Below are 120,273 nucleotides of genomic sequence, written 5' to 3' on the forward strand. Positions count from 1 at the left end.
CAACTCGCGGCCACAACCGGGCAAGACGATCGCGACCCGAGGGCAGCTGCTTGGAATGCCAATTCAGCGACCTCTTGAGAATCCGGGCGCCTTGCTCAGGGCTGAGACATTTGATCACGTGGCCAAACGTATTGTGTTTCAAGATACTTCCATGTATTAATATTATTACTTGCATACTCATTAAAGCCTCATTACTTTTTTTCAGGAGGGTCCTGACAAGGATTTGCAGTGGGTAGGGGGGGGGCGATGATTGTTGTGTAATTCCTATACGAGTAATTTGCGGGCAAATGTGGAGCATGACGGCAACACACAACGGCCTGCTCTTCTCGAACGACGTCACAGGATTAACCAGGGTGGCCGCTGCATTCAAACTGTACAAAAACCTCTGCACCGCGCGGCGAAAGAGCTACCGTCAGGCCGCGTCGCTCGATCACAAATGACGTTTTTATTAAAGTCACCTTGCAGGACACAAATTTGAAACGACGTGAATGATAAAATGCATCTGGAGTACAAACTTCCAGATGAAAATGGGTCATGTAGCTGCTTTCCTGATGTTCTGGCACATTGGGAGAATTAATAAAAATATATATTTGCCTTTTGTGTGAAAGCTTTGTGCGTTCCACCCCTCCCAATGTTCCCATCTCTCTCTCTCTCTCTTCAAACGATTAGAAACGACCGCGACAGCATTGCTCTTGAAAAACTTCAGTCCGCTGGCGCTGAAGCGTTAAAAGCATGCTCCGTAATCACGGCCGGGATGACACGTGCTGATAGCTGGTACAATTATTTTTGCAGAACAGCCCAGTGGTAAACAAAAGGTTGAAAAATCGGTGGTGGGGGAGGGACGGAAAAAATTGCTCAAATTGTTGACACTTTGAGAACTAATTACACCGTGAAAACCGTCTAAAAATGCTCTATTTTGTTGATTTTTTATATATATATATAAATCGTGAAACAAAATTCAACGCCCACTTGCGCACGAGAACGCGGTCTCGTTGCCTCCATCGGGAGCCAGAGCCACGGATCGGCTGTTGTAATTCTTGGCACAATCGACGACTCGCAACGTCATCGCGGAGGCAAATGAAACGCGACGATCGCAGAAAGCTGTGAAAGGCGCACGAGCGACGGGATCGCCAGCGACTGAACGGCACACACAACCGTGACGGGCAGCCGATCGACGAATACATCGAGTTTCGTTCGGCTGCCAGACTCCATGACCGATGGATCGCGAGCAAAGTTGGCGCAGTCGGAACGGTCGGAGCGCGAGGCGTTGAGGGCGCCATGGGCAGAGTGTGCGGCATTCAGAACGGCAGGTCCGCAGGCTAATTAAGCGGCACGCTTTACAACTCCCCGCTCTGATTCTATCGTCAGGGAACTCCACAAGAACGTGGCAGAGAATGGAAAGAGGCAAGAGAGTGTGAAGAAATATGCGCGCGATGATGCGTGCAGTGTGAGAGAGGCAAGAATCTTACTCAGAGCCGAGTTTTAACTTTGAACTATTTTTTATTTTACCAGGTAAGGCTCACCGAGCTCCATAGCTCTTTTTCAGAAGTGACCTGGCCACAATTCATAGCTCAACGAAGCGGCTGATCACGTGGAAATATATAGCAGCCAAATATTCTAAACGCGCGTTTCTAAATGTGGAGGGAAAAACTGGACGACCCGGAGAAAAACCCACGTGAGCACGGGGAGAACATGCAAACTCCAAACATACATACGCCAGGGTCGGGATCGAACCCATGCCCTCCTCCTGTATACCAGGCGAGGTAGTCAACATCTCGCCACCACGGAGCCCTCACAACAAATACGACCAAACATTCTCAAAGACATCTTGCGTGAAGACGACACTTTGCTGTCTCCGTGTGATTGTGCTTAAACAACGGTTAGCAACCAGACAGGGGGCTTCCAATTGACGCGAGCTCACCAGGCTTTTGTCTTGGACCTCGGAGGTTTATTTCGTCATCTGAGCCACGCGGACACAGACAATCACGCGCAAGCGAACTCCCCTCGGGAGTCCGGCTCAAGCACCGAGATGTTCGTCATTCGTGGGTTTAATATAAAGTGACAGCCACTCCACGACGAGGGCAGCCCAAGTTGGTTTCTCTTTAAGGACACGTCTCTGCAATTTCACCCTTTCCCAGACGTCTGCAAGTCGCAGGGTGGGTGGTCCCGTTCACCGCTGAATCTCGTGACGCGCAAGCAGTTAGCGTACATTTTATATAGAGGGGTGTAGTGCCGTAGTTTTTAAAGACATTGTACTCACCGCAGAGAACTGTCGTGATATGATAGCTGGTGCCAAACTGTGACACGCGCCCTCCCGCATGGCCTTGTGGGAGCCTCGGTCCCGATAAAAGTTATTTTAGTTTAGTTTTCATTCCGGCTCCGTTCCGATGATATACACGTAGGTAGACGTACGTGCACGTGCGTCATCGGAATGGAATCGGGAAGAAAAAAAACTGATGACGTACACCGTCGGAATGGAAAAAGGTTACGGAGAGCTCCTTGTCTTGGTGAGAGCGACACGCAACAAGTGAGAGTGTGCTCGTGAGGATGAGATAGAAGCCTTAAAACACGGGGGCCCACATCCGTGTGAAGATAAAATGTATCTCGAGGTGGTGCCGCAATGATTAAAATGTGACTCACAATATACACTTACACAAACGAGTACGATTCGACGTTTTGATTTTCTCAGCGGTGAAAGGTCAACAACAACAACTACCGGGGCAAGACGAACTCACACGTTCTTCTAAGAGCTATGTACAAATAAAATGGGCGGATAGACGTTGGAAGGTCAATGCTGTCTCTCGGCCTCACGAGACCCGACGACAAAAGAATCAGAAGGAATTACGATTAACACCCATTTAAAAAAAACATTAATATGCGATAGTAAAACTCTGTAAACACAACTTGCAATGTACACTCGCGCCGACGCACGCGCTTGAACCAGCTCATCGTCCCGCACCAGTTTGCTTTGCCCCCCTTTTGCGAACGGCGGACGCGACACTTCATTTGGACGTAACAAAAAATTATTAACGACGACACTCGGCGTACGTGGAACTGAATTAGGGACGTTAAAAGATTGCAGCGTTGGCGTTCCGCCGCCAATTCCCGACACGCGTCAAGACATTGAGATCTCAATTTTCCACGGTGGCAAATTTCTGCGGCAGAATCGCACGTTTCCATTTGACATCGGACAGATTGAGCTTGCACCTCTCAGCCCCGCCGGCAACTGGAAATTAAGCTCCACCAAATCCCTCCTGCCGTAAATTACATTTTCGGGATCATTAATTTCTCGTCGAAAGTCTCCCCCCGCCCCCCCCCCCCCCCCCCCCCACTTGGCTCCGGAGATGGCTTCTTTGTGACGATGGCTGCGTGGCGTTGCGCGTGCACGGAGGAGGATGGAGAGGGCGGCGAAGACGGGAGGCCGGGGTCGGGAGGGGTCGTCGTCGTCGTCGTAGCGCCTCACGACATGGCCGGAGGTTTCCTCGCCGCCGCTGCACTTCTCTCCGTCAAGAAGTCATAGTCGTACTGTCGGCGTGGGCAAGACGGGAAAAGGCGGCATTCATGTTAGACTAGCCACGGGGGCAGGGGAACATTTTACTCACCGAGGGGGTCGAAGCAGGACTCGCAAACACGAAACAAAAGTAATGGTAGCTCAACGGAGTGGCTCACGACGAGGGAATGTATTGCAGCCAAATGCTCTAAACGCGTGATGTTGATTATTATTATTAATGCGGAGGGGAAAAACCGGAGGACCCGGAGAAACATCCACACGACCACGGGGAGAACATGCAAACTGCAAAAAGAGCTCTTAGCCAAGCAGGCTGTACCTGGTAAATAAAAAAAAGAATACATGAATACTAACAATTAGATTCGAAACAACGTCAAATTTCGCGATTTTTTTTTTTAATTCACCCTCTGGACCTTCAGAAATCCTCGCCGCGTTGCAGCAACCCTGCCACACAAGTGCGCCATCTCAGCTTGAAGATAGCAGCGTCTAGACCACAGCGAGTCTACACCCATCTATGAAGTGTTATAATTCTTCGTGAGACATTACACCATTTGCTTGTGAATTCGTGTTGTTAATTCGTTCCATTTTATTGCAAAATGTCCACGCGGTGTGTATTATTAATTGCTTGCGTTTGCCTACGGAGCCGACCGTTGGCAAGGCAACCTTGACAATGAGACAGTGAATCTCCAGGGTTTAACCCTGGTTAAATAAAGATTAACAATAACAATGATAGCACGGTTGGAAAATTTCGTGGTAAATTGTGGAGTACAGAGAGGGAGAGAGAGCTCGGAGAGAGCAGAGAGGCACACGAGGACTCGGTGGGGCGGGGAGGAGAGCGGTGTTTGAGGAGGCAGTAGGAGCTAGGCCATGGGGCCATGAGGGATGGTTCACAACGGGTTTATGCTGGTTAAATAAACATTTACACGGTGAATATCGCTACCTAACCACGTCTGTTCACACAACGTTAAATAAATAATCGGGTTTCTTTTTGTACACCACCCGTCGTCACACCGCCCTTGTGAAATTAATTTCTCAGCAGCAGATAGTTTCAATAAGGTGAACTCGGTAGCGGTTTCGACTTTCGGCCGTCTCATCGGCAGAGTCGTTGCCCTGCTTCAACCAATCAATGCTGGTGGACCACCACCTGATGTTTGTTAGCAAGGACCATTGCTGTAAAAGAAAAAAACGGGGCTTGGTTCGAAGCAAAACTGTGTGTGTGTTGTATAGATAAAATAACCACGTGAGTGTCGCTGAGCGGAATGTTAAGGGAGGCTTCCTTCCCATTGAATTGGCGTCACGGTGGCGAGATGTTAACTACCTCGCCTGGTATAAAGGAGGTCGTGGGTTCGATCCCGACCATGAAGCCTGTTGTATATTCGGAATTTGCTTGTTCTCTTTCCCAGAGGTCACGTGGATTTTTCTCCGGGTCCTCCGGTTCTTCACTCCACATTTTAGAATCAACGTCACGCGCTTAGAGTATTTGGCTGCTATAAACGTCCACTTCGTGTGAAGCTATCATTCGCGATGGCCAGCTGGCTTCTGAAAACGAGCTATACAGCTCAGTTGCCCTTACCTGGTTAAAATGAAAACCGTTATAGCCGAGTAATAGAATAACACAAAGGCATGCTGGATATAAAAAAACACACAGCAGTGGATCTCGCACACAGCAGCGAGCGTTTCACCAGAGGGCGCCAGACAACTGCCGCTTGGCAGCACCAGCCGCGCTCAACCCTCAGCCTTGCTGCGTTCTCTGTGGCGCTTCGTGTCGACGGAGGTGACGGCGGCGGTGGTGGTGGTGGTGATGATGATGATGCATCATCAAAGGCACGGGAGAGCAGAGCGCCGCGCCGGCAATTACTGCGATCGTAAATTTCTGACACTTGAACACTCTCACTTTCATTGCCCTCAACAGGCCAATTCCTTTTCTATCACACCGAGATTATGGCGTGCTCGCAGACCGCCCGCCCGCCCGCGCCCCAGGTAGGTGCGTGGGTAGGCGGCTTTGTGTGTGTGTGTGAAGGCATATTCTGACGTGTGTGTGCGTGAGCATTCACGTTTTTGTGTTTGTACATGTCAGTGTGTGCGCAAGTTAGTGTGTGGGTATGCATATACGCGTGTGCGTGAGTGTGCATGATAGTGGGGAGCGGTAGTGCAGTGGTTAGCGATACGCTGCGCTACGAACCTGGCGACCCGGGTTCGATTCCCGCTCACGGCCAACACCGGTGACGGTTATCCGAACCGGTCCTGGGCCTCCCCTAGGTCGACTCAGCCTCAAAATTATTATCAGGTGCGGCGTGTAAACATCGCTACTAGGCAGAGGTGTGGACTCGAGTCATGTGACTTGGACTCGAGTCAGACTCGAGTCATGAATTTGATGACTTGCGACTCGACTTGGACTTGCATAACAATGACTTTGTCCCACCTATGAGATGTGGACTCGAGTCATGTGACTTGGACTCGAGTCAGACTCGAGTCATGAATTTGATGACTTGCGACTCGACTTGGACTTGCATAACAATGACTTTGTCCCACCTCTGCTACTAGGGAGACAAAGGCGGCCGGGCGTGGTGCTGGCCACCCACCTCCCTCGTGTGCTTCGGTGCCGGCCTTCAAAGGTGCTACTCGCTAAACAGCGCTTGCCCCAACAGTCTGCTAAGGATCACCCACCTCGGACTCAATCTCTTTGAAGGACTTGAGCTGGATGTGTGGGATCTCGTACTGTCGGCGCACACGGGGAGAGAGGTGGGGGGGGGGCACAGGGTGGGGGTGGGGAGGCACTTCAATTAACTGCACCGCTCCCAATCCTCGCCGTGCGCTTACTCCGCCACGCAGCGCCGCAGACGCCGTTGCTGCAACTGCTGGTGGTGGCGGCGGTGAGATGTTAACTACCTTGCCTGGCAGACAGGAGGTCGTGGGTTCCATCTCAACCCCGACGCCTGTATATTACGAGTTTGCGTGTCTCTCTCCCCGTGGTCGTGTGGATTTTTCTCCAGGTCCTCCGGTTTTTGCTCTCCACATTTAGAATCGACATCACGCATTGAGAGTATTTGGCTGCTTTAAATTTCCACGTGATAAGCCACTTCATTGGGATATCATTTGTAGCCAGGTCACTTCTGAAAGAAAGCTAAATAGCTCAGTGGGCCTTACCTAGTTATAAAAAAAAAGTGTTAAGTTTAGTTCTAGAATGCCACGCGCCCGCGACCCATTGCGAGTGCGGTCGGTGGATCACGCAGGTAGGCTTTCACGACCAATATTATCCATAATACAGATTTTTTATTGGGTTAGAAATGCCACTCAGATTATAAATGTTGTGGATTTGCTCTCCAACACACCGATGTGCCGTACTAGTAACGAATTGGCACGCTCTGTTAACGTGACAAACCTTACTCATTGGCTGTGTCGGGTGGTGGCGGGTTTAACGACACATTTATATTTACGCGATCTAACCCAAAAAAAACCTATTATGGGTCACTCGTCTTCACATGCAGCAGCAGCAGCAGCGTGAACCTCAACTCACAGGGCTACGGACTGGGGAGGGGGCAGGGGGTAGAGTAAGGAGGCAATACAGCAAGCATGTTGTTAGCGCATTCGCGTGCATTTCTCAGCGTTATCTCCTGGAATAGGGTTGGCGTTCTCCGGCCCCCGTGGCTATCTGGCCCCCCACAACGCTCGGCCCCGTCCGAAACAAACGTCCGTCAACTTCGCTGGGTAATCGGAGGTGGCGATTACGCTGCTTTGCAGCTCCCGGTCTAAATAAAGACTGGCGTTGTGCAGAGGTAGGTGCGTGGAGCCGTGCGTGCATTCCCTCCGGCCGGGCCGTCGAAAGCGCGGGCAATGTTGCACGTCACACCGACTGCCGAGAAAATCCTGCGAAACGAACTGAAAATCTTGATTTGAAGCTTTCGTGACTGCAGGAATCCATGCTCTTTGGTTCTTTCGGTAAAGTCACGTTGGTAGAAAATAAAATAAAATATTTTATTTTATAAAATATTATATTTTATTTTATAAATTATATTTTATTTTAAATTAAATACTCTTTGGTTCTTTTGGTAAAATCACGTAGGTAGAAAATAAAATAAAATATTTTATTTTATAAAATACAATATTTAATTTTTTTATAAAATAAAATATTTTTATAAAATAAAATATATATTTTTTATAAAATAAAATAAATTTTATTAAATAAAAGATTTTAATAAAATAAAATATATATTTGTATAAAATAAAATAAAATGTATAAAATAAAATAAATTTTATAAAAGAAAATATTTTATTTCATTTTATACCTACGTGACTTTACCGAAAGAACCAAAGAGTACGAAATGAAAATGTTATTCCTGCCGGAACACTGTTTCACGAAGCTGAAAGAAGACATTTGAACGTGAGTAAAATAGAGGTGTGAGGGAGTGGTGGTGGTTGTGCAGCTACTTGCACTAAGAACCAATTTGAGAGTTGGATTCCCAGTCACGGTGAACATCAATGGGTGAGTTGATATCCGTATCGGCTCTCCCAGTTGCCAAACGGATCACAGCGTGGTGAAGCCTGGTCAAACACTCCCCCACCCACCACCCCCATAACTGACACGGTGGTACGGAAGGACCATCCTACACACAGTGGTTTGAAATTACAAACTTTATTTAGCTGTATTATTATTATCATCATCATATTATAAATTGCTTCACTGCCGCTAAAATTAATAAACATTTAAACTTAATTGAAAATGCTAAATGTAATGCCCTTCGCTCCAAACAATTAATGCTTTACCAACAACACCAACAACAAAAACCCCGCGTCAATTAAATTTTCCAAGTCATAACAGCGCAGTGTTTCCATCGCACCGTTCACAGAAGAAGGTGCTCGCTTTTTTGAGAAAATCGATGTTTGATCCGATTCGAGTCTTTTTGCCTTTCGCTGCGTGTATGTGATGTTGAACTTCTTTCGCGCCATACGTAGCGCGCGCCTGTGTGTGCGCAACAGCAGCACTTGCCCCAGCGGTCTGTGAAAGCTATACGGGAGGCGGGGCGGGGGGGGGTCTTTGTCTTTTGTACAAAACAAATGCGCTCACCACCTACAGAACGTTTTTTCTTCGCGTCGGGAAAAACCGCAAAGGGCCCTCGCCACAACGGACGTCACGAGCGCGCGCGCGGCCAGGATTTAGTTTTGGAAGTAATGGAATATTAAATGACCCCGGCGAATTAAACAACGGAATCCCCCTCCCCCCCACCCCACCCCACACAACCCACGCACAGTCAATGGGACTTGATGAACGTCAGCGATTTCAGTTGTGCAACGCAACTTGTCCGTACGCGTCCAAACTTTTGCGCTGTACGACATCCACGTTGCATGTTTATTTACCCTACCAGGTAAGGCCCACTGAGCTGTATAGCTACTTGGTTCAGAAACGACCTGGCCACAAATGATAGCTCAACGAAGTGGCTTATCGTGTCTAAATGTATCGCGGTCAAATACTCTAAAGGCACGTTTCTAAATGTGGAGGGAAAAACCGAAGGATCCGGATAAAAATCCACGCGACCACGGGGAGAACGTGGAAACTCCAAATATACAGACATCAGGGTCGGAATCAAACGCACGACCTCCTGTATGCCAGGTGAAGTGGTTCACATCTCGCGACAGTGGCGCCCCACGTGCTCGCCACGGAGGTATTCGCGACCACGCTGCGGAGCTCGCGCTCGGGATGCGCCGCATGTCGCTCGGTACGTCTCACTCTGGTGTGCGGAGTGAAACGTCTGACATCGCATGTAAATATATGGACAAAAACAAAGATCCCCGGTGTAGCCTTTAACAGACGCTTGCGGCAAGAGCTGTCAGCGAGCACCGACGTAAACCCGGCAAGGCACCACGCCCGGCCTCCTTTGTCTCCCCAGTGGTGATGTTTACACACCGCACCAGGTACTCATTGAAGGCCGAGTCGACCTCGGGGAGGCGCCAGGATCGGTTCAGGTATTTGTCAGTGTTGGTGATCACGAGCGGGCCGTACATACTTCACCACGCTGGTCAGTGGGGATTGGAGAATGCAGCAAGTCCAGAGGACCATCTCGAAGTTGACACTCGCCGCCGTCGTTAGCCATGGACCGGGAATCAACACCCGGGGTCACAAACCTGACGGTGCGGTAATGGCTACCTACTACGTACATTGCACACGCACGTATAAATGCCACATTTCCACACGACACACATATACATACGCAGCGCGTGTATAAAAACTGCAGAGCGATCTACAGTATTCATAACGCGTTACAGATCAAGAACGCGTACAGGGTTCCTCCGTGCACTCGCCGGAATGCGGAGGAGCCTTCACCGAGGGATAAAGCGATGGATATTTACATATTTATTTGGAAGACTCTGCATTATTCATTTCAATACGAAGCATGTAATCGTGCCATGCCCGAGTGAAGCCTTATTTAAAATCGTATGCATAATCATTTCGTGAAGGTAGGCCCCCCTCGGAAAAAATATAAATACGCGTCCGGAGCGAATTCCTTTCATAATGTCATTTATTAACACGTCAATCTCTACCCCCCCCCCCCGCACACCCCACGCGTCCGGCCAGAGGGCCCCCCCCCATCTCACTTCCAAAGAAACCATCCTCGTCGTTTATCCGCCCCGAACTTCCGCAGAGGGTTCCGGCGCCGCACGGCGGCCGAAGGGACGCTCACCTGAAAGCCGCCGTTCAATAATGGACGCGGGATGAATGTTTAACGGCACGGAGGATTAATATTAATGTACGCACAACGCGGCGGTCGCAATTAGCCGGGGTAGCGCCGCGTCCACGCGGAGGCGGCGAGGAGCGAACGACGCCGGCAACGTCGACGATAAGGGGGTGCCACCCCCAACCCCCGACCCCGTGCGTTCGGGACACGGGGAACGAACGAGACCCGTCGGTAAAGAAATTTGACAACGGACAAGAACGGGAAGGGCGCTGCCGAAAGAGAGGACGCGGGCGTGCCAACGTGAAGCGACGCTCCGCCTGCTACGTGCCGGGTGCAGCGGTGAATCGGGGTTCGGTGGTGGGCGCCGCGCTGCTCCGTATTCATTTTGGTGGCAAATGTTTCCGGATGCATTTTGTCTCGCCATTTACAAGTGTTTGTGGCGGGACGTGCTCAACGCTCGTTGTGTTGTTCTGCCGAAAAAACACACGCGTAGAAAGTGACTCTCGACGACTTGTTTTTTTCGGATTGCACTTTTTATGAATGTTGATAATTTGAATGTTTCTGTATTTATGCAGGAATTTAACCCGCGCCGCTCAGATTTCAGGGAACCGTGCTGACCGCTACGCCATCGTTGGGCCCTCTTGAGATTTCACAACCAGTGAATTGATTCACGTACGATCAATACATACGTAAAAGGACATCATGTACAAAGATTCCCCATACAACCTCTACAGGCTGTTTGGGCAAGTGCTGTTAGCGAGCACCTATAAAGACCGACAACACACCAGGGGGCGGTGTGGCCAGCACTGCACCAGGGATCCAGGGGAGACCCAGGACTGGTTCAAATATATGCCACCGATATTGGCCACGAGCAGGAATCGAACCGGGCTCGCTGGGTTCGAGGCATAGCACCGTCAACCGCCACGCCACCGCTCACCGCATAAACAGGATACGCGAGGGTACGCGTAACGCACACGCGGCACGTAAAAAAACATACGCGCAAGATGTACACGCATACAGACACACACTCACGCGCACTCGACTGGAGGTGATGAAAGAACCCTTTTGGAGGAGGAAAGAACCGAAGATGAGAGCTCGGCGCTGGTGTCAAATGCCAAGCCAGGCATCGGAAGCATCCGTACCAACAAAGGGAACGTCTATTTGACAACGATCGGCACAAGCAACATCGTATGATCAAAGCCGCCGCGCGAAGAGAAAACGTACGGAGCGTGGCACCAATTAAACGGAAGGGCAATGTATTAAATTGCGAGAAGGCAGCAGTGCTGCTTGCATAAATGAATTTGTGGCGGGTAAACTTAGCAGAAGAAAAAAGAAGAGCTGTGAATTAAATGTATTTACTCACATTGTTACTGTCTGTCGCGTATCGTTCGTGCAGCACAAAGGGTACGCCTTCCATCGCTGGAGGGGGATGGGGGGGGAAAACACACGCACGCACACGCGCGCAGACACACGCACACAAAATCCCTGCTTAGATTTGCCAGGTCACAACACAGTTCTTCCATTAAAAAGCTTTTAACATTCCTCGACAAAAGGCGGCGTACAACCTTTCGCTTCTCTGGAGTGTTTCTTTTTTCTTGGGAGAAAAACAAGGACGGCCATCGACCGCACACTTGCATCAGTCTCATTTCACCATCATCACCACCATCACCATCATCGTCGTCGTCATTATCATCGTCGTCGTTAAGTAAGAGCAAACAAAACATCTGTGCGGCATTGCACCGATTTCTACTGCTATTGGCCCCGTTGCAGTAACTTTATTATGTTTGTTTATATTTGGTGGCAAAGGGTGAGCACCACAGTGGTTGTGAGTGAGGGTCAACGCCTCGCTGGGTGGTGGTGAGTAGTGGTGGTGAGTGAGGGTGAGCACCTGTGCTGAGTGGTGGTGAGTTGTGGTGGTGAGTGAGGGTGAGCACCTGATGGAGTGGTGGTGAGTAGTGGTGGTGAGTAGTGGTGGTGAGTGAGGGTGAGCACCTGTGCTGAGTGGTGGTGAGTAGTGGTGGTGAGTGAGGGTGAGCACCTGATAGAGTGGTGGTGAGTAGTGGTGGTGAGTGAGGGTGAGCACCTGATAAGAGTGGTGGTGAGTAGTGGTGGTGAGTGAGGGTGAGCACCTGATAGAGTGGTGGTGTTTAGTGGTGGTGAGTGAGGGTGAGCACCTGATAAGAGTGGTGGTGAGTAGTGGTGGTGAGTGAGGGCGAGCACCTGTGCTGAGTGGTGGTAAGCATTGCAGTGGTCATTGCACTGCACGACAAAATCCGGTGAGCAGAGTTAGATTCCAGGCCACAGCTAAGGTCGGTGGGCCCGAGTGATATTTGAACCGGTGCTGACTCTGTCTGCCCCCTTAACCAACCTGGATTGAACAGCGTGGTGAAGCATGGTCAAATGACTATCCATGATCAACACGGCATGGGCAGGCATTCGTTCAGCGGTGGATTGACAAAGGGCTGAAAATTGTATTGTTATGTTCATTGATAACAAAGAAGCAAAGGCATGTACAATACAAATGTTTTCTAAAGTCAGGACACATGAGGTTATTTTAACACCAGCATTAAAGGGTTTAAATTGTTTATTCTTTAAGTCGACATTCTATTATCTATTATCAGTATTGATCTCTCTTTCTTCTTCCTTTGCAGATGACATTTACAAAACTCGATCAAGAACCCTGAATGAATTGAGACACAAACATAATTGATGAATGTTCAAAGATTACAGCTGTCATCTTAAAAGAAAGTCCTAATTCAATTTCAAAAGAGAATTCATGCATGCATTCACGTTAATGGAAGTCACATTGAAACATTTGTTATAATAAATGACATAACCCTAAGTAAGACCCAAAGAATATAACCCTAAGTGATTTATAAAAATAAATGTAATAACCCTGTATGTCTTGACTTTCGGGCCACTTGGATTATTTAATATCACACATATCTAATGTGACACTGCCATGGAGTTACAGCGGTGAGGAAGAACACATCCAGACTGCGGGGCCCGTGAAAGTTACAGCCACGCCTGCCGTCCCCTCTCTCTACCCAAATGAAAGTCATCGCCTCTACCATTGTTGTCTCAAATGCCCAGGAATTACCACGTCCCCGTCGCCGCCCCATCCGTCCACGAATATTTCACACATTCTCACGAAAACTACAAAGCCCTTGTATACCGATCGCTGCGAAACTTACGACGACAACTCGCCAATACCAATGGCACGACCCGTATCGATTTTGGGGCAAGAATAGCAGCTCAACACTTGAATGTGCGCAGCGCTTTCAGCGCAGCGTGCCTCAGAATGCGTAAACCGTTCACTCGTGGGGCACCGGGCAGGGCAGTCGAGTGAGTCGCGCAAAAGGGCAGCGGGCAGAGGGGCAAGGTGAGCGGGGGAAGGGATGCTGGGATGGAAGTCTCCAAGGTACCGTGGGGGCGCCGCAGTGGCGAGATGTTAACTACCTCGCCTGGCACACAGGAGGTTGTGGGTTCCATCCCGATTTTCTGGATGTCTGTATGTTTGGAGTTTTGGTGTTCTCCCTGTGGCCGTGTTGATTTTTACCCGGGTCCTCCGATTTTCCCCTCCAAATTTAGAAACATGCATGTATGCAGAACATCTTTCGCACTGTGCACAGCCAACCGTGCTAATCGGAGGTGCGGGGGAAGGATAACAAACTAAACACAAAAAGCTGTTCTAAAGAAATGAGTTTCCAATCTATTTCCACGTGATAAGCCACTCCATTGAGCGATAATTTGTGGCCAGGTCGCTTCTGAAGAAGAGCTCTATAGCTCAGTGGGCCTTAGCTGGTAAAATAAACATTGTTGAGTTTCGTTTTAGACATTGAGGGTGGGGTTCAAGATGAGCAGCAGGAAGAACAAAGGAGCGCCGGGAAGGAACAGGAGGAGGGGAAGAAGGAACTGCCGGGCAGAGATGTCCGGGATAATGAGATGGTGGTGAAGATGATGATAGTAGCAGAGGGAACAGAGAGAGAAGAGAGACGGAAGGACGGAGGAGCAGCGTCTGTTTTCAGAGGGGGTGGCGGGGAGACGGGGAGGGATTCAAAGTGGGTGTGGCCACACGGAAGTCACATGATCTGCAGGAGGGGTGGGTGCGTCTGTGCGTTTCCGCGAGCGTGTTAATTCGCACTAATTAAATTGTGTGGATTTGCTTATCCGGGCTCTTCTCAAGTTTCGTGACAGCGTGGGCAGGCGGGAGACCTGGGGGAACGAGTTCCACGGTGGCCAAGTTCACATTTCAAAACGTCGCAGCGGGCAAACAAAAACCCCAAGCGTGGGCGTGCACCGTACTGCCAGTGTAAACATTCAAGCACAGCTCAGAGCGATGCGCTTTACGCGAGCATGTTTTGCTTACGCGCGCGCGATTAGCGACGAGGGATGCGCACGACCCGAAGCTCCCGGAACGCGCCCGATCCTTACGGCGGAGACCTCGGAAGCCAAAGCAGACACGGAGCTCCGGGACGGTGCTTGGATCGGAGACCACCGGGCGCAAAACACCGGGTGCGGTCGCCGCTGCCGGCGGCAGTTGACTCGCGGTGCAAACTCCACCGTCCTTCTTCCTGTGCAACCGCATACCTTCAACTCATTTCTATTGAACCGCTTTTTTGCGTTGGGTTTTGTTGTCGTCCTTCCGCCGCACCACCACCAACGAGTACGGTCGGCTCCGCGCAGTGCGCGCGAAAGAAAGTTCAACGTACGTCGTACGGACGCGCACGTGCGCATACAAGCCGTGCCGAACGGCATGGTGAAGTACGGGGAGTAGCAAATGCGGCGTACGCATTGTGCGTCGACGAGGATCGATAGGGGGCTGGTTGCGGACGCGCGTGGTTCGATGCGGTGCGCCGCGACCCGGAGCGTTGCGTGCGCGCGTATCGGGCGTCGGTGTCACCGACCCCACGGTTACAACGGCGCAGGCTAAGGGACACATTAACGTAATGATCCTTCGATAATTAATTAAGGGCTCGCGCTACACAGCCGCAGGGCCCTGCTCCACCAACAGCGGAGGAGAGGAGCAGAAAGGATGACATCAACTGCTGCTGCTGCTGTGGGGTGTTCGCCGCACAGCCCAAGAAGTGATTGATTGGGAAACGGACACTAATGAACGCCGTTGCACACAAGCACGCGGTGGTATATGCATGTACACGTACAGAAATACTCGTCACGATATATCGGCAGGCGAAAGCACCACTAACAGAGGATATCCCGGCAAATCATGCGAGTATTGAGCATGCGTGTTTCACTAATTAACTGCAAGCATACCAAATACGCAGACAGCAGGCCTCCTTCCTAAATCTATCCCTCTACATAAAGGAGTACGAGCATTTTTCTTTAGACAACTCATCAGCAACACAACTTTATGGGAGTTCATAATATCATCAGCTGCATATTTGGCAGGAATGATTCACTCCACTTCTTTATAATTCCTTTTTTCTTCTTGGTTCTTTCGGTAAAGTCACGTAGAAGGGAAATAATAAAATAATAACAATTAAACATAATGAAATAAAATTCTCACGACGTTTCGGCCACAACGCAAGCAGCCGTCCTTAGGTGAAGAACAGGGCTGTCGAAAAGACAGACGCTGAAACGTCGTGAGAATTTAATTTCATTATGTTTAATTGTTATTATTTTATTATTTCCCTTCTACGTGACTTTACCGAAAGAACCAAGAAGATGAATCCCTGCAGTCACGAAAGCTTTAAATCGAAATATAATTCCTTTGTTTAGTTTGTTGTCCTTCCCCAGCACCTCCAATTAGCACGGTTGACTACGTAGTTCAACAAACCTACTTACATATTTCATCAAATTCCCATTTTAAGGTTGATGATATAACCGAGTCGATAGGTTATATGTATGTTGAACTACTTTTGCACCGTTCGTAGCCAACCGTGCTAATCGGAGGTGTGGGGGAAGGACGAACAAACTGAAACACAAAAAGGAATTAGAAAGAAAAGTGCATATCTCCTTAATATCCGAAAGAAGAGCGTTCCAGGTGGCTGGAGAAGTGCATCTGAAAGCGCGCGATGCAGTGGCCATCTTTGTCCGATGGTTCACGCACCAACTGCCGATTGTGTGCACACACACACAATTAATATCAGTCCTCTACTCACCCAGCTCAGCCTTGATTTGACCACGTGATTATTGACGAAAGAATGTACCCAATGTACAAGGAGACACCACTTTAAATTGCACACGGGTAGGTCAGCAACCTACTTGCTTCGCTGCCTTACACGGGAACCTACCCTCGCCCGTGCCCATGCAAGGACGTCGCACACCGCAATAAGTCTCGATGCCGCATGACCGCGACGGTTTAGATCCGGGGTCGGCAGCGCCGCGGCTCCGGAGCCTGCGTGCGGCTCGTTGAGGACTGCTGCTTCGTCGTTTATTAAGGACGACCACCGTCTCGTGTTCACGTGCATTGCGGGCTCTTGAAACATTGACTATGGGAATCCATATTCTTGGTTCCTTTCGGTAAAGTCACGTAGAAGGGAAACAATAAAATAATAAAAATAAAAAAACAATACAATTCTCACGACGTTTTGACTGCAACACAAGCAATCATCATCAGGTGTGAAAAACACAGCAAGAAAGTTTGAAAAAAGTGTGATCATTTTATTGTTTTATCATTTTATTGTTTCCCTTCTACGTGACTTTACCGAAAAAACCAAGAATAGGAATCCCTGCAGTCGCGAAAGCTTTAAATCAAAATTTATGGGAATCAAGTTCACCGTGGGAGTCCAGTTCACCATGGAAGTCCAGTTCACCATGGAAGTCCAGTTCACCATGGAAGTCCAGTTCACCATGGGAGTCCAGTTTACCATGGAAGTCCAGTTCACCATGGAAGTCTAGCTCACCATGGTAGTCCAGTTTACCTTGGAAGTCCAGTTCACCATGGAAGTCCAGTTTACCACGGAAGTCCAGTTTACCACGGAAGTCCAGTTCACCATGAAAATCCAGTTCACCATGGAAGTCCAGTTCACCATGGAAATCCAGTTCACCATGGAAGTCCAGTTTACCATGGAAATCCAGTTCACCATGGAAGTCCAGTTTACCATGGAAGTCCAGTTCACCATGGAAGTCCAGTTCACCATGGAAGTCCAGTTTACCATGGAAGTCCAGTTTACCATGGAAGTCCAGTTCACCATGGAAGTCCAGTTCACCATGGAAGTCCAGTTTACCATGGAAGTCCAGTTTACCATGGAAGTCCAGTTTACCATGGAAGTCCAGTTCACCATGGTAGTCCAGTTCACCATGGAAGTCCAGTTCACCATGGAAGTCCAGTTTACCATGGAAGTCCAGTTTACCATGGAAGTCCAGTTCACCATGGAAGTCCAGTTCACCATGGAAGTCCAGTTTACCATGGAAGTCCAGTTCACCATGGAAGTCCAGTTTACCATGGAAGTCCAGTTCACCATGGAAGTCCAGTTCACCATGGAAGTCCAGTTCACCATGGAAGTCCAGTTTACCATGGAAGTCCAGTTCACCATGGTAGTCCAGTTCACCATGGAAGTCCAGTTCACCATGGAAGTCCAGTTCACCATGGAAGTCCAGTTTACCATGGAAGTCCAGTTCACCATGGAAGTCCAGTTCACCATGGAAGTCCAGTTTACCATGGAAGTCCAGTTCACCATGGAAGTCCAGTTTACCATGGAAGTCCAGTTCACCATGGACGTCCAGTTCACCATGGTAGTCAAGATTACCATGGGCAGGGTTTGGCAACCTGCTGCTTCGTGACGTCATTTATTAGGGACCACCGTCTCGTATTCACCACGGTGCATTGTGGCTCTTGAAACACCGTAATGTTTAACTGAATGTTGAAAAAAATGTTTTTTTCTTGTTATTTACATTTGCCGACCGCTGGTTTCGATTAAAACCAAGGTCAGGAGGTGACCACGGCCAATGTTGTTGATGCCAGCACTCACTGCCATCGATTCCTTTTGGCAAATCCTACAACTCTTGAAACAATCGACACCAAACCCTCCAAGATCCAGCTTCAGGTCTTCCCATTTTTACAATGGGCGAGACCTGTCTTCAAGGACCGATCCTACAGCCTCATCATCGTCACCACCACCACCACCACCAACCAGCACCACCAACCACCACCACCACAATCTGGGTTTGGCTCTTCACGTTGTTCACTCCCCCTTGGGTGGTGCGCCAATGCCCATCTCGGTAACCTGCCCTCCACCACCCTGCACATGTATCCCACCCATCACAACCTCCTCGTCCCGTGATATGCTCTGCAGAGATATTCTGCAATGTTCTGTTCTGAGCTGGCATGTCGCGTACCCTATCCTGTGCCGAGTATCCACGTACACGGGTGCTTACACCCACAGATGTGTCAGCTTCTACGCTCATATTTCAATACGTTGTATGTTTTCATATATCAAATTGTTCATATATCAATTCAAAACTGTTCATGTGGACTTCCTTCAAAGGTCTTAGAACATGACAGTGTAAAGTGTGATCTCCAGCTATGAATCTCTCTGGGCACTCTCTCTCTCTCCGTACTCTGATGAAGAGCCATTACTCACAATGCTGGACTCATATATACGTGTTTGTTGTAAGGCAGTGTAGGCAGGGAGGGGGCAGAGCAGTGGTGCAATTGTTAGCGCGCTGCACTACGAAACCGGCAACCCGATTTCCATTCCAGGACACGGCTAACATCAGTGGCTGGCGAGCGAGCGACATCTGATCCGATCCGCTCCACTAACCCAGCAACGGCCGACACGGTGCAGAGAATCCTTCATCGGGCAGCAGGCCGACAGAGAGTACCGTACATTATTAACGTTCAAAAGGCGGCGTTAATGACGATCGCGGCAGAATTGTTTCATACTCGTGGCTGCGAGTTTAATTTAGACGCCTGTGCCCTGGGTCGAGAGAAGCAGCTCCGTACCGGCAGTGGCAGCGGAGGATGCGGAGGATGAGGAGGATGAGGTTAATGTGCGCGCGTGCGTACGTGCGTGCGTGCGCGCGCACACGTACGGACGGACGGGCGTATTACTCGCGCCGACGCCTGGCCCGCTCGCTGGAAATGACGGGCCAGCCGCTAATTGTGTTCGCACGAGAACGCGTCTCGTGCCAAGGACATCAAACCACGATATTAAAATCTTGGGGGTTTTCAATTCCGCCCGGCGTTTTAACGAGGCCTGCCAGCGCGGATAACGGTCTCGCCCGTTTCATCAAGCCTTCATAAATAATTATCTGGCTCCTTTTGAAAACTTCAGGCCCACAGCTCGGGAAGAAAGCCAGCTCACCGAAATTGTCTGTTCTGTAAAATTGCTGTCTTCTAACTAGGTCTCTCGTACACAATGCGTCTGTATGTATATATGTAGGTCAGGGTTTTCCGAAACTCCAGTCTTCATGACCCACCGACCACCACCACTCTACCCCGCGTTTACCAATTTACTCCTCCCCATTCAAATACAAACGTGCACACTGCACGTTGCACGCTGCACGCTGCACGCTGCACGCCCCCGATGATAGTTAAACGCATCCCCCGCGCGCCACGGCAAGGCCATTAATGCTGTCTGCGTTAATGGAGCCGATTGCTATTGAGGTCTCGAAGAGTGCGGTTTTTCTTTTCTTTTCTAGACGAGCTAGAACAATTCCTAAAAATGATTGCAGCTCAGGGACAACTCAGTAATTTCCTTAAAGGGCTTTCTCAGAGGTCGCCCCGATTTGAAATCAACTAAATTTATCGCCGGAGGAAGGGTCTCTCTGCACTTGAATATTTGCGACAGGCCTGTCCATTGCAGAGAAAACCCCGGAACACAAGCTCCAGCTTCACCCCCACCCCTCCCATCCGGCCGGCAACACCAGACAAGATTCCAGCAACCCAGCCCCAGCTAGAAACGTTATGGCCATGTCCTTAATTGGCTAAAACTTTTAAAAGATACATTTTATAGTAACGTAGAAGGGAAATAATAAAATAATAAACATAAAACATGACCTTAGGTTTTTTCGGTTGATTCACGTAGGTAAAAATAAATAATAAAAATAATATTAATAATATAAATAAAATAATAAATCACGACGTTTCGGAGGCAGCACAAGTCTCCGTCATCAGGTGGGACAGTCACAGCTAAATTTACTGTATCAACTGTATCACTTGATACAGTACATTTAGCTGTGACGGTCCCACCTGATGACGGAGACTTGTACGTCGTCATTTATTCTTAAATTTCTATTATTTTTATTATTAATTTTTACCTACGTGACTTTACCGAAAAAACCTAAGAGTATGAATCCTTGCAGTCACGAAAGCTTCAAATCTAGAATAAAACGTGATTTTACCGAAAGAACCAAGAAGATGAATCCCTGCAGTCACGAAAGCTTTAAATCGAAAAAGAAATTTTATATTTGAAATTATATGCTTTCTTAACTTTTTTCATTCATTTTTATTATTCGTTTATTTTTCTCTGACGTGTTACGTCTGACACGGAAACGGTGTGCGGTTTTTATTGACTAAACCCGACTTAAGAGCTCCTGAGCTCACAGGGTGCTGCAAAATAAATGGAAAATGATCGCGACGAGTGAGAGAGACCCTCACTACTTGGATAAAACTCGCCAACGCACCGCCGCAAGACATTCACGTCAGCAGCGGGGGGGGGGGGGTTGAAACAAGATGATAAAATACTACGTGCGAATATTTATCTTTTTGTGTGTGTTTGTGTTACACTTTTCATATGTATCGTGAAACTAACTATTCGGTGAAATGCATATTCCCGAGAGGAAGAAAGTTTAGTAGGAAGGGGGAGCGGCGAGCTCTGGGATGAGCAGGGCGACACGTCACCGTACCCGTAAAGGGTCTCTTCCCATGGACTTCTTGCGTTCCGCTCTCATTTTTTGCAAAGTTTGAATGCACCGCACGACTGCTGCTGCTGCTGCTGCGGTCGGATAATTAAATAATTGATTGTGCTTTCTATCAATTAAGGAGACCAAGCACGCTCTCTGCACGTTGTCCTCCCAAGCCTAGGGGACACAAGCGCTCGGAAACAGCAGCAGCAGCAAGTGTTCGTACAAAACTTTTTTAAAATGTTAAATTTTAAAAAATCTCATTATACGCTGGCCTGCTGTGGTTTTACGTCCGCAGTATTGTTCTCGCTCGTACCGTGTGTGCAGCTGATTGCAGGTTGTTCCCTGCACCTTTGGTTTTGTTATTTACCCCCAACCCACCGCCCCCCCCCTCCCCAAGGGTCTCTCTTTTACAGAGGAGACGAACGAGCGGCCCCCACGAGGTGCACGTCCGTTCACCAACCGCCACCAAGTTTCGCAGCCTGTTTCTTTTTAAATCACCGCATTGCATGCATAATTCTGTCTCTGGCCTACGCGGCAACGTACACAAGGCAATTACACAAAAGGAGTTGGCCCTACGTGGCGTCTGAATGTGAAAACTCAAAGACGCCGCGCAGAACCGGCGGGCCTATTTGTATGCACGCGTGTACCTTGAACTGCCTCCGCACCGTACGCAGCCAGCCGTGCTGATCGGAGGCATTTATTTTGTCGGCAGAGGCGGTCGGGCAAAGGCAGAGGGGTAAAGAGGAGCTCTTGAGCCGTGGACTTGAAGGTGAGGTAAAAGGGGGGGACACAGGGAGTCAACAGCACAGATGGCTGGGGGAAGGGAGTTCCGGACTACGAGGGCACAGCAGAGCCGAATGAATATTCTCCTCTGCTGGCTGACCTCTTTCTGTCGCAACAACGATTGGGCATTGCTTCAACCGTCGCCTCAATGTGTGATCCGCTGTACGAGTTTATACGACAAGTCAGCGTCGACACCCAGGTGCGGTGGGCACACCCGAAATCCGGCGCGTTGGAAGAGGGGTTGCTGGATCAAGCAGAGATTGCGTGTGATATTTTAAACCCACACCATTGGAACCTCCTTTGCCAGTAGAAAAATATGATAATTAGTTTTTTACCCTTTTATCTGGCAACAAAACTGACACCCAAAGAAGGTGTCAGTTTTGTTGCCAGATAAAAGGGTCAAAAACAAATTATCATTTTAAACCCACGAGGCTATAAGGTGGGCAGTAGATGGCAGTACAACAAGCGGGTTGCCGAAGCATACGTGTGAAAATGTTAGTTTCCAATCCATATGTACGGCTTTTCCACGCATACACTGGTAAAAAAAACAAAAAAACTTGGTGAAAACATCGAGTGCTGGATGAAGACCTCCCCACACTGCGTCAACCACAGGGGTTTGGTTGGGGATATGTTGCCGCGATGGTTCGTGGGGGTTGGCGAACGGTGACCCAGCGTCGTTTCAGACACACGTCGCAAGCGACCGACACCACCCCCCACCTCCCGTGCCACACACAAAGGTGATTCTGTGTGACCTGCGACGCATTTTTCTTTGCCCCCCCCCCCTCCTCTTCACGATCGTAGATGTCACCTGAAAATAATATGAAGAAACGGCCACAAACTCATATTCTTTGGTTCTTTCGGTAAAGTCATGTAGGTATAAAATAAAATATAAAACAGTCTGCATCAGCAGCAGACCATGCTTTCCCGCCTGATGACAGACGCTTGTGTTGTGCCCGAAACGTCGTGATATATTTTATTTTATACCTACGTGACTTTACCGAAAGAACCAAAGAATATGGATTCCTGCAGTCACGAAAGCTTCAAATCAAGCTTGGGCCACAAAACTCCTCGAGCTAAAACTAACGCTTGTAAAGGACGCCTACGATTTAGTAGAAAGTAAAAGAATAAATCCCACACACGGAGAGCAGCGGAGAAAGGAGACACTCCGGCCAGCCGGGCCACTCTCCGTCACCCCTCCCAGCCGCCGCTCGTCTCTAATCGGATATCGACGCACATTCCTGCTGCATCTGCTCCGCTGTTCGCGTTAAGAAGCATCAACGTACGGGGGAGACTCCATTTGCGCCCATAATTACGGTTTTCAATCGTCTTAAGCCACACGCTCCTGCGAACGAGGAAGGTGGGGGGGTCTGGGCGGGCGGGCGGGGCGACTGATGGCAATTACCCGTGGAGAGAAGTTACCAATACGGCTTCTGGGTTCGTGACAATCACGCGCGGCGCGTTGACAAGGTTTAAATATCGCACAGAGGGCTCAGGAAATTTCATTTAAAAAAAAATTCGATTGCAGCTTTTTTATTTACCTCCCTCCCGCCGACGCCCACGTTTTATTTTTAGGTCTCGCTCGCTTAGGGCAGATGGCAGTTAATAATTTTTAACACGGGGTGGAACGAACATATGCCGCGCAAGCGCAAATTTACCTATCGACGGCGTCTACAGATGTAGCAAGACCGTGCGTGAGCGCCGATGTGTACGCGCGTATAGTCTATGCGTGTGCGCACGCGCGCGAAAACCCATGTAGAAATACATCCAGCATATCCCTCCTCAACGTAACGCCTACGAGACCGCCATGAGTCAAAGTGACATTCATTTACGCGTCAAATATATTACATTGTTTCTAGATTTGAAGCTTTCGTGACTGCAAGGATTCATACTCTTAGTTTTTTTGGTAAAGTCACGTAGGTAAAAAATGAAATTAAATTTAATTAAAATAAAATAATAAAAATGAAATAAAAAGTAATAATAATAAAATAATAATAATTAATATTTTATTTTTTTAAATTTTAATTTCATTTTTTACCTACGTGACTTTAACCAAAAGAAACAAACCGTTCTATGCCGTATGCATGCATACACACACTTTGTTGCATTTCGTCAAGTTTAGCCTTCCCTGATATTTTGCTGCGGGGTAATATTGCTAACGATGAAACGATTTAAGCACCGACTCTTTTACGTTCCTGTTAAAAATAATGCTCAAGGGTTCGTAACGTTTCACGCATTCTCACGAGGCTACGAAGATCACACACGCACACACAAGTGTGTTTATACAGCACCCATGACAAACGAAGGGTAACTGCATTTGCCAAGGATGAAGTTCTCATACCTGCGCGTTCTCTCGCGACAGTAGAAATACGAATCTTTAAATAGAGCCCAATGAATATCTGATATGACAGAAGCAAAACCTACAGGGAAATCCCATTTTACGTCTGTTTATTTCTTATTAATCACATTTAATTAGTGTGAACGCACACACGCGCGCACGCACGCATCCAGCTAATGCGGTAAACAAGGGCACGTTTGGCAATCCGAAGCGAAGCGGTCATGCACTACGGATCGCCGAGTTCAAACCCTGACCACGGGGCAAACACCGGCGGAGGGCGATGTCCTGAGCCGGGCTCGCGCTCCAGCTGGGCTCGTTAAGGCCCCGTCGAGCCGAGCAGTTCTAATAATAATAATAGTTCAATTTGTAACGCGCGCAAATTTGCAGACGTAGTGGCCGCAACTCAGAGGCGCGGAGCCAAGCTCAGAGTCGCTCGAAAGCATGATTGTAGAGGTGAGTTTTTAAGCCTCTCTTGAAGGAGGCGATTGAGGTGATGATGCGAATGTGCAGAGGGATATCGTTCCTGACTGTTGGGGCTGCCACCGAGAAGCGGCGCATAGACATGACCCTCCTGGATCTTGTTATCAAGAGGAGGTCGTGAGTTGCGCTGCGCAGGCATCTGCCGTGTGCTGAGCTGCAAGTTGTCAATAATGAAGAAAGGTACGGCGGGCAGGCGGATATGAAGGCATTGTGGCAGAGGCAGGCGGTCTTGTATGTGACCCTACTGGCGATGGGGAGCCAGTTGAGAGCACGGAGATAGGCTAGTGAGTCGAGACGGGGATGAGTGTGGGCAATGACGACGCGTGCTAGGTTGTTTTGTACTCTTTGAAGTTTCTTTAGTTCTCTCGCAGGGACGACCGTCGGCCACGGCCACGCCCCGACCACGGCCATCGACAGTGGTGGCAGAGGCAGGACCGTGCACACCCGCAAGCCTTCAAAAACCCGCATTGACCAGCGTGGTGACGTATGGTCAAACGATCCCCCGTGACCGACGGTGGTGTCGGCCGCGGGCAACCAACTCGCCGTAAATCGGCAACCCGCTTGCTGTGCTTCCTCCGCCGATCGGCAAACCTCGCGGCGGGTGTCTCGTAAACAAAACAAAACGGGCGATGCGATCTTTCACTCACGTTAACTATAAATAATGAGAGTGATGCACGGACAGATTCAATGGACTCGTCGTCACGGTTCGGGGCGACACCCAAGACTCGCTGATTGACTTTTTTGTAATTTTGTAGCGTGCAGAATCCGTACGAGCTGACCTCCTTAAAACTACCACAGCGACACGACACAACACAATCCATCGTGGTCACACTTTGTACAAACTTTTCCCATGTACAGCCCCAGGTCAATCCACTGCTTGATGAGGGCCTCCCCAGCCCGTGCAGGTCATGTGGAGTTGAAGAAGGGAGGGTGAGCACAGACGTGGGAGCAATTAAGTACGGTACATGTATGGATGTTGCTGTGCCACACGCCACGTGCCGTGTATGTACAATGCTAAGCAGCGCGGATTATAAACAATCGATTCACATTCGCAAGCTTCTGCGCAGGCAATCGCCAGAGCGAGCATCGACTTTAATCGTTCGATCCAGGCCAGAAAAACACGCAAAAAACTGACGAACTCATTCAGACCGGGTCTCTGCAAACTTATATTAGCATGTGCAATTACGTCAAGGCAGCTACTGTTAGTTTCAAGACCGCTTGGCCATGCATCAGCGGGCAATGTATTATACGCGACACAAATAAAGACAATGATCCCCCGTTGAGCCCAGGCTGACTTCATGGGCAAGTGCTGTGAGCGAGCACCTATGAAGGCCGACACGGCACACAACGTGGGGGGGGGGGGTGGCCAACACCACGACCGACTCCATTTGTTTCCCCATTGGCGATGTTCACACATGGCAAAAGGTACATTTGAGGCCGAGTAAACCTAGGGGAGGCCCAGGACCGGTTCAGATAATCGTCACTGGTGTTGGTGGCCGTGAGCGGAAACCGAACTCGGGTCATAGCCATTAACCGCTAAGCAAACACTCCCCATTACACCGGACAGAGATCCCCCGTACAGCCTTAACAAACTGTAGGAGAAAGTGCTGTTAGCGAGCGCCTATTATACCCGACACACACACACACAGTCCCATCGCCGGCAACGTAGCAACAGCACAGCGTATGACTTCACATTCCCCCTACAAGCACAAAGGTGGGCGCTCCACTGCACTCTTTGTTCTTGATACCAATTAATGTGTCCTGCTCCCCCAAGCCCGGTTTGACTGCATTAAGAACAAGCGCCGATTGTCTTCGTGATGGGGCCTTTTGTACAATCGCCAGTGACTAGGCCAAGAGCATGAAACACGCTCCGAATGATAATTCGTTTAGCCCCGGCGATGACCCGGGGACTTGAACCCAGGAGTCTCGAGGGTGCTGGTTCAGTACTCAGACAAGGGCTTCAACCCCACGGCCACCTTGTCTTGGGCAATTTTTCAAAATAAGCATAATATATGCTAAACGCGGTTCATTTTCTGGACGGCAAAAAAAAAAAACCCCCTTCGAATGCTCTTTACGACCGTCTTTGTTCTGCAAACGCGCGCGAGCACGCACAGGCATACGTGTGCGTTTACCCGTCCACAAATACGCACGCACATATACTCGCATATATATACATACGCGCAAGCATGAAAATATAAATGACAAATATCCCCGGTTTAGCCTTTAACAGATTCATGGGGCAAGTGCTGTTAGCGAGCACCTATGAAGGCCGACACGGCGCACGAGGGGGGTGCCGATGTGGCCAGCGCCACGCCCGGCCGCCTTTGTTTCCCCAATACTGTTTAGACACCGCAGCAGGTACTCATTTAAGGTTGAGTCCAGGAGCGTTTTAAATATGCGCGCAGATGTGCGTACACACACCGAGCCAAGAATGTCTGTGTGTCCCGCATGTGACGTCACTCCACGTCGGCCAGCCCCCCCTCATTAATACTCATAAGCAGGTGACGTCACTCCACATGTAGCACCCCCCAACCCCCTAATTAATAATCATGAGCAGGTGACGTCACTCCACATGAAACAGCTCCCTCATTAATAATCGTCCTCCAAATGGACAACCCCCCTCCCCCATTAATAATAATTAGCGGGTGACGTCGCTCCACATGGGGGGGGGGCGAGGCGCCTCCTCCCCCCTCCTCGGCGTCAACTCACAACCCTCACTACACGTCACGCGATCTCTGTAACGCTGTTGAGACATCGAAGTAAAAAGGACGTCATGATGAACAAGGGATTATAACCTTTAAAATGAAATAAGTCTGTGTCACCGCGGCCTTACAACCTGCACACGCATTGATGCAACGAATATCACGTCGCGGTCTGCTTTTCGCTTGCAAGTTTCAGATTTACTGCAATACACCCGTCCTTAGACGGGCAAAAGGCTAGCTACTGAAGAGCTGCCCTCTTACAGGACGGTAAGTCGTGACAGGAGACCAATGCACAGTCGACCCATGAGGACGCAGCAAAGGGACTCTCTCACCGTGCTCGTGTTTACGCTCTTCGCCACGGCGTGTTGGGAACGCTAAAAATGTACCCGATGGCCCGGCCAATGAGTCGACGTTCCACAGCTTAAGGAAATGTGGTCGCGATCGGGCTGCATGGGCGCCACGCCGAGGCTCGTTTATACGGTCAGGATACAATTCTGAAATGTGCTATCCCACACGCGCATGTGCTGCGCAAGAGGGCGGGGGGGGGCTAAACCCTTTGTAATAGACACCCACTGAGCATCAGACCACGCGATGGATTAGGTCGGCTCGGCCGTGACGCAGAGAGTTCAAATCCTGGCTGGGGGTAGACTCTGCCCATCATCTCTCTGGCGGTCGATAAAGTGAGTACCGCTTTCTGGGATTGAAAACCAATTTCTTTAGAACTGCTTTTGTGTTTAGTTTGTTGACCTTCCCCCCGCACCTCCGATTAGCACGGTTGACTATGTACAGTGCGAAAGAAGTTCAACATAAATAAAACAATGGTTGCCTCGCGCCCGCCATAGGAACGTGGAATTTCCACCACTTGGCTCAGGGCTGTAAACGGGAGATGGTCACCGCCTCAATGATCGTTTCAGTTGGGAATCACCTTGACTTTGTTACCGATTCACAAAGTCGATTAAAATCGATTCTAGCGCTCACGATACATGCACTCGAATGGTGCGCATGTAAGATTGATTTGTTTACAGTGTATGCAAATGATACGCGAATCATATGCCGATGTGTTTTTAGCCAAATAGACTGAACACCACTGAAGGGAAGACACAGACAGTGCGAATGAGACGGAACAAAAAAATATATATATATATTTTTGGCCATATATATGCTGAACTTCTTTCGCACCGTACATAGCTAACCGCGCTGATCGGAGTTGCCGTGCTCTAACCACTGCTGGATGAGGGCCCTCCCCAGGCAAGTCACCATCTATCGCGGTCTCGCAATGCAACGTGACACACAGCTCCGGCACACGGGCCGACTTCATCGCTCCATCTCCTCGGTGGACGCTATGCTCGACCACCGGTCACCATCCCCCCCCCCCTCCTTTCAGCGTAACCACTACGGTACACTTGCGACGATTCAGAGCATGCCTGGCAGGTGGTTGCAAAGCATTACACGCCCGCGCAAAACACAGGTCTGCGGAGCACTCCGGATACATTTCAAATACACGCCGATGCACGTCCACAGCGCTGCACGCATTCATACCGCACCACGTGCACAGGTGAATGCAACGTTGATGTGTCAAACGCGCAATTCCACACCTGAGGCGTTGCATGTATATGCATGCAGGTGAACACGGCCGTACACACACACACACATATATTAAATACACACAGAGTATATTAAATACACACAGAGCATATTAAATACACACAGAGTATCTTCCAATGTATGATCCTGAACATTGACACGCATTGACGCACGTATAATATATTACACATTCATCAAGTGCCGTGTTAGTGTGTAAGCATGTACACACTAACGGTGCGGTGGTGTAGCGGATAGCGCGCTGCGCTACGAACCCAGCCGCCAGAGTTCTATTCCTGCTCACTGCCAACACGAGTGACGAATATCTGGGCCTCCCCTAGGTCGACTCGGCCTCAAATGAGTACCTGGTGCGATGTATAAACATCACCACTTGGGAGACAAAGGTAGCCATGCGTGGTCCTGGCCACATCACCCTCTCTTGTGCTGCTCCAGCCTTCATAGGTGCTCACTAACAGCACTTGTACCAACAATGCTTTTTTTTGCACATAAACCACAGGCCTGGATTCCCTTCATACAGACACACAAGCTGTTGGGGAAAGTGCTGTTAGAGAGGGACTGGAGTGGCCAGCACCATGCCCGTCTTCTCAGTGCAGATGTTCACACACTGTACCAGGCTCTCATTTGAGTCCGAGTTGACCTCGGGGATGCCCTGTGACAGGTTCAGATATCGCTTGTCCGACACTATCCACATCCCGGCATTGATCGTGGAGATTTTAGCACCACGAGCGAATCGCCCTCACCACCACCACCACTTCTTCCCGCACAATTGTTGCGCTACGACAAACCGCACGCGGGTTGACACACGAACATAAAAGTGCAGTCAAGTAAACACGTTTTTCATTTCTTTTCCCCCTTTCCTCAAATCTCTCCTTAAAAAACTTTTTTTTTTCTTTTATTAACGCGAGCGCGCGCGCGCGCTCGCTCTCACGCAGACGCCCGCTCGCCCCTTCTCGGGCGCCGTGTAATTTTCAGCAATCCACCAGCGAAAAAATGCAAAGGCATAACACCCGGCTACATTAATACTGTGACATTCACATAATGCGGGGCTCTCGGCACAAGGTGAGCGCGCGCGGGAGAGGCGAGCATGAATTAATGCATATTTAATGAAGCCGGGGAGGCCTCGACAGACTGGGCTGAATAAATAATGAAAGGAGCGCTTTTTCATATATCTGCTTATCCTCCGACATAATTTGTGCGAGCCCGTGTGCTTAGCCGGGCTCGTTAACCCGTTCCGCGGCCGTGGGACGGCCCTTGCTGCCGCCAGATTCTCTCTCCGTCTCTCTCGGCGGGCCGCCGATAATGAAGCCCGGGCGAGAGAGAAAAAAAACACGCACACACACATACACAGGGCTCCCGTTGTCGAATGATCGCTGGGTCGCGGGCGCTACCGCACCTGCAAATCCGGCCCATTGCAAGGCAGGGGTTGGGCAGAGGTAGTTGCGTACGAGATGCCCACCGCAGCACGTGTATGGTGCAGGGAGCAGTCGTGCAGCGGTTAGCGTGCTACGAGTCCGGCCACACGAGTTCGATTCCGGCTCACGGCCAGCACCAGCGACAAATATCTGAACCGGTCCTGGGCCTCCCCTAGGTGGACTCAGCCTCAAATGAGTACTTGGTGCGGTGTGTAAACATCGCCACTGGGAAGACAAAGGCGGTCCGGCGTGGTGCTGGCCACCCACCCCGTCGTGTGCCGTGCCGACCTTCATAGGCGCTCACTAACAGCACTTGCCCAAGTCGGTTGAGGCTACACGGGGGATCTTTGTGTTTTGTCTTTGTTTGGTGCAATCAGGTCCCCCATTAAAAAATGAACACTCATTGCCCAATGGGTTTCACTTGTGCCAACATAATCCTAGGAAATAAACCTCACAAAACATTCGGTATGAGGTCAATGTGGCGGTGGCTGCATGCAGATTTCCACGCAGCCTGCAGGGATTTTTTTGTAATTGTAGTCGGATGGTATTCATGGGTTTTTTTTCTCCAACATCCTCGCACAAGCTGAAAGACTAAGATAGGAACGAGTCTCGAGACTCACGTGTATTTCCTAGAAAAACAAGGGGCTTTGCTGCTGCTGCTGCTGCTGCTGCTGTTGTTGTTGTTATTGCAAATATATTTTGACTACATTTATCCCCCCCAAAACTGCGGTCTAAAACCAAGGTGCCCTTGCAGGGAACATTCGTTAGAGCGATTCGCAAAAAACCCTCTTCTTTATTTTATCTTGTAAGGGGTGTAGGATGTGCGTGCCGCAGCATTACTCGTCGCTGTGCCATTGACAGATATGTCCGTCAGACAAAATGTAGATTGAACTCGTGCCGACGAGTCTGGTACCGTCTATCCATTATAATACAATTCCCGTACGATAATGGAACTCGTAGGATTTTAAATGAAAGGCGTCGTCACAGTTTCAGATGTGTCTGCGCCGTCGTCGCGAGCTCGGGGGCCGGACAAAATAACAGGGGATGGCGCCCCATTAAAATTTCAGGTGCGTCGCTCGCACACAAAGACAGGAGGAGGCGCACACGCGCACGTGAACGGGCGAGCGCGCGCGCGCGCCCCGGGTTCTCCTGCAACGCGGCCGCCCTTAAGAGCGCGGCTGAATTTATTAATTGTGACAGCACTTATCTGTTGCCCACACCGCAGTGACGCAATTATCATCAATCACGGCGGTATTGTATCAGCCGCCGATGAGCGAGGCCCGGGCGCGAGTTCCGAGGAGCACGCAGTTCTGCTTTGCGCTATTAAGCGGCGGAGTGTAAAAATGAGAGACGCAGAAACGGCGAGCAAGGAACGATATGTATACGTACGTTTTCAAATATCTCCCATACTGCTCCACTCAATTAGAAATATATGTTTGTTGAGTAAAATACTTTTGGGGAAAAAAGTATATAACGACATTTTCTGTGACATAGGAAAAAATCATAATGCTGGCTTTGCCAAAAATGGTGTTGGGGGGGAGGGTAAATCCTCACATTGAGTTCAAAGGATGAGGCTGGAAATGAGAGCCCCAATAAATTAATGCATTTGCATGTTTTAATGGCTGGGCTGCCACCCAATGTAATTGGCTCTTGCGGGAATTAGCAGATGAAATCCAGGCTGGTCCCAAAACTGGGCGAGCTGAGAAGTGACATTTCAGATTTTTACTGCTCTTTACTATGCGGCGGGGGGTGGCGGGGAATGTATATGTGATTTAAATAATAAAATGAACTCGGATCCTGGTTTTGATGGAGACATTTGTTGCTGTAGATTAGCAAATCGACGTGCTCAACATTGTAACCTATCAACATGAACATTTGGAGGTTGCGTGGTTGTGGGATGGCCTAAAAATCTCACTGAAAATAATTGGAAATGCTCCCATCCTGACGGGTGTATTTGTGAAAATGCTCTGCTTGTGAAGTGTGAAAGCAGTCCTAATTCTATATAAATTGAGGAATTGCAAACTCACGCATCACATGTACGTTCATATTGAAGGGTCATATTATTTTTCTCTTCGACTTTCGTTTCCACGTGATATTTTTGCGTTTACGTGGTGCGTTAGCTTCTATTCATTTCGCACGAGTCGCACGTTTTGCTACGTTGCACAATTAACTTTTGTACCGCGATCTCCTGCACATGTGTTTGTCTTCTTTGCCGTTTTCCCAGATTCCCCTTTTGCAGAAAAGAAACCTGGTCGTCTCAACAGGCTCCGGCCAGGTATTTAAAAAAACAAAAACACAATAATCATCACCAGTACAGTACTTGTATTCCCCCCCCCCCCACCTCACCCCAGCGTCATCATCGCCGTACATAGCCAGACACCCTCATCAAGGTCAATTAACGTTAAATGACGCCGGCGAAAAAGCGCCCAGCGCTACCCGTTGCCGTCCGATTAAATATTTAAGGGCGAGCGCGATCCGCTGCTAAGCTGGGCGATGCCGGTTAACCCCCCACCCACCCACCACCCTTCTCCGACGAACACCCCAAATCAAAGTTGAGCGCTCAGACACAAGCAGAGCAACTCGCAGACCCATGCTAGGCTGAGCGGCGTAATTACAAAAACACATTAAACCGCGCCAGCAGAAGGCAGCCAGTGCTGCTGACACCATAAAAACGCAATTAAAAGAAAGGTTCCTTTCAATGAATTTGTAACTATGAAAAATGTCGCAACACTTTGACTCATACATCAAGGAGCAACTATGGGTGGCGAAATGGTCTCTGAATATTTTTGTTTTCCCCCCCGCCCACCTCCCTCAATCCCCGTTCGCCGCCTGCGAAATGCTCCGTCGAACGCTATGCGGGGGTAAGACGATTGTTCTGCTAAATTAAACACAGCGGCCCCCGCAAGGTGCCTGCAAATAATCAGACGCAATTAGTGTCATTGCCGACGTTGCGCTCGGTGTGGATTTTTTTTCTCTCTCAACACCACCCCCAAAGTCTCTGACAAAATAATTTGTGGCTTGCAGACGACCCCAAAAGAAAATGCGGATTCCCACCACCCCCCCCGCCACCCCCTCCCCTCCTTCCACTTTAGTGTGCAAGGCGGTGGTGACGGGTGGACAGCAAACGGGAAGCGGGCGCTTATTTTTTTTACTTTCCCACCCTCCCTCCCCTCTCTCTCAACTCTAATCAATGCAGCATAATTTAACACATCTGCCTATGCGGTATTTTGAGAGCTTGATCGTTAAGCCCTCATTAGTATTAACCCATTTGCCGGCGGAGGAGCCCGGAACAATGAAATGTGCTGGCGTTCTCGCACGATCAATTTTTTTTAACCTCCCCTCCGTAAGACTCTCGCCCCCCCCGCCGCCACCCATCGTACAATCGGGACCACCGCACGCTCCCGAAGGGAACGTGTGGGCTACGCGGGTGATGCGGGCCCTTCTCCCGCCTCTCCCATCCCGTCTCCGCATCGCTGGCCGCCGTCCGGCAAGCCGCGGATGGGAAACGCAAGATGGTTAAAACCTAGTAATTTTTTTTTATTAAATTATATTTTCACTTTCCACATCATTAAAATAGCTAAATACATTTCATCGCAAACAAAATGTACATTCCAATAATGAGCTGTCATTAAAAAGACATCTCAAACGGGCTTCCAGTCTCGTGCGGATGAATCAAGCCCCAAAAAAAAAAAAACTCCGCAACATCGCACGAGTCAATCAAATAAACATGATTCATCCACACACGCGGTAGACCCACCGCCGCGCTCTAACGAGTCTCCTTTAATTGGAGGCAGAGCCTCGAGTTACGGGAGTAAAATGGGGCATTAAGAGTGCAATCGGCATTGAAATAAACGCGCCACATCGCTTTCGGCCGAGAAAGTTTTTTGACACCACTTTCAAAAAGAAAGCCTTTTGGTATCATCACGTGGGGGGGGCGGGGGGGGGAGCTCGATCCCCCGCACCCATCCCCGATGGGGGGGGGGGGGGCGAGGGGTAGGACGGAGGGGAGCCCCTGTGCCTTAAAGTATTGTCTATTAAATCAATACATATTTTGTTAAAATACGAAATAGCGTGAGTTGGACACTGGGAGTGGTGTTCTAATGTCGATGTTCAGAGCGTGTCGGTAGCAACGGTGTGAACAAACGACGATCTACCGATTGCGTCGCACCGCCGTGCGGCCCCGTCTCGGGGCTGAGGGACGCTGATTATTCAGGCGCAATTACAAATACGAGATGTTGAGATGGAGCAAAAGCAGCGCTGTGCCGACCGACTGGTGGCGGCATGGACGCTGAAGTCCGAACTTAGCGGACAAAGAAACGCAAAATAACAAAGCCGCTAACGGCAGACTCTCGCAGCGCGACGTGCGTCGAGCGGTGACGGCTTCAAATCGATCTGGTGCGTGTGTATTCTGCGATGGCGTGCTCAACACGATACGACCGCACTTCATGAATGTGCGCGCGCGTTTTGTTATCGTCCGCCATGGTCAATCCATGGACGAAGGCCCCCCCCCCCCCAACCAGCCAGCGTCTCTCACACAATCCCTGCGATGGAATAGAACGTACGTTTAACTGTTCGTTAACGTACAAAAGACAGCGACTCTTCCGTTAGTCATACGCATCAAAGGAGGGCTGTTAGCGAGCTTCTATGAAGGCGTTGAGGTCGCAGGCAGGGGTGGGGGTATGGTCACCGGTGTCTCTCCAGCTGACGCTGGAGGTAAACTCGCTGTGCTTGCTGCCCATTTGAGGCCGAGGCAGCATCGGTTAGAAGGTGCCCTGGTGCCAGACTGAGATACCAATTGGCCACACAGGGATGTGCACCACTATCAGGAAAACCTGAACCCTGAATTCGGTTCTACAGGATCGGAGCGCAGTGCAAGATCCGCTGCACCACTTTGTGCGCACACATGCACGCACCCACACACATGCACGCACGCACACACACACGCACACACACACGCACACAAACACGCGCACGCTCGCACACAAGCGTGCAAAAAAGTCCGACGTGCGCGCGTGTGCTTTCACAAAACGCAAACGCACGTGTGCGCGCATGCACGGACGCACCCACAATGCACCACACACGTGTGCACACGCACGCAGGCTCGCAGCACAAAGCACCATGCACGCATGTGCGCACGGGTGCACACACGCGCACGCACACAAAGCACCGCGCACGTGCGCCGTGTGTATGACCAATGCAAGAATCGTTGTCTTTTGTACGTGTAAAAATCCACACGTGCACGCAGACGCCCGCACACACAGGCTCTCTCACGAAGCGCCGCGCACGTGTGTGGCATCGTGTGCGCGTGTGTCAGAGGATTATAAAAAAGTTTTCCTTTCTGTTCACATTCTTTGCAGCCCACGCCTGATACAGACAGATAATGGCTGCTGCTGCCACAGACTATTTGCGATACCGATTTTTTTTCTCTCTCCCCCCCCCCCGTTTTCTCTGAAAAGGAAAAGCTTTTATTTTCAATTGGGCGGAACTGCCGCGATGATTACAATCATTTGTGGAAACGCAAACCACCGCATGGCATTCGGATTTTAAATGCCCTTCCAATGTCGCACGCCGTTTGCATTTGCCACTCAAAGCGGCAATGGCTGCACTTTGAACCCCATCTCAATTTTGTAAAAAAATAAAATTAAGTCTCTCGGACGAAACGGGCCCCAACACGCACAGCGCAATAACAGTGCGGATATTAACGGAGGGCAGCTCCACCAAGTTAGGCAACCTCACGATAAAACATTTTCAGAAACCCGCTAAGAACGCGCACGGGGTGTGATTTTGAAGGTAATTATCTATAGTTTTCAAAAACACACGGATTGATAATTGTTTTTTTACCCTTCTATGTGGCAACAAAACTGACACCTTTTTTACAAGGAGTCATGTTTACATAGCCCACAATACCTGCAGTCATAATGCAAACAAAAAACACAACTCTGATAATGTGCACTGTCCTTGAAGTTGATTGGTCCACACCCGAGTCAGCTTTCCTTAGAGCCTAGTCTCACATGGTCACAACATCAAGGACAGTGCACATTATCAGTTATGTTTTTTGTTTGCATTATGACTGCAGGTATTGTGGTCTATGTAAACATGTCTCCTTGTAAAAAAAGGTGTCAGTTTTGTTGGCAGATAGAAGGGTAAAAAACAAATTATCATATTTGTACTGGCAATGAGGTTCCAATGGAACACACGGATTGTAAAGCGAAATAAGACAACGGTTCGACGGGTGCGTGAAGCCGAACAAACCGTCACGTACCAGTGTGGAGGAATAATCATCTGGCTGTCGCCTGGCAAAACGTCGTACTTGGATTGTAAATGTTGTGGATTTGCTCTTACACCGGTGTGCTATACCCGTAATACTAGTGACGAATTGGCACGTTCTGTTAACGTGACAACCCTTACTAATTGGCTGTGTCGGGTGGTGGTGGGTTTAACGACACACATTTATATTTACGCGATCTAACCCGAAAAACCTCTATTATCTTCTTGGTTCTTTCGGTAAAGTCACGTAGAAGGGAAATAATAAAATAATAATAAATTAAACATTATAAAATAAAATTCTCACGACGTTTCGGCCACAACACAAGCAGCCATCCTCAGGTGAAGACAGAGCTGTCTAAAAGACAGTGCTCCAACGAACACTGCTAAGCTTGGCAGCGTATTTTAAGCTGGGTGGGAGGAGAAGAGTGCCTTGACAAAGGAGTTTACATATCAACAGAAGAATTTAGCATTGAATAAGCTGTGTTAATGTGAGATAATTAGCAGGATGTTAAAGTCAGAAATTAGCATGTAACTGGGAGATTAGCATGATGTTAATGTGAGGAATTAGCATTAACTTGTCACGGAAGTGGCTATGTTAAAGTCAGAGTTTACATATCAACAGAGGCATTTAATATGTAGTATATTCACCTGAGGACGGCTGCTTGCGTTGTGGCCGAAACGTCGTGAGAATTTTATTATGTTTCATTTTTATCATTATTTTATTATTTCCCTTCTACGTGACTTTACCGAAAGAACCAAGAAGATGAATCCCTGCAGTCACGAAAGCTTTAAATCGAAACCTATATTATGTTTTCAAGTGTGTCCGACAAAGTGGCATTTATGAGCATTTTTCCCCTAATCAAGAAAGAAGGACACACAATCTTGCTATCTGAACTACGTTCTTAATTGGCGGACATGCTACACAAAACTAAAAATCCACTTAAATTATTATACAAATGATTATTCGCATTTTTGAGTGTGTCTCAAACGCACAATCGTATAACCTTTGTTGTTCACCCTGAAAAGCCTCGAACCAACTTCACACACGATCTCTTCGTGAGCCACGTCCTTTCTCAAAGACATCAGCGATCGTGGTCTTCCTTCCATTGAGCTCTGTCCATGATTATGTAGATTGGATACTCCCAGGTGCGGCATCCAATTGTTCAAACTGTTTACGTCACGTAATTTGTTGTCTTCCCTGTTATTGACCCACTCAAACCATTATGTACAAAGGAAGGAAACGGATCCCAAATCTACAGCTCAAGGTTAACAACCCACTTGCTGCACGGCCGTCTGTACGACACCTCGTAGCCCAGCATGTGGGTGTCTCGGCACGTGAGTGATGATCGTGCGGAGACGCACACATGTGCATGGTGCGGTTTTTGCCCGACCGATCGCCAGAGATGAATATCCACGGGGAATAGGGACGTTAATTCAAGTCTTTTTGCATTAACGCCAATCTTACGCGAATAAAGATGAAATACTTGTAATCGGTTTGCCATAAATATGGACATGTCCAACAATAACATGGCGAGATGTTAACTACCTTGCCTGGTATACAGGAGGTTGTGGGTTTGATCCCAACCCTTACGCCTGTATATTTGGAGTTTGCATGTTCTCCCTGTGGTCGTGTGGATTTTTATCCGGGTCCTTCAGTTTTTCCCTCCACATTTAGAATCAGCATGCATTCAGAGTATTTGGCTGCTATACATTTCCAAGTGATCAACCACTTTGTTCAGCTATTGTTTGTGGCCAGGTCACTTCTGAAACACAGCTATGTAGCTCAGTGGGCCTTTTAGTTTGTTGTCCTTCTCCTGCACCTCCGATTATGACAGTTCAACATACATACATTACCTGGTAAAATAAAAACAGTGTAGTTTAATATCACTTGGGTCTTTCGGTAAAGTCACGTAGATAGGTTAAAAGAAAATAACAAAAAAAAACTACGAAGTTTCGATCGTAACACAAGCGGTCGTCATCAGGAAAAGGGGGTTATAGCTTCTAAAGGAAAACTGTTGATAAAGGTTTCAAATGAGTGTAGCCCAAATGTCAGCAGCATGGGTTGGGCAGCTAATGTAAATGTAAGTGACGGGCAGCGACCGCGATGGCGGTGGATTTCCACCAATTAAATGTCACATGAACATAGCCACCTCAGTGCACTTGTCGTGGAGGCCGCTCACCGATCTCACATTAACATGCTCATTATTTACCTGGCAGCCCTTTCATTGGTGGAAACACACCACCAATCACGGTCGCTGCCCACCACTTACATTAACGTTAGCTGCCCCACCCATCCTACTGACATTTGGGCGACACTCATTTTAAACCTTTATAAACAGTTTGCCTTTAGAAGCTAACCCTCTTTTCCTGATGACGAACACTTGTGTTGCGATCAAAACGTGGTGGTTTTTTGTTATTTTCTTTGAACCTATCTATGTGACTTTACCGAAACACCCAAAGAATATGAATTCCTGCAGTCACAAAAGCTTTAAGTCAAGATTTAGTTTAATAGTTTATAGTAAAAGTCCCGCACTGCGCGTGCCCGCTTGAATGTACCGTATGGTGACCCATGAGCCCTGCACGCTGGGGTTTTGGTGATGGACGCAGCTCACAAAAATCGCTTCCGGAACGCGCCGCGTGGATTCCAACGTTCGCGCGAGCACACTCGCCCATTGCACGATCGACGCTCAAATTGTCACGCGTTTGACAATCGAATCTGGGACTTTGGGAATTGATTAAAAATGGATTCTGAAAATGATTACCGACAAAAAAGAAAAAAAACGTACTCTGTTTTTTTTGGTAAAGTCACGTAGGTAAAAATTCAATAAAAATAAATAAAATTACGACGTTTCAGAGGCAACACAAGCTTCCGTCTTCAGGTGGCACCATCACAGCAAAATTACTACGTGACTTTACCGAAAAAACCAAAGAGTATGGACCCTTGCAGTTACAAAACTTCAAATCTAGAAAGAAAAAAAACGATGACACAACCAATGCAAAGTTGGAAATAGGCAAAAGATAAAAGTGATCACTGGCTGAGTGGACCGAGTTAACTCGGTGTTACCGAGTTGTGACTAGGAGAGAGTGCGCACACTAAATTACACTACACTGGGAGTCGACACGTTCACGGGTTTAGAAATACTTAAACAGACCACATGCATTAAGACGTATTAAACGGATTTCACAGCCAATAACCCCGCAACTCAAATTACTGAAAGAGGTGGCTCCATTTAAGTCCTTCCATGTGCGAAAAAAGCTACACTTCGAAACGAAGTTTGAACAGGCGCGTCGCGAGAATCGGCTCGGCAGGGTGAGCGAGCGGCGCACGCGGCACAGAAATAGTCGCGACGTTTCAATGCCAAAGGAGACGTAAAAGAAGAAGAACATCCACTGCTGGCAATGGTCAGCGAACTCTTCTCTCTTTCCACTGCACCAACTGAGCTGTGCCGGGTCCCTCGGCCGAGCCAGCGCAGCACGGCTCCAAAGAGGCACATATTAATGTTTTACTCCTGAAAGAGCGTCACGCGCGCAACGGACACGTCCTTAGCATCGCCCCTGGCCCCGCTTGGCCAACCAGGGGGCAGATTTAGATGCGCTCGTGAAAGCAAAGTAGCACGGTTTGGTTCCGGCTGAGCCATGGGCTCGGCAGGTCGCCAGTGGAAAAACCACCCACACCGCGAGGGACCCACGGTGGCTCTGCTTGGATGTGCTAGTGGACAAGCGGTTGTGATGGATTATAACTCGGCCGGGTGATGTCATGGTGGGAGCGCTTGACTGCCAGGTGGAAGTTAGAATCCTGGTTTGGGCGTCCTCTCAGCTCACCATTACTCTGGGGTCGATACAAAAGCACTATTTTGTGGGAAGTAACGGTGGAGTGATTCCCACCCAGCTATTCTACGAATTATCATGATGTAGGATCGCAATTTATTGTTTTAGATTGCGATGAATGTTATCGCCTTTTGTTGGCTACAGGGGAGCCAGAGGCCTGATACACACCCCACACGTACCCATGATTCGATGAGTAACATTTTTGAGCTTTAAAATAATTGTCAATCGATTAATCGGTGCGTTGTTAGAACAGCGGACATTCTTTTTAAATACGGGGTCTCACCATGAGTATGTGGAATTTACACCATGAAATTACCCATCAGAGTACCAACAAGTAAATACGAGTGCCAGGGTCCGACTCTAAATGTCACGCTCTCTGATCGGCGACAGTGTGAATAGTAGCCGCTCTACTAAAAATGTTGTATCTTTGACGGGCAAGGTGGCAGCAACACAGCCAATCATCTCGTGGAGCCAATAAAACAGGTATTACGTTGTGGGACACGCCGACAGCGTTCTGTCGTACAGGCGGAGAAACTGTCTTCAGGTGGAAGTGAAACGCTTTAAAAGGTCGGCCTTCGCCAAACTTCCCGGGCGCGATCTTGCGAGGTTACACGCGAGAACGCAGGGGGCCCTGGACAATCGCCAACGAGCCTCGCAGCCCGGGGAGATGTGCGGGCGTTGAGTTATGGGTCGCACACGGGCTCTCGGCTGCAGATGGATTGCCCGGCCGCCCGCGCCATTTGGCTAAAGCATCTGGGCTGGGTCTCACGCGCGCACCCCCCGCGGAGGCCCAGTGAAGGTAACGGAGGATGGGGGGGGGGGAATAGGTCTCGCCAAATTAACGAGCGATGAGCTCGTAGTAATGACCAAGCGTGCAACTTTTTTGCGTTCTATCAAATTCGCCAGGGCGCGGGAGTTAGTGGATCGCGAGGACTTTAATCATTGTCGTGTTGCCACAAAGTGGCCAGGAGATGGCAGTACAGCAAGTATGTTTTGTTATCCATCGGTGTGGCCATTATGAGAACGCTGCGGTTTCTGCCCGCGCCGAGCTTAAAAACACTCATCAGAAAAGAAATGGTCAAACATTTTAACCCGGTCGAAGGGCACAGATACATGCCCATAAGCATTACGGCCAATAGTTACAGCGAAATAATGCGGCAACTGAATATCGCTGCGAGGTTTCCCGGATATGGCAGTGGAGAAAGTAGGTTCGTTTGCGAGCACGTGAGTGCGGTGTTTTTAGGGCGCCATCCCCTCTTGTGTGTGGGTTTTCTCCGGGGTAACCTCTGCACACAAAACACCCCCCGCGTTATTGTAATTGGTCAAAAATACCAAAGTGGAACCATCCTGAAAAAGGTCTTGATGGTGCAAGGGTAAGGCTTTCCTTAATAAATAAAAAACACATTCCGTTACGATCATTACTGTACGTCTGCGCGTGACAGCGATGGCCTCGTGGGGCCCATAATGGCCGTGTCAGAGCACCGAGTCAGCAGCAGAGATGCTGAGTCAAATCCAGGGGGCGCGGGGACCAGCGTGGTGTGGCTTTGCTGGGGGGACTGGCATTGCGAAAACGTTGCGAATTACCGCCGTACGGCCTTATTCCTTCCATTTGCCGAAATGTAACATTAGCATCTCCATTTACATACGATTTGCATAAATCACGCACGGATCAATTCTCATGGGTATGATTTGATGCGTGTGTACAGTGATCGCAAGTATCACCTTGATGAATCGATGCTTTGCTCACAGAGCACGATGGGAATGCGAGTGCCGACATAAATGTTACAGACAAAAGCGTTTTGTTTGTAACCGTGACCTCAAAACTGTTATTTATTTAGCTTATTTAAACTTGCGTGTGGACTCCCACGCTTGCTCATCAATTGGTGACAATTATAAGAGAAGAAGGAATTTAGAGTGGATGGCAGAAACACAAGTCAAAATAACTTCCCTGCTCATATTTAGCACTGAGGTGGTGCTGCCCATCCGTTTACAGCCTTGCAGAGCCGGTGGAGGAGATTCCACTTTCATATGGTGGGGACGAGTTCGTCCATAAAACAACCACTATTAATCTGATCTTCTCCAGAAAGTGTGACTCTTATTACCGACCCCAACAATATGTTGAGCCACGTCATCCCCCCCCCCACCACCGAACCTGGATTTGAACTCAGATTTGAACAAGTTCAAAGGGCTCGCATAATGTACTTTCATTCATTAATCCCCCCCCCTCCCCCAGTGTGGTCACCACATCTACGCCTCTGTATAAGGAACGAAACAGGTGGAATTCTCCACAAATCTGGCTATCGCCTGATGAAGCTAGTTGTAATTCCAGGCAAAACATCGTACTCAGATTCTAAATGTTGTGGCTTGGCTCTCCAACACACCGGTTAGTGCTGTACTAGTGACGAGTTGGCATGTTCTGTTTACGTGACAACCCTTACTAGTTGGCTGTGCCGGGTGGTGGCGGGTTTTAACGACACATTTATATATTTTCCCAAAAAAACCTCTATTATGGATATTGGTCGCGAAAGCCGACATGTTAAACTGATTTGAACTCAGCCTTCTGACCACGGCTACTGTCCAGCTGGCCAACGCGGCGAGGTCGGTAATCGGCGTCCGTAGCAGCGAGGCTCCAGGCCGACGCTGCCGAGGCTAACGCCAAACCACAGGTGTCTGGGCAGAACGCCGCTCACTCGCTCTCTTTACCAACACCACGCGTCAATTAGCTAATCCAGCGCAAGGAGCCGCTCTCTGCCTATTAACATTAATTAGGCTAATTAGGTTAAATCCACAGTAGGATTCTGGTTCCCCCCCCCCCCCGCCGCCCCTGAAAGCGATCTGTACAAGCTGCAGCGCAAACGTCGTCCGCAGTGCCACCGTGCCGCTCGCACGGTGCTGCTGCTGGTGGTGGTGGTGACGAAGATAATGATGGTAGGGCTCGCTGCGTATTATTGATGGGAAGCCTTGCAGGCTCAGGGCTGTCTTACAGGAGGGTCTTGCTTGGGATGCCGGACCAATTGCGTATAAATAAATGTGGCATGCGAACTGAATAACTGGTGGCTAATTTTTTTTTCATCTATTGTGGGGATGAAAGCGATTTAACGAGAAGAATTTTAATGTACGTGATATAAGCCGAAATGTTAATTCAGGGACGATGTTTGCAGCGGTGTAGTAACGCGAGATGTACATCCTCGGCTATCTTCACCATTAACGCACACCGACTAAAACTCAAAATAACCCAATGATTAGGGGAGGTATGTGGGGTGGCAGCTACGGAGGTAGATACATGCGGCTCTATGGGTCAAGCACTCAGTGAGTGGATAGATGAGTAAGTTACTGTGTGCAGGTATAAACAGTTAGGTAGGTAGCCACCCTTTACTTAAAGGTTACAGGAGCAACGTGAGCGGCAGATCGGGATGGGCTTTCCCTTGTCAAAAACCATCAACTGTTTTTATTTTACAAGGTAAGGCCCACCGAGCTGTAAAAAGCTCTTTTTCAGAAGCGACCTGGCCACAAATAACAGCTCAACGAAGTGTGGCTTCTCATGTGGAAATGTATCGCAGCCAAAAACTCAAATCATATGTTCATTCTAAATGTGGAGGGAAAACCAGAGGAGACCCGGAGAGCAATCCACGCGACCATGGGGAAAACCACAGACTCCAAATAAAAAATATATGGGTCAGGATTGAAACCCAAGGCCTCCTGTATACCAGGCGAGGTAGTTAACATCTCCTAGCCACACCGTGGCGCCCAAAAAATAAACACAGCCTCAACGACAGATCCCCGACCTCGACAATGCAAAAAAAACATCACGATGCCTGCATCTCTCAATGGGCTGTGACCACGGAAAATAGAGGGGGGGGAGGAGGGGGGGGCACGCCCAATTAACAGAGCACGACAGATCAGACGAGAACCGAGAGCCTTTCGTCGCGGACTGCCGATCGGTTGCGCAGGCACCACCGTGCGCATTCGTCAAATCCGGGAGTGCTGATATCATACATCGAGCGCACACCATTATACTTAACATCCCATTACTTGCAACACGAGGCCATTACGATTAAGCCCAATTACGCCGCTAACAAATGCCGCAAGCCCGCGCTGCATATAATCATCATTAATTATGCTAATTAGCATCTAATTAGCCGCAGCCACGGGGGCCCGCTCGCTGCTTATCGGCCAATGAGAATGCGACGAGAATTCGCCTCTGACTGGCTCTAATTGCAAGGCAGCGTCCCCACAACTTTGCTTTTCATCACCTGGGAGCTGGCTCCAATTACAGAAAGCGAGAAAACAGCTATTAACCGTTCCAAAACAGCCAATTTACCAATTACCACCCTTTATTGTTGAGCTTTCCAAAGCGAGCGGCTGGGACGGCTGGCTTTGGTGAGATTAATTCACTTAACACAAGGGCGCAGACCGCAGTAAGCCTCGCTCCCATCTGATTGCGGGCACCGCGCGAGCCATTACGCTTATTACAAAGGCGAAACGGCATTCGACCGCCGTTATGAAAAACCTCTTATTACCATTCTCCCCGAACCCCCTGCTCTTTACATATTGCTATCTGCGTTTCGCAGGCTATCGAAAAATGCGCCATGGCACCGGCGTTCATTTAAATGAGAAAAGCCGATCCCTTTGAAAGGTGAAGGCCCTTGAGATGCCTTAGAAATTAGCGATTTGAACGACCTTTATTATTGTGATCATTTTTGTTGTAAAATCCGTTATCGGATTACGCGTTATATTTTTGTTCCATTGTCAATACGCCGCTAAGCGGCGGGCCCCCCCCCCCCCCCACGAATCGTTTCATCATACTTCGCCACGCATGTCAGTGTGGGTTCGCGCTCGGCAGCGGTTAGTGCACTCCCCACCGAGAACCACCTGGAGGACCCCAGTTCGATTCCCAGCCTCAGCTAACGTCAGCGACACGTGACATCCGAACCGCTCTTGGGTTTTCCCACTTCACCACCCCGTACTGATGAGCATTATGAAGCTACGGGTTAAACCCCCCTCCCCTCCCGCCAGCCATCATCAACTCAACGTGTGCGTGTACGTACGCACGTTGAACTTCTTTCGCACCGGACGTAGCCGATCGTTCCAATCGGAGGTGCGGGGGAAGGATAACGAACTAAACATAAGAAGCAGTTCTAAAGCAATGAGTTTTCAATCTAGAAGCCTTCATCCAGCAATGGATAAACAAAGGGACGTACATAATGTATTATCTCTATTCATTATGCCTCTTACTGCAGTGCTATTATTGATAAATTATGTGTGCATTAAATGAACCGCCAGTGGCATTCATCTTATGCAGCATCACGCGTTCGCACCGAGGCAGGAAAAACAAGTGCAGGCCCATATAATTAGCCACTACCCCCACCGTCGTCATTGCTTCCTCGGAAACCGCGGGTTGGAGGGTTAATCTCTGCTGAAGTGTAATAAGTTCGCGGGCGCCTGAGCCAGAGTTAATTTACTGGAACACGCAGCAAGCCCTGCCTGCCTTTGATTAAAGTGGGTGGCGATGATGTGCATTTGCAAAGTCTCTTCGGGCACAATTTCCTTCCCTTTTATTTTCTTCTTTTTGCCTCCCGTGAAATTCGCGGCAGCTAAGTTCCCATTATTTGATGCAAGTCGAGGCAATTCAAACATTTGCATGCACAGCGCGGCTCCGACGACGCTTACGGGCAAAGCGTCTCTCTGCTCAAACGAGTATTGGACGGTGCTCAGCTCCCGGTCCCCTTTAACAGTTAGCGGTGTGTAAATTCTACGTACATATGGCAGGGTAGCAGTCGGTTCACATTGCAACCACTGTTGATTTCGCCGCAGAGTTGGTGTTCGCTTTAAATCAGCCCCGATGAGATGATGAGCTCAATCGAAACCCCGCCGGGAGGTGGTGTCACGACCACCTTCTTGACTGCGAGCCGGATGACTCCGATGGCCACGCGCCACCGCGCAATAACGAGAAATTGGTTTCCCGCTGACAAATATCGCTCAGCGTTTCGACCGGCCCCCGCTAAAGCGCCAACGACGCGTCGATCGCTCAGTTAAGGTTTCGTGGAACAAAGCGGTCGGATCGCGAGTGCGTAAACCCCGTGACTCCTGCAACCACTAGAGGCCGCTGCATCGCCACAGCGTCAAATGAAACAAATCCATTCCTGACATCTCAACGTGACCCTGAACTGCGGCGATTCGCCGAGTACCGGCGCCGGCAGGTGATTGGCTGTCGACCCCCCAAACTTCTACAGGCTAGGCCAGGGGGGGTTGACAACCAAAGTAACAATAAGGGGCACTTTTTTCGAATTCGGTAAAAAAAACCCTCAATATTTCAAGAGCCACAATGCAATGCGAATACGAGACGGCGTCACAAAGCAGTCCTTGAAAAGCCGCATGCGGCTCCGGAGCCACAGGTTGTGCCAACCTCTGCCCGTGGTAAAATGGATTTCCATCGTAAACTAGACTGCTAAACTGAACTACCATGATCAGGGGCCAGCAACCTTTCAAAGAAGAACAGGCAGGAATGCATTGCGTCGCAAAAACGGGGACCGTAAAGTGTCACGAACCGAATAAAGTAAATTGAGTTTTGTAAACAAAAATGGCTTCCCTCAAGAGGGCAGCCAAAGAGTCGCCATGCGGCTCCGGAACTTCCGATTGCCACCCACTGGGCCAGGCCAATGGCTGAACAGTGGGGCAATCTAAAAGTTGGAGCATTACTGAGAGCGGGGGATAAAATACATTAACGTCGCTTCGGCAAAGCCACGCGAAGCGCGCTCCCGATTGCGCTGCAAATTTCACGAGCGATCGAGCGTGGTCCGGCTTTTGTCCAAGCGCCTCCGATGGCGGCACCTGGGCGCTAATTAGCAAGGCCTACGAAGACGCCAAGGTGTGAATTAACAGAAGGCGGCGCAACGCAGGAGGCGCGTGCCATCGTCGGTGGAGAGTCCAGCGGCGAATGCTTTGAGCACGAGTGCCAAACGGGCTCTCGACTGTTCACTTCGCTTTAAACAGCTCGCGCGCTCACGCGCAGCGAGGTTCCAAGTTCATTTTCCCGGCCGACGTATTATCAGCCCATCACCATCATAATCTCTCCGGGGTTAACCGAAAAAAAATACAGATTTAGGGTGAATCAAACCATTGTTGTTGTTATGCAAAGGTAAAATGGGGGGTTTATTATTGTTTATTAATTTTATTATTTTATTATTTCCCTTCTACGTGACTTTACCGAAAGAACCAAGAATATGTAAATAGGAAGTCAAGGAACTGGCACTGACAGGAGTGGGCAAGAACGAATGTAATGTAGCTCATTCATATCTAACATTCAAGGCCATTCTTTAGATTTGCCTACTCCAAAGAATTGCCATTACCTACTCTGATGAACATTTCCATCAACCAATAATCCATAGCTAATTGCATATCATTTTTAGTTCTACAATGGTATAGGAATGTGTACTTTCCACTACAGGTCCATGGGCAGCAGAGATGAGCATCTCCCAACGCACATTTTAAACACAAAGTCAAGTGTGAGAAATTGCAAAATTTGACCATTTTGTATACATGTGAGGTGGACAAACTTCCTGATGCTACAAGTGACAAACCAAAACACGCACTGGCCAAAAGGCGCAAGACTTGTTTGCAAGCGCCGATTCGCTGCTGTGTTCTTCATTTAGAAATCCACGGGAGCACTCAAGTAGTATTCACATCTGGCTCTACTGCCTTGGGGGGGCGGGGGGGGATGGTGAGTGTCCCCTGGCCGCTTCCGCAGATTTTTCCCACTTCTCTTAAAAGTCGCATTGAAAAGTTAAACGTTAGCTGGGTCTCCACTGAGCCGCGCTCAGAAACTGGCCTGAAGCCGCTCGCGTCTTGCGAACCGTGGTTTGATCGCCCCCTGCTACGAATCCGCGCCGCAGCGTGGACCGCGCCGACGATCGGCGGGACGACCGACAAGCGAAGCCCCCGGCCTCGAGGTGACCACGCCGACGATCGGCGACCGTGGCCCGCACGTCCACCACGACGCCGGCGGCGTCTGCGGGTTCCGCGCGACGCCCGAGGAACGACGAACGGCCCGTCCCGCAGTGCTGTCACGCGGCCACGACGAAAATCCATCTCGCGCTCCGTTTAAGGGGTCAAACTAAAAAGCCACCCTTCTCCCGATTCTGAGTAATCGCTCGGGCTCCTTGGATACATTGTGCGCGAGCTTAAGTGGTCCCAGAGAGCCCATTTAGGGCAATAAGAGGTCGCAGCTTAACGCTTATCATCGCGAGCGTCGTTTGTTGTTGCGTACCGACAACGTCTCCGCGGCCATCGTCAGAGGCGGGCGCGCGACGATGGCGCGCGTGCGGGACTTTGTAAAAACAAGCGCAAGGCGGCAGCGGACACAGCGTGGGTTTTACGGCGCGCTCGGGACGCTGTGGTGAAGTGAGTTAATTATCGGCTGCGGGAGAAACCAGCAACGGCGAGTTAACCTCATTTACGGCTTTCGCCACCCATCCCCCCCCCAGCCGAGCAGCCCCCACCCTCCTCCCCGCCCCGGCCGCTTCCGCAATGAACGCTCAAATTAATTTGGAGAAGTGATTTTGTCATTATGATTACAGAACCCCATACTTCCTATTATATTTCTGCTAAGGTATCACTTTAATAAGCTGTAGTTCCGTCTCATAAAGGTGTTTTTTCAATATATATACCTTAAGATTTTTTTTTCCTGCAACTTTTTCCGCTGATGAAGCAAATAAAATGTTACCTCGAAATAAAAAAAATGCGTCTAACGTCCCCATCTAACATTAACACAAACATCACTTAAATGGGGGGTTTATAAAATATATATCTATATACGAATATGAAAATACACATATATTCGTTCGGCTGTTTTTCCAGAAAAATTAACTCAATTTCGTCGATTTCAAATTCCAAAGCGAGACCAGAATCCTGAATCAGTTCACGTCACCGAGCCTAACCTTGCGATCGTCTCCGACAATGGCCGAGTGGGGGTGGGGGGGGAAGTAAAAACAACCGTGAGGACGGATTTTTTTGCACACGTACATCGAGTTTCACTCGCGCACCGATCATCGCAGAGTGTCACTTTGTCCAATTAAATCAGTCATTTCCTTCAAGGAAATTCAGTTTGAGGGGACCTTAATGCTAGGCAAAAAAAAACTACAACTAAAAAAATGTGCACCGCTCCGACCGTTTAAATGGCAAAGTGAATCATTTAACTGTCTGCCCGTGCCGGGGCACCCAACGCCGATGGAGAGAAGGGAATTGGATTAACAGTCCTCCAAATCGGCAGCCGATAAGGAACGGCGGGGAAGCGAGACGTCGCGCAGTCAATTAAAAAAGTGCTGATTGCTGTGCGAGCGGGAAATTACGCCTATTAATAGATGGACGCAGCTCCCCGGCGGCGGGGCTGACCACACTCGCCGCCGATGCCGCTACTGCGTGACGGATGGCGCAACGCTAACTTACTCCGTTGCAGTCGGTGGGGGGGAGGGGGGGGAGGGGGGGAGTGCGAGAGGCCACGGTGACGGAACGGGCAGGTGCGCGCGGCAGGATCTTGCGGGGCAGGCGTTTTTTCGCCGCGTGGCGAAGGCGGCGGCGGGGGGGAGAGAAAAAAACAAACGGCGGTGTTGGCCGCGCGTGGCGGGCGGGTTTTCTTTTTAATCTCCCCCAGAACGCAGCCATTACAGACACGCGCTCTCGTAAATCACCGCTCTAACAAGGCGCCCCTGCCGAAGGACGTCTTCCAGCTTTTGCCATTTTCGCTCGCAGGGCCCGCTCCGCGTCCTTGCTTGGCCGATGAGGACGGCCGAGTTGACGGTTCAGGGGGGGTGTGGGGGCAAACTGTGCACTGGGCGCATGTGCGATCACCTTCAGACACGTGCCTACGTTGAGTTACACCGGGCCGCCTGACAGAAAACCGGGGCATCGCTTCCGAGGAAAGCACCTCTATTTGATGAGCGGATTATCCCGGGGATTGTGGGGGCGGGGGGGGTGCCGCCACTAACTCACTGTGAAGTCACCGAGCAGAACGTTATTTATGTGCACGCGTGCGAATTAAAAAAAGAATGACACCTATTCGTACGTAAAAAAGATTACGAACGGCCCTCTGTCATTCCGGTGCCGGATGAAGGCCCTCCGCGCGCCGTTGGCGATGCTTGTTTCAACCGTACTTCACCACGCTGGTCTGTGCGGGTTGGTGAATCGGGAGAAGAGTGATTGAAAAACGATGATATTAGCCGTAGCCTGGAATAAAACTCGCGCAAACCACCGTGCCGCCCACCACTCCACCCTACTCCTGCATATCGCAGTGCTTCCACGCCCGGCGACACAAAAACCACAAGCAGATTGTGCAATTACGTGATGCCCGGGCAATTAGGAAGGCAATCATAATTGATATACACCGTGACAAATGCCACAATTATTTTCAATTAAAAAGCTATCCAGGTGGGGTGGGGGGGGAGGTTTCGAAAGGCTCGTTACAAACGATCGTAGCCATGAAGACAACTTCGAGAAAGCGGGAAGTCACCGGAGGGCTCTCGCTGCTTCGCTTCCCCACGATGAACGTCAAACCGTTGCGCAACTGCTCGTTGCGGCCTTAGCGACGTTTCCGCGAAACGTCGCTCACGTAAACTTTTGTTTACGGCCGCCGTCTTCAATGCGGGGACCCCAAATGCAGAAGTTCATCAGTGACCGTCTCTCCACTGCTGGATGAAGGCCCTCCCGCAAGCCGGCCGCTAACGCCGCACGGTCCTGCAATGCCGCAATCCGTCTTGCTCATGCCCAGTGTACACACGCGTAGTATAAGTCAACGACTGCAGTGTGACAACAGCAGTTGCACCATAGATACTTGATCGGCAGGCTGCGTGCAGTGGGGTAAATCGTGGGTACTGCCCGCTCTTCCAAGACGTTTGACTGGCGTGGAAGAGTAGGCCAAAACTACCCACTAGAGGGGCTCTCGAGAGCTCCTTCTAGTGGAGGCCCTTCCGCCAGCAGCGGCGTGAACAGGCAATTGCAGGGCTGCCCCATTATACTTTTGCTACAAGAATAAGAATACAAACACAGGTCATGTTTATGCAGGAAAGCCTCACCGATTCTCAAGACTCTTCCAGGAGGCTCCTCATCGGGATGGTTGACAAATTCCTTTTGTCAACGAGGGCAGCAGAAGGCATGGGACACGCGCGCTCATATGACGGGGCGCACAACTCAAAACGTCCACACGGATGAAGCGGTGGGGTCTAGCTTGGCTTAATAAAGTATTCATCAATTCCCAAGAGACCACAGCGGCTGAAAAATGACAAACACAGGAAAACAGTTATGAGTGACGAAGCCAAAGGGCGTTCGGACAAGTTACGAGAATCATTCTGGACAAGAACCTGCACTTGGCAATTCACAGAAAAGTGGATGGGACCAGGAGTAGGGGAAGACAGTAAACTAGGTGGATAAATGCCACGGGGGAAAAAAATACCCTGGAAGAGAAGAGTTTGTTTGAAGAAGTGAAACTGGCTGAAGAGAGAGAGAGAGAGACGTGGCAGAAATTCACTCGGCTCCATCGTCGCTTATGAGGTGATGAAAGAGAAAGATGATGACGATGACAATTAAATTGCTCCTTCGATGGCTGCTCATTTGCGGGGCTCGACTGGGGGGGGGGTGCGACGCTAACAGAGCGCGGCGCGACAAGGCTCGGCCCTCTCGGTTATGCCTTTGCTTCAACAGCAGATGGACCCACAGCGTGCGTTTATGAACGCTCGGCCACCTCGAGGAGAAACCCGTTGCCAAACGAGCATTGCTGGGCGAAGCTAAAGAGGATAACGCAGCTACTTGCCCACCGAGTCAAACTAATGAAAGGGGCATCAACCCGCGGAGGAACGCCAGACACCCGGCAACGCGTTCGCAAGCGATTCAAATTCAGTGCCGCTCAATTAAAGTAAAAAAATTAAGCGATTAGTTTTGGGTGGTATATTTCGGGCCTTCGTGGCATTTTCCCTCATTTCCCCGACCACTTACAGCTCCAGAAACATTGGCTAATTGTTAAATTCAAATAATCCGTTTATTTAATTAGGCACTCGCATTCTTGCGGATGAAACCGATTTTGTTTGCAGGCTCCCCCCGGCGCCTGCTGTGTGCACCTACGAACATGCACACATTATTACCAGCGGTACCAAGCCTGTGGCAAGCACTGCCCAGTGGCAGTTTGGCCACACTTGAATATCTCTCGGCCACTAGGAAACCAATTATGAGGCAGGAATTTTATTTTTTTACTTCGCAAAAAAGTAAATTATTTCCTGCTGAAGTGAGCAGAGGCAGTGATGATCTCACATTTACAAACCCTGAAGCAGGGATGGAAATTCCATTTTCTTCGGGTGAGGGCGAATCTCTCCAGCGGACAACCACTGTCGATTTCCCCACACAAAGTGGTACCTATTTTATTCGCCCTGGAGGGAAGATGGACTGTGTCGATGCGCAAGCAAACTTCCGACCGCCAGCCGCTCACTCCCGTTGAGGCAGCCGGCCCAGTTTCACCGAGAGGCCTGTGCCAATCTACTGCTGGGTGGAGGCCTCAGCATGTCGTGTTGGTCACGAAGGTTGGTTTATCACACCTCACCACAACTAATCAACGCAGGTTTATCCACATTTAATTTCAGCGTGTCCGTACATGCATTTTAAAAAACTTGTCAAAGACGTTTAAATATACGTGCCGTGATAATGTTTTTAATTCAGAAGAAAGATATTTTGCATCGATCCTATCAACATTGCAAACCCTTCTTTCACCAAGATAAACAGCACTTATTTGAGCACAATGCTAATTGGAAACCAAGCAAGGCTGTACCCACAACCAGGGGCCGAGGGTACACTGCATATACATCGAGCTTGACGGGCTCATTAATTACAAGACCTATCGCTATAAATTTAGCACCGCAAGCTGGGCAATAATGCCTAGTTGCGGCTCCTGCAAAATCAAATCTCCAGCACTAATAGCTTTAAAGTGGCCGCCTTCGCACGGAAAAAAAAAAACGGAGGAAACTAGCTGGTGGTTAGGAGAAGACACGATCTCACGCTTCGCTCGCAACGCCGCATTAATCCCGGTCTGAGAAGAGACTGCGTGAATAATGGGTAACATCATCATCAGCAGCAGCCACGGTCGATCCACTGCTGGATGAAGTGGCCACCGCCAACCCCCCTCCCCACCCTTGCGACGATCCTGCATTGCAACAATGCACCCAGCACGTGGAATGAATAAATCGCCCATCTCCTCGGCGAACGTCCCCTTGGATGTGACGAATCATAGTAACGAGTTTCAGGCAATGGCAGTAATTTACGGTTCAAAAATGTTCGTTTAAAAAACGTGAGGGGGCGTCGTTCTAAGCGTGTTTTCGAGCTGATGGGCCCCCTCCTGTTTCGCTCGATGAAGGACACGGGGTGTCTACAAAAGGCTTAATTCCATTAATAAAACAATTACCACAGAAGTTTGGGTCTATAAACCTCCACTCACGCTTGGCAGCGTGGAAGATTTTACTGCAAGAGTCTGCTCCGGGTTAGGCCTGCATGCGCCCGGCCGTGGCGTTGGCGATGCGCGTCGTCGTATTGAATGCGATCGCTTAAGGTGCCTCTGTTGTGCGCCGCTATTAAAGATGTCTCAAGATTTTTGCGGTTAACAAAAACTTGAGCGAGTCTGAAGATTTGTTTTTGCGCACTGTTACTCGTCCGGTCCATCACGAATGCGCCACACCGATCACACACAGAGTAAGCTCTTTGGAATAACAATACTCTGCTTACAGTCTTTTGCAAAACTGGCTCAGATTCAAGGATAGATCCGGAACATCTGCCGGAAACCGGGTCCAGGTCTTCTGGGCCCGGAGACACTGGTGAAACTGTGTCGGTCGTGTCAACGCACAAGGTTTGTCATGCGGCCAGCGCTGCCAGCAATTTCAACTGTGCGGTACGACCTGCGGTCTAATTATAATCATTATTTAAATGATAAATGATACCTTTATTTAAACACGGTACAGTTAGGATACTGTAGAATCTCCCCAAGATCCTAGGATTCCCAAGATCCCAAAGCAGGACCCTCTTGACAAAAGAGACATCACCACCCTCGGTGGGGGCTTAACGCAAAAAAAAACATAGTTTTTTAAAAAATTCAAAGCTAGGTAAATGTCAAACAATTATGTACGTACGTCGAACTTCTTTCGCATCGTACGTAGCCAACCGCTAACTAGGTGCAGCAGAGGAGACGTCAAGTCTGGCGAACAGCTACTGCGCCATGCCACCAAATCGCAAGCTCAGCTACTCGAAGAAAACCAACGAGTAACAGCGTGAAACAAACACGTTCAGCGAGGCGGCGTTTATTCCAATGAAGTTGAAATCGGCCCCCAAAAAACCCCCCGATGAGGTTACATTTACAAACCTGGCACGCACGCACGCACGCACGCACTCACGGAGGAGGAGAAACACGCACGTTGCAAACAATCGGGTGATGGCGCGGGTGGAATTTTATGAAACGTCGCACGGCTTGCCGTGGATTTTTTTTTTAAAGCCCATTACCGTGGGCCCGCGATAGATCGTGCGAAGGGACAATCTACAATATTCCAAGGCGGTGGCGGCGGCGGCATTACATTCCGTGCGAGATTACCTGTTGGACAAAAGCGCGCTGCACATGTAAATTAGGGCACCTTCCGTGGAAGCTTCGCCCGGTGCAATTTCCCCACGTGCCATTAACCTTTACGCTAAACCCAACGCCCAAGTGGGAGTAGCGGTCAAAAAGTTTTGAGAATGAGACTCTTCAAAAAAATATATATAAAGGTCGCAGGAGGCGAATGCTGGCCTCATTTACACCCCCCCCTCAACATCCTCCCACCCCCCCCTGCCCCCCCCCCCCACCTGCCCCTCCCCCTGCCCCCCCCGCACCTCTATGTCAAATTCCAATTGAGTATCTCCCCCACCCACCACATTCTCAGTTATTCACCAGGATTCACGGAATAATCACAGAGTCTCAAGATGCTGTTTCAGGAGGGTCCTGCATTCGAAAAATGTGCTTTTTTTTACAGACATAAACACCGAGCTCTTGCTTAAGGTCTCCCGCGCCCTACCTCCCCACCCCCCCTTCTCACGTCCTACGGAGCGCGTCTAACAACCCGGCTCAACGTAGCCATAACCAGCACCGTGCTTGCTGAGCGGCGCTCCTCCGTAGCGGCACCCATCGTCTGGAACTCTCTCCCCGCTTCACATTCGCTGCATCCAATCACCACCCACCTTCAAGCAGCAGCTCATGGCTCTCACCTGTTCAGGGCCTTCCCTTGTCCAGGCTCTCACTTTTCCAGGCCCTTACCCATCCAAGCTCCCACCTGTCCAGGTTCTCACCTATTCAGGCTCTGACCTATCCAGGCCCTCACCCTATCCAGGTCCTCACCCTAACCTAGCCCTCACCTATCCAGGCCCTCACCCTATCCAGGCCCTCACCCTCACCTATCCAGGCCCTCACCTATCCAGGCCCTCACCCTAACCTAGCCCTCACCTATCCAGGCCCTCACCCTATCCAGGTTCTCACCCTATCCAAGCCCTCACCCTATCCAGGCCCTCACCTATCCAGGTTCTCACCTATCCAGGCCCTCACCTATCCAGGCCCTCACCTATCCAGGCCCTCACCTATCCAGGCCCTCACCTATCCAGGCCCTCACCTATCCAGGCCCTCACCTATCCAGGCCCTCACCTATCCAGGCTCTCAGCTATCCAGGCCCTCACCTATCCAGGCTCTCACCTGCCCAGGCCCTTACATATCCAGGCCCTCACCTGTCCATGTTCTCACCTCTTCAGGCTCTCACCTGTTCAAACCCTCACCAGTCCATGTCAGTTACCTGTTGCAGTGGGAAGCAGTGGCATTGCGCTCTGAAACCGTCTCCCCCGTGAGTTCTGTGCTCCGACCCTTGAGCCGAGCGGCCACCTATTGAGGCAGAGTTCTTCACTAATTTTCCAAGGAGGGCCACTTTCGCTGTGAGGGCCACCACACCGCCCTGCAAGGGGTGTTTTCACTCGTTTTGTGTATCGTCGGGGGCCGCACGTCAGGGGCCGCACTAAAGGCCACCAGGGGCCGCCAGTGGCCCGCGGGCCTTGCAATGAACACTGTCTTCAGGTGTTGCAGCTTGAGACGGTGCTCACTAACAGTCTACACACTTCAACGAAGGAGCATTATATTTGTGTGTGTGTGGGTGCAGAGAGAAAAGTGGATTCTTATCTGTACCAACCTGACATGGCGGACGTGTAGATGGCTTGGCTCTGATAGCTGGTGTCTAACCGGGCATCGAACCTGCTGGGCAACACCGGGAGAGGAGCCGAGTCTTGCCTGTTGAATAAAACCAACAGTGCAAACAATCGATCAATCACTTTCATTCGGGAAGCAGGCAAAAGCTCATTGGGCCAGTGACCCCATCACTGAAGATTTCTGTTAGAACTATTATTACCATTACTGTTGTTCTTACACTCGTCAACCCAGCAAAGCCTCACCACCGAGTCTCGTGACTCTTTTGTGGGGAAGGTCCTGCCCAGCTTTTATGCCCGGTCTCATCAGAAGTAAAAATCTACGTAAGGTTTGAGCCTCGACAATGCTTGTACGAGTGACCACTAAGGTATTCTACAGGTTCACTGGACTGCAGCGCTATATTGTCAGCAGACGGCAGTATAACACGACCGTCGCTGGACTGTACCTCTAGGCTCCCATGCCCAGGCTCGCCCCCGCCTTCACCAATCTGCACCGACCGGCATGACGAAGTACGGTAAAATAACCCAGCACGACCCCGCGGTTGTGTCGTTGAGGCTTCTCGCTCAAATCCAGCAGCGGATTGACAAAAAGGTGCCGTGAAACATGCACAAAAGCCCGGCGAAAGCCACATTCGCCAGGTCAAAAAAAAACAAAAATCACAGTGCCAGCAACTGGCACGACAAGCAATTACAGGGGCCGCCTCCTCTTTATCTCACGCTTGCGAGCTAGCGGCGATGCCGTCGACGCACACCTCTTCGCTCGACTTCGCCGGCTTCTCACCGGCAAAATGTGAAGGCTCGTAATTACGCACGCCGTTACCCCCCCCCCGCTCCCGCCCATTGAGCTTTTGTTCTTCACGTAAAAATATTCTTGCGCACGCTGCCCGTATCAACGACGCAAGAGAGGAGGTTTGCCTTTTTCATTTAAATATTAATTACTTGTCTCGAGGTGAGATGATTATTTTTTTTTGCGATTGACATAGCAGCAAGACAGAGGTGGAAAGGCTTTGAAATTGAAAGCAATTTTGATTAAAGCTAATAAATTTAATTACCCTCCTTTCTCAGCATTAGAGTTAGTACACACATCATTTTCACTGTGGTAATTGCTCCCAAAGAGCATTGTTAGACCCTGGTTGCAGTCCTTCAGTAAGCGGCTCCTCGCTAACGCTGAGAGGAGTGCTTTGTGTAACGTCACGGAGTCTTCCTGCAAAATCCAGGCACGCTCCACATGCCGCATCAGAAACTTCATTCCATTGCCCGATCAATCGGCGCAAAATGGCGGTGCAGCTGCGAAGCGGAAACTGCACTCCGATCCCAAACCGCCCCGAGTTTGATTACCCAACGTGGCTAACATCACTGGCGAGAGACATCGAAACTCAAACTAAACTTTGTTAAAGCCAACGGAGATATCAGCCCTTTTGCAGAGGCGACAAGGCCACACATGACAGCTCACCGAAGTGGCCGATATCATCGTCACGCGTGGGAATTCGTGTTGTTTCTACATACGGAGAGGTGCCCAATCGGAGGGCCCCAGAGAAAAATCTGCACGACCACGGGAAGAGAGATAACACACGGAACTACAAATTTAACCTTATGGCGGGACCCCGGGGTCCCATAAGCCCCCAGCACTCGCATAAACTCCTTTGCGACGTCATTATACGTCTGTTGAAGGCGAACGATACGGCAATCTATTCCTCTCGACGAGCTCTACACGATGCGCAAATCAAAGTTTCAAAGTTTAGTTTCTTCTGCGCATTCGTCCTCGCTGCTGCGCTTGGACGACACGACAACAGAATGGACCGCGCCAGGTGGGTCGCGGCGTTCATGTGCGCGGTGGGACGAGTTGGCAAAATGTAATTAATTAATTGATATTTTGGCTTCCGTTTATTCAGGACCCCGGTGTCCCGCCATAAGGTTCAAATATACAACAGGCATTGTTGTCAGGGTCAGGATCGAACCCACGACCTCCTGCATACCAGGCGAGCGAGATAACATCGCACCCCCGTGGCGACCCCTGACATCTGAACTTTGACATAGCCCCCCCCCCCCCCCATCATCCACGAACCTGTACTGAGCAGCATGGTAAAGTATGGTTAAACAGCTCCCACAACCTACATTTAGTGGGGAGGTGTTCATCCAGTGGTGGATTGACCAAGGGCTGTAAATGATAAATGTTATTCTTTAACATGTAGGTCCTTGCAGCCAACATTACGATTCACAATTACATTTTTGGTGAGGCCACGTTATGATTTGGCCAGATCTGTGTCGCAAGACACAGCCAAACAAATTACATTGTAAAGCGTACCGGCATTTAAACGTTCCGATACTTATTGTTTCAGCTTGCCAGTGAGTTCAGGAAATAAGACGCCCCGGAATATATAACCCAACCTAAATATTTTCCCATTGTCAGTAATGCCATACAAAGACAAAGATCCCCCATATAACCTGAACTGACTTTTGGGACAACTGCTATTTGCGACCTCCTATTAAGGCCGGCACGGCACACTAGGAGGTGGGTGGTCAGCAACACGCCCAGCCACCTTTGTCTCCCCAGTGGCGATGTTTACACACCGCACCAGGTACTCCAAAAACGCACCACCAACCTTTGCTTCACGGCGTACCAGAGGAACGGAATTACAAACAAATGGGACAACAACAACAACAAAAAGACAACACAACTTCCCACTTTGGGAAGAGTGTCCACAATAGCATTTCAACTACAGGAGGGAGACAGGAATATTTCAGAGCCGCCAGCTCGCGACCGAGCTGCGCAACGACAGGGGGACGATGCGGTCGCGCGCGTAGAACTTTCACCGCTGGAGTACGACCACGACGCGGCCCGCCTGCCCGCGTCGCGTGCCGTGGCAGGGGTAAGTGAGATGGGTGGTGGGGGGGATAACGAGAAAAGGAGGGGACCGAGCACGCGACTGCAGGGGGAGCGGCGCTTGTCACTAGCCTCGGGCAGACCCCCTGGGTGACACCGAGATCAACTTAGCCAAAAGGATCACCGCCAACCACTCCCAATCCCCTTGAGCGGGGGGGGGGGGGGGAAGCGTGGCAAGACGCGACCGGCAAGAGGCACGGCCGCAAGGGTCTGGAAAGTTATGCTGCACGATGTGCGTTGATGCAGTTTTGCATCTGGGAGCGTGCTCCCATGCTGTGCAGCAGAGAAGCAAACGGCGAGGAACGCTTCATGTTCGTCGCCGTTTGCACGGCTGACTTAGAGAGGTTGCGGTGCACAAGCAGCAGCATTAAGGGTCCGGAACAATGTACTGCACGATGTCTGTGCATTTTGCTGTTGACCTGCCGTGCAGCAGAGAAGCAAACAGGCTACTATTGTTCAGTGCTAATACACAGCTGACTAGACATTCAGAATCGAAATATTTATTTAAACCGAATAAATCCATTGAGTTACAAAGCTCTTTTTCACAGATGTTCAGTAGGGGCTGGTCAGAACGTTACAACAAAACAAAAACACGAAACGAATTGCATAAAATATTTACCTATATTAATCAAACTAAACTATGTTTAATCTTACCAGGTCAGGCCCAATGAGCTATTAGCTCCTTTTTCAAAAGCGACCTGGAATGCAAACACAGTTCCACGGCAGCCCATGAAACCTGATGGCGTGTTATTCAAATGATGATTTAGTTTAACAGCCGTCATTTCTACCAGTGGAGGCCAATTCTTTGTTTTACCAAAGAGATCCCAATAATATTGGCCAAAAGACGAGGCTGGTAAACAGAATGGCAGCCAATTGAGGGAAAGGATGTACAAGAGGATGACCACTGCGGAGACGGAGCAATGAGATCAGCTCATGCGCAGGAGTTAGATGGATGGCAGCAGGGGGCGCTGCGGTGGCGAGATGCTTACGACCTTGCCTGGTATACAAGAGGTCGTGGGTTCGTGGTCATGGGTTCGATACCGACAATGACGCCTGCTGTATAATTGGAGTTTGCATGTTCTCCCCGCGTGGATTTTTCTCCGGGTCGTCAGGTTTTTCCCTCCAGATTTAAAATCATGCGTTTCGTTTAATTACCTGCTATAAATTGGCACACGATAAGCCACTTCGTTGGGCTATAATATGGCCAGGTCGCATCGCAAAAAAAGCTACCTGGTAATATAAAAAAAATAGTTTGTTTGCAGCACTGGACTATGAGGAATGCAGATGGCAGTTCAGACATTGCTTGCTTAAACAAATGATGCTTGGTAATACAACTGTAGAAAGCCAATAGGTTAATGAACTAAATATGTTTTATTTTATAAGAATTACTCCCCTCTCCCATAAGAATCACCATCAGCCGTGAGCAATGCTGGATGAAGACCTGTGGAAGCTGTCGCCATTCCTCAATGACTCTGCGATGCACCGTACATCTGGTACTTACACACGTGCAATTTTCACTGCTCCATCTCCGCGGAGCAAGTCCTCTCAGATACGTTCTCTCCTTTGACCGCCACCCAGTCGTTCAACACGACCACCGGTCAAATCTTCCCTCCTAGCGGCGTTGGCTGCCCAACCCAACATACTTTCTTTTCTTTGGAGTCAATCCGACGTCAGTAACCTGCGTGTGCTCTTCGATCCGTCTCTTCCTCTTACAGCCAACTCGGCGCAATTCCAAGCACGCAACCTCCCCGTGCATCTTTGCGCGCCGTTCAGTTTTTGTCCCATTTTCTTCATCGACCTTTTCCGTAGGAATGCGCGGCTAACACCGGCGGCTCGGTGCCACAAACGCAGATGAGCACAGGCCAGCGCTTGCGTGGGCACGGACACAACGGTCGTTCTCGACTCCAACCACCAGTGTGAAGATTCCATCGAGAGAGGAAGGCAGTGTTAGCGCGACTGGCACAGCAGTGGCATCCACGGAAGGTCAGGTGTCAACAACTGTTCAGATCTGGCAGAGGGAAGGCAGCGACGGCGAGGTACGGCGACGAAAACGGCACCGGCTACAATTATAATCGTAGTCGGTGCCAAGGTCAAAAGGTCAGAATCAGGTAAAGAAGTAATTACTCATTTAGCCGATTGTGACCTCTTGACCTTGGCCCCCTAACCCTGAATATATATACGGCAAGGAGTATCGACGGCCGACTTTGACTACAGCCGGGGAGTTTTTTCAGGTGTCACATCTCGAACCGTCCCAGAAGGCCGACGCCCCAAACACGACGAGCCTGGCCTAAATTATTCAGCGGTCCCGCTCTCAAAACAAACGGCACGGCCGCGACAGATCCAGCGGAAATGGCCATTTGGCGGCGGGAGTGTCGTGGCGGGAGAAACAATGGCAGGAGGAGAGGAGGGGGCGGCAGGAAGTGTCTGTGAAACGACCGCAACCCATCCGCTCCCCATGGGGAGCGCTCGGCGGCTTCCTGAGTGCAAGTGACAACTCCCGCTGTTCGTGGACTTTGTAAAAAAAAGAAAACTCCTAACATTGGCACCAGCAATGGTCCACTAGTGCTCCGACTTCCCAATCTTTGTGATGAATAACAGCAGTGCCTGTCATAATCAAGGTTTTTGGGTTTGATCGCGTAAATATTTAACGTGTCGATAACCCACCACCACCCAACACGGCCAATGAGTAAGGTTTGTCACGTGACCAAAACGTGTCAATTAGCTATCACTTCAGCACGTCGGTGCGATGGCGAGTAACCCCACGACATTTACAACCGAGAACGACGTTTAGCTGGTGATTACAAACATCTTCATCAGGCGATTTGCCAGAATTGTGAAGAAGCCTTCCTGCTTCCGGTCTTTTGATGAAGCCGGTTGTAATGAATAGCGAAACGCCGTGCTCGATTGTAAATGTCGTGGGTTTACTCGCCATCACACCGATGTGCTGAAGTAGTAACTAATTAGCACGCTTTGTAACACGTGACAAACCTTACTAATTGGTTGTGTCGGGTGCTGGTGGGTTAACGACACGTTTATATTCACGCGGTCTCATCCAAAAAACCTTTATTATGAATAACATTGGTCGCAAAGGCGGTTCTTTATTTACTCAGGACGGGTGGCGCAGTGATGAGTCCATTGCAGCGATAAACGTCACGACTCGAATCCGATTCTCGGCCATGGCTAATATGAGTGGCGAGTGATATCTGAATCGGTCCAGGGCCCCGCAACTTTATCAAAACCACGCTCACCAGCGTGATGAAGTATGGTCGAACGACCCCCATGACCGACACCTGGTACAACATGTACCGATGTATCTATGAGATTTAAATTAATTCCCATGCTTAGGATAACAGACACCGAATCGTACCAAAATCGTTGACTACAGTGTACGCAAATTGGATGTTAATCGTGTTCAAATCGTACGCTCACGAAAGTCGTAGAATAACGGTGTGAATGTGACTCTACAAACGAGAAGCAATGCAAACGAGACGCTGCAAGAAAATAAATAACTTAATTACAACCGGAGTCGCGGTGGTTTGGCGAGTCACCAGGGAGCGAATCGGTGCAGGTTTACTTTAAGAGCACGTACAGCGGCAGGCCGCGATTATACACAGCGCAGTCTACGAACCACAGCACCACCACTCCCATTGCACAAAAAGACAAAGAATCCCCCTTTTAGCCTTCGTGCTGCGAGCGAGTACCTATGAAGGGGATGGTGTAGTCGGCACCACGCCCGGCCACCCTGGACTCACCAGTGCCTATGTTTACACATCACACCAGGTACTCACTTAAGGCTGAGCAAACCTAGGGGTAGGCCCTGGACTGGCTCAAGGTTCAGACTGTCCACCAATATTCGCTATGCCTTGGAATCGCAGCCAGGCCCCTGGGTTTGTAACTAAGTGGCGGTGGCGTCTCCACGGCACTTGTGCCATGCGAGGTGGGCAAACAGACAAAGATACCCCATATAGCCCTAACAGACTGTTGGGGCAAGTGCTGTTAGCGAGCACCTATGAAGGCCGCCACGACACACGAGGAGGTCGGTGGCCACCACCATGCTCGGCGGCCTTTGTCTCTAAAGCGGCGATGTTTACACACCGCACCAGGTACTCATTTGAGGCCGAGTCCACTTAGGGGAGGCCCGGAACCGGTTCAGACAATCGTCACCGGTGTTGGCCGCGAGCGGGAATCGAACGCGCGTCGCTGGGCCGCTACGCCAACGCTCCCCTACGCGAGGTGCACACGCACACAAAGACAAACGCGAACGTATACAAGTGTCCAAAACCAAAACAAATGAGCAGCAATCCATAGGCATCAACCAAGGGATTGGATGAACCGGCATTCAATCACGCGCACCTAGGCTGTGCATCACGGCGGCGGCTCAACGACATCCTGACCTTCCAGCAAGGCTGCAGCGCAAAACTCCAGACCATCTGCCTATAATTACCCACAGAGTTTAAACTGCAGAAAAGGCAGGAACGGCGAAATAGATGGTGTGTCCTGCCCGCATCGACATCTGCACGCATTAATCAAAACAGTGCTCGCGTGTTTACTCTTTGAGAGAACCAAAAACAAAAATCGGCCGTGCCAGCGTAAGTTGCTATACCCTTGGATGGATATTCTCACCGCTGGCTGTGAGCAGCCTCGTAAGGACGCTGGCACGATCGGCGATTCTCGCTCAACGAGCTCAGTCCAGCCGACAAGTGACGATTATTTTCCCCGATGGTTAAATTAGTCCTTACGATTCAAGGTCGAGATTTGATTAGGGAATCAAATGGGTTTTTTTTCTTCCCGATTCACGGGTTTCGTTAGTGAAGTTACTCGTCCATTCCTTCTCGTTTGTAGCGTGTAGAGTTCTCTGTTAGTCAGTCGATGCGTTAACGTTAGTCTGTAAATTACAAAGGTCATACATTCTCAAGTATTTACGTGTGCAGTTTCATTGTTATTGTATCGTCAGCGTAAGAACATATTTCCATTGATGAATATTTAGTTTAAAGTGCCCTAGAAAGTCAGGTATATCTGATCGCTGTAGAAATGTAAAATATCAATGTTAAAATAAACTCATTGTCTTTAGCAAAGTGCAGATTTGTGCCAGAAAGGCACAAATCATGTAACAAAATTTAGTATTTACTTGACAAAGGGATAGTTAAGAGTGCAAAGAAACAATAGTAGAAGCACAAGAAGAAAATATGGAAACCAAATGAAACGATAATACAAAAAATAAACACTAACACTACATGCAATGCAAACAAATATATACTTGTAAAACGTATAGAGTAAAACCTTGAATGGCGAGCATAATTCGTTCCAGAAACGTGTTTGTAATCCAAAGCACTCGTATATCAGTTGTGATCACGTGACGCTCGGCTGACAAAGCGTATACACGTACTACTCGTATTGCAAGACCTCGCTCGTTTATCAAATTAATATTTATTTAAAAATGTGCTCGTCTTGCAAAACACTCGCAAACCAAGTTACTCGCAATCCAAGGTTTTACTGTATTTCTACAATTTCTGAAAGAGCGCATTCAAAATGATCATCATTCCCTTTGCATATAAACTCAAAATAACACTTCGGAGTTTATGTACGGCTGAGGTCAGTGGTTCCCAAGCGGTAACCTGGGTACCACTGGCAGTTTGGAAGGGCATGCGACGTGGTCCCGTGGAACGGTTGCAGGCACAACGTCTTTCGCCAAGCGCGGCGAGTGAAACCTCACAGCCCTTTTCTGTGGGTTTCCTCACCGCGGTCCGAGGGCCCCGAAACCACTGGCCTGGGCCACGTGCACCCTCGTTAAGGGCTGTGAAGCCAACGTCAAAGTGGCGCGAAGGAGCTACGTGTGGCACTCATTCCCGCTGGCGGTCTTGCGCCGGCAACGGAAAATTCCACTCCATTCACTGTTAAGGGGCCAGTTCTTCATCGGGGTAATGCTAATGACAAGCCACAAAGTGGTCCTAGTTATTTCTACCCCGGGGGGGGGGGGGGGGGATGATAGGTTGAGTCAAACCACGACCGAGATTTGAACTTGCAACGTGCATATTGTTAACTCAAGCGCCCTATAACCACTACACCACCTGGCCGGAAGTTAATTAGGCTCATGATTAATATTTATGAATATCATTACGGCTCAGTGCGTGCTTGTAGCAAGCCACCACAAACCGATAAAGGGCGCATATAAACAACATTGTATACACAACGACCAAAAACTTGCTTCAACAAAAGGCAACAACATCAACGAACACAGCAACGCAAAGGGGGGAAAAACAAAACCCGCGGCAGAGCCCCGTGGCGCGGGAGTTGGAAGACGCGCACGGGGGGAGGTCGGCAGTAAATTCCCGCGCGGCTCGCGAACTGCTACCGCATCGTCGCTTTGGCGAGCGTAAATCAAAAGCCTCGGAGAGTGGAACGCCGGTGGAGCGAGGTGGTCTGGGCAGCGGAGGTATCGATACGATAAAGACAGACGCGCATCGGCTACTCGCGGCGGGCCAATCCGTCTCTCACCCCCCCCCCACCCACTCTCGGAAAATTTGAAAATCTGCTGCAACCGCGCTGTCAATCGATCCATCGGAATGCCCTCTGGGAAAGGGGGAGAGAGCTAGGAGGTGAGAATGTACGGCAATAGGGGGGGCACCAACGGACGTGTGCGTGCCACATCCCTGTCACCGCTGTTGCTGACAAGATGGTAACACGGGAGAACATGAACACAAATATGGGAGTGTTAGGCTGGGAAAACTATTTAAAACTAGACTTTCGTGACTGCAGGAATTACTCTTTGGTTCTTTCGGTAAAGTCACGTAGAAAGAAAATGTAATTAAATAATAGAACACTTTTCGATTTAAAGCTGTCGTGACTGCAGGGATTCATATTCTTGGATCTTTCGGTAAAGTCACGTAGAAGGGAAATAATAAAATAATAAAAATATAACATCATAAAATTCTCAGTGAGAATTTTATTATGTGACTTTACCAAAAGATCCAAGAATATAATAGAACACTATTTAATATTATTTAATTTATTTTTCTATTATTAAATAGTTTTTTTCTTTTTCTTTCTATGTGACTTTACCAAAAGAACTAAAGAGTTAAACTAAACTATTATATATTGAGCAGGTAAGGCCCACTGAACTATTAGCTTATTTTTCAGAAGAGACCTGGCCACAAATGATAGCTCAACGAAGTGACTTATCACGTGGGAATTTACAGCAGCCAAATACTCTAAACACGTGTTTCTAAATGTGCAGGGAAAACCCGAAGGAGCCATAGAAAATTCCACGCGACCAAGGGGAGAGACACATGCAAACCCCAAATATACAACAGATGTCACAGGGTCGGGATCAAGCACACGACCTCCTCCTGTATACCAAGCGAGATAGATAACATCTCGCAACCGTGGTGTAATAGGTTTGTCCACGGTAATGATCGGCCGAGTTAACAGCACCCGGGCAAACCTCTCGACTTGCCGATTTAAGTCGAAGCAACCAGCAGGCAACGTCAAAGAAAGTTGGTCCCCTTTGGCGTGCGGGGGAAATTTTGTACCCAAGTACCGCCCGGCCACTTTTGAATTCCGACCAACAACCCCGTGCAGGAGGCCCAAACGTACACCCAGGTGCAAAAGTTGGACTCTAGTCAGGTTGCGTGAAATCATGGAACATACCCACAAGTCCCTGCAGGTCACAGTAGCAACGGGGGGGGGGGGGGGGGTTACCCACCGCCATCCGATTTAAGGCACACATTGAAACAGGCGACGGTATGGATATATTAAATGTCAGTGCATTGGAAATTCTGCAACAAGCATTATTTTGCTCGAATGTTGATTTACAAGTGCCAATGTTCGAGTCCAAGTCAATCTAGGGGAAGCCCAAGCCAGATTCAGAAAGCAATCGCCAATTACCACCAGGCGACTAGCCATGTTAGCGGGGGCTCAGGACAGATCTCGCATTGCCACATGGGCACCGGGCGCTGTGCATCACGGCCAGACGGCCACGAATTGGACCAACATTGTGTGCTTAAGGATGTAGTGTGCGCTGCAGTGATCTTATGACCTGCCATCACTGCCACTTGCCACCACGCGGCCGTGACATCACAAATACACGCGTGTTTGCACGCACACACACACACAAGCGTGTTTGCACGCACACACAAACACACATTCAGGCTGACACACGAGCTAAAACATTTGCTGGAATATCATGCTTTACCAACTCCCTTTATCGCAACGTTTTATATGCAACAAGAGAGGGGAGTTAATTATTTATACGTGAAGCAGCGGCGCACAGTGGGCAGCTCAATGCACTACGAACCCAGGGGAGCCGAGTTCGACTCCTGACCACGGCTAACATCACTGGTGTGTGATGAATCCGAACCAGCCCGGGCTGCCTCCCTCCTTCACCAACGCCGCGCTTGCCGGCGTGGTGAAGGACACTCAAACAATCTCCATGACTGACAAGGCGTGGGGGGGGGGCTTCATTCAGCGGCTTGACAAAAGGCAGTGAATTATTATTTTAATTTTTTGTCATTACAACTAAAATCCTGCAACACAAAACCCACCGACAACGACCGATGACACAAACAGTTAATTGGCAGGAAGGGGACAGACATGGCGAGGGGAGAGGGGGGAGTGTGCTGGGGTCCCTGACGGTACTTCCCGCAGAGCAACCTTTAGATGAAGCTAATCTGTATGCGGGTGGTCGGCCTGTCTCGCTCATCAGGCCGGCAAGCGAGCTACGGCTCCCGGGCTCCGGCGAGGGGACATTATTAGGGTAATTAATCTGCCATTAACCAACATCGGCAGCCCCCCCACACCTTCCACCAAAACTGGCACAGCGGTACGGCCGGCCGTGTGACGGGGACGGGCGCCGACCGTGGGGGCGAGGGGGGGGGTGAGGGCATTTATCCTAAAAATAATGTACAGCCACGATCTATCCACTGCTGGATGGAGACGACGTCTAAGTCCCCCCCCCCCTCCCCAAAGCCGTCGCCGCCGCTTTCTTGTGCTCAGGCTGTGGATCTCCACGGCGGAGGGACCTCTCGTGAACATTCCCTCCCTCCTTTGGCTGTCACCCCGACGCTGGGCTTGACCACCGGCCACCGCCCCAATCTGGAGACGTGTCCTGCCCAAGGCACACCTTTCGCTTCTGAAATATCCTTTTGAAAAATAATTGTACTGCAGTACAGTATCCGAACGCAGGAATAATTACGCTTTGCCCGAGCATAAAGTGGATTACAAATATTTTTTTTATTTCCTAAATTGTTTGGTGCTGCTACAAAGGCAGCAAGGCAGCAGGGCACAAATAATAACAAAACCTCAACACGTTCGTCAATAACACTACGTGTGACGTTTCAGGTAAAGGTCCTTCTTCATAGCACGTAACATTTGATGTGCTAAGAAGAAGGCACCATGTGTTGAATGTTCTTGCTATTTAATTAATATCTACAAAGGTAGAACGATTGCGTTTCATCGCTGAAAAGGAAATCACATTTAATTCATGTTGTTCAAACAAAAATAACCCCTGGGCCAGTTTTGATTGTATCGAGTTGCATCAGAGAGGCCATTCTGCTGCCTACAAATTAACACTTAATCAAATTTCACCAACAATAACTTTTTTGCGAGTGCCAAAGCACGCTCGTGTGAGCGAGTGAGTGAGTGAACGGATATTTAACGTGAACATTGATTTGTGATTTACTTGTCTGTGAACTCGCGCTTTAATCTCTCGCCGGATCATGCCGCACCACTTCTAAGCCGTCACTTGATTTTAATGAGCGAGCGTTCACATCGGCGGTCACTGTCTCATTAGCCAAAGTGGTGTAAAGTCCTGCCACGACCTTCACTTGACACTAGGGGGCGGGGGAAATAAATCTGTCAACCCATAAAAAATATGATAAATCTCTTTGAAGTGCATGCTACAGTAAAACAATGTAACTCAGGTTGTTACAAACATTGTTTTTTATTCATTTTCAGAGCGCTTTACACTTACGCGATGTACATCAACATAACTGCGCGACCCTGCTCATTCTGACAACATGATCTGACGATTGCTTGCCTGCTTGCTGCTGCTACATTGGCATGTGGTGCACAATTAACAGAAAGAACTCAACACGTTCATCAATAACACGGCGTGTGTGGCCTAAACAGGAAAACATATAACAGGCGACGTTTCAAGCAATGGCCCTCATCTTCCTAGCATGCAATAATTTTTATCGAGTATTTTTTAAAATTTTGAGATTACTTATAAAAGTGCATAAATACCCCCATTTAAAAACGGATTCCTGCGCTCACGATAAATGCATTGAATCGCGAATGTAGCGGATCAACTGCTCTCCATTCACACACGTGCTCCCCGATCATTTTATGTCAACCCTGCGGCCACTAGAGAGAGGCGCTTCGATACATTACAATGGCAAAAAGAGGTTCGATTCTCGAATCGAAATGCGGCCCCCAAATCGAGACACTTAGTGGAGCCACGAGACAAAAGGCGAATTTTCTAAAGTCATGTCCTGCATGCTCCGAGTTGGAAGTACCTTTCACCAGCGAGCCATCTTGTCACTGACAGAGCCTCATTAGAACAAACGCCAAAATCCTCCAAAGCAGAATGAATTACTCTGCACAGAAATTGTTCACGAGTAACAGCGAGTCGGCAAAATAAACTCGCTGATAAAGAGATCGGGTTGAGACTCGAGCAGGAGGAAGCCAAGGTGTGGACTCAAGAGAAGTTCACCATGATCATCTTTGCTTCATTGGTGTACTTTTGACCATATTTGGTATGCTTTTGTAATTTAAAGGACCCAGGTCACACTTGCAAATGAAGAGTCCTGCTGGTCTCGTGAGATCTCGCCTGGCTCAACAAAATCAACTTGAATGCCATTCGTGCCACTGCACACCTCGCCACATTTCCCCCTTATCTTCTGCCAGATCTCACAGCTGTTGTGGGGGAGTTCACACCCGACCCCCAAGGTCTGACCCCCAAGGTCTGTCCCTCACAATCTGTTCAACCACAGAGTCTGGCTTCCGTGCTCGGCCACGACCTCTGGGTGCCACTCCAATTCCCTGTCTCGGTGACCTCACAAGAGCTCTGGGTGTAACGATCTTCCCTCCCCTTCTCGATTCATCGCCGCAATTCCGTCCAAAGAATTGTTGCCATTTCATTTACATCGTGGCGAATGCAGCTGCCGCTAGTGGCTGGAGAGATCAGGTGAAGTCATTACATGCAATGGAAACAAACTGAAAAACACTCAATCTTCAATACGCCATTTCAATGCGTGCATAATAAGCTTAAGAATCAATATTAACGGGTGAACAGAAGCAGGGTTACATTTGTAGTAATAATAATAAGTGTCCTTTTTTTACCCGGGGGCAAGCCTGAGCCTCAAGATACGTTTTTTTCAGGAGGTTTCTGCACTGGGATGTTCGGCCAATTCCAATAATGAGGGCTCTGCATGCGGGAGGAAGTCCCTGCAGAGAATCCACACATACGAGGAGATATTCACTCAAATCTTCACACAGATAGCTTCAAGAATCAATCTGCTGTGTACTGACACCTCCTGGCCACCTCGCAGCCTAAACCTGTGATCCACCAAAGCTTGCCACCTATGCCATTTCCCAGCCATCAGACCCCGCTCTTGCCAATTACTGCTTAAGACCATAATATCGGTTTTTTTTGTGGGTTACATCGCGTAAATATAAATGTGTCGTTAAACCGGCCACCACCCGACACAGCCAATTAGAAAGTATTGTTACTAAATCAAGCATGCCAATTCGTTACTAGTACAGCACACCGGTGTGTTGTGTTGGAGGAGTGTAAACCCACAACATTTACAATCTGAGTACGGTGTTTCGCCAGTAGTTACAACTAGCTTCACCAGGCGACAACCAGATTTGCGGAGAAATCCTCCCGTTTCTGCTTAAGGCGTTAATCACCCTTCTAGTGACACCTGCTGCCCATGCAAACTTACTTTTTGTTAACAGTCAATGAGATGTCTCTAACTCGGGGACCACAAGAGATGGTGATGGCTTGGGGAAGAGGCCTTCAGCCAGCAGTGGACTGATCATGGCTGGCCATGATGATGCCCATCTCCCGTGACCAGGATGCGTGGTGGTGTGGATATAACGAAGACGCAAGAGGCGCTGGATTGGGCCATCGCGCAATCATTTTTTTTCCCGCACAGCCTTTTAATCTGGCAACCAGCACACGCTTCCCGAGTTTCGGAGCGAGGCGTCTTCTCTCCCTGGAAATCTCAGAGCCCTTCCCTCGCGTGACCACGAAGCCACGCGCGCAAACATACGACGGCTGCCACCGCACCGTCCCAGCACGCCGCAATTACCCTAATTGCTTCTCGCACATACAGCGGTTATTTATAAACTGCTTTCACTGCAAAGCAATTTTCAAACCGTGCGTGCGCATGCCCCCCACTTTGCATCGTCGCTTCACCTCCCCGTACGCCCACCATGCCCAATCAACCACGCCCCCCCACCACCATCTCCGCCAATCCTACCCGCAAGAGTCTGTCGGGCAAAGCTACGCCTCTCTAACAGTGTGTTGACGTAGAAGAGCATTAGCTAACTTACAAGGTGTGAAAATAACTTTGAGTTTTGGGTTGCCCATGTGGCAACACATTTAGTATGTTCTAGCCATATAATAATGTTTGTGTGGTGAGATCGCCCACTATGCGTGGAGACCAGGCTGGTTTGTTGAATTTCAAGGTTAAGATGATGACCCAGCGATGGGATTTTCACCAGCTGCATGGAGTTGGTCAAACGGGGCAGTGAAATCACACTAAAGTGGGTAAAATTGTGAAGAAGTCTGAAATCCGCTGTGTTATAGTAATTATCATTTACAGATCTGTAACCCCTGTCTTCCCGACATCTCCTGCTGCTGTTGCTGATTTCATTGGGGATGTGCAAATTATACAGTAATAGAGTACACAAATACTGTGCACGTGTGTGGGTGTACAACCCTTTGTCAATCCACTGCTGATAAAAGCCCCCCCCGAGCCACATCAGTCACGGGGGGGTTGTGTTTGATCAGACTCCAACACGTTGTATCTATGTATGTAGCACTTCTTTCGCACCATACAAAAACAACCATGCTAATCGGAGGTGCGGGGGAAGGACAATGTTGCTTCGCATGGAATGATGGGGGGGGTGGGGGGGCAAGAGAGGTTCAAATATCACTGCCACTGACAGAATCCGTGACCGAGAATCGAACTCGCGTCACCGCGTACGCAACGCAGTGCGCGCTAACCGCTGCGTCTAGCGCTCCCACCCGTACAAACACGACAGACGCTATTATATTTGGCAAGTGTAGTTCAATCCCACGATGGTTCCCAGGTTTGCCCACAGTGACGTTTAACGGTGTCGCCCGCAAACGCACCACCCACCCCCCATCGCCTCTTTCCGCCGCTCCGTAAAAGCGGCGGAGCTGAGCAAAGAACTCCGAGGAGAAGCGTAATTTCCGAGCGCTCGCGCGCGAGACCCGCCACTAAAGATCTAAAAGTTCCCCTTTGCCTGCCGCGCGCGTTCCACCAAGGCCCCTGCATGTTTTTGGATCGCGCGCTAATTGCGCCGCGCCGCAGTCGTGCGCCCAAACAGAGCCGCGCCTGCGCGCGCCGCGAGTACCAAAGGTGCAGGCATTAAGTGGTCTTTGCTGCCAGATGGCGGCTGCACACAGGGCTAGTTTAAATTAGGCGGAGGAGACGCTGCGATCTGCCCCGGGAATCCGCGTTCGTCACAGCCAGCTGCTCGCCGCCGTATAAGTAGACGTGGGCGCCGGGTTATTTATTTAACGAACCCAAGTCGTTTATTAGAATAAATATTTGGAACGGGGAGGGGGGGGGCAGCTTTTGGGGTCAGGTCTAATTATCCGTACGGCCGTAGAAGCTTCTCACAAACGAACGAATAGCATAGACGTGCTTTGATGCAACAATTAGCAAATATCAAAACACCACAGGCACGATGCACTGTGTATGTATTTGGGTGATTTGTTTATCTTTCTTGTACTTTGCACTACAATTGTATTGTTTGTTGTTGTAACGTTCTTACCTGCCCCTACTGGGCACCTGTGATAAAGAGCTTTATAGCTCATCGGATTCCTCCAGTATAAATACATATTCTGATTCATTGAAACTATTTAGAAAAGTTAAGTGCCCTTGGGGGCAGGATATGTCACCAAAAGGGTTGATGGCTGAAGGGTCAAGAACAATAACAGAGTGACAGCCACAAAATCGAACACGTCCGAGATGAAGTCCACTGGAGAGATGGAGCGACGAAATTAGTTTGTGTGCAAGTGCGGGGTGGATTGTTACACGCAAAATCATAAGAGAGATGGCGGCGGCTTGGGGAGGCCTTCGTCCAGAAGCGGATTGACAAACAAGCTGGGAGCCAAGTTGCTTGAGACGAGTCAATTTCTCACCTAGTTTATTTATTTCTGTGGAAGGGAACGTGGAGTGGCCAGAAACCCCCCACCCCTTACCCTCTACACCCCCCCAACCCCCCAACCCCACTTGCGGAACTGGAAGTCACTGTAAACCCATTCAAAAGGCATCGGCAGAGATTCTCCAAACTCTATGCACCCACAGAGCCACTGCCCATCCTCAACAAATATCTGCAGACCGCCGTGCAAGTCAAAAAGGTCAGATGGTGTTTTTTGTGCAACAAAACTTAAAACCATCTGCAACAGTTCCGCGGACCACTTCCCGCGTGCGGCCTTGCGGAGGAGCACCAAGAGGCCCGCGGACAGCAGATCGTAAACAACCGCACTACCGCACAGATTCACCGACCACCGTCGTCACAGCTCTGCTGGCCCGGTGCCTATACGATCCACCAAGCACAACTCCCCAAAGCACTGAATTTGAGGCCCTCCATCCCGACAGAGGTGGCAAGTGAATGAGGGGGCAGTTGAGAGTCACGTACCTTGGGGGCATCTTGGGTCTGGGGGAGGGCGTTGGGGTTGGCAGCTGGGGGGCGCTGGGCCCCCTGACCATGCGGAAGGGAGACTTGGGAACCCTGCCTAGCTTGAACCACAGCCCCATGCTGTTCAGCTCCCTGCAAAAAAAGGTATCAAAGACAAAGATCCCCCGTATAGCCTTAACATACTTTCGGGGTAGGTGCTGCTCACGAAGGCTGGCACGGTACGCGAGGGGGTGGGTGGCCAGCACCACACCCGACTGCATTTGTCTCCCCAGTGGTGCTGTTTACACACCGCACAAGGTACTCATCACACTGACACGTACCCAACCACATTTAGTTCTAAGTATACGTACCGAATGAGAGCACAAAAAACCATCGAGTTATAATTAGGCTAATTTCCAACTAAAATATCAATGCGATAAGGTAATAATTTCTCTCCATAGCAGGGTTTGAAAGTGCGTCCCTTAGTATGTGGATAATAAACGTCACTTGATGGGACATTGGAAGTAGTTCTGTGAAATCTGGTTCAGCAGGCTATTTTCTCGCCCACAGCTCTGTCGTACTTAACATTTCCAAATGCACATGACTTGGTGATGCTGCGTTGGCAATGATGCAAAAGCACAAATAACAAAAAACCTCAACACGTTCGTCAATAACACTGCGGGGCCTTAAAACGAAAAGAATAGAATAGGCGATGTTTCACGGCAATGGCCCCATCTCATATCACAAACAGAGAAAGGCCTAAGAGTGCGTGGCTAACAGTTGGTGACGGCAACATGAGGCCCGATACGCATTAAATTACAACAATATATTCTGGTGAACCATTATTTTGTATTGGCATATGTAGGTTACTCCTGTTCCAAACAAGGGCCATTGCTCGAAACGCCGCCGATTGTACACAGTGTCATTGGAAAACAAGTTGGGTTTCTTTAATGTTCGCAAACGATATAATAAATCTCAAAGCAGTCGGTGCAACCCCGACGAACCCACTCTGTACAGCCAGCCAACTCGCGTACGGAGCAGCGGATAGCGCGAGTGTGCCCAGCCGGCACCCCGTGCCCCGTGCCCCCCGTACCCGATGAATGTGTAGTGCGGCGGGGGCTGGCGCGCCCGCCCGTTGACCTTGACGTCGCAGACGGCGACCTCCGTGGAGTCGCGCGGGATCAGCTTCACGCACAGGCGCTTCTTCTGCAGCGCAGGCTCCTCTGCGCGGTGCCACACGCACAGATACAGAGATGCACTAAGACAAAGGTCCTCCGTGTAGTCTCTAACACACACACAGTTGGGGCGAGCGCTGCGAGCAAGCGCCTCTCGCGCTCGGCAGGGGGGGGGGGGGGTAGTGACCGAGTACAGCCGCCTTAGTCTCTCCCGCGTTCGTGTCGACACACTGCACCAGGCACTCGTTTCAGGCCGAGTTGACCTAGAGGAGGTCCAAAATCAGTTCAGATATCGTTCGTAACCAATGTTGATTGTGGCCAGGAATAGAACACAGGCAACGCTGGGTTGGCAGCGCAGTAGTGCGCTAACCACGGCACTACCGCGATCCAATCACGCGCTACCTCCACCACTGTTGGCATTATTCGTTGGGTTTCTGGTTATAAGTAGGAGAAACAACTCGGCGAATTCGTATATAGTGAGCCACCATCGCGTGTTCCAAAACAGTGTTGTTTCTGTTTAGCAGATTCTTCTGGTGTTGTGTACTGTGATTTATGGGTTGTTGTTGCATTAGTGTCCTTACCACAGCAGTCTACAATTGGTTGGAATTTAAAACCTATTCTCAACATCCTTAATACATTCGTTTGACTCCCTAGAAACGAAGTATTCATCTTTATCCTGTCCGTGCATTGGAATGTGTTTTGTGGAAGGACGTACACATTATTTATCTGTCCCATCAATTTTCCAAAACAATGTTTCGTCGAAAAGGGAACTGCAATGCGAATGTACGAAAGGTGAGCATCGGTGGGGATTCAACCTTTATACGAATGTGACACCCCACTACCACCCAGGCAAGCAAGGTACCTGCAGGATGTAGGTTATACTGGTAGGAACCTCCTGGTTACACCAGCCCACAGGGGATTATTGTGTCCGTCGTGCAGGGAGGGGCTGGGTGGGGAGAGAGGGGCTGGGTGGGGAGGGGAGGGTGGGGGAGGGGCTGGGTGGGGAGGGTGGGGTGGGGCTGGGTGGGGAGGGCGGGGAGGGGCTGGGTGGGGAGGGGCTGGGTGGGGAGGGGCTGGGTGGGGAGGGGCTGGGTGGGGAGGGGCTGGGTGGGGCTGGGGAGGGGTGGGGCTGGTCACCCCGTGGTGCCCTTATAAAACTCAACGTTTAACCTACTCACGCCGGCTTATGCCCGCCCTCACAGTCGGGCATATTTGCGGAACACACCACGCCGCCGTTGACCCTGGCCACTGACCGTGCAACCCAACGTTCCTACCAGCTCCCTCCGCAGGAATGTGTTTTCCGACCTAATCATGGAAAGGTCAAGCATTCCACTTGAATACTCATTCCATCCCATACCCAACAAAACTCTTTAAAATCGATCTGATCAAACATCCCATTCAATGCAGGAGGACCACTTCACAAAATAGTTTTCTTACTCTGTGCGGTGTTCCGAGATAAATTATATAATGACTACAATGCAAACGCAGTGATGAGTAAGTGTGTGCACCCCTCACAATCGGAAGGTTACGAGTTAAAATCTTGGTTGGGTGTCGACTCGGCCGGCCCATCATCCCTCTGAGGTCGAGAAAATAAGTACCATTTTAAAACGTAAATCAACAATGGTTGCCCTAAGGAGAGACTCTCTCCCGCCATAGGAACGTGGAGTTTTCACCACTGGTGCTTGGCCGGGAACAGGAGATGAACATTGCCTCAATGCTCGTTTGAGCAGGAAGTGAGTCAGCTGAGTTTGATTGCTGGTCGTAAATAACATCAATGACAGATGGCATCAATGTCTGTCCTGGTTCACCCCTAGTTAAACTCAGCCGTAAATGAGTAGCCGGTGTGGTATATGAACATCTAGGAATAGAAAGACCAACGTGGCCAGGCACGGTGCTGTCCCCAGCACCACCTATTGTCCACGCCGGCCTTAGCAAGTGCTCTCTAACAGTACTTGACGTTGCAACTTACCAAGCCAAATATATCTCGCATTTATTTTGTTTACATATCTGTTGCCTTGAGTAAAGTGGCCTCCACTATGGGAATTTGAAGCTTACTCCGCTGCCTTAGCAACTGCCAGGATAAATGAGTGCACGCCCCAATGTTAATTCAAGCAGACACACTCTGACAAGTTCAACTCCCGGTTCTGGATCAAATAAGCCCATCATTTCCTTGGAGCCGATTAAATTATTAACACTGTCAACAACGGTTGTCCTATGGGATGACTGTAGGAACGTGGAATTTCAACCGGTGGCTCGTTTTTCCATTCCACGTCACCACCCGCTTAAACTAAGCGCCGCTGGCAGATGACGTGCACGTGGAAATGCGCCGACCGCCAAAGTTGGAAGAATAAAAAAGACACCTTGAGAAAAAAAAAACACCCGGTGACATATAAGCTGGGCGATGTGCATTTCACGACAGCCATTTACCAACAACGATGAAACGCTGACGTCCGTTTGAATATTTCCCGTAAGCTGGTGTGACGCACGCAAAGGTGGAAGAAAAAACCATCACAAACAAGCCTACGGTAGCGGCCCACCGAGGCCATCGGCTAGAGTACACACCGTCTAAGTACCGGACGTGAGCCGACGTTTGCGACGGGTGAGAGTAAACACATTCATCTTTCCACAGTTAGGGTCCGCGATATAGTCAAGGGCACAGCGACGCGAGCGCACGTGGGGCCGTCGCGTCAACAGCACAGGTGGCGGTGCGTGGGCCGCGCCGTCGCGTGCAGAGCGCGTGACCTTGTCGAGGGGCTCAAAATAATCACGCGGGCGTCACCGCAGAGGATACAAAAATCTAAATAAGCATACCATTTTGTCTCTTTTATAAATCCGTCTCTGCGCGTTAAAAGAAACAAAACTGATTTCTTGCACAACTCATCAGCCGTCACAGCCTTCCGGGAGTCCATAATTTCGGCAGAATTATTTCCAGACAAGCACCCTCTGTACCGGTTTTGACGTAGTGTATCATCAAGCAAGCCTGACTCTGCCGATAAGAAACTGCATGTCAAAACCGGCCCAGAGTTCGGGTTAACTGAAATGAAATACTCCCAGAAGGCCATGCAGCTGATGGGTTGTGTAAGAAATACATTTTTTTTTTCATATGGAGAGATAGATACATGAGGAAGACATATTGTCTGATTATATATTTTGTCGAAAAGTAGAAGCCTGTCAGCAAGTAGACTGCTGGGGTCAGCTTCATAAAACAACTGAAGTACAAAATGCCCCCCTTAGCTCCTATTTAAATCAGTGTCTTTTCAGGGAAATTTTCATTTAAGGGGTCTGACATAACTGCCCACTGAGGATTTGTGTGGGAGTTCACAAACGAACTCGACCGAAAAAATCGCCAATGTCATACGCGGGCCACGATTCACTGCTACCACTGTTGCCAGGCGTGTGTGAGTGTGTCGTTCGCAAAAAAGAAAACACACTGTGCGAGGAGAGGTGTGGCTTGGTGGCCTGAGGGGTCACTGGGACCATGGTTGGAACCGCTGAGTTTCTGCGTTAGAATCTGGGTTTTTTGGAAGCCCACTATTAAGCCGGGTGCTCAGCGGTAATGAGTTGATGGGTCTCGGCCCGGTCACAAATGCTCGGATAAATAAAATCCATCGCATGTGATTTGGTTTTTTACTTCAAGCCGCCACGTTCAAACTCTCAAAATTACAAACGCCAGGTTTACTGTCAAGCAATAAACATATCTGTGAGCAGCAGGGTGTGAGAGAACCACACCCCGATTGTGATGTTCTTGTCATTCAAAGTCCCCATTCCCGGATGGGATTGGCTGCTCAGATTTTCTTTCTCCATGAGCTTAAATTCTGCACCTCTTCTCTATTCCCAGCCACTGTCCTCGTATCTTGTTCCACCGTAGCCTCCCATCCCACCCTCGGTCTCCCTCTCCCCGTTCTGCGCTGCACCGATGACAACTCCACAGCCCTTTTAGACGATGGGTCTCTGTGTGAGTCTGTGGCTCTCTAATCTCCACAGCCCTTTTAGACGATGGGTCTCTGTGTGAGTCTGCGGGTCTCTAATCTACACACCCCTTCTAGACTATGGGTCTCTGTGTGAGTCTGTGGGTCTCTAATGTCCACAGCCCTTATAGTTGCATATTTTTTTGTCCCTTCTCAACAGGTGCCCAAACCATCTCACCTCTGTCACCTTCTCAAGAAGATTAGCAAAAACCCCTTGCTAAGGCTCCAAATTCTGCATCATCCCTCTTTTCCCTTTAAGATATTCCCAAACATTCTTCTCACATTCTCATCTCTGTCCTGGCAAGCAATCTCTTTCTCCTCCTTCCTTACTTCATTCTTTGTGTCAGCGTTTCTGCACCGTGTACCAGCACTAATCACGTCACTCTTCCAGAGTGATCGTTTCACTGTTTACAGTATTTGGCTGCTATACATTTTCACATGATAAGCCACTCCATGAAGCTATCATGTGGCCAGCTGGCTTCTGAAACACATTCCTGCGGATGGAGCTGGTAGGAACGTTGGGTTGCTTGGTCAATGGCCAGGGTCAATGGCGGCGTGGTGTATTCCGCAAATATGCCCGACAGTGAGGGCGGGCACAAGCCGGCGTGAGTAGGTTAAACGTTGAAGGGCACCACGGGGTGACCAGCCCCTCCCCACCCAGCCCCCCACCACCCTCCCCACCCAGCCCCTCCCCACCCAGCCCCTCCCGACCCCTCCCATTTTTGGATGCACGACAGACGGACGGACACAATAATCCCCTGTGGGCTGGTGTAACCAGGAGGTTCCTACCAGTAAAAGAACTACATAGCTCAGTGAGCCTTACCTGGAAATACAATACATTTTCCCTTCCAGTCTCTCTGGCATCTTTGCATCAAATACAACTCCTGAACCCTCAATACATGTAATCTGTCCTGCTTCAACAAATCACTCGTGACATGACACTTACAGCACCTTTGGAATAGAAACGTGAAAAAATAAGACTAACTAATAACACTACACGATTTCGTTTCGTTCAAACTAATATATCTAAATCGGCTTAACCAGGACAAGGAAGTAACGGTGTGAACAGGATGGATGAGGGCAGACAATGCAGCTTCTTTCACTTTTCTTGACTATGAATTCCAATGTGGGGGTATTGATATGAAAGTGGACAGGAGACATACAAACATACTCTTTGGTTCTGTCGGTAAAGTCACGTAGGAAAAAAATTAAAAAATTAAAAATGTTAAAAATAACGAAATCACGACGTTTCGGAGGCAACACAAGCTTCAGTCATCAGGTGGGACAACCACAGTAAAAAAACATTTGCTGTGGTTGTAAAAATTATTTTGCTGTGGTTGTCCCACCTGATGACGGAAGCTTGTGTTGCCTCCGAAACGTCGTGATTTAGTTATTTCTTTATTTTTTTTCACCTACGTGACTTTGCCGAAAGAACCAAAGAGTACGGATCCTTGCAGTCACAAAAACTTCAAATCTAGACATACAAACAATGAATGTACATGTTACCAAGGCAGCCATTTTTAATGGACAGGTTTACTGAGACACATAATTGAATGGATTGGTGACAGACGGACATATGAATGGACAGTTAACAGACAAACATTGAATGGACAGGTTACTGGTGAAGACATTCCAATGGACAGGTGACAGACAGAAACAATGGACAGGTTACCGAGACATACAATCCAGAAGTGGGACACTTTATCAGCAGACCCTGGAGATACGGTTTTGCCTCTGCAGCAGTTATGGAATCTGGCATGGGGAAGGCAGAAAGGGTGAGATATCGTGGCATCACTGACTGGCATGAGCTATGATGACCTCATGATTTGTGAATAAATAAAAGCTATGCCCAGAAAAAAATAAAAGTTCTCCCAATAATTTTGATGTTTTACCTACGTGACTTTACCGAAAAAACCTAAGAATATTCTCCCAATAGTTCCCCAGTAGAAGATATAATAATCAATCTCAGGTGTACTTCACCTGCTTAAATAAATCACAATTAACCGAATTACATTTTGATTTAACGCTTTCGTCACTGCAGGGATTCATATTCTTGGTTCTTTCGGTAAAGTCACGTAGAAGGGAAACAATAAAATAATAAAAATATAAAACAACAACATTCTCACGACGTTTCGATGGCAACATAAGCAATCATCATCAGGTGTGAAACCCACAACAAGAACATTTTAAAAAGTGGCGTTTTTTCTTAACGAAAAAAACGCCACTTTTCTCATTTTTTCTTGCTGTGGTTTTCACACCTGATGATGATTGCTTGTGTTGCAAAACGTCGTGAGAATTTTATTGTTTTATATTTGTATTATTTTATTGTTTCCCTTCTACGTGACTTTACCGAAAGAACCAAGAATATATAATCGAATTACATTACAGGAAAGGTTAGGGTTAGTTTGAGTTTATGGGATTGCTCCCTTTTGCAAGTGTTGCATTGATAAACGCTGATACACACGAAGAATTCATGCATTTGCGCATATATCACATTTATACGGTTTCACAGACATACAAGCAATCATTAATATAACGGTCCTCTTTACCGTCACAAAAATGTCCTCGTGTGATTAACAACTTGCTTCCCAGCTTTAGCAAAGCCATTACTTAAAACTTGAACAAAATAATCGTGCAGTAATTACAGCTTTCTGAAAATTAATCTTCAACAGCAAGGTAGGGTTTTTTTTTCTGATAAATGTGTTCAATGTTGCTCTGCCAGATGCTTAAGCGGACAGATTAATTTGCCGCGCATTATCAGAGCGTTCTCCAAATTCAGTGACACACACAGATATTGCCTTTGCAAATTTCCGATACACTTCCATCATCTGCACAAAAATAGTCTCACCATTAAACAATCATTACATCCAATTACGCAGACGTGTACAATTGTATTTGATGACTGTCAAATGCCAAGCTTCTCAAATGGGCAATAAGATTTATAAAAGTCAAAAGCACCTCTGCGCAAATGAGCAATGGTGCAGTGCTCACCTTCATATCTTTATTGGTGGCTCTGAGCTAGTGGTGGAAAGTCCACATTTTTCAGAACCAACCTGGCCACAAATTGTTGCTCAACAAAGTGGCTTATCATGTGGAAAATTATAGCAGCCAAAGAACGCGTGTTTCTAAATATGGAGGGAAAACCCAGTGGACCCGGAGGAAAATCCACGCAACCACGGGGGGGGAAACATGCAAACTCCAAATAGACAGGCATCAGGGTCAGGATTGAACCCACGACCCCCTGTATACCAGGCGAGACAGTTAACATCTCGCCACCATGGCACCGAAGCAACCACCAAAATAAAGCAACATCGTAAGGGTGCATTCCCGAATTTTCATAATAATCTGAAAAATTCTGAAATCAGGCCCAGATATGAAGTTTTTGGTAAACCGAAAAAAAAATTGTACGCTTGGATTGACACTAAAGTAAGATGTCACGTAAAATGACACCGCTTGTATTCTGTCATTTCCCCAAATGATTGGTATCATCTTCTTGGTTCTTTCGGTAAAGTCACGTAGAAGGGAAGTAATAAAATAATAAAAATAAAACACAATAAAATAATTCTCACGAAGTTTCGGCCACAACGCAAGCAGCCGTCCTCAGGTGAAAACCAGGTCCGTCGAGGCGACAGAGTCTGAATGAAACAGCACACGAGCTTGGAGCATATATATAAGCTGGGCGCCTTGACAAAGGAATTTGCATATCAAGAGGAATTTAGCATATTTATGGGAAATGCAGGAATGTGATTAGTACTACATATGCATGTGCATTATGATTGGTATCAGCCGACTTCACTGTAAACAGAGTGAAGAAACTGTGCTGATGCTGCTGCTGCAGGGGCAGTGGTGTGCAAGAACAATTAACAAAAACAACTCGCATTCATCAATAACACTGCGGCCTTATAACAAAATATATATTAGGTGATGTTTTGGACAATGGACCATCATCATAGCACAAATATGTTAGACTATTAAATCACATAAACAATCCAAAACATCTGAGATAAGATCCAAAATGTCCCTTAAAAACCGTGTATTTTTTAAAAATCTGAATCTCATCCCGATGTATACAGCTATACATTTTTTGCACTTAAACATTTCAAAACAGACATCCTATTAGGATGCATTTTGGTGAAACCTGGCAATCTAATTATCCTCAAGTCTCTCATTATACAAAGTTAATAACTGCCAGAAATACAACTATTCTACAATGCATTGATGCACTCGTTTAGAGCAATTCATTACAATCCCATCAAACATTCGCAAATAAGCTCGTACACACACCACCAACTTAAAACTATCCTTCACGTCCCAATTTAAAGCCTAATTGATTTTCAACAATATTTCTGAAGGATCTTGCCACGTGAGATGTTTACCCAATCATTTTGTTTGGGTGGGTTGGACTGGAGTGCCCAGAGAAACCAACACATGTGTGAGGATAACAATGCACACATGGTACAAAAAGGTTCCATAGTAAGATTCCTTTCAACTGGAACTTTGTTTCCCCTATTTACATTTGTTTGCGGAATGCGTTCGACGGTGGTTTCATAAATGACATATCATCCACCAAACCACCACCAAACCGCTGCTACACAGACGTGCGTCAAGCAAGGTGCGCGTCATCATGGTGACATTTACATTACGTCCGCAATCCCTGGACCTGAAATACAGGGTGGATCAAAACTTAACTGCAGTAACCTTGAACTTTTTACGGACAGAGGGGCACCACAGTGACAAGATGTTAAGTGCCTTCCTCGGTATACAAGAGGTCATGGGTTCCATCCAGACCCCGACGCATGTTGTAAATTTGGAGCTTGCATGTTCTCCCCGTGGTAGTGTGGATTTTTCTCCAGATCGATCAGTTTTTCCCTCCACATTTAGAAACATGCTTTTAGAGTATTTGGCTGCTATATATTTCCACATAATAAGCAACTTTGTTGAGCTGTCATTTGTTTCTTCTGAAAAAAAGAGCTATATAAGTCAGTTAGCCTTACCTGATAATAATTAAAATATAAAAAAATAGTTTAGTTTAACTAATTTCACAGGTGACCGTGAGACATTTGGATGGACAGCTTACTGGGACAGACATTTCATTGACCGTGTTAACCATGAAAACTTGGGAATTTGTGTGTGGTGAAGAACAACACTTGACTGCAGTTATGCTTGCATACATCGAGTAGACAACCACTGCAGCGGCACAGCTGGACGCACGCTTACATACTCGAAATACAATTACAGCGGCATTCTAAATATATATGCAGCACTAAGAAGTGATGAAAACACGCAAGCCCTAAGAAACCAGTCTGGTAGCTGTGGCTGGCGACATGGGCAGAACACGCAGCGATAAACAATTAATTTTGTTATCACTGTGCCACTACCATAACACATTAAGCGAACTTAAACTCTCTTTCATTTATCTTTCTTAACATTGAAGCAGGAAAGAGCCTATCAAGAGAGACCACTGTTTACAAGGAAGGCCTGGCAGAGAAGAGGATGATTCCAATAGTTTTTGTAGTTTAGTTGCCTACTTAATTTTATAATATGTTGTTCTGGGCTTTTAATATCACCACTCAATGATATACTCTTGCGAATCACGTCACGGGCTTTTAATGGTTTACTTTAAAGCCTACAGGGTGTTCCCGTAACACCCTCTACTCATACAAATCAGAAGCAATTGACATTTCACATCTGCTCAAACCGGCTTAATTACAAAGCCTTGTCCATTCAATCTGTGTGCTTTATAACCCAGCAGTCCACCGAATCTCTTTCAAGGGAGACTTGGGTCAAGCCCACCACTCATCAGGCAAGTCTTTGGGACATACAAGGACCGGCAGAGGAGGACCCTCGATTCAGGACCACGAGCCGGGCATGGCATTCGCGTGACTTCATTTAAACTGGGCTAGCGGTCCCGGATGGAAAATAACAAAACCTTGAGCACCGGTCATCGTTGCCTTGGGGACCGGTAAACAAAGAGCGGAATGGCAGCTTATGAGCACACTGCACGGATCAGTGTGCACATACTAGAGGACTGAAGTCACGGGAGATGTTATTGCCAAATGTGCAGCGTCAAGCGAAAAACTGCCCTGAAGTCCCTTTTTTTTGTAAAACTTTGCCGGCGGTTTGTGGCTCTCCTTGCCGTGACCCGTGCCGGGCAGGCACCAGGCACGCCAGGCTTCTTTTCTGAGATCGGGCTCTCGTCTTTCGCCTCCGCTGCGGGAAATATTATCTACAAAAGAAGCAAGGGTGGAATGACACTTGAAAGGCAAAGCCGGACGCGGCCGGGTCGTTCGGGATCGCCGTGGCCACGTGAAAGAGCACCGAGCCAGCACCGCCGAGGCCCTGGGTGTGAATGCCGGGAAGCGGCCACCTGAGAACAGACCAGGTTTCTTACGTGCAGCAAGTTGCACCGTCTCAGCATGAACAACCATTGGCTGCAAGCACATTAGAGCTTGTTGATATGTTGCAGGTTCACAAACCGTGGAAATATTGGGGGGGAGGGGTGGTCAGGAGAGAAGGGGGACAAATCCATGGGGCTGTCCATACCCATGTAATACGTTTCTATGGGGATTCTGGTCAATAATCACCACCTCATTTTGGGGTCAACCATCGGCACCACCAGGGACTACCACTAGGACCACCAGGACGACCACACTGAGACCACCAGGGCTACTACCACACTGGGACTACCAGGGCTACCAATGCCCAGTGTGCAAACTTCGCCTGACTCCACCCAAACCCTCAGCTCATCATCCATCATCCCTCCAGGGTAAATAAAACGAGTGCCACATTGTGAGGAAGCCAACAACGCTTGTCCTTTGGATAGACTGACCGCCATCGTAGAATTGTGGAATTCTACCACACGCTCACGGCTCTAACAACGAGCGACAAATACCGCCTCAATACTTACTTGGACAGGAGAAAGAAAGGGCGGCTACGTGGCACTTGTAGCCTCGGCTACTGCCAAGCGTCTGGCATGTACACAGGGCGGCTACGTGTCCACGGTATGACCTTTGCTAAACCCTTAGTGCACTGTGCTTCAGAGCAGCGCATGGGTAAGGAACATGGCAAGGTTGACCTACACTGGATGGCACGGGCCCTCCCATCTAGCCCGAATGCCACGCTGGACTCCGGGGTGGAATGGGACAAGATCCACTCTCGAGGCATTGCCGATACATTTCAACGGAGGTTCTGTCCAGCTGAAATTGGTGATGCTTAGCTATGATAAGCCGAGCATGGCCGAAGCTTACTTAGGTTAGATTTGATAAAGATTCGAAACAAAATCCCTTTTCTATCACACGAATCTTCCATGGCAGAATCCCTGTTAAGAGTTCCATTCAAGCGAATGTAGATTCCAACACGGAAATCTGAATCTTTATTTTAGAGAAATACGATGAGTTATGAGGCTCTTTTTCACAGATGTCCAGCATGGGCAGGAATGACCGACAATAAGATAAACAAAAGAAACTAGAAACGTGGAAGAATCTCAGCTCTACCGCACATTGAAAAGAAAACGTTACATTTTGGATGTGCATCTCTTTAAGCTTCGCCAAAAGAGGTTGTGTGGCAGATTGGACAGAGTGATTGCCATTGCCACATTTGTTCACAACGGGGGAAAGATCACAGGGAGTAGAGGTTGTGTAAGATGTACAACCTCTAAGAATGTCAACAAAAAAATGTACGCGTCACTGTCAGGCCATTCACACGGGATGTTTACACGTGCTATCATAGTAGCACACAAACTTACAGCACAACTGTGATACAATAAATGACAGGTACAAAAGCTAGACACACATTGTAAAAGCTGTTAATGTGTACAGGGCGCAGGGCACCATTCAGCAGTGGATTAACAAAGGGTTGAATGTGAACAGCGTGTAAATGGATGCATTTGAAAAGATTGAAGATTCTTGTTCAAAAGCACAAAGTTCGCACGCCTTTGCTTGATAAGATCGGGACACGGTGACCCTGGACATTGGTGCTATTGCTAAACATAACACTACCTCACCTCCGATTGTGCAACACACGTGTGTTCTTCCGGGAACCCAGCGAACGCCATTTAAAAAATAAACTATTTTTTTTATTTTATTAGGCAAGGCTCACTGAGCTAATTGGCTCTTTTGCAGAAGCTACCTGGCCACAAATGATGGCTCAACGAAGTGGCTCATCACATGGAAATGTATCGCAGCCAAATACTCTAAATGCGTGTCATATCTAAATGCGGAGGGAAAAACCGGAGAACCCGGAGAAAAATCCACGCGACCACGGGGAGAACACGCAAACTCCAAATATACGGGCGTTAGGACCGGGATCGGACCCACGACCTCCTGCATACCAGGCAAGGGAGTTAACATCTCGCCACCGCAGCGCCCCAATTAGCCAATGCCTCACAAAATTATTTGGCCTCGTGGCAAGAGGTGGACCGAACACGTTGTATAGGTGTTGCACAATTCAACCGCAGCTGCAAACTAAATACAAAAAAAAGCGTCACTTGACCTTGCTCGCAATGTCACGTGGACTGTGAAAGATAAGCTGCAACTTGACTTGAACACAGGGATCTATACATGTTACACTTGTACACTCTCACCTACCTACTATTCACATATGTGCCCCCCAGGTTTTAGTGAACAGTGGCTGAGATCGGGGGTGACCAGAGTCCAATTCCTGGACATGCATAACATGAGTGGCGAATACCTAAACTGGTCCTGCACCTTCCCTAGGTTTACTTGGTCTTAAATTAGTACCTGGTGCAGTGTATAAACATCAGTTACTGGGGAAACAAAGGTGGCCGTGCATGATGCTCGCCACACACTGCCCCCATCTTTCGCCATACCTGCCTTAATAAGTGGCGGTTGCTGACAGCACTTGCCCCAATCGCTCTATACGGCAAGAGGGAAATCGTTGCCTTTTTGCATTGAACATTAACATGGACAGTTAGTATTAAACACAAATGACAGCCTAGTAATACAGTGGCTCTGGCATCACGTAATTAATGGGGCCACTACACAACACGGCAGCCCATTATCATTACTTTTGCAGAAGGCTAATAATCCGGAAGGGCTTGAGTCAGCAAAGACGCTTGCGCATAGCGGGCTCAGTCACAAGACTGATGACAGAGGCAGTGCACAGACACAGCCCAGAGACCCTTGCGTGCGACCCACCCTATCTCTGGCAACGTCTAACGCCAGCTTAGTCTGGCGAGGAGCAGATAAAACGGCCGCGCATACCCCACACACAGGGGTGGGGGTGTGCGTAGAGTGCCCGGCGGTTTTCCCAGTGGGATGGGTATCCTCGAAAAGATGTTCAAATGTATGGTGATAAGCAGCATTTACATACGATGACCAATGCTTCGGCTTGAATGCAAAACGTGTATTGCATTGGCGAAGGACTGTGAATGCCGGCACGGCGCACGATGGGCAGCGTGTGGTCAGGACAGCACAGGCGGTTCATTTTTAGTTGAATTAGGGGAATGTCCCGCTATTGCGTGACAGACCGCCACTAAACATCCACTCTCAATTAGGGTGCACGCATCAACACTTAGCCTCGAGCATACAATCACACAAATCAACAGGGGAAAGGGCCCCCCTGTTTATCACTATAGACCACAAAGGCTAGAGCTGTTAGTGAGCATGTATTGTGCCGATACTTGCTGTTTGTATCGTGAATGATGTAACCATGATTGTAACTAACATCTGTACAATATCTGTACTGTCGCAGGTCATCCATGAAACAGAGCCTAACAGCACATTGGGCCCTTCCTCCTGAAAAAAAAAATGCCCTATCTATCTTCATAAAACCTGTTAACCCAAACCCACAGCTTAAGTCTAAAATATATGTACCTCGGCTGTGTTTTGTTTCTCAGACCGTCTCATCGTGTAAAACTTCATTAAATTATTTTTAAAAACACTTCCAAGTTATTACTAATCATGTCATTATGGTACTCCAGTGATGTTGCCAAGGTGTCATGAGAGTACATTTTAACACATCGATGGAGTGACGCGACTTGAGCGATATGGTAAAGTGCCAAATTGAGATTTTAAGATCGTTGTTTCTCATGAATGAAGCTTTCAAATTGCGTGCAACAGTCTGGAACACAACAGCCAGGTACGCATCCACATCAGCTGTTTTCGGGTTGAGTCGTCATCCGGACAGGTGGCTCAACGGTCGAGCAAGCAGCTCAGTGCGAAAGGTTGCGGAGTTCAAATCCTGGTTGGCGATCGACTCGGCCCATCATCCCTCCGGGGTCAATCAAATTAGTAACGCTGTGTTGGAAGTCAACTCTGGTTGTCCTTTGGACAGACTCGCACACCCCGCCGTTGGAATATGGAATTCCGAACACCTACTCAGAGCTGCGAACGGGCAAAGAACACCGCCGCAGTGCTAATTCAAGCAGGAAATCACTGACTTCACTTCCTTTAATGGCACAGACATTACTAATACACGGGCTGTGACATATCCATAAACATTTACGAGTCTGCCATGCAGCACAGTAGCCTGTGATCATTACTTTTACGGGTTAGTGCTCCAGTCATTAATATGACCATATAAACTTACCGCATATGCATATATCTTAACAGTTATTGGGGTTGCAATTCACATTTTGCTCGAATAACTACCATTAACTTGATTACGTAATTATTTGAAAAATCGATAGGGCATAATGAGCACCTGTATTGCCCGTTGAAGAGAAACAATTCCATGTTGGAACAAACGTGCGTGACCATTGAGGCCAAATCTCCGGTAACCGTGCCCCCATCATCACATCTCAGAAGCTGGATAACACACTTGGATGGGCAACCACCAGGCAAATCAGGTTGTTTGTAGCCTGCTGCGGGGCTACGCGTTTGCCAGCAGAGTCTAGCAAATTGTCGCGCTGTACTCATTACGCTTCGCACCTTCATCGGACGCAGCACTCGCCAGCGTAGTGAAGTACTTCAAAGGCCCTCAACCAGCAACGGATTGACAAACGGGCCGCACGTGTGCAACCGGAATATTGTAAAAGTTATTCAGCTTTATGTCTTCCGGTTACACGTCCACGCTTATTACTGTACCCCCCCCCCCCGCCCCCAGTGAGTGAGTGTGTGGCTCTGTGGCAAGTGCATGCGGCCACTAGGGCCCTCGGGGGCTCACTCGTGTCCAGGGTGTCCTGCACGGCCATAAATCCCACGGGCAGCGTCTCCTTCTCTCCCACCAGCTTCATGTCCACCACCACGTTGTCGCCATGTCCCTGCGGGTCACACGCACACGCATCCACCGATTAACCCCGATACGGCGGCGGTAGAGCAGCACGACCTGTTAGCGAGCGCCTATTAACCCTTTCCCATGATTGGTACCGAGGCCCCCATAAGGCGATCGTGTCGCTACAGTTCTTTGCGGCGACTACAATGTCTTTAAAAACAACGGCACTACGTCTCTATAAATAAAATGTAAGCCGAGGCCGTTAGCGCATTCCGAGATTCAGCTGCGAACAGGACCCCCTCCCGCACCCTGCAACTTGCAGACATCTCGGAATGGGAAAGTGTTCACGGAAATGGCATGCCACAAACGAAATCAAAATCAAACGAACGCCGTTGATTTTGTACGATAATATCGTACCGAGACTGTCTGTCCTGGGCTGTCCAAAGTGAGTGGTGATGTTTCGTTTAATAATGGGGGGAGGGGGAGGTGGGGAGAAAGAAAAATACTTTAACATTATGGTCTGGCCCATCATTATGGCACTCCAGTAATGTCACGGCGATATCATTACTGCAAGTTCTACGATGTGAATGACGCGAAATCAGTCGAGGGCCACGGAGGAGTACCTGCCGAGAATGTAAAATGTTTTTTCTCTCATTAAGGAAGCTTGAACGACCCAGGACACAGAGCATCGTTATTCTTCTTGTCACGACAATAGATTGATTCATCGATTAAAATCGAATCTCGTATTCAGTAAACATCTACCAATACATTGTTTACAATATACCTGTATGCAAATGTTACATTTCAGAAAAGCGAGCGAAGCAAGGTGTATGAATGACACAGGGACAACTGTAAACAATACCGACGAGATGGCAGAAGAGACCAAAAATCTATTCTTCAATCGATGAAAACTGTGACCCCAATTCGAGAAAAACCCACGGAATCATTGGGGGAGCAGCGGTGGTGCATCATTGCTTATTTTCTAAGCACTATTTATATCAAGGGTGGCACGATGGGGTTTTTTTAGAATCGGGTTTAATTGTCTTTTTATATTAAACCCGATCATCTGAGATTGGGAGAAATCCGGTTTAATTGGTTCTAATTGCAGAACCGCACTTTGCCAACGATGCGCTTCATCCATTCCAAGCTAAGAAACTCACTGGCGGTGCCCACGATTGTGGAAAAGCTCGTGTTCATCAAGACCAACCTGCCCGCCGCATTCTACGACTACCCCGTGCCCGACGGCCCCGAGTACGATAGCAGCACCGACGAGGAAGCAGCCTAAGCCTTGGATCAGAGTTTCGTATTCATTAAACCAGGTTAAAATTCCCAGAAATCGGGTTTAATTGTATTAAAGAAAAAACCCGATGCCTGCCGCTGGAAAGATCGGGTTTTTTCCACCCATGATTTATATTGGCATCGTCCTCTAAGGCTGGCAAAGCAAAGGAGGGGGTGGACCAGCAACATACCCTATATTTTTTTTATTTTACCAGGTAAGGCCCACTGAGCTGTATAGCTCTTTTTCAGAAGCGACCTGGCCACAAATGATAGCTCAACCAAGTCGCTTATTACGTGGACATTTCTAGAAGAAAAATACTCGCAATGCATGTTTCTAAATGTGGAGGGAAAAACCCGGAGGACCCGGAGAATAATCCACACGACAAATGGGGAGAACACACAAACTCCAAATATACAGGCGTCAGGGTCGGGATTGAACCCACGAACTTCTGCACACCGAGCGAGGTAGTTAACATCTCGCCCATGAGGCACCGCACCCAGCCACTGTTCCCCAGTACTGCTGTTCACACACCACACTACGGGCTAATTTAAGGCCGAGTAGTTCTTAGGATATTCCCCGGACTGGCTCCAGTACCATGTGTCAATGATGTTGCATTGCAGTACACAATGCCTGACACACACAAACATCGACCACATACCGATTTTTTATTTATAATATACACCCACATTGAAGCTAATAATAATACATTTTTATTACGCATTATATAACCTAGCGTCGAATAGAACCCATATCTAAAATGGGTCTTTGCCACTGGCATCTTGGCAGCTGACCATCACTGCTTAAAGAAAACCTGACTGCGTATATGAAACGCTGTATGTTGAAACTGGTCCAGAATTTACTTGCACCGAATCAATGCTGCTGAATTATGCACTCCCAGAAGTTTTAGTGATTGTCTGCTTATCTGTTTTGTGACTAGATATGTGGCTTATATGTATGTAAACACGATCATGCGTTTCTGTGGAACATTATGGGTACACACAAAAAATAAGCTGCAGTATATTCTGTATCTCCACACATTAATTGTTTTCTGCTTATATTTACTTGTATCTATACGCATGCTTGATTGTCCGGAGAATTCATCTTAAACTGCTCCAGTAATTTGAAGGATTGAGGTGACATTGGAATGATGATATGTAGATTACGTGAACAAGTTCGAAATGACCAAAAAATATGACCCTTTGACCCAAATGATAATTTGGATATCAACCCTCACACTCGCTTATACGCGTCACCATTTACAATAAGGCGGCACGTGACAAAGGCCCCGTTTCTAAATCAAACAACGGATAGACAAGTTCCACTGGAGAGGGATGTGTTGACACGATAGTTGTTTGCTACAAATAATGTTCATTTTAAAAAGTTAGAAATTATTTCTACATTTCGGGAGAACTCCCGACAAGTAATTTATAACCATTACAACTCAACTGGTTTCCCACCAGCTCAACATACGCAGGCACAAGCGCAGGCTGGAGAACTGAATTTGCTTGCTACCCTCTGCATCATCACTGCGCTTAGTGATGGAAGTTCGCACACTTGACACAGCCACGTTCACACTGCTGATCAACCATGGCGTACCCACTCTTTGGTTCTTTCAGTAAAGTCACGTAGGTATATAAAAAAAATATATATATATATGGCGTATCCATTAATACTGCCGGGTGGACAGAGAGGCCGCGTGGAACTTAATAAACCTGCCCAAATTGTTTCAACTGCCTCGCCTGGAGATCGAACCGAGGGGCTCTGGATCGTAAGTGCAGTGTGATAACCATTCCACCACGGCAGAGTGGTTACAGCAGTATCCACTCTGTGGGGTAACTACTTCAAAGTGTTGGCCACACTCTGCCGCAGCTTCAACATAACTCAGGCGAATATTTCAAACGCCTCGGGCTATTCATGCCCGCGTATGATCACCCCACCCCCCACCCCCCTAATTCTTTAATTGGATTTTGCAATGTCCTTTATGTGACCTTTATTTAACGAGGTGAGAGCCTAGTAGCTGGGTACGATGGCGCATGCCTCCCACCAAGAATAAAGAAGCAGGGGTTAGTGGATCGCATTGTGATGAGGGTGTACCTGAAGGAGTCTGACCTCGCTGTTAATCTACTGCAGCGTGAACAACTCCGGTCCGCATGATGACCCCTCCCCATGGTCCGGCTTTCCATGATTAACAACAATCAGGTGCAGGCAAGTCAGCAGCGCCAGAATTTGCATACGAATAGAAAATATTGCTAATCACGAAAATGTGGATCGCAAGGGCTTCGCAAGGACTGGAGTTGAGAAACACTGATCTACACAAACACATTAAACTCTGGAGTGATACTCATACATTGGGACAATGTTCTACATTATGTTGAAATTATCACATCTACGGAATAAACATAAATGGTTATTGTTTGGACCGGCTTGCGCAGGTTGGACCCATCAAAACAAGACTGATAGTTTTACTATCGAATTAAACAAATTACGCCGACGGGTTTTGCAAAATAAAGTCTGGGCTTTCGAATGTCTACTCCTGCTGCCTGCAATTATAAACATCAGAAAGCACCGTTCTTTCATGTTAATCCGAGTTGGTGTTTAATAGGTCAGAGTATCCCCTAATATGCCTCCTGCTGCGTCTTGACGCCATGGAAGCACTTTTTATCTTCAATTACCCTGCCAGGTTCTAAAGCGAATTGAATCAAAGATTAATATATTTATCGCGTGTACGAGAGGGCTTGTGCACGCCCACATGCACGCAGAGAGCGCATGCAACGATACCGTATCGTACACATTGCCTGTGCTTGTACACAAGTGTCCATGACATTATCACCCATTTCAACTAATTATAAATAAGGCAGCTCTTTGAACTGTGGCAAGTTGAATGTCAGGTTAAATGTGAGAGAGAAAAAAAACTCAAACGCTTCAGTGACCTTTGACGGCGGCGCGTAACAGAAGCCGTCGCAAAATGATCACTGCTGAGAAGTTGGCGAGCGCCTGCGACTGTTCTCGAACAGAGAGAAGACGACGACGAAACGCTTCGCCCACACCACGACGGGGCGCGCACGAAGGTTCAGCCGGACCGGACTCGTGCGATAAAATCTCCACGCTGCCACGTGCGAGTGTGTAGCTTTATCGACCCGGCTCACACCGCCGTGCAATTATTCCTCAATCGGATTACGAAATTACTCAATTGGAATAGACACAAGCGATCATTGCTCCCGACTGAATAAGTTTGGCAGAACCATTATTAAAAAGAGTCCGGAGACTCTCAGTGAGGCTTTCCTGGGTAAACAAGCGTATAAATCATACAATCATTTATAATTCTTTACTAAACGGATGACACCTTCATGGGTGCCCTGTATTACCTAATCATCACCAGTAATAACGATGGATATAATTACAACGTACGTTATATATTATCTTGTCTGTAGGTGCTGTGACAAAGTATCCAACTCACAATCAGGTCACGTGTCCGCACAGCCGATCATCTCTCCGTGGTCATTAAAATTAGTGCCACTTCGCATTAAGTCAAGAGCGGTTATGTTATGGATAGCCTGGCCCCACCGTAGGAATGTAGAATATCTACAAATGAATCAGGACTGCCAATGAACATGAGAATGGCTCAATGCTTGATTGAACAGTCACTGATTGACCGATCCACACACACATGACACACACATGACACAAACATGGATGTGCAGCCTCTTTGTCAATCCAATGCTGAATGAGGACCTTCCTACGTTGTGCAGGTACACCCACACACTCATAAATAAATAGTAACTTGATTGAGAATGCCAAGTATAAGCCCAGTCCAAGTCTGCAATATTACACACTCGGAAATAGAAGCTATTGACCTTGAAATGATGCTTGCCAAAGGTTTCTAAGTTAATCAAGTTTCCTTTCAGTTGTGATTTATTTATTTAATCTTACATATACTCTGTCGAATTAAAAAAGTCAGCGTCTTACTTATCAAGTTAATCATTCATATCAGTTAGTGGCCCTAAGCCACTGACGGGCATTCCACATTACCATGGCAGGGGCATAATTTTGTGATGTCCCATGAGTTGGTACTCAGGAGGGATGCGCCGATTTGACCACCGACCGGGATTCCAGCTGACGACATTCCCAGTCGTAATCGATACACTTAAAAATCTGATTGTGCCATTGAATGTCGTGCATAATTATTAATGAATTACAAGCTGCATTGTTATCCACTGCTGGTTGAAGGCCTCCTCAAACCTCGTCGGTCAAGGGCTTTGTTGGACCAACCACACTGCCCAGAGCGGGTTGGTGAAGGGATGTCTCGGACTAGTTCAGACACCAATCTCGCTGATGATGTGAGCCATGCGCTGCCAGGCTGATAGTGCAGTGCGTGAACTTCTGCACAACCCCAATGTATTGTATATGGAGCACACAACAGAATTAATAAGTGCTTCCCTTGACCACCGTTGATAGAACGTACTCATTCTCTGCAACGTTGAAGTTTTTGTCTTATTGTTTTCAGTGCTGCTGTGCTCATGCACCACGGATCTCCATTGTAAACTGACCGGGTAACTGGCTCAAATGGAATCATCCTTGTACCAAATCACAATAATCGTAATAAGGCGACAGAACAATTTCGCAAACAGCTAAACAAATCTCGATATTGTTGAATGTTTTCACCTAAAAATGATGGCACTGCAAACTGGTATGCAAACTAGTACAGAAACGTGTCTATGTTCAGCTAAGCTGGACATCTGTGAAAAAGAGCTTCATAGCTCATCGGATTCCTCCAGTCTAAATAAATATTCTGATAAAATAAAGATCATAAAAATTTGCATTCTCATATGATGTAACCCGGGTCTGCGCACCGCTTGGCCCAGGGTGATCACGTGTGCGTGGTGTGTACATATGCAGGCAAACACGGAGAAGTTGCAGAACTAGTTTGTCTGTTTCGAGCCCACAGACACAATACAGAACAAATTATTTCGCAATCACAAAAATGCATGCCAATGTCTTAAGCGGAGCCCGTAACATTAAATCATGTTTACCGTTTTTTGATGGCCTCAGTCTAATCACTCCATTCATATTATATTCGACATTCACGTGAAACGATTAGCCGATTGCCATACATGCATCGAATCGCGTGCATAGGAATCAATAACCTTAGATTTATGGAAATCAAATGCTAATTATATGCAAATCATATGCAAGCATGTGACTTCAGGCCCATGAAACCAACGGGTTAGATAAAGGCAGAACAAACAAGACAAGCAACACGAAGGAGTCCGTACAACCGAGACAAAAAGAAAACAATACTTTGATTCGGATCAGAACCCCCAACTATGACAACCACAGGCAAGTAGAATTTCCAGCACTGCCTCAGGACTACCAAGGGAGGTGAGCAAGGTGCAAAACAATCATTGGCAGGGAAAAACTTTGACCTGATTATCAACAAACATAAATCAGGAGTTATAATTATTAGAATGCACAACGGATTGCCATCTTTTGGTGGCGGTGTTTAGAGTGCTGCTGCTGCTGCAGCTGAGCTGGCAATCGACGCCGTATCAGCTCTGTCGTCAGCAGGGAGTTACCGGAGCGGAGGCCTCTTCGCCTTGTGTAGTCACTCCCAGAGTACAATTGGGCTATAATCGATAACAAAACCCAAAAAATATATATTTTAAAAAAAATCTCACTGCAACTCATTCAAACAATGAACATAACTGCTTCATTGTGAACCAACACTGTTCTCCAGATGCCATTGCTTACCCAACAGAGCAAATGGGCCTTGCCACAGACACATGGAATATCCAGAGGATCAGGGCCGCCGCCTAAGGAGATGCGGACCGCTCAAAGCTCATTTAAACAGAAAAACTGGTAGATTTTTGTTTCCTCAATTGGTAAACGGCAGTGGCAGGTAATGTGCATGTCAGTGAGACGGACTTCCTAATCTGGTAACACCCACCACCCCCTGCTACGAAATTATGGCTCTGCAAACAGCGTTACCCCAATCATCTCTTCCCGAATATGTAAGACTCCGTTGCTGTTAACCTCAATTTCCTAAAACAACACAGACAGCTCAAAGGGTCAAAATATTAGTTCCCTCTCATTAACGGTTAAAAAACTGAAATTCATAATTTATATTGTTACTTACTGTTTTTGCTCGCCAAAACAGCAATTTAAAAACTTGCTTTGCATTTCAAGTCAGCACTTAAGAGATCTGTTTGCTCCTGCTGATTACCACGTGCAGACCCGCAAGTGGTGCAGCCCTGCAAATGCCTGCTCATGCCACTACTGGTAGTAGGGCCAACACTACAGGAAGCTCTGGAGAAGCCCTCTACTGGGTATTTTTAGCCTACTCTTCCAAACTTTCCAGATGTCTTGAAAGTGGTTGGAGTACCCACACTTTACCCCCACCACATAAAGCTTGCCGATCAAATGTGGTGTACACATTTATACCGCAGGGTGTACAGAGTTGTGGTGGAGAGAGATGGGGGGGAATTTATTCAACTTGCCCCATCATTTCAACGGCCATGCCGGGAGATCACGTCTAACTGGCAAACTATGGACTGCAGGTCCAGTGTGCCAAGCATTACATCGCAGCAGCAGCATCCCATATACCAATAAGTACCAGTGTAAGATACGAACAGCCACGACTCAAACGCAGCTCTCTGACTGGACTGCAGTTCACAAATCTTGATGCCACCACCCGGCGTGCCTATAACCTGCGTAGCACACGAAGCACGCACACGAAGCACGCACACGAAGCACGCACACGTGCATGCACACGCTTTAATGCCCGCGGCAACGACAGGCACCCACTTTCCGGGTGACGCAGAGGTAGCGCTTTGTCTTCGACTTGAACATCTTGTCTTTCCAAAGGTCGGCCTCCACGTTGTCGTCCGAGTTTAGGATCTGCAAGCAATACGGCGACACGAGCGAGAAGCCATCAAGAAACAAATACAGGACCAACCAAACATCACCAGCGGTTGATGTAAATTGCCCGCTGGTTCCCTTGACGTGGTGAGATTTTTTTGGAACCGCGTTCACAAACGCACGGCCGCAGGTCGAATAGCACTTTTAAAAACTGTTGGCAACACGTGTTCACACACCCCCCCCCCCGCCTTACCCAATAGTAAGACAAATAATGAGGGCTTACATTTGTAGTGGATTAACGCGCGCCAAGAGGGGAATTGGAAACACGTGTGGGTTATGGACATTGGGGTCGCATCAAGGCAAACAGGTGTTGCTGGGAGGATAACGGCCGAAGAGACACACGGCTCGTTAGGTGGTTATTGGATGCAGGGCAGTGATTGGCCGGTTGTTGTTGTCAGGGGCAAGGTGGCGCCAGCAAGTCTGGGGATGGGAGCAGGTGGCGGTGGGGCCGCGGGCGCGGGGCGTCGGTGGGGACGCCGGTAAATTAATTGGTAATTAATGAGGACGGGGATATATATGGGGGCGTGAGAGAGGGACGAGGAGTTGTTGCTGGGAGCTGGACGGAGACAGTCGGGGAGAAGAAGATATGAGAGATAGAATAGGTTAGCAGTGGAGCAGGAACAGAGAAGATATACGAGAGGGAGAGAGACAGTCGGAGTGAGATGGAGACGCCGAGAGTGAGACAGTCGAAGCAGAGACAGGCGAAGCAGAGAGGAGAGTCGGGGAGAGAGTGAGCCGGAGGAAGAGAGGGAGAAGACGGACCGAGCGAGGCAAGCGGAGCACGGCGAGCGAGCTGAGAACGCGCTGAAGTCACGGTTGTGGAATGTAAAGAGTTTCGTAATAAAAAGTGACGACGGAAAAAGGAGAAGTTGTCTGCGTAAAGTTCAGCACTACACATTTACCAGTGACTCCGTGTACAAAAAAAAAAAGAAACAGTGTTGCCAGGTTTCAAACGTGTGCCTCGAGTACACGATTAGTGCAGCCGAAATGATTGCAGTGATGGACAAATATCGTTTGTGGGCCGTTTCAAAACGGGAGGCCTCATGTGGCAGCAGGTGATATCCAGCCCATGAGCAATAGGGTTCCCCACCTCAAATCTAGAATAATAACAAGAATAAACTACATTTCTACCATACTATTTGGCATCAAACCTCACTATAAAGCACCTTCCTACATTGTGCAAGAAGCTCAAATTACAGCTATTCAAATTCACCCCAGTACCGCATTCCAAGGCTGACCTCACATAGACATCCAACTCACAATGCGGGGTGTGACAAAACGAAAGAGAGGCATCACCAAAACTTTAATGGCAGATGGCTCCATGTTTGAAAAAATATGTCACCAGTGCCAGCCAGAACAATTGGACATGACTGTAAGGAGATAAAATTCCAGTGGATCAAAGTGCCCAACATGAGTTGTACACAGTCCAATGAGTTCAGTCACGTATACAGATTATATTTAGATGTGTGATTAAAAAGCTATATTAATATAGACTAAACAAAAGTAGTAATTGCGAAGATACGGGTGTGGCGACGCAAGCCTATAATCTAGTACTTTGGGGGAAACGGTTGGTGAATCACGCATCTATAAATAGTTTGAGATGCACGAAAACTCAGTGGGGGCTGCAAAGGTGGCCAGGTGATGAAGTAGCCAATCATCCCAAACATCCCAACAGAGATCCTCCTGAATAGTCTGCCGAGACTCGGCGAGGCTTTCCTGAATAAATAAATGACAGTACCATTATCACTGGGGGAGCAGTGTTGCAGCAATTTGCACACAACATGCTATGAATCTGGTAGCCTGGGTTCTAATTTCTGGCCATAGCTAATATCAGCAGCGAGCGATTACCTAACCGGTTCTGTGCCTTTACACCACCCCTCTACAAATGACCGGCATGGTGAAGCATGTTCAAATAACCTGCACGACCAGCAAGGTGTCGTGGAGCCTTTATCCAGAGACTGATTGGCAAAGGGCTGCGTATTATACCGCGAGTATGATTACATTCACTGATTTGGCTCTTCGTCATGTTGCTGTCTCCCTATGACCGAATCATCCGGAATGTTGCTGATCTCGTAAGATCTCAGAAGGTAAGCAAGTCTTAGCCTTGAAGGTGCTTGGATGAAAGTCCAATATAATAACAACGTGTGATAGGCATATTGTGGTGTTAAGTTTAAGGCAGCAGAGAGCAATGTGGCAAAATCCATAATTGTATAGTACTATGCTTCATCATGGGACCTCCTTTGCCAGTACCAAAATATGAGAATAGGTTTTCCCCTTTATTCTGGCAACAAAACAGGTGTTAAGATGTTAAAACACCAAACTGAAACCTTTTACAAGGAATCATGTCTACATTAACCACAAAGACAATGCATATATTATCAGAGTATGTTTGCATTCTGACCACAAGCATTGTGGTTAATGCAGACATGATTCCTTGTAAAAGGTTTCAGTTTGGTGTTTAAACATCTTAACACAGCTGTTTTGTTGCCAGAAAAAAGGGGAAAACCTATTCTCATACTTCTCTATGCTCTCGCACCTATGCTCCCTACCTTCACCCACTCGTACTTACCACCGTGGTGAGGTATGATCATATAACTCGTATGGCTGGCACAGCATGGGGAGGCCCTCTTCCAGCAGTGGATTCCCAAATCAGCTGTCTGACATTTTTAAATCCTTTATATTAAGTTCACTTGCTTGCTTGCGCGCTTACGACCGTGCAAATCTTTCGGTCGTTTTTAACCCACTTCCCGTGATCCAATCGAGCTGACATTTTGCACACAGACTCGTTGTGCGTGACAATTTATTTTCGTGAAATTTTTTCCCCAAAATTTTCCACTTTTTAGGGAAAAAAAGTCATATTTAATGTAAAATACCAATGTGATAAAAATGAAACTCTTACTCAAGAAAAACAGAAATGAATAATAAAATAAAACCGATGCCACGCATATAAAGGATTTATAGTGAAAAACTTTGTTTTTACAGGTTAATTTTTTTTCTACTGCAAGCGTGACACTCAAGGATGGCCTATCTGACATTGGCTGTGCTTGTCAGAAGACTGGAAAGCGCTTTGAAGGAGGCAATGGACGGATGAGGAGAGACCGGCAGCACTGAGTAAACTGGCGATTGTGGATTTGTAATTAAAACGAGGAAATAATGACGATGGCGAAAAGACAACTGCGGAATGAACGCACCACCTCGTATCCCTGTGGAGCCGAGCCGCGGCTGGCCACCATGCCGATGCCCGTGATGGGAGCCTGGGACATCTCTGGCAGGGCTTCTCTCAGCTCTCTCACCTCCGGCATCGCCTGACGAAGCACCAGCTCCTGCTGCACACACACAAGCCAGGGGCGGTGATCACTGGCTCGTTACACAAAAAACGGTTCACATGACAGCTCACATTGCTGCAAAAGCCAGTTTGGTGATTCTATTATCTGTAGAATGTTTAACGTCATCTCCTTATCACTCTTCTTCCCTATTAAGCAGATTATTTGGTGATGCTGCATTGACAGCAGTGCACTAGCACAATTAACAATAAACTCAACACAATTGTCAATAAGAGTGCATTAAAAGGAAAATATATAAAAGGTCAAATTTCAAGCAAAGACTCGTATTTTAGAGCACATATCCCAACTAACATGGCGATTGTTCCTGTGAACTTCACTCATTGATTCCTCCATCCATGTGGAGGTCACGGTCTAGCAGACTCAAAGTTTATTCTCATTCACACCGTTCAATCACCACACTTTTTTTGTTGTGTTTAGTTTGTTGTTCTTCCCCCGCACCTCCGATTAGCACGGTTGGCTACGTACGGTGCAAAAGAAGATCATCATACATACACCGCAGATCACGACACTTCTCTGTCTGCTCCTTCCCTCACTGTCCAACTGCGGAATTCCCTCCCATAGTCACTTTTCTCAAATTCCTACCATAACCTTGCTCAACTCCAGAAACCGTTTCACTATTATCTCTTACACCTTCACTTGTGTGGTTTGTTGCCTATGGCTTGGCATTTTGTCTCTGTGCTCGGCAAACAATGCAAGAGTTGGATTTTTGTTCTGGCCTGAAACAAGGAAGCTGGAACAAAATGTGTGGAGGTTGAGTTATTTTCCTCGAACTAAGGTGTGGGGTTTTTCCCAAGGTACAGTACTACTGTTTTTTGGGAATGCCAAAAAGAAATCCATGCTGCCCCCAAAGGAAAGTAAATAATTTACAAATTAAGGACCCTCCAGAAAGTGTATTTCAAATAAATCATGAGTGAAATGTTAAAGATGTCACGTGAAGGACTATTTTATGTATATGCTTACCCTTGAGATTATTTCTATTTTCAAGTTTCCTTCATTAATAATGATAACCAAAGTATGCAGCCAGCAAGTTTCTTGAAAGGACAGTACAAAGAGCAGAAGAAGCTAATGAAAATGGAACTGCTGCTAGACTTCCCTTCATATTAAACCTCCAAGACGTCATCTGCATACCCTTGGTTTAAAGGATAAAAAAAACGCTTTACCAGAACCAGCAAAATCCCCAGTGCCCTTGCCTCAGTCAAATCCTGGATGTGTCACCATGACTCCAATAGGTGCTCACTAACAGAATTTTGCACAGCAGTCTAAAAGTCTACACGGGTAATCCTCTGGCATTTTGCGAGTTGGAATTTCACTTTGCATATCTTTAATAATTAAAAGGCCACTTAATGCACGTAGAAGGCATCTCAAAATGTATGCACTTTCATCTTAGGGAACGGCATCACGTTTCTGAATTTACATTCGCTAATCGGCGCATAATAGGGACTTTTGAATGTTGCATACTAGGGAAGTATTAAATGACACGGGGACATTTCAAAGAAATATTATCCTCGACCTCACGGATCTCGCAGATACACATGGCTCCCTCTGAGGTTTCGATCACAATCACGAATGTGGACCTTTTCCAAGGTGCACAGCTGAAGAACTTGAAAGCAACATATTGATGTGCATGCCGCACACATACACGACATTATACTCGGACCCGTATTGTCTTGCTGAAATACCGAAAATTTACCAAAGGTTTCTTATAGCTTAAAGTAAAATCCCACCCCTCTACAAATAAAGGAAACTTAAAAACGTAACAGATGAACACACTCTCGCATAAACATGTGCAAACACGCACTGGATATTACTGCATAACTTGCTCGCGTGTTTTTTACCATGCACATGCTTGTAAATGCAGTATTTATACTAAATGTCATGATGCTGCGTTATTTATTTTTTAAAACAAGCAGATCCGAGTTGTCTATTGCCTCTGCATTATCACTGGCTAAGTTGACTATATAAAAAAAGAAAACGTACAAGACAACAAAGGAAGAAATATGAAGATTTAAGTTGGTGTATCCTGCATTATTAACAAAAAAAAACAATGGACAAATATTTACAGAGCGTGCAAGTTGCGAGTGAGGCCAGTTCCAGCCCAGCTCGTAGCTGTCACATCTGGCTTGTATTTGCCAAAAGATTCACTCGCTGGGTCACCACTGCTAGCAATGCGAGACCACACTGCGAGACTGCCCTCCAGTATGGCCCCCCGACTGTGTTATTCCTGCACGATAATGCACATAAACATAGCAGCCTGCTAAGTCTAGTAAGGGAAGGAGTAACAGTGGTTTTAGCTGGGCTCCAGAAGCTACTGTTAACTTGGCATAGTCCCGATATCCCCAGCCGGGTGGTGGTGGTGCTGATACGGTACAGTGCTTGGCAAGTTAAATTATTGGTACGAAGTTGACTCGGCCCATAACCCCATACGGGGTTAATGAAGTACAAATTTGTGGGACATCAACAGTTGCCTTCCTATGGAGGAACAGGCCCTGGCCAAAGGAATACGCAATTTTCATAAATAGCACAGGGCTGCCAACAGAGATGAGCAGAGATCTACTCATTTTACAATTATACCCTTTTAATGTTATTGCAAAATATTTTTCGGAAACTCTATGGATTAAATCTTCTTGGAAAAAATACACCATAAACAACAGCAGTCCTACAAAGAAAATTGCAGCCACTGAAGTCAGGTATATCAGACCATATATTTGTATTGTGTCACATGGAAAGCAAATATTAGTTATAGTAATAGGTTTTGACCCTTTCAACTGGTACAAAAACTGACACCTTTATACAAGGGATCATGTTTGCAATAACCACAACACAAGCAGTCAAAATGCAAACAAAAGGAAACAACTCTGATAATGATAATGGCGTCATCTGGTCCAACACCAATGGAGACTAGGCTCTAAGAAAAGCTGTCTCGGGTGTGGACAAATCAACTTCAAGGACAGTGCATATCATTATCAGAGTTGTTTATTTTTTTTTGCATTTTGACTGCATGTGTTGTGGTTATTGCAAACATGATCCCTTGTATAAAGGTGTCAGTTTTTGTACCAGTTGAAAGGGTAAAAACCTATTACTATATTTTGCCACTGGTAAGGAGGTCTCATAGTGCAAATATTAGTTGTTTGACAAGTTAGTCGACTTTGTTTATTCTCCACCATACGTTAATAGGGGTAAAGAACTGACGTTGAAGTCAAGACTCCTCAACCCAACTGATACCAAGTTACAGTGAATTACACACATAGCTAAATGAATACGTTTTCAAAATGCATGCTGAACTTTAAAATATTAACCCATAAAACCCTCGGATGGGGAGACACTTAAGCAATTCATTTTCTATTGTTAGAGTTTGTTCAAAGGTTGTTCCATGACGAAAGCAGTTTCCGCAACTTACTATTATCTTGCAGATTGATCGTGAAGGGGAAAAATATTTAAATATCTCGTAGAGCCTTGTAGACATTTAACACTGCAGGTTGTGGTGCGTCTGCCTGTATGGGTGCGAAACTTTGGTTTGCAGTGGCATAGTGGTTCATACACAATAGGTCCGTATGTTCAATTCCTGGCCACATACAACGTCAATGGAATATGATAGCTGACTATAGAATTGACCTTCCCTATACAGTGTTAACTTAGCCCTCAATGTCATAAGCAGGTAAGCATCAGCAATGGGAAGACGATGGGACAATTAAGCATAATACTGCAATAATAGGTGTATGGGGTTGTTTGGAAAAGCTCCCTCGTGTTTGTGATGGCCTCAATAGGTGATTGCAAACTCCACTTTGGCTGCATGGGGGATCGTAATGTTTGGAAGAGTACAACCTGAAGCAGGCCATACAAATTCCAAATACAGAACCATCATTCAACTTAACCATAAATCAGCAAAACAAAAAACTACGAAAAAAGAGAGTGGAAACCTAAAAGTACACAACTTATTTTCCCCCATGTAGCTATGTGGAAGCTGCCAATATTATGCAACTACACAATGTTTTATAGCAATACCTGATTAAAAACCTCAGCGATTCTCAATACTTTCAGCCAATGTGACCAATTATTTTCCTCGTACCTGGGAGTAAGAGCCAGGGTACTTTGTGAAAGAAAAAAAACCCACACAGAACTTGTATACACAATCAAATAAAGATATATTGCTTATCAAAAGAATCTGCAGGCACTACATATCTCAACATTCACCGACTGGCAAATTTCGGTCAAATAGTAATGACATAACTGTGATCAAAAGTGCTTGATTTTTAGATGGGGAGGTGGGTCAAGAACCACCACTTTGCGGGAGTGCCCTTCAAAATTAGGCGAGGTCTCACCACGTTGCCACTAAGCGTCTGCTTTATGATCAAGTTGCGCTTAAGGGCACTTTAGTGGCTTGAGCCATTGCTCACAATGTCTAATGGATTTGCGCCCAACCCTGTCTTATATATACAGCATATATAACGTATAAGAGTTGTTGTTTTTTAAGACACACTCCTGCATATGTCATTACAACACGTTACTTACTGTTCGGACGTGTTGAACTATGCATATTGTTAATTAAACCACGCTCGTAAACACAACACCGACTCAGCCCTGAAAATTCACCAACACACATGTTAGAAGAGCACTGGTCAACACTCGCTTTTGAGTACGCCAGCGACAAACACATACGAAGACAGCAAAGTATAATCTTGAACAGACTGTGTTTCGAGCACCTACGAAAGCCGGCACGGCACCATGAGGGGGGTTGGGGTGGCTAGCATCGCGTACGACCGCCTTTGTCTCCCCAAAGCTGATGTTTTTACACACCGCACCAGGTACTCATTTGAACTTGGATTGGGAATCGAACTTGGATTGCCGGGATCGTAGTGCAGTGCGCTAACCACGGCGCTACCGCTCCCTACCTCACACACTTGCAGCACACTTTACCTCAGCACAACACATACAATTGACGCACTAACAGACGTAGCACACAACACACTGGGACAACACACGCTCAACCGCACTGAAGATAAAATAGAAATCACCCCGATTCCTATCAATAACAGTACCGTACACAAGCGTAATCAAGCATTGTCGATCAGCACCTTTGGCTACGTACGTTGCGAAATAAGTTTAACACGCACACACAGAAAATAATCCCTTCTCCGATAATAAACACTCGTTTGCCAATTCCCTCCGCTAACATCAACAATCACCATCACCAAACGCCGCCACCATCGCGCGCTGAAGATACACAACGCACGCGGCCTAGCGACTACGGGGATCCCCGAACTTTCATAAGCCGCCCTACGGGCCAAAGTGTGCCCCCGCCGGCAGAGACGCCACACGCCGCCGGGGTGCAGCCGAGGTAAGAGAACTCGACCGCGACACCGGGGCGCCGCCAGTGTCTCGGTGCGTGGATCGGCTCACCTTGCGGGGTGGGAGAGACACTGTTGCCTGTTGTTATTGCTGCTGTTGTTGTTGTAGTTATTGCTGTTGTTGCTGTGACCCAGGTGGGACAGCTCTCATAGAGACCGAACACGGGATGAAACTTCCTTCTGTGGGGCGGCATGGGGCGGCCCACGTGACCTGCTTAGCCCTGCCCCCCCCCGCCAGCCCCCACCCGTCAGCCCCCACCCCGCTAGCCCCCACCCCACTAGCCCCCCCCCGCGCCATCCCCCACTCCGCTAGCCCCCACCCCGCTAGCCCCCCCGCCCGCCAACCCCCCCGCCCGCCAACCCCCCCGCCCGCCAACCCCCCCGCCCCGCGATTTTCTCACCGAATTGTAGTTTGTAGTGACGTGTGAAAAACATTTGTCAATATCGCTGCCTTCAAAGTAAACCATCGATATCCTATAGACCAGCAGGGGTGGGGAACGTCTGGCCCGCGGGCCGTGTAAGGCCCCGCGAAATCATTTGGTGTGGCCCTGCCAAGGCAACCGCAGGCGGGACTCGAAATTCAATAAATCTAGGAGCAAACCTGGAAAAGCAGTTGCGAGTAGCAACATCATCAATACTAGCAGCTAACATCATCACACGCCTCACCCAAAGAGAAGCAGTTCCAGCCATGACATTAGGGGTGAGTTAATTAAATGTTTGACCAAGTATAACAGGCTAATTTTTAAGTTCATAATTTTGTATGGCCCGCGAATGATGTTACAAATATCCAAATGGCCCTTGGCACAAAAACGGTTCCCCACCCCTGATCTAGACGATGATGTTGTGGGAAATGGCCCTCCTTCATAGCACATATGAAGAAGGGTCTGAAAAAGGGTCTTCATATTTACGTGCAAAACTCATTTCCCAAAACGCCGCCTATTATATGTTTTTTTTTAAGGCCACAGTGTTACTGACGAATGGGTTGATGATGTTCGATAACACTGCCAATGCAATGTTACGGAATGATTTGTTAAAGGGGCGAACTATGATTGGCTGACACGTCACAATGAAATGTGTGACCTGTGTTTCATTTATTTTTTTGCGCAACTATGTGGACAAAGCAGTGACGATCCACTTGTGTGATTTTGGTTGCGCAACTGATCGCTCAGGTTTTAATGGTTACGACTTTATTGAATTACTTAAGCCAGGGGTGTGAAACCATCAACTGCCTTGAAGAGGGCCGAATAGAGCTTTCAATCACTATTGGCCAGAGGTGTGGACTCGAGTCATGTGACTTGGACTCGAGTCAGACTCGAGTCATGAATTTGATGACTTGCGACTCGACTTGGACTTGCATAACAATGACTTTGTCCCACCTCTGAGATGTGGACTCGAGTCATGTGACTTGGACTCGAGTCAGACTCGAGTCATGAATTTGATGACTTGCGACTCGACTTGGACTTGCATAACAATGACTTTGTCCCACCTATGAGATGTGGACTCGAGTCATGTGACTTGGACTCGAGTCAGACTCGAGTCATGAATTTGATGACTTGCGACTCGACTTGGACTTGCATAACAATGACTTTGTCCCACCTATGAGATGTGGACTCGAGTCATGTGACTTGGACTCGAGTCAGACTCGAGTCATGAATTTGATGACTTGCGACTCGACTTGGACTTGCATAACAATGACTTTGTCCCACCTCTGCTATTGGCAGGTCTTGCTTTAGTTTAGGGGCCGTCCATAAATGACGTCACGCGATTTTGGACGATTTTTGACCCCCCCCCCTCGTAACACGGTGTCACAAAAAGTCAGACCCCTCCTCAAATGACGTCACAAAGCTCTACCCCCCCCCCCCCCCAAATAAAACATGCTTCAAATCGCTATTGTCATTGTAGTGCGTATTTAATGTGGCGCTGCACTCTGATGTTGTAGGAGAAAACATTTATTAAAAAGTCTGTTTAATTAAGTAGAACGTGCTGTCTATATTTATTTAAAGTTGCGCATTTTTACGTGACGTCACATTTCTCAAACCCCCCTCCCTCGTCACACATCGTCACAAATGTCTGACCCCCCTCCCCCAGGTGCATGACGTAATTTATGGACGGCACCCTATACGAAACTTTGATGTCACTGGAACTGTATAAATTGCATGCATGCTAAAAACTACTTGAAAAACAACGGGTGACTTGAGTGTTGCCAAGTCTAAAATAGTCCCCTTGAGACCCTATCGAGACACGAATCTGAATGTATTTTGTCCAAAGACTTAATCAGAAACCAGTTTTTCAGTCTGTTGTCTAGAGACTCCGTCAAACACTGGTTGGTCAATCACTTTCTATCGTACTGTAAAGATCCCATTAGCATGTTCTGTCAGTTCACTGTCAATAGATCCTCTCAGAGACTCATGTCAACCTATTGTCTAAAATATCCATCAGAGACAGGTCTTAGTCTAATGTCTAAAGACTACATTAGAGACTGTTTGTATTGATTTGAAGCTTTCGTGACTGCAGGAATTCATACTCTTTGGTTCTTTCGGTAAAGTCACGTAGGTATCAAATAAAATAAATCACGACGTTTTGGGCGCAACACAAGCGTCCGTCATCAGGTGAGAAAGCACGATCTGCTGCTGAGGCAGACTGTTTTAAAAGGTTTGAAATGGGTGTAGCCCAAGGGTCATAAAGAAGTGGGCGGGGCTAGTGATGTTAATGTGATAAATTAGCATGTAAATGTAAGATCGGAGAGCGGCCTCCTCGACGAGGGCACGGAAGTGGCTATGTTAATGTGAGAGATTAACATGATAATGTAAGATCGAACAGTGGCCTCCACAAGGCAAGAGCGTCAACGCAAGAGAACCACCGCAACAGTGGCCATGCTAATGAGACACAGCCTATAACACAGTAAGAACCAACGATACATCGAGGCTAAGGGAGCAGAAGTGGCCATGTTAGTGAGACCCCAGCCCGTTAATGCAAACGCATCCCACAGGGCAATGCAACTCAGAGAGTCTGAGATAACAGCCAAACGGCAGGAAAGATGGAAGCATCACAGCGAGTTATGACTTTACCTGGTTAATAACGTCCTGCGATTGTGAGAGATGGAATGTAGGTCATGAAAGCATGAGAGTGCAATCCAAAGGACATTTGAGCATGAGATATCTAAGAGAGAGGCATAGAGAGAGAGAGAGAGACACACAGACAGAGTCGGAAATAACAGCCGACATAAGTTGGTAGGATGGAAACATAACAGTCAGTTAAGACTTTACCTGGTTAATAACGTCCTTCCAATGATTGCTCAGTTTGTACCCATCTTCTCGGTTGAAGTTGTGTCTGTGTTTGTATAGATGGATGACTTCATGAACACATCTCTGAAGGTACTTGGTAGGTTTGCAGAGTACCTCTGTCTTGGAAAAATCTATTTCGTGTGAGCCCACAGCGTTAAAACAATGATCAGCAACGGCAGAGGTAGTGGTCCTACCGTGTTTCAGATCTGCCTTGTGTTCACGAACGCGGTCCGAGACATGTCGTTTCGTTTCCCCAATGTAACTGCTGCCACAACCACAGCTCAGTTTGTAGACACCAGGGTATTGCATGTCAGGAATCACATCCTTTACAGATGGGATTAAATCACGGATTTTGTGAGCTGTGTTGAAACGAACCTGGATCTTGTGTTTGTTTAAGATTTTGGAAATCGTTTTGGTAACCCCTGCTATGTATGGTAAAGTGATGGTTTTGGTTGGATCCTCAGAAGGTTGTCTCCCCATGGAGACAGCTTTGCGGATTGTACAGTCCGAGTATCCGTTCATCCTGAGGGCTTGGTGTACGTGCTCCAACTCACTACCGAAAGAACCAAAGAGTATACTGTTTGTATCCGTTGGGTCTTTCGGTAAAGCCACGTAGATACAATTTTTTAAAAATAATAACAATTTACTTTTTTTTCTATCTACGTGGCGTTACCAAAAAACCCAAAGAATATGAATTTCTGCAGTCACGAAAGCCCATTTGAGACAATGCTCGTGTCAGTGTATTGTCTCAGTCACCAGCAATGCATGGTCACATGTCAGATTCAATACAAGTGAAACATCTGTTGAGATGCTTCCTTTGAGCGTGCATGGATTTTAGATTTTAAAAAAATATGTAATATAAATCGCGATCAATTAAAAGTTACAGTGTCACGATAATGCCTGCAAATTTACACATTAACACATGCCTCTGCTAAAACTTGCATTCTGAAATGCAGGAGGCTCATTTACTTTCCTGGCTTGATCAGCCTGGAGGCTTTTTGTTTACTGCATTAGACTAGCTCGCCTCATTATTGTGATCAGCAGCGGCTCAGTTCATTTCCACCAATTACTGCTCTGACCTGCCTTCAACTCGTGCCAAGCAAGCGTAAATTATCAGCGTGTCGGAAAGATAATTGCTTCATTTTCAAAATTGTCTCCCAAGCACGGCTTCATTCCGAATACTCCACGCTTTCTATAATTACCAAATTAAACGCTACAGGTAAATTCACGGCTGCACACTTGATGTGCCTTTTATTGACCCCTATTATGATTGATAATTTGTTCTGAAATGTGCCATTCCTAACCTCTACCATTTACTCCATTAGTGTTATCCAGTAATAACAAGACGCGTTCTGTATAGTAGAGAATCACACGCCAATAAGAATGCATAAAGCTCGTAATCGGGGTAGGTGGATCATGCAGAGACGGAGCATGCGTGACTTCCCAGCCTGTAGTGTCATCAGATGACACCTCGACAAATCGGTTGCTAACATGTTTGTATGCACGTGTCTTTTTACACACTTTTAATATTACACACTTTCATTATCGTTACACACTATGATTTTCCCACACTTTTATTGCACTTGTAGTGTGTCTGTTCATATTTTTTGTAATCTTTGACGCTTAATAACTTCGGGTCTACGAAGCCTAACGAGCTGAAATGTTCTACACAGACTCGTCTCGCTTGACAATTCCATATTTCATTTAAAAACAACCAGTCCATCTCCCGCCGATCCTGGCCCTATTTATTATTTTTTTAAACTTAATTTAAATAATTATTTCTCGTTCATTTTACCCCCCCTTTTTTAAAATCTCGAATGGTCGCGCCCAACCACGAGGGCAAACGTCTCGTCCAATCAGAGCGGCTGTTGGGGGAAGCCCCTGACCAATGAGGGGCACGCTTACACCGCCGCTCGTCATGGCGCCGGAGCAGCCGCTGTGTGTTCGCTCTTAGTGCGAGACCAACAATTACAATAATAATTATTACTACTACAGTATTGCTATTGCTAAAATAATTGCGTAGTTATAATCTTAACAAATAGCATCATCGTTTGATTTACCACGCCCATTTCGACGCGCGGAGGGACACACGGTTGTGCTGGAAGTGGGTGGCTTTCATGAAGAAAATTAAACATCGAAAGGATTAATCTTGGTTCTTTCGGTAAAGTCACGTAGAAGGGAAGTAATAAAATAATAAAAATAAAACATAATAAAATAATTCTCACGACGTTTCGGCCACAACGCAAGCAGCCGTCCTCAGGTGAAGACCAGGTCTGTCGGGGAGACAGCGTCTGAATGAAACACCACCACGCTTGGAGCGTATATTTAAGCGGGGTTGGAAGGGGGGAAGGGCGCCTTGACAAAATAATTCAAAGTCATTATGCCCGTGCATTATGCAGAATTAGCAGCATCAAAGGGAGGGGATAGGGGTAGCATTAATAAAGGGAAGGAATGTTAATAGTATGTAGCTGCAGTAACTAAACAACCACGTAAAAAACTAAAGTATAAACTACATAGTATCATCAGTATACTAAATATACTCTCCAATAAGCTGAGCTACTAACAGTAAGTAATACATCACGATTCTATGTCGCAAAAATATAATATGCTTCCAGCTAAACTTTTTTCCTTTACATCACACGGGTCTATCCCATACTATATGCTGTCATAGACAAACCCAACATTAAATTATATACTGTACTAGCGGAAGTACCCGGCTTTGCCCGGGTGAAAAATATATTTCTTAAAAACCTTACATATATATACACAGATACTAAGGTATTGTCAAAGCTCGGTTGGCTGTTTGTACATTTCTCCACCAACAAATATATAAGAGGCTTTCACAAGTCCAAAAAGTTGTAGAAAGTGTGGGGTAAATAGTTGATGTCAAAAGGTTTCCGAAAATTGTGGTCTCCCCCCCCCCTCAAAACATATCTTTACCCCTCGTAGGTATATATACTAACAACACCTTACATACAACAGAGGAAGTGGTATCTATTGACTCTGTAGTAGTATCTACTGACTGTACCGTAGTATCTACTGAGCCAGTAGTAGCTACTGACTGTGTAGTAGTATTTAGTGACTGTAATAACTACTGACCATAGTAGTATTTACTGGGCCTACAGTAGTATCTACCGACTATATACTCGTAACGACTAACTGTATAGTATCTGCTGACTCTATAGTTGTATCCACTGACTATAGTAGTAACTACAAAATCTATAGCAGTATCTACTCACTCTATAATAGTATCTACTGACTCTAGTAGCTACTCACCGTGGTAGTATGTACTGACTGTATAGTAGTATATACTGACTGTAGCAGTATTGACTGACTGTAGTGGTATATACTGACTGTTTTAGTATTTACTATAGCGGTATCTACCAACTCGATACTATCACTACAGCAGTGTATACCGACTGAGGTCGTACCTGCTATCACTACAGCAGTGCATAGTGACTGGTGGTACCTGCTATGATTACAGCAGTGCATACTGCTGTGTTGGTACCTGTTATGATGACAGCAGTGCATATTGTGGTGGAACCTGCTATGATTACAGCAGTGCATACTGCTGTGGTGGTATCTGCTATGACGACAGCAGTACATACTGTGGTGGTGGTGGTACCTGCTCTGATGAGAGCAGTACATACTCTGGTGGTGGTACCTGCTATGATTACAACAGTGCATATTGAATGTACTCATCATTCACCCTCACCACTCACAACTCACCCTTACCACTCATCCTCACCACTCACCACTCCCACTCACTATTCACCATTCACCCTCACAACTCACCACTCACCAATCTCCCTCACCAATCTCCCTCACCACTCACCCTCACCACTCACCCTCACCACTCACCCTCACCACTCACCAATCACCACTCACCCTCACCACTCACCCTCACCACTAACTCTCACCACTAACCCTCACCACTCTCCCTCACCACTCTCCCTCACCACTCTCCCTCACCACTCACTCTCACCATTCACCCTCACCATTCAGCCTCACCACTCACCCTCCCCACTCACCCTCACCACTCACCGTCACAACCACCACTCACCCTCACCACTCAACCTCACCCTCACTACTCACCATTCATCCTCACCAATCACCACTGACCAATCACCACTCACCACTCTCCACTAACCCTCACCACTCAACCTCACCACTCACCCTCAAAACTAACCACTCTCTCACCACTCACCCTCACCACTCAGCACTCACCCTCACCACTCACCCTCACCACTCACGCTCACCACTCACCCCTCACCGCTCACCACTCACCCATCACCACTCACAACCGCCACTCACCCTCACCACTCATCCTCACCACTCACCCTCACCGCTCACCACTCACCCTCACCACTCACCCTGACCACTCACCACTCATCCTCACCAATCACACCCTCACCAATCACCAATCACCACTCACCCGCACTGCTCACCCTCACCACTCACCACTCACCCTCACGACTCACCCTCACCACTCACTCTCACCACTCACCACTCACCCTCACAACAACCACTCACCCTCACAACAACCACTCACCCTCACAACAACCACTCACCCTCACTACTCACCACTCACCACTCATCCTCACCAATCACACCCTCACCAATCACCACTAACCCTCACCACTTGCCACTCACCCTCACCACTCACCCTCACCATTCACCCTCACCACTCTCCCTCACCACTCTCCCTCACCGCTCACCACTTACCCTCACCACTCACCCTTACCACTCACCCTGATCACTCACCACTCATCCTCACCAATCACACCCTCAACAATCACCACTCACCCTTACCACTCACGCTCAACACTCACCCTCACCACTCATGCTCACCACTAACCCTCACCACTCACCCTCATCACTCACTAATCACCTCTCACAACCGTCACTCACCCTCACCACTCACTCTTACCACTCACCCTCATCCCTCACCACTCACCTTCATAACAACCACTGACCCTCACTACTCACCACTCATCCTCACCAATCACACCCTCACCAATCACCACTCACCCTCACTGCTCACCCTCACCGCTCACCATTCAACCTTACCCTCACCACTCACGCTCACCCTCACCACTCACCCCTCACTAATCACCACTCACAACCGCCACTCACCCTCACCACTCACCCTCACCACTCACCCTCACCACTCATCCTCACCAATCACACCCTCAACAATCACCACTCACCCTCACCACTCACGCTCAACACTCACCCTCACCACTCATGCTCACCACTAACCCTCACCACTCACCCTCACCACTCACTAATCACCTCTCACAACCGTCACTCACCCTCACCACTCACTCTTACCACTCACCCTCATCACTCACCCTCACCACTCACCCTCACAACAACCACTGACCCTCACTACTCACCCTCACCACTCATCCTCACCAATCACACCCTCACCAATCACCACTCACCCTCACTGCTCACCCTCACCGCTCACCACTCACCCTCATCACTCACCCTCACCACTCACCCTCACAACAACCACTGACCCTCACTACTCACCCTCACCACTCATCCTCACCAATCACACCCTCACCAATCACCACTCACCCTCACTGCTCACCCTCACCGCTCACCACTCAACCTCACCCTCACCACTCACGCTCACCCTCACCACTCACCCCTCACTAATCACCACTCACAACTGCCACTCACCCTCCCCACTCACCCTCACCCTCACCAATAACCACTCACCCTCACCACTCACCCTCACCACTCACTACTCACCCTTACCACTCACCATTCACCCTCACCACTCTCCCTCACCACTCTCCCTCACCACTCACCCTCACCACTCACCAGTCACGCTCACCACTCACCCTCACTACTCACCACTCACCCTCAACACTCACCCTCACCGCTCACCACTCACCCTCACCACTCACCCTGACCACTCACCACTCATCCTCACCAATCACACCCTCAACAATCACCACTCACCCTCACCACTCATGCTCACCACTAACCCTCACCACTCACCCTCACCACTCACTAATCACCTCTCACAACCGTCACTCACCCTCACCACTCACTCTTACCACTCACCCTCACCACTCACCCTCACAACAACCACTCACCCTCACAACAACCACTCACCCTCACTGCTCACCATCACTGCTCACCCTCCCCACTCACCCTCGCCACTCACCCTCACCAATCACCACTCACCCTCACCACTCACCCTCACCACTCACCAGTCACGCTCACCACTCACCCTCACTACTCACCACTCACCCTCACCACTCACCCTCACAACAACCACTGACCCTCACTACTCACCCTCACCACTCATCCTCACCAATCACACCCTCACCAATCACCACTCACCCTCACTGCTCACCCTCACCGCTCACCACTCAACCTCACCCTCACCACTCACCCTCACCCTCACCGCTCACCCCTCACTAATCACCACTCACAACTGCCACTCACCCTCCCCACTCTCCTTCACCACTCACCCTCACCACTCACCAGTCACGCTCACCACTCACCCTCACTACTCACCACTCACCCTCAACACTCACCCTCACCGCTCACCCTGACCACTCACCACTCATCCTCACCAATCACACCCTCAACAATCACCACTCACCCTCACCACTCACGCTCAACACTCACCCTCACCACTCATGCTCACCACTAACCCTCACCACTCACCCTCACCACTCACTAATCACCTCTCACAACCGTCACTCACCCTCACCACTCACTCTTACCACTGATGACAGCAGTACATGCTGACGTTTTGTATGTTAAATGTAAAAGCTAAATGTGTGAATGTGTGTCGGAAATGTTAAGGGCGATCCTAAAGTAATCTACAATCTTCGATTAGTCCTTTGCGCGATTCAAAGAATCGATTCCTGGCATGTTGGGGGTTTACATTTTGAATGACAGAGTTTTATTTTCATTGGTATGTTATGTTTTAATTTTTCAGGAGTTTTTAATTACATTTTTGCCCCGGTCAACGCCGGATATTTCCCGTTTGTAGCAGTTTATATCGACTATAACCAACTTATAGTAAACGGGAATCGTCTGATTCTAAAGGAATCTACAACCTTCGATTCCTTTGCGCGATTCAGAGAATCGATTCTTGGCGCGTCGGGTTTAAAAGTAATTACACAGTTGTATTTTCATTGGTATGTAATGTTTTAAAGTTTTCAGAAGATTTTAAATGGATTTTCCCCCCGGGCAACGCTGGGTATATCGAGTTTATACCACAAAGTCGTCGCTTGACACGTGTGGGGTGTCGAGGCCTAGTACCGTGCAGAGCCTCCGGCCTCGCCTAGATTGCCCACCCGGCTGAGGCTAGGTACTGGGGCCGTTACCCCCCCACCCGCGCTACAATAATACTGTCTAATCGCTATAATTGTATTATCTACCGACCCTATAATAGTAATTGCACACATTGGGGTGGGGGGGGAGTGAAGAGGACGTGAAACTTTGATGAATTTACCTCAGAGTCGCGTGTTAATGCGTGCGCATATTTTTAACGGGAATTAAAAATGGCGTCCACCCCGCAGCGAAGGCGTTGCTACCCGTTGCCAGGGGCAACCGCCGTGGTCCGCGCCGGTCGGCAATAGTAAATAAATAAAGAAAGAATTGAATAAATAAATAAAGAGAAATCGCACTAAATCGATAATCGGTCCGATTTAAAGTTTAGAGACGAAAAATCGGAAATGCCTAAGTTTACCGCGGGGCCGGGGGCGTGCCCACCTGCAAAATTTAATCTCGGCGAACCCCACGGTCCGAGAGTAACATCCCCCGCAAGGGAGCGTACGCAGACAGACGGACAGACAGATAGACAGACAGACAAAAAATGAATTATATAGGTTAGATTACTATACACCACCCTATACCTTAGAATAATACATAGTGTAATATTACACTATGTATTATTCTATCCACCCTACTGTATATCACACTGCTGTATATTCACTATACAATTACGATACTATATATTGCCTTATACATTGTATTAAACATTACAATTTTATACTATGTATTATTATACAATCTGCTATACACTATACCATTGACCGTCGAGTGAAAGATACTAAGAGGAAGCAACGAAATATGTCAATGGAAGAGTGGTAGGAGGAGACTTGCAGCGGAGCAAAGAATCCATTCCCTGCGGAGAATACAAGATATATAGTCATGCCAAGTTCAAGTTCATTTATTAGGTATAGCCCTGTGAGCCATTCGGGTCTTGAATCGAGTGGAACCACAACAAACAAAAAACAAATACATGAACAAAAAACATCTTAAAATGAATATGTGACTAAGTGCAAACAGAAAATCCAAGAAAAGACAGCAAAATATTGCAGAAAAAACACCGTACACCAACGCTGTGTGCAAAAATCCCAGTGGGATGCAAGTCAAACAACAACAACCACAAGACAACTTAGATTAAGGCCATCAGTCTAACTCTGTACTACAACAAACAAACATAGCTAAACCAATACACTTTTCTAAATCACCAAAATAAAGCCATGAAAGCAATGAAAAATCAATCATAGGAACTGTGACGGAATTTTCACAATAAATGGCATAAACAACATGTACTACCAAAACTCTGCAGCCATAGCTGGCTGCATGAGTCACTCCACAACAGCAGGAGTATCAATCGTCGTGATCTATTATTGCTTTTTCTGCTTACGTGACTTTACCGAAAGAACCAAAGAGTATGTATGTTTCTTGTTTAGAACGCCAGGCAACTCGACGCTATTTGTTTAACAGGACACAATCATTCTAGATTTGAAGTTTTCGTGACTGCAAGGATCCATACTCTGGTTCTTTCGGTAAAGTCACGTAGATGAAAAAAAATAATGATAATAATAAAATGAAAATGACTCAATTAAATTGCGACGTTTCGGAGGCAACACAAGCTTCCGTCATCAGGTGGAACAGCCACAGCAAAATTACAGCAGTTTTGCTCACTACAGTAATTTTGCTGTGGCTGTTCCACCTGATGACGGAAGCTTGTGTTGCCTCCGAAACGTCGTGATTTAATTTATTTTTTTTCATCTACGTGACTTTACCGAAAGAACCAAAGAGTAAGGACACAATCCTGCTGATGAGACTCCGGAGTACTGCGGGTTAAGCCGATGGCAAAATTGGCTTCGGAGGCACATGAGGCTGATGGACCCAAATACTATTTTGTTTGTGTTGAAATATTCAATATCCAGTAATTTGTCTTCATAATTAGTTCTGACGAGTCCTAAACATGATCGGTGATATTTTATTACACCCGCTAAATGCCTCACTCCAGTCAGTGGAGGCTCTTCCGCCCGTAGTGGTGTGATCAAGGAATTGCAGAGCTGCACCATAACTACATTTTATTATTTAAATTCTAACACACCAACCA

The 120,273-nt window shown here is 48.0% G+C and overlaps 1 protein-coding gene across 6 annotated transcripts; it reads right to left on the reverse strand.

The window, feature by feature from the left end:
- Nucleotides 1-3,273: 3,273 nt before the first annotated feature.
- On the reverse strand, nucleotides 3,274-107,797 carry MVB12B (multivesicular body subunit 12B). Of its 6 annotated transcripts, none has more exons than XM_078603508.1 (11): nucleotides 107,642-107,778; nucleotides 102,092-102,226; nucleotides 98,787-98,879; nucleotides 97,559-97,609; nucleotides 90,659-90,755; nucleotides 75,485-75,614; nucleotides 74,413-74,544; nucleotides 56,618-56,715; nucleotides 11,543-11,598; nucleotides 6,176-6,226; nucleotides 3,331-3,525 (listed from the first exon to the last, which is right to left on the reverse strand). In XM_078603508.1, exons 2-11 carry the CDS (start codon nucleotides 102,200-102,202, stop codon nucleotides 3,460-3,462), a joined length of 885 nt encoding a protein of 294 aa, XP_078459634.1. In that variant the 5' UTR covers nucleotides 102,203-102,226; nucleotides 107,642-107,778; the 3' UTR covers nucleotides 3,331-3,459. The 6 variants fall into 6 exon arrangements, with proteins under 6 accessions (XP_078459637.1, XP_078459638.1, XP_078459634.1 ...); XM_078603510.1 differs by having other exon boundaries at nucleotides 102,095-102,226; nucleotides 107,642-107,769; XM_078603509.1 differs by having other exon boundaries at nucleotides 102,092-102,223; nucleotides 107,642-107,763.
- Nucleotides 107,798-120,273: the final 12,476 nt, after the last annotated feature.

This window comes from Lampetra planeri, chromosome 20 (genome assembly GCF_965212315.1).
Source record: "Lampetra planeri chromosome 20, kcLamPlan1.2.h2, whole genome shotgun sequence".
Lineage (NCBI taxonomy): Eukaryota > Metazoa > Chordata > Hyperoartia > Petromyzontiformes > Petromyzontidae > Lampetra > Lampetra planeri.

Coding starts and splice junctions, on each gene's coding strand:
- MVB12B (XM_078603508.1), bottom strand. CDS start 102,202: ATGCCGGAGGTGAGAGAGCTGAGAGAAGCCCTGCCAGAGATGTCCCAG. Junction 98,880..102,091: donor CTCCACAGGGATACGAGGTG/GTGCGTTCATTC, acceptor TATTGCTTGCAG/ATCCTAAACTCGGACGACAA. Junction 56,716..74,412: donor AGACCCAAGATGCCCCCAAG/GTACGTGACTCT, acceptor TTTATTCAACAG/GCAAGACTCGGCTCCTCTCC.